Consider the following 144,179-nt stretch of genomic DNA (forward strand, 5'->3'; position numbering starts at 1 on the left):
GGACATTTTACGGAATGATGCATTGTTTGTTTTGTTATATATGATTGGATATGCCGATTCTGAAAATTGCTATGCAAACAGATTTATACTAGCACGTTGACATTTGGGAGCATGGCACCACTTTTTATTATATTAGAGAGATTGGTAGAAGTCACTAAACTTTTTCATAATTGAAGGTGGTGAGGATATTATTTCTCAGTTTTGTCCCCGAAGGTGTGAGATAAAAGTAGGAGTCTGGGTGTAGATAGCGAGCCAATGACTTTCCACATTAATCACTAAATTTGTATTGGTGTAACACGAGTTTGTCCGCAAATGTATGGGCAGAAGATTCATATATAGAGATTGCACAGACACATCCGGACGGAGACAACCTCAATGTTTTAGTCATATTTAAACACTTATGTTCAATTTCTAAGGTCCTAAGCTTTTGGAATGCTGATGTAATCCAGAGGGTAAACCTATCAAAGACAAGGCAAGCGGTGGTGCATATGGTGTGGCTATCTTGATTTGTGGTCCCTTTCTGGAAGCATCTATTTTCCCAGTCTGTGACCCCAACCATGTGAGCCACACCATCTGCTCCACCGCTTGCCATGTCTTTGATAGGTTTACCCTCTGGATGGTATGTTATACTCATCCTATGCTAACAGTTTACAGTAGTAATTTACTATTATTTTTTATCTTCTATTTCGGCTATATATTTCTTTATATTAGTTCTAGAGCACTGTCTGTCATCATCTAGACTTCATCAATATTTTTACTGAGGGTTCCTATCCTACTATTTGCTGCCTCCATGCTCACCCGGGGGAGATTAGCCACCTTGTTGCCCTCGATGTCTCTGGTTGGACGGTGACTGGCGCTTTTATAAGGTAGGCTCCCCACAGGGATTTGGACACAATTTGTTTCCAATTTTGATAGATTGTTGCTTGATTATGCAGCATTTTGCACTTACCATGTCTCTGTTTTATATTTAGTATATGGTATAGATTTTGCACCACCTCATGCCCCTGAAGAAGCGGGTCTCCGCGAAACATGTGGGGCACTCTGGGTATCACAGCAGCTACATCCACCTGACTATAGGAGTCAGTGAGGGTACTATCTTATGATATGTCTTATCCTGGTGTAGTCTGTATATAGAATTTAGTTGACTCGTACTAATTATACATATACAGTTTTATTGCTTAGTGTCTGTGTACACTTGGTTTGTCTATGTATTCTATATTTTTCTGTGTGTAATAAAATTTTTATATATTCTATTTGTCTGTTTGCCAATATTATTGGCCATTAGACTGTACCCTTAAAAGTTCCCAATCTAGCCCCCTTCTTCCTCCTACATTTTTCTCATATACCTTGGGATGTAGGCACCTATATCGGATTAGCCAACTCTCATCTGAGCTTATCTAACTAATTTCTATAGTTTAGGTGGATAACACACCTGGCCTTCATTTTTAGCTCAGTAATAAGTTTATTTTGTTCCCATTTGTCTTGCTTGTTTACTCTTAGAGCCACATTGTTGAATTATGGATCTACTTGGTCCCACTTAGACAGGATTCATGTCTACCATTCAATCATCCTATACGTCGTGCCATAGAGATGAGTAAGAACTCAAGATTTATTTACAAAAAAATCTTTGGTCTGTTAAAAAGGAAGTCAAATCTTCACTGGCACAGACTTTTTTGAAAAATATATAAGAGGATCTAAAACGCACAAGGTCTTAGACTTCACACTTTCCCCACTATACATAATCCCTCTGACACCTTTACGAAATCTTGGGAAACAGCCCTTGATAAATGTAGCAAGGAATTAATGATATTATTAGTAAAGCAATACTCAAGACATGTGCCAACTAGATGTGGAAATCGGTACTCTCAATACACAAACACGTTACAGATCACCCTGACTTCCCAACCAAATGGCAGGAAGTCAAGAACCAACTTGAACATGTAAATAAGGATATCCTTATCAAAAAACAATCTAAATTTAACCATGACAAACTAGCCTTCTTAGGCAGCTATGCTTACAAATGGACTGATAAATCTTTTCCAGGAACTAGAAGCAGGCCTGGACAACCTAAAAATTAATTACAATCCCAAACTGAAGAATGTTCTGAATCTGATTCCTCCAACTCTGCTTCTGTTTATTCACAGGCAACTTCACGTTTTTCTGCTCCTCAGCCAACACAAACACGTCCTTCTAAGCGCACTCGACATGGTGGTGGGCACTCCCCTGGTGACTCCAATGGTAAAAATGTTCTCAACTTCCCAAATAAGGGAACTCCATTTCAGGCACTAGTGATCTTACACCCACCATTCACAAAATCCTTGCACATGGCACCAATCTTGGTATTCCCAAGACATCCAATACACCCACGATGATGATTTTGTTTTTAGACCTACAACTAGCTGCCACTCCCAAGCCAAAGAAGCAGGGCAGCCTGAAGGATTTGTAGTACAAACTCCACATCATTAGAAGTACTCTGCATTAATCAACTTAACATTAATCTCAAAGCTACCCCACTTACTTCTGATCAGATTGCAGTCTTGCAGCTTGGTTTGGGATTTTGCCCTTCACATCAAATAGACATCTTTGATACTAAGGACTAAAGTACTAAAGTAAAGTAAGGACGCAACATGTACTAAAGTAAGGACGCAACCTTACTTTCAAATACATGTTCGATGATGAACGCCAACAAAATAAACTGAGCTGGACCTGACCGAGCAGGTCAAGAATTTCACAATGGAGGGATTCAGGGCACTCGGGAATCTGATGCTCCTTTATGACGAGAGAGGCTCCGATCCCGAAGTCCCTGAACCAACCCTACAATTATGTACTATTTCAACTGAACACAACGTTCTCTTTAAAACCTAAATCTCAGATTCCCAGACCTGTCTACATGTCTGAATATTTGGTCCTTTGTACACCACACGGTTCGGGACTTAAAACAGACCCATTGGAAAGCCATTACAAAAAAATGTTTCTCCTTCACAAGAAAAAGCACTTAAACAGCTCCAGAACAATCCACAAATTGTAATAAAACCCTCCGACAAGGGGGGTATAACAATAGGATTGTTGTTTCTAGCAGGTTAGGTATAGTGACCATACATTTACACCTATAATCTTCTTCCCTTTTTGTGGTGTTGGACAGTACATGTCAAGCCAAATAAATAGGAAAAAATAAAGATTTTATTGACATTTTAAAAGCATCACAGCTCTGTCAAACAATCTCAATGGTTTTTATTTAGATACATACATATATATATATTATATAAAAAAAATGAGTGCACAAGCTAATGCTAAATATCTACGATAATCCTGCATCATGCTGCTGTGTATAATAACTCAAAGTTTTTAAAAGGTTTCTTACAAGAGGATCCTTTATGGAAAGCTTTAAAAGCCAAAATGGAACTTTCAGTAAAAATCCACTTATATTCCAGGTATGTCAAAACAAAAAAAAAAAAAAAAAAAAAGCCTGCCCCTGTGGTGTCACTGCAGACGTACGACATACCTCCTGCTATGTAAAAGCTAGAACTCCCCAAACAGCAAGAGCTTTGCTAATTGCAGAGCCTAAGGCCTTACTCAGCAGCAGTTGGCAGAGACCCCTGCCTCCCCATGGATAACAAGAGCCCTTTCTGCAGCATGCTGGCAGGGGACATGCTTTTAGGCTGTGGCTGCATTTTAAAAAAGAAAAAAAAAAAAAAATAAGATTTTGCATAGTTTTTGTTTTGATGCAGCTGAAATGAATTTCAATTTACACTGAAAGTTCAATTTGGCTTGAACTGCACAACAAATTATCAAACAAATGTATAAATTAGAATGACCTATGGCAAATACAGGTACCAGGAGCTGCAGCAGATGTCCTAAACTAAATGGCACTGAAATTATTCAATATCCGCATCCATATTACTGGTTTACCCCAATGTACTCCTTTCCTTAGAAATGTTGATTTGCTATACATGTCAGTAAAAAAAAAAAGTATACAATCTTTCCTTTACACTTCAAGACCATACATGTTATCTGCAACATAAAGGTATTTTCAACTGCAGTGTTAACTACAACCATATGGTTCCAAACATCAACTTTAAATACGTAAACCAATGCTGGCCCTTTTAGAACTTAAAAAAAAAAAAGCCCATCTCCGTTGGGTTCTATAAATATAGGAAAACGTATTACCAATTTATTACATTTTAAATTCTCTCCACTAAGGAAAAAACCATGGTTTAAAATAAATGCAAATTAGTTCTATATTCTAAGAGCACACAAATTAAAAAGCAGATTTTTTTAGCATAAATTGTATAAATACATCCTGCTGCATGTTGGGGTGTAGGTGTCACACAAAATCTCCTATGTCTTTACATAACATTTCAGGCATCACAGCCATTTTTTCCCGTGGTCTTCTCCACTCACTGACATCTGCTGCACATTTGGACACAGAAATAGAGACTGGTACGTCTAATCCAATTGAAAAAGGTCACTGTATTAAATGTCCTTGAGATACTGATTTCCACCCTCCTGGGTTTGGGCACTGTGCAGAGGATATCTATAAGCTGTGACTCGTCACATTCTCTTCATAGCCTTCTGTTTTCATATCATTGAGGCCAAGATCTTCATTCTGTTCAAATGATCGTTCATATTTCTCCACTGTCATTTCTGGATCTTGCTCTGGTGCATAGACATTCTGCAACAGAAGAAGAAAATACCCAATCCACATGTGGAAATACAGTGGTCCTTACAAGAGCAGAACCCAAAAAAGGTGAAATGTACTTTTTGTACATAAACTGAATTTTTGTAAAATCTTACCTGTAAAATTCCTTTCTCTGAGTCCTCAGACAGTCGCCGCCTCCTCTAAGTCCTCACTGTTGGGTATTGTCTTCCTATCCGTAGGAATAACTAGGCATATAGACTTAGTCCAAAGACAAAAGGCATTAGCATATACACACCCACGGGGGCTGTCCCATCCGGTCAATACCCCCCCTGCATCACCACTCCCAACTCAGTTTGGTAGCATAGCAGTAGGTAATAAGAACCCCAAAAGAGGGGCGGGGTGGGGACTGTCGGAGGACTCAGAGAAAGGAATTTTACAGGTAAGATTTTACAAAAATTCAGTTTTCTCTTACGTCCTCCGACAGTCGCCGCCTCCTCTAAGTCCTCACTGTTGAGATGTCCCAAAGCAGTATAGACATGAGGGGTGGGAGACGCAACCGTAGAAAAGGCAACGCAGTACCCACAGAGAAAGGAATCTTACATGCACCGTAAGAGAACCAACTGGGCAACAGAAAAAAACAATGCTCAACAGGAGCAACAGCCCAGGAAAGCAAATGCCAACAGCCAGGGACCCAGAGAAAAAATTCAAGGGTCCATCATGGCACTGTCGCACTGAGAACTTTGCGGCCAAAAAGAAGCATCAGCTGATGCCAGAACGTCTACTTTGTAGAACTTGGAAAAAGTGTGCACCGACGACCAAGGCCTTGCACACCTGGGCCACCGAGGCCCGATGCCAATAGGCCCAGGATGCACTCAAAGACCTGGTAGAGTGCGCCTTAACAGGGAAGGGCGGAACCCGTTCCTTCAAGGCGTAAGCCTGCTCAATGGTCTGTCTGATCCATTTGGCAATAGTTGCTGCGGACGCAGCCATGCCCTTCAGAGGTCCCTCAGGAAGGACAAAGAGGGAATCCGTCTTACGAAAGGACTCCGTAGACAGGTAAACCCTGATCGCCCTGACAACGTCCAAGGAATGCAACGCAATCTCCTTTGGATGTTTAGGCTTTGTACAAAGCGAAGGAAGGACAATGTTCTCATTAAGGTGAAATTCCGAGATCACCTTGGGAAGGAAGGATGGGGGTGGTCTCAAAACCACCTTATCCTTGTGAATGATCAAGTAAGGGGAGCGGCAAGACAACGCCGCCAGCTCCGACACCCTGCGAGCCGAAGTGATCGCCACTAGAAAAGCAACCTTTTTCGACAGCAGAGGCAAAGATATCTCCCTGATGTTTTCAAAGGGAGCATGCTGCAACACGGACAGAACCAAGTTCAAGTCCCATGGAGGTAAAGGCTCCTTCCTGGGAGGAGCCAGATGTCGCACACCTTGAATGAAGGTGCGCACCAAAAAACGAGACGCCAAAGGGCGTTGGAAAAGAACAGCCAGTGCAGACACCTGGCCCTTTATCGTGGCCAGCGACAGGCGCTGATCCACTCCAGACTGGAGGAAAGCCAAAATTCTCGATACCAAGAACGAGGGGAGAACCCCCTGGACTCACACCAGGCGAAATAGGCTTTCCAGGTACGGTAATAAATCTTACCAGAGGAGGATTTCCTAGCCTTGATCAGGGTAGGAATAACCTCAGGAGATAGACCCTTGTACTTCAAGACCTGGGTCTCAACAGCCAGGCCGTTAAAGCCAGCGACTGTGAAGCAGGATGGAAGATCGGACCTTGAGACAGGAGATCTTCCCGCAGAGGCAGACGCCACAGAGGCGCCACTGCCAGGTGAACAACGCCGGCGTACCAGGACCGGCGAGGCCAGTCTGGCGCCACCAGAATCACCATGTGCGGTTCCGAGACCAATCTGCGAAGGAACCGGGAAAGTAATTGAATCGGAGGAAAGGCGTACATCAGACGATACTGATGCCAAGGGGCCACCAACGCATCCGAGGCGTCCGCCAACGGATTGCGCGTTCTTGCCACGAACCTTCCCACCTTTCGATTTAGCCGGGATGCGAACAGATCCACGTCCGGGGATCCCCACTTCGCACACAGCATCTGAAAGACCTCCGGGTGCAGGGACCATTCCCCCTGGTCCAGGGTCTGGCGGCTCAGATAGTCTGCCTTTTCCACACCCGGAATGTGAACTGCTGAGATTGCCGGGACATGAGTCTCGGCCCAAGACAGAATATCGGTCACCTCCCGGGCTGCTCGAGCACTCCTGGTGCCCCCCTGGTGGTTGATGTAAGCCACCGCGGTAGCATTGTCCGTCTGTACGCGAACAGGCAGGCCCTGGAGACGGTCCGACCACTGGAAGAGACAGTTTTATCGCTCGTAGTTCCAGCACATTTATCGGGAGGGAGGATTCCTCCTCCGACCAAGTGCCCTGGGCAGACAGGTTGCCCAGGACTCTGCCCCAGCCCGACAGGCTGGCGTCTGTGGTAACCACTGTCCACACCAACGGGCGGAAGGACTTGCCTTCCGCCACCGACGGGGACTGGATCCACCACAGAAGAGCCAATCTGGTCTGGCGACTCAAGGAGACATCCAGATCCAAGGACTGAGGAAGTCTGTCCCACCTGGCCAGGATCTCCGTCTGGAGAGCCCGCGTGTGGAACTGGGCAAAGGGAATCGCCTCGAAGGCCGACACCATCAACCCCAGGCCCCGCATGCAGGTCTGAGTGACGAGGACGGATTGTCCCTGAGGGACCTGATTTCGTCCCAAAGAGTCCGGAGCTTGTCCTCCGGCAAGAATACCCTTGCCTGAGCAGAGTCCAGAACCATTCCCAGATAGGGAAGGCGGAGCGACGGAGACAACGCTGATTTTTGAACGTTGATGGTCCACCCGAACTCCTGGAGCGTCTGTACCGTGATGGACAGATTGCGCACAAGGTCCTGACTGGCACGTGATCTCAGAAGCAGATCGTCCAGGTACCCCAGGACCGCAATGCCCTGGGCCCGCAGCAGGCTCAGGATCGGTGCCCAACACCTTGGTAAACACCCTGGGTGCCGAAGCGAGACCGAACGTTAACGCCACAAACTGGTAGTGGTCCTCCAGGGATGGACGTTTTAACGTGCGCCACATTTCATTAACAGTGTAATGAAATTCAGCTGGGCAGGGAAAGACCTGCACAGACTTGCGGGCCCTGTGCGTCCCAAATGAGGACACAACGCTCGGAGAACTGGGCTCATCCTCCAAATGTAAGGTATCCTTAACCGAAATAATCAACTCATCCATGGTCGCCCGTTCCTCAGGTGACCCTGGGGAGGATGTATCAACACCCTCCACCTCAGCCTCCCCCTCAGACCCCGGGGGGTCCAGGGATGAGCGGGACCCTGAGAAGGGCATGCTCGCAGCAGCAGCAGCCGCCATATCCCTATCTGAATCAGAAGAGAGAGACAGCCTGGGCCGTTTTCTCGCAGCCCGTTCAGACATCAGCATTTCCATATTTGCCACTAAAGTCGCAACTACAGCAGCCAGATCAGGTCGCAGCGGGGCCACAGGAGAACTGGGGCCCCCCACTAAAGCTGGAGGAAACTTGCTTTCCTGAGAATCCATGGCTCAAGTTATCAAAAAACTACAGTGCAAAAAAACAGTGTACTGTCCCCTTAAATAGCGATGCGGAGTGCGCAGCCCACCGCTACTGTCACAGCTATGAAGACCCCCAAAAGGAGAAAAGAAACTGAGCCAGAAGCAGTATACAGGAGAAGACAGAGAGACAAACTGCAGAGCCCGCAGAGCGTTGCTACCTGTGTCCTTGCTGCCTGAAGGAAAAGGAAATGCTGCTGGAGGGGGCCGTACTATAAGCCAGACCTCAGGGAAAATGGCTGCCCCATAGGGATGCATTGGAGGCTACGCCAAGATGGCCGCCGACATGCGGCCGAACCGATCGTTCCACCGCCCACAAAATGGCGGCGGAAGGCGCCAAATTTACATGTATAATCGCCCCAGAGGAGCTATACACGAGTGCCCACAGTAAACATGGCGGACCGCGCGAATTTTCCCCCGCAGCGGTCGCCGCACAAACACATAAGTCTGCACCCCCAAACATGCACCTAAGGTGACACAGGGACAGGGATCCCCGGCAAACATACAGATCTGCACAAGCGAACCCCGCAGGGATCGTACAGGGAGTCACACAGGCACAGACATGGGGACACACAGTAACACAGACTGCCACCCCCGACAGAGGCCCCACACAGAAAAGTACTTACCTGTACCAGATGGCGTGGGGAAGCCTCTATGCACGGAAAACCTCTGTCCTCATCTGACAGGGAGTGCCGTGAGCCAGGGACATGACGCTGCAGCATCGCAGATGAGTCCTGTGAGGTTGCCACCTCACGGCTGCATCCCTGCAGCGAACAGGGATGGGTCGTTCTTAATGCCAGGGCGAACCATAGCTGAACGCTCGATGGCGGGCTGGGGGTCCATCTGACCCTCTGTGCCCTGGAGAACCAGAGCGGCCAGTCCGAATCCCAGCACCGCATGATCCATCTTCATCCGAAGAACAAACTAACACTAGAGCTGACAAAATAAACAGCTAGTAAAGTGAGAGAAAAAACTGACATTTTCAAAGAAAATCAAAGAAAAGATTTAGGAAGGCTGAGACTGAAGCCCCAGCACAAGGTAAGCCTGACTATTCCTGACGCTAGGCAAATTAAAACCGAGTTGGGAGTGGTGATGCGGGGGGGTATTGACCGGATGGGACAGCCCCCGTGGGTGTGTATACGCTAATGCCTTTTGTCTTTGGACTAAGTCTATATGCCTAGCTATTCCTATGGATAGGAAGACAATACCCAACAGTGAGGACTTAGAGGAGGCGGCGACTGTCGGAGGACGTAAGAGAAAAATACATTTTACCAGGTCCTTTTCTTAGCAATCCGATAGTGTCCACCATAACTAGCAGTGTGTCTATTCAGACATGGAGTTGCCATTTGGCCCTGCCCCCTTTCTCTCCCGATTGGCTGACTTTGATTGATAGCCGTGGAAGCAAATGGCGCCATGGTCGTGTCTCAGCCAATCAGGAGTCCTGGACAGCCAAGGGACTAGTGGACATCGCTGGACAGAGACGGGGCTCAGGTAAGTATTAGGGGGTGCTGAGGAAGCTGCTACACCCATTAGGTTTTTTATCTTAATGCATAGAATGCATTAAAATAAAAAAACCTTCTGACATTACAACTCCTTTAAAAATCTCCATAGGAGACGCTTCAATTTTTTTTTTTTTTTTTTTTACAGGTTACCAGTTTAGAGTTAGAGGAGGTCTTGGGCTAGAATTGTTGCTCTCCCTCCAACGTTCACAGCAATACCTCACGTGTGGTTTGAACGCCGTTTACATATGTGGGCGCAATGTACGTATGCATTAGCTTTTGTGTGCGCGTTAAAATGTAATTTTTATTATTTATTTGATTTTTTTATTTTTAAACTTTCCCTTTAAAATTATTTTTTTTGATCACTCTTATTTTTATTATAAGGAATGTTAACATCTCTTGTAATAGGAATAGGGCATGACAGGTCCTCTTAATGCAGAGATGTGGTGTCTAGAAGACCCCACATCTCTCCTCTAGGCAGGAAAGAGAAAAAGCAGGCAGAGAAAAAGCAGGCATCATTCAGATATCTTTTTCAGCTGGCGATTCCCTGCACCTTAAGAACAATCATGGTTCAGCCGCTTGATCGACCCCCCCTCCTCCCGCCGATGCTTCTACCCCCGTGTGATAGGCAAACTGGAGAAGGAAATCTCCGGGGGCAGAAGTTCACCATAGAGAGTACCGGGAACAGATGGTACTCAGCAGTCTGACCTTCGGAGGCCCGGGTGCGACGCTATGACATAGTGTCCGGCCCCAGCAATTGTGAACCAAACCGTGTACTCAGGTGGAAAGGCTGAGAGAGTTTTATCTCCATTCAAAGTCCAAGAGGAAGTAAAAACGCACTTTTGTATATGGTTACTCATAATTCACATAACCAGCAACTTCTAAAAGACTAATCCTTCACAACCACATGTCTTAGATGAAGGGGCATTGCAGTATTACCAGTCCATGATCGCATTGCATGTAACAATGCTGCAGTTTATTGACACATACTCCAAGAGCAAAGTTTTTCAAGCAACAAAATGATGAATGTAATTGCTTGAGAAGTAATTATTTTATTTCAAATTGAATCAATAATTTAAAAGTTTTTTTTTTTTTTTTTAATTACTACTGGAATTTGGTAGGTCCATGACTACAATACGAGCTTCAGAAGTCGCAGGATCTGTTGGCTTTTAGTTAGATCTGCCTTCTACTAAACTTTTTTCATTTAAATCACAAAAACCTTTCAACAGGTAAAATGGTGAATGGCTTGGAGTAAGAATGCAGAGGTAAAATCTGAACTCCTGATGTGCAAACTGTTTTAGATCATGAATGTAAAAAAGCATAACATAGCCTGGTTTTAGCCATTTGATAGTGTTTGGAAGTTTACCTGAAGGTAGCTGTTTCCAGCTATATCATCCAGTATTATATGAACTTTCATCTGGCCTTCTAGGATCTGCAAGCAGAACATAGACAAAACTTCAGTTTGAACAAATGACAGCAAGTTATATATGCATTTCATGCTTGGAGACCCGATCACCACTGCATGCCAGGATTAAGTTGACCTGCACACTGTCTTTGGAGATAACAAAAAGAAGGTGTGCCAATGCATCAGGTTAGAACGTAGAGTTTCCATACGTTTCAGAGAAGAGGTATGTCAGAATTGTTTGCAACACACCAGCAGCACAAAGCTGAATTCCAAAAATTTACTTTGTTTGCATACCAAATTGTTCCAGCATGGACTAATGCAAGTAGTATGCATATTCCAATACCTGGCCAATCCCTGTGGAAGCAGAGAATCACTGTGGCAGCCGCCACTACCACAGTAATACTTGCTGTCTTCCAGATCCTATCCAAAGTGGTTGCTCTGCTGCATAGTAAACATGGGGTTGCCCAGCACAGGCGCCATTTATTTTGTTATAGTACTTTTATCAATAACGGGTTTATTTATTCATTCAAGATGATCCCCTCTATATGGTTCCCTGCTTATGTATTGTGCATTTTTAGCTTTAACATGGGTAAATTATGCTAGCATGCATTTACATGCACATTGTGGCAGAGCGTTGCCCTGTCAGGGTCTAGGAAGAGGTTGTGACCCAGAATTCTTAACCAGATGGGTTGAGGGGCTCCAACTTGTGACCAGAAGAGGAAACTGGCACCCTCATTGTTTTAAAAAGTCCAGTTTGGGACCTGAAGCCTGGAGATTTCTAAGTGATCTGGGTAGGATGAAATCTCCAATCCTGGTTCCAGCTATTCAGAACAGCCAGCATACCAATTGGTCAGGTGTGTGCTGGGCTTTTAGTAATAACCTGACCATGGTTCTGGGCTCCACCCCAGCAGACAGGAGGTCTGGCCCAGGAGTCAGGAGGGCTCAACGTGGGAGTCAGTGCAGCAAGAGGCTGCTAGTTGTGTGCACCAAGTTGGTCAGTGAACAGTCTGTAGGAGACAGACGCAGGCCTCGGGTGTAGGGCCAGAGCGGCAGTGCTGCAAGTACAAGCCAGAGGGGCTGAACACTGTTTATTGAAGGAGAAGAAATGCTGAAAACTCCTGCGAGGGAAACCTATGTTTGTGATTGCTGAACTTGATTTTAATAAAAATAGGCAAGGAAAGCCCTAAAAACAAAACAAACACCTCAAGTGAGTGGCGGTGCCCTTAAATGTTCTACCTTTGATGCTAGTTCTCACAACATATACATTTATTAGATTGTAAGCTCCATGAGGGCAGGGACAGATGTGATTGTACAATATATATGTAAAGTGCTGAGCAAACTGCCGGTGCTATACAAGTACCTGTCAAATATATAAGTGTATACATGTATATATTTTTTTTACGTATTAAAGATTTTTATACATATGGCATCATTTGCAGTGCAGTTTTGGGTAGTCTCCTCATGGGCTTGTTGGACCCTTGCATTTTTCAGCTTTGGAATTTTTTGAGTTGTTGTAATGATACATCTTATTGTTTTTGTTTGCGTTATATAGGGAGCTTTACCTAGTATCCAGTATTATTCATTAATTTTCATACTATTTTTTCCTTTTTAGCACGTTAAAGTGATAAAGTCTTGTTTTTTTTATAATCATAAAAAAAAAAAAAAAAAAAAAAAAAAAAGAAGGACACACACACACACGGTATACTTGCTTGCTCTGTGCAGTGGTTTTGCACAGAGCAGCCCCGATTGTCCTTTTCTCGGGTCCCATGCCGGCACTCCTAGGGCTCCTTCCTCCTGCTGGGTGCCCCCACAGCAAGCAGCTTGCTTTGGTGGCACCCAAGCAGGCGCGCTCCCGACCCGCGGCTCTGTGTCCACACACTGAGCCACAGCTTGGCTCTGCCCCGTCCACCTCCCGATTGGCTCACTGGCTGTAATTGGCAACAGTGGGAGCAAATGGCAGTGGAGTTTTGAGTGGCACTCTCTCATAGAATATGGGGTGTTTTGTGCTGGCTACACCAAGGGTTAATCCAGCCTTGAGGTTCTTTTTAATTGCTACAAGTTTCTGGCCTTGGGCCAGGTGTGCATTCCATAAGTCTCCTTTTGGCATATGGCGAGTCCCACCCTAATTGTGATGCACTTATGGCCCTGTGGTCCATTGGCTGGAGCGTACATTCCAGCAGCATCTGTGGGGACCGTGGCAATCAGATTAAAGTGGCTGTAAAGGCAGAAGGTCTTTTTATCCTAATGCCTTCTATATATATTAAGATAAAAAACCTGTGCACAGCAGCCCCCTCAGCACCCCAATACTTACCTGAGATCTAGCTAGAGCCAGGAGATGTTGCAAAAGAGACTTGGCTGTCAGGGACTCTCCTCATTTGCTGAGACAGCAGCGCGGCACCATAGGCTCCTGCTGCTGTCAAAGTCAGCCAGCCAGCCAATGAGGAGAGAAAGGGGGTGGGGGCTGGGCTGCAGCTCCATGTCTAAATAGACGCCAGAAGCTGCAGCTCGGCATGGATGCCTTCATAGCAAGATGCTTGCTATGGGGGCACTCAACAGGAGGGAGGAGCCAGGAGAGACGAAGAGGGATCCGATAAGAGAAAGATCTAGGCTGCTCTGTACAAAACCACTCCACAGGAGCAGGTAAGTAGAACATGTTTATTCTTAACAGGGGGGGGGGGGGGGGAACAGACTTTGATCCAGGATCACTTTAAAAAGGCAGATTGCTAATTATGGCGTGCAGCATTGGCTGTGCTACCATCAGCATGTCTACACCCAGGAGCTGCCTTAGCCTTCCCATGGTTTATCTTATTAGAGGACATGTCTTTTCATATGCCTAATGGATGGGGCATACAGCAGCACAATAGGTCTCTGGTCTCCCGAGGGTTTGGTGGACTGTGCTGCTGTATGCCCATAGGATCTAGTCAGCTGTAACCTGTGGCATTATCTAATGGAGTGTGACTTTCTTGAAGCAGGGTAATCGCTTCTGACCTTGGAGGTCCTCATAGGGCTGTGACTAATTTTTATTTTGGGGGCTGATCACCCTCTGGTCACATCTTCCAACAAAGTTTACTTGATACATAAAATATGTGCACTATTTTGGATCCCCTGATCATTCCATCTCCAGCTGGGGCTGGCAGCAAATTTTGTCATTAAAAAGATCTCCCCTTAGCCCAAACACACCTGATGCACATTCACATTTATATATTTTTTCAGACTAGATATGGTGGGTCAGACATTAAAAGGGAAGAAGCCCTGAAGCGGCTATGTACCGCGAAACATGTAGGCCAACCTAATGTGTTACCCCCACTAATATCGCATCGTCTTATGTATACATTGTGTTTCCGGTTTTATCTATGGGGTGGCTTTGCACATACCCCACTTGCATTCTTGGTCATTTTGAGCGTGTTTTCATGTATAAAGAAAATGTATACTTTTCTATATTTTTTGAGATTTGTGGAGATAATTAATATAACTAGGAAAACAGAACTGTGCTAATAGGGCATATAGTGTTTAATGTAGGACATAGCAGTGGCATTGTCTAACTGTACTCGATTGGGTGTTCAGTGTTGCAGAGCCTTTGCTATGAGCTCCAAGATCCTGATGGGAAGAAATATGGTCACCTGTTCATTTGAACAGGTGACCATATTTCCTATACTGTGAAGAACTGGAACGCTCCTGCCAAGTCAGGATGGATGGATGGAGATTTTCCCATTGTCAAGGCTGGGCTGGAGATCTACCAAGTCAGGGAAGTAATTGCTTGGCTGGATAGGAGCACAGGCAAGTAAAGATAAGGGAGTAGGCTTGTTACAATTTAACAAAAGGTTTTGAGAGAGGTCTGGAAAAGAAGTGGGCAAATGGTGCAGCCTTGGGACTACCTAGAGGCCCAGAACTTCATGGAGTAGCTCTGTAGGATGTCTATTTGATCAAAAAGAAGTAGAAGTCCAGTCAAATGCTATCCAAGCTTAAACCGACTCACGCCCCCATTCTAAGCCCCATGCCAACTACCCTGTAAAGAAAAGAGGTCTATACTTACCTCTTCTGAAGGAACTCTGGTCCAGTCACATGATCTCCCCAGAGGCCAGCTTCAGTGAAGGAGAACTCGCCAACAACTGCTGCAATGCTTATGAGGTGATGTTACACAGACTTACTATGGAGGCATCGGTTGTAAATGTCCCTTCTCTACACTGAAGCCAATGTTGGGAGCCATTTATGTGACTGGATCGGAGCACCCTCAGAATAAGTATAGACATCTCTCTTTTACAGGGTAGTTCGTATATGGCTTAGAATGAGGGTGGAAGCTTAGTATTTGACTGATCTACTTCATTTCGAGGGTAGACTCACATAGGTGATTGTTGGGGATGTGCCCAGGACCCATTAATTCCACATGCAAAAAGGCTAGAGAGCAGGTTTTTGAAAACTGACCAGCCAGGTGAAATATGTAACAGGTATGTGAGATGATTATGGCCACACACACCTACACAGGTTGAACTGGATGGACTATTGTCTTTATTCAACCTCACCTACTATGTAACTGTAGCATCTGGATTGTCCTGTAGAAGTTTTCAGATAGCTGGGAGGGAGGGGAGTCCTTCAGGAGAAGGTCATCCCGATAACCTGCGACTTAGCTGCCCTGCGTTCTACAGGCAAGAAGATAATCAAAGACCTTTGTTAATGCTCTCGGCACAGTGGTAGGCGAAAAGTCAGTGTGACAAACTGGGTGTCTGTGTGTCACTGAAGAAGATAACTGGGGATATACAGATAAGCTTCTTGGATGTCTAAGGATTCTAGGTGTTTCCCTTGTCAGAGAGGCAATAACTGACCAAGCAGATTCCAAATAGAATGAGAAGGCATTTGTTCAGGGATTTAAGTCTTGGAATAGGACAAATGCCCCAGATAGGCTTTGAAACTGGTTAGAGCAAAAACCCCCTGGCTGTCTTGTGGAGGTACTGACAGAACTACTCCCTGGGGCAAAAGAGGTTTCAGGCCATTGTGCAAATCGGTCTGTCCTTGGGAAGATTGGGAGAAGAAAAAAGAGGGGCGAAGCTTTGAACCCACCAATTAAACCCACAGGTCTGGTTGTCTAACCTAGAGAGGCAAACTAACAGATGTCTCCAATCCAAGTGTGGTCCCTTTATTGGGAAGTGGACTTTGTGGTCCAAGTCTTGCACCAAAATTAAGGGCTGAACTTCGGTTTGGAAGTTGAAACCTTTTCTCCTGTGAAAACTTTTTTTTTTTTTTCAAATCAGTCAAGTGCCAGTCCAAAATAGAGGTTCTCCTTGATAAGACATACATGTGAGGAGTCTTTACAGGTGGCTTCAGCTGTCTGGGCTTCTAGTCACAAGATTCTGCGCATGTGAATGGAAATTAGAGCGGTTTTGAAAATTTGTCTTATGGACATGTAGGGCATCCGGAAAAAAAAAAGAAGACCAGAGGCAATTGCTGTAAATTCGCCGTTAAACACAATCCTGGAAAATAGGGTCATGTTTGGGGTTCCTTGTCCTGGTTCAATTTGCAGTTGGAAATACTGAAATTGCAGAGAGCTGGTTGCAGGGCTGGGCCTGCAAGACTAAAGAGCATCATCTCAAACTTTCTATCTACAGAATCTTTGAAAGGAGAAATAGCTTTAATAATAGGTACAGTGAGATGTGTAGACTGAGATGACAGGATCAACCCCATTAACAAACCATATTTTTCAAAACCCTTTCCACTAGACAGGAGTTTGGTAAACATTTTGGGCAGAGTAAAAATCCTTTCTGTAGCGATTCAATCTGTTCATGAACAGGGAAAGTCTTTAAAGATTTTGCAGGTCTCTATGTACCCAAATGCCCAGGCTTTTGTGGATGGAAACAGTGAGCTTTTCCACATTAGCAAGCATGGTACGTGAAGTTCCCCCTTTTTAATTATAATATCCAGATCTGAATCAGGCAATAGAACTAGAATCAGAAGCAGAGGCCTGTGTTAGAGTGGGTTCCAGCTCCAGTGCAAGGAGTACAACATCAGTCAGATGCTGAGGGTTAGTTGGGCCTTCACCAGAGCGAATGTCCAGAAGAAAAACACAGAAGCTGGGTGTAGACCATCCTGTATCATGGCAAAAGGGTGGGAGAAGTACAGGACTACCTTATAAGGGCTTTAGGTGGCAGTAGTGATAAAGTGTGCAACCTGTGGTGTGATGTCACACTTGGTTATCCACCTAAGACCAACCCTCTGAATGGTCAAGTGGATTTAGGTTTAGTGCAAAATCTAAGGAACATACACCAAAAGGGAATACAATTTAAAAAACAGCCCTAGTCTTTTAGAGCAACAGTGACTTTGGCTTTGAGCATGCATGCCACTGAACTGTGGATGGGTATTCCCCCCAAAAGGGGTCTTCAGGGACTGGGCTCCATAGGGTTGGCCCATGGCCCTGGACTTGTATAGCACTCTGCAGCCCAGGTGAGCGCTTGTGCAGGATCCAGTGTCTGATGCAACATTTAGGGCTATCCCCACAGTGTGAGGACCGAGTACAGCTCAAACGTTTTTACCAAGGCTGGACTGATCCAGATGCACTGCTTCTATCTATGGTGTGAGTGGTTGATTGAAGAATTTGAAAAAAAAAATTACTAGTAAAGCTACAAGTAATTTCCGCGAATGAGAAGAGATCCATCACCTTAAGACATAAGAAAACTGAGGATTTACATAGTGGGGTAAGGTTATAAGGGAGGCTGTAATTGTGTGCCCTTAAAAGCTTGCCAGTGTCCAATTACTGAAAGGAACAAGCCTATAACCCAGAGCCTATGAATACTTTGCCTTTGTCCTGTACAATTATGAACACTAACTGGAATTCAGCTTAATCTCACATGCAAAGAGTGGTGGCAGGATCTCCAAAGCTATCACCAGACCATTCAATACTGCATGATTTGCCAGTGAACCATCAATTATTCCCTATGTTCCTATTGGACACCAAAGAAAAGCCATAGAGGTCTCCTGTTTCGCTGATGACTCCTGTCTTAACCTCCCTGGCGGTATGATTGTTTCCGATTTTAGGTGCTGAAAGTGGTACCATTATTTTGCATGTAATTCTTAAGGAAGGACGAGCAGCCCAAACCAACTATTTACATATGATTTTTTTTTTTACTGTGCGTTCTTCTTTATAACATCTCGGGTATGATAAAGTTTGAAGCACAAAATCATAAATTATAATATAACTATAAAAAGTTAAAGTATATATATATATATATATATATATATATATATATATATATATATATATATATATATATATATATATATATATATATATATATATATATTACACACACACACACACACACACACATTCAAACTGCAGGCAAGGGCATTGGGGGGCAAACTAATGTAAATTTTAATTTAGTAATGTAATCCAATAGGATCCAATAGGATTACAATGTATCAGTGTGTTTTACTTTTCAAATTTGCCGCCGGTCCCCTCTCCCCCTGCGAAGTCCGCCGTATGCTGCAGGAATACATCGCAGGATCCCGGGGACAAGGTAAGAAACCTCTCTTCCTGGATCCAGCGATGCTCCCTGGCGGTTCCCCAGTGTAGCTCGGGGTTACCGCTAATGGCACTGAAATTCCACCCCTCACACTCCGGAATACCGCCGGGGAGGTTAAGGATAACCTTATATTATATGGTGGAGGCGCACCTGGGTGTTCACCTTTTATACAATATTCACTATCAAGGTGCTTTTTCATATGTGTGGAACACTTAATCCCTCCCATTTTCCTTGGAGTGATCTACTAGTTTCACGATTGGACAATATCACTTCTAAATTGGACTAATATTTATGGGACTTGATTTCTTCGTCATTTTAGCACAGCAATTTTCTGTTTGTATATGCGATTTAGAATCTTAGCCATACTGTTTTTGAGAGCGGCTTACTAATTTGGGTTTATCTGCACAATTTTGAAATTGAACTACAATGTTCAATACTGGCAAGAGTGAAAACCAATGCGTTCATAAGGGAATATAATTTGGAAAACAAAACTTCAATACTAAAGAATGAATTGGGTTGCCCCCAAAACTACTCCCAATACAATGCACGTCAAACATTCAGTGTGTGCGACACATTCTTTTGCTGTAGGTGCTGACATCTTAGATACATTCAGAGAGACAACTTGAAGGAATAAATTCACCTGCCAAAAACGGATAGGAGTAGACTGCTGCTATTTGTCCTATATACTGCCTACACAAGATGCAGCTAATTATTGTTATTCATCTTTACATCGGTTTAGATTTTACAGGTACCTGATCAATTTTCTTTCCAAATTCCTGCAACTTCTCTGTCCTATCTGATGTACAGCTGTCACCGAAGGTGAAAGGGTTTTTGGCAACCACCTGCAGACAAACACATTTATAACATATGAAACATCGATTTCACAGATCATAGATCTGAGTGCAAGTAATAAAGAATGATGAATTTGTACCAAGTCTCGGATGTCTTTCAAGAGTCCCTCCAGAGTAGTGAACTTTCCTCCCAAAGCTCCCATTCCTATTTCAAACTCTAGCTCTGGGATAGTAATACTGCAGGTCTCAGACTGTGGAGATAAATATAGTACATTATTTTCAAGTTCTTTAATCACAAATTGTAAAAATGCATAACTGCAACTACTATTGGCCCTTTGTGATTGAGGGTAAAACAAACGTTAATGCCTCAACACAATTTTGCAACTTTGACATGAGTTTGTAAATCTGTGCATATCACCACAACTACTTTGTGTATCCAGATTGATGTTACCTTTTTTTTCCCCCCAGGACAATCAGGCTCTTTTTTGGTGCCAAATGATTAGGCAAGTCGCCTGTGTTTTTTTTCCCTTTATCAAAAGGAAAACTGGCCCAAAATATTACTATTTAGCTGTATGTTTCGCTTTCTATTACAGTAACTTACTACCATAAACCCGAAATAAGCTCTCCTGCTCCTGGCGATCGCATACCCCTTATGTTAGTTGTGGTTTGTACCCATAATAGGGCCCAGAAACAATAGTGAGCGGTTTTTATTTTTCTACCTAAAAACACACTGCGCTCCAATCACAGAACTAGATCTCATACAGTATTTAGGCGTTTTCCCCAAATACCGCATGCAATACTGAAATCGTTAATTCACTACAGCTTTATGCGGTATTTACTACATAAAGCAAAAACATTTGATAAATATGTTCCCATAAAATAAAATGCATGTGGTAAATGTACCCCATACTCATTCACATGGGGGTGGCAGGCTCTAGTGGCCCCCTGGTTAAAGGGGGCTTCCAGATTCTGATAAAATGCCTGCTCGAAAAACCCCTAAAGCCACCAGCCAGGATTGTGGGGAAGAGGTCTTTATCCCCATCAACATAGGGACAAGGTGCTTTGGGGGGCATCCCCCCTCATGTTAAGGGCATGTTGCCTGGTATGGTTCAGGAAGGGTTGGAAGACGCTCGCTCATCCCCTACCTTACCTGACCAGCCAAGCTGCATGCTTCTAAAAGGGTCTCGTATGGATTTGGGGGGGGGGGGGGGGGACCCACGCAGTTCCCCCCCCCACCCCCAAATTTCATGATGGAATAGGTTTTTTCCTTTCAGCGGGGAAGCCGACTGACAGCTGATGACTCATCGGTTGTTAAGGACCGCTCCTTAACCAGCTAGTGACAGCCTGTGGCAAGGATGCCAGCTGCTATCAGCAGTAAATATTATACAGGATTTACAGCGCCTTGCAAAAGTATTCACTCCCTTAGCATTTTTTGTGTTTTGTTGCCTCACAACCTGGAATACACATGGCTTTGAGGATTTGCATCATTTAATTTACAGAACATGCCCACAACTTTGATGTTTTTTTTTTTCTTGTTATTTATTGTGACGCAAACAACAAATAGGACAAAATAACAGAAAAAGTCAATGTGCATAACTATTCATCCCCCCAAAGTCAATACTTTATAGAGCCACCTTTTGCGGCAATCACACTCCAAGTCGCTTTGGATAAGTCTTTATGAGCTTGCCACATCTTACCACTGGGATTAAGGTCTGACCACAGATTTTCTATTTGATTGAGGTCTGGGCTATGACTAGGCCATTCCAACACATTTACATGTTTCCCCTAAAACTACTCAAGTGTTGCTTTAGCAGTGTGTTTGGTGTCATTGTCCTGCTGGAAGGTGAACCTCCGTCCTAGCCTCAAATCACGCACAGAGTGGTACAGGTTTTGCTCAAGAATATCCCTATATTTAGCACCATGCATCTTTCCCACAACTCTGACCAGTTTCCCAGTCCCGGCTGCTGAAAAACATCCCCACAGCATGCTGCCGCCACCACCATGTTTCACTGTGGTGATGGTGTTCTTTGGGTGATGTGATGGGTTTGCGACAGACATAGCATTTTCTTTGATGGCCGAAAAAGTTCAATTTTAGTCTAATTAGACCAGAGCACCTTCCTCCATACATTTTGGGAGTCCCTCACATACCTTTTCGAAACTCAAAAACGTGCCATTTTGTTTTTTTGCTGAAAGTAATGGCTTTCTTCTGGCCACTCTGCCATAAAGCCCAACTCTATGGAGCTACGGCTTATTGTCGTCCTATGTACAGATACTCCAGTCTCTGCTGTGTAACTCTGCAGATCCTCCAGGGTTACCTTAGGTCTCTGTGCTGCCTCCCTGATTAATGTCCTCCTTGCCCGGACCGTGAGTTTAGGTGGGCGGCCGTCTATTGGCAGGTTTGCTGTTGTGCCATGTTCTTTCCATTTGGTTATGATAGATTTGATGGTGCTCCTGGGGATCAAATATTTTGATATATATTTTTTTTTTTTTTTTTTTTTATAACCTAACCCTGACTTGTACTTAACATTGTCCGTTACTTGTTTGGAGAGTTCCTTGTCTTCATGGCAGTGTTTGGTTAGTGGTGCCTCTTTCTTAAGTGTTGCAGTTTCTGGGGCCTTTCAAAAAAGGTGTGTATATGTAATGACAGATCATGTGACACTTTGATTGCACAGTGGACATCATTTCACTAATTATGTGACTTCTGAAGGTAATTGGCTGGACCGGAGCTTTTTATGGGCTTCATAACAAAAGGGGATTAATACATTTGCACATGCCAATTTTCTGTTTTCCATTTCTAAAAAAAATTGTTTTATGTATATATTTTTTTCATTCCACTTTACCAACTTAGACTATTGTGTTCTGATCCATCAAATAAAATTCAGATTAACAAAACATTGAACTTGAGGTCAAGAGGGGTGAATACTTTTGCAAGGCACTGTATATAGCACAACAGTAAATTACCACAGGCTTTCACTACTAAAATACCGCAAGACTTTTATAAAATAAAATAACTTGTGGTAATTTTGTAGCTATTTTTGGTGAATGCTAAAAAACTTTTTGAAAAACGATATGCAGTATGTTACCGCATACTCGGATGTGGTAAGATACCACTTTGTGAATGGACCTTACTGAAAAGAACGCAAAAATTTAAAAAATGCTTTTGTTTAAAAAAATAAATTGCTACACTTGACCCTAACACTAACCCAGACCAAGATCAAATTTTGATCCAGCTACCTAGCTGACCATTAAGAACATCCGGAAACCACTGCAGAAAGAAGAGGGTGACACAGGACACAAAGGAGTTAATATTCATGATCACTTGGAATGTCCCAAAGCACTGAACATAAGGGGAGGGCAATATTCCCAAAACCTAAAAAACAGAAGATGAGGAACCTCACTACAACGCTGCCTTCAAGACCTTCTTACCAAAACTAGAATTTGCAGGGGACGTAAACATCTACCTGGTATAACTTTGTAAACATGTTTTATGAAGACCAGGTAGCACCAACATTCCTGGCATGGGCCTTAACTGGGAAAGGAAGAACATTGTGCTTTATATCATACGCCTGAGAAATGAGCTGAGGAATCTCACCTCAAAATCATGGATCAAAATGCAGCCCGACTCTTAGGGGGGGCCTTCAGACAGAACAAAGAATCAGACAGTTGAAACAAAGCCAAAGACTTTAGATAAACTCAGAAATCTAAAGAGGGAAGCCCCTTTCCCTACAATGCTCAGGATTAGGACAAAAAGATGGTAACATAATATCCCGATTCAGGTGGAAAGAAGCAGCCACCTAAGGGTGGAAAAGGAGGTCCAAGACCTTAACATCACCCTTATCCTGGTGAAGAACCAGGAAAGGTTCCTTGCAGAAAAGTGCAGCCAACTTCAAAACCCTGGAGCCGAGGTAATAGTAAATCAGGTCCTGCTCCAATAGCAGTGCAACTTCTTGTCTGATGGATAATGTATGCCATAGCCATGGCATTGTCCCACGGCACCCTGTTTGGAGACCCTGCAGAATATGAGAGTGAACAGAATCGCCTGAAGTTCCAGGATGTTGATTGGCAACTTCTGACAACCAGATACCCTGAACCAGAACACTTCTCCCCAGCCTGACAGACTAGCATCCACTGTCAAGAGCTTCCAGTTCATGAGTACAAAGGATTTCCCCTTTCAGAATTTACAGGCATATCCATAATTCCACCGGACCTGGTCTTTGGAGTCCGATGTATTGGCAAATCCAAAGGGTTCCTGATATTTGTCCTATACCAAACAGGATATTGAGATGCAGGGCTCTGGAGTGAAACTGGGCATAGGGGAGCACATCAAAAAGGCAGCTATCCTCAGGAAGGATGAGCTGGAACTGGAGAAAGTCCAGAGAAGGGCAACAAAAACAATTAGAGGAATGGAGGACATCAGTTATGAGGAAAGACTACAAGCACTGAACCTATTCTCTCTGGAGAAGAGACGATTGAGGGGGGATATGATATCAATGTACAAATACTGTACTGGCGACCCTAGCATAAGGAACAAACTTCAGAGAAAGGAGATACAATAAGACACGTGGCCACTCACTAAAACTTGAGGAAAGGCGGTTTAACCTTAAAGTGCGTAAGGGGTTCTTCACTGTAAGAGCGGTAAGGATGTGGAATTCTCTTCCACAAGCAGTCGTATCAGCGGGGAGCATTGATAGTTTCAAAAAACTATTGGATGGACACCTTAAAGACCACAACATACAGGGGTATACAATGTACGGTTAAAAGCAAACACACACACACATCATAGGTTGAACTGGATGGACTGATGTCTTTTCAACCTCACTATGTAACTATGTAGCTAACATTTTTCCCTAGCACCTTAATGCAAGCCAAAATTAGGAACTTTCCTACAACCTGAATGACTCCACCTGAGATTAAACAAACAAATTTCTCCTTCAATAGTAGTACCTTTGCTTGTGTTGTGTTGAGAACTAGGCCTAAATACTCCATACCTAGTGCTGGAACCACAGCCAACTTCTAAAAAGGTTCAGTACCCAGCCGACCCTCTCCAGATTGTCTGCTAGTTATTTAATGTTTGTTTGAGCCAATTGTCAGGACTGGAGGCAGAAAAAGCGCTGAGCAGCTGCTTTCAGAGTAGTGTGACCTGTATCCCACGCTGTGTAGGCTCAGAAGCTGCAATGGACATGTACCGTGAATATGGACTGTAAGAAAAACACAGACTAATGAGATGATTTCAATGTGCATGTTCTGCTGTCCCTTTTGCACTCCACCACCACAAGACACCGCGAGTGGAAGCTGCACAGAGATGTGTCCCAAAGAACAGGGAACACCATCCACAAACCAGAGGCACTTGTCAGTTCAGCAGTTCCAATCTTCACCCATCACAGTGGATGCACTCCGCAGGGCCTTCAGGGAGTCTGCTCCCTTGCAGGGTGATTGCTGCCCTCGAAATGTAACGCACCCTGCCAGCAAGTTCACCAGATACATTGTTACCAAGGAGATCGCTGCTAACATGTTTCAGGTAAAGTCTCTTTTGGGCTGTTGACTATAGGACTAATCCCGATAAAGCCCACCCCCTGCTCCATCAGCGGTATTGGGAACAGATCAGGATATATTGGAATCAAAGTCCACAAAGATCAGAGACACAGGGAGGCAGATCCATCACGTAAGGACACTAGTTAAAGACGAAAAGTGATTGTAAAGTCTGTTTTTTAAATAACAAACAGGTCATACTTGCCTGCCCTGTGCAGTTGGTTTTGCACAGAGCAGCCTGGAACCTCCTCTTCTTGGGTCCCTCCTCCTAGCCCCTCCCTCCTGTCATGTGGCTCCACAGCAAGCAGCTTGCTATGGGGGCACAGAAGCTGAGCTGCAGCTCCTTGTGTCCATTCAGATGTCAGCGTACCAAGACAGACACAGCCAGTATGGGGCCACCAGAATGACCTGCAGCCGTTCGACGCCAACCTGCGGAGGAACCTGGATAAGAGTTGAATCGAAGGGAAGGCATAAATCAGCCGATACTGGTGCCAAGGCACCACCAACGCAACCATGGCATCCGCCAGAGGATCACGGGTTCAGGCCACGAACCTTCCCACCTCTTTGTTGAGTTAGGACGCGAACAGATCCACGTCCGGAGTCCCCCACCGGGCACACAGGAGGTAAAACACCGGATGCAGGTACCATTCTCCCTGGTCCAGGGTCTGGCGACAGATAGTCCGCCTGCCAGTTCTCTCTCTCTCTGCCACTTCCTTGGCCGCCCGGGCACTCTTGGTGCCCCCTTGGCGAGTGAAGTAAGCCACTGCCGTGGCGTTGTCCGTCTGCACCCGAACAGGGCAACCCTGAAGCCAAGTTGACCAATGGAACAAGCAGAGCTTCATTGCTCGGAGCTCCAAAACGTTTATCGGTGAGGAGGCCTCCTCCGCCGACCAAGTCGCCTGGGCAAAAGGCACGCCCAGAACACCACCCCAGCCCGACAGGCTGGCATCCGTGGTGATCACCGTCCACAGCAGAGGCCAGAAGGACTTACCTTGTGCCAGAGTCTGTGACAGGAGCCACCACAAAAGATCATATATTGTGAAGTGGCTCCGAGAAATCCTCCTGTCCAACGACTGAGGCGTTCTGTCCCACCTGGCAAGAATCTCTGCCTGCAGAGTTCTCGTGTGAAATTAAACAAATGCGATTGATTCGAAAGCTGAAACCATCAAGGCCCAGGGACTGCATGCAGGCTCGTAGAGGAGAGATCGTTGTCCCAGAGGGACCTGATCTCCCCTGCAGGGTTCAGGGTTTGTCCTCCGGGAGAAAGACTTTCGCCTGAGCGGAGTCCAGGACCACCCCCAGGTACGGGAGGCGAACTGAAGGAATCAGAGCCGACTTCTGGAAGGGGACGGTCCACCCGAACTCCTTGAGCCCCTGAACCGTGATCGACAGATCTCTTGTCAAGGTGGCACACGCGCTCAACCATAACAGGAGGTCATCCAGATAACCGAGGACTGCAATCCCCTTTAAACGCAGTAAAGCCAGCACCGGAGCCAAAACGGTGAAGACCCTGGGAGCCGAAGCGAATCCGAAGGGCAACGCCACAAACTGATAATGCTCCTCTGCCACCGCGAAGCGGAGATGCCGCTGATGACCTTTCGGAGACAGGGATGTGCAGATACACATCCTTTAAGTCGATGGAGGCCAGAAATTCCCCTGGACTCAACAATGCCACCCCCGACCCGGATGGATTCCATCCGAAACTTCGGAACCCTCACAAAACGGTTCAGAGACTTAGGTTCAGATCGGACGCACTTTGTCCTCTTTTCTGGGCACCGTGAACAGAGTGGAGTAAAAACCGCAAACCTGTACCGTGAAGGGACTGGCACAATGACTCCTTGGGCAAGATGATCTTGAACCGCCCCCTTGAGATCTCTGAAACGATCGGGAATCAGATGGAGATTTGTTGGAAAGAACCTGTCTGCGGGGCGAGATCAAAACTCGATCTTGTACCCTGAACGAATCGGTTTGTGAACCCACCTGTCCTGAATTCGGAACAACCAGGGTTCCAGGAAACAAGGCAGACTTCTCCCACCCCTGAAACGGGTGAGGGCGTCCCTTCAGGAGGAAGCGGACTGGGCCGCCAAATCGGCCTTGGGCTTACCTGACCATGGCATCCTGTGACCACCTGAGGTCTTGAAGGATTTCCTGTCATCCTGTGCCCTGAAGGCACGAAAGGGCCCACGATGAGCCTTAAGGGCCCCGCCTAGCGCAGGGTGATTTTCCCTTAGAGGCTTGGGGCAAAAAAAAAAAAAAAAGTACTCTTGCCCCCCCGTAAGCCCCTTGATCAACTCATCCAGAGTGTCCCCAAAAGGACGACTACCCACATAAGGGATATCAGACACAGTCTTCTTGAAAACGTGGCCAGCCCACCAGCTCTTCAGCCAAATAATGCGGCGGATCGCAACCCTGAACGATTTTTCATGAATCCATGCTGATTACTACTAATAATACCGTTTTTATTACTAAAGTCTTGTATGTGGTCCCTTAACATCCCCTCCAAAATCTTGCAGACTACTGATGTTAGGCTGACCAGCCTATAGTTACCTGGGATAGATCTCTGCCCTTTTTTAAAATATTGGTACCACGTTTGCTTTTTTCCAATCAGCTGGCACCATACCCGTCTGTAGACGATCCTTAAAGATCAAGAATAATGGTCTGGCAATCACCTGGCTGAGCTCTTTAAGGACCCTCGGGTGCAAGCCATCCGATCCCGATGATTTATTTATGTTAAGTTTCTCTAGTTTAGTTCTAAGTCTATCCTCTGTTAGCCATGGTGGTAGTTCCTGAGGTGTATTATTTAGTTTGGCCTTACAAGCTGGGTTAGTGTAGCCCCCCGATTCTTTTGTGAAGACTGAAGAGAAGAAATTAAACACTTCCGCCTTTTCTCTGTCCTCTGTGGCCATTTCCTTTGTCGTCTTTTATGGGGCCAATGTGTTCGGGCCTCACTTTCTTACTGTTTATATACTTAAAGAATTGCCTTGATTTAGTCTTTACATTTCTTATTACACTCTTTGTAATGCTTGAATGCTGCCAATGACCCCTCAGTCTTGTATTTTCTGAAGGCCTTTTCTTTAGTATTAAAATGCATTTTTATGTTGGAGTTTAGCTCTTTTAAATGTATTTTCCTTTGGAATGCACTGACCAATCCCTTTGTTTAGTATGCTCTTGAAGTACTCCCATTTTTCCTCCGTGTTCTTTGTTCCCAGGGTTCTGTCCCATTTGATATTTTCTAGCAGAGAGCGCAGTTTTGGGAAATTGGCTCTTTTGAAATTCAGTGTCTATATATTACCCTTGTGTTTCCTATTTCTATGATTAATACTGAAACGAATTTACCTATGGTCACCGTTTCCTAAGTTGCCCCATATTTCTATATCAGTGATCAGGTCTGTATTGTTGGTAATTAGTAGGTCAAGTACCGCATTGTTTCTTGTCGGTGCGTTCACCATCTGACCCATAAAATTGTCCTGCAAAACATTTAGGAACTGCCGAGCCTTGGCTGAATGCGCGGTTCCTTCTGCCCAGTCTATATCTGGATAATTAAAGTCCCCCATTATAATGACATTTCCCATTCTTGCTGCCAATCCTATCTGTAAAAGGAGGTCCGCTTCCCCCTCCTCCCTCTGGTTGGGGGGGCCTATAGCATAAGCCCAATATTACCTTCCCTATAGTGCCTTCCCTTTTGTGAGGACTGGGACCCCTTAGGGGGGACTTCCGTGGCAACAGTCGCAAGAGCAGCAGATAATGAGGCCATGGAAGAGGATTCAGGAGTTCCTGAAGCACCAACCAGGTCTGTGGGGAATTTGCCATCATGGGACTCCATATTAGAAATAAAAAATTTCAAGGACGCTGGCCCTTTAAAACAGCGGTTCCCGCGGACACCAACCATAAACTGCACCACCTGTGGAGACCCTTCATAAACAGCAATAGCCACAAAAAGAAACAGTTTTTACAGGAAAATGCCAGAGAAAAAACAGTTAAAATCACCCCACAGTGTCTGTACACGCTGCTGCAGTGAAAATGAGAGAAAAAAAAAAGAGGAAGTGACCTCACGCACAGAGGTCTTTGCCCGCCCTGAGCCACATCAAATGGTGCCCGATGAAAGTCTATGGGAGGAAGCACAGGCAAAATGGCTGCCGCCCTTACTAGGCGGTTGCCCATACCAAAGATGGCGCCAGATCGGCGCCAAAACGATGAGCTAAAATGGCTGCTGCCCACAAAGAGGCCCAAACAGCCTGCCCTCACCCAAAATGGCAGCCACGCAAACAGCACCAAATAGAGCAAAAAATACATGCGATGGCCCCCACAGGGAACCCCAGAGAGCACCCCCACACCCCCATCATGGCAGTATGCACCCCAGAGCGCCCCCAGCAGGGGCAGGGAGGAAGGGGACTGTACCATACGGCCAGGATGGGGGGGGGATACCACAGAAGCCACCATGTACTGCCATGCCCTAAGAGTGGGCCCACAGAACACCCCCACAGATAATAGCCCCCTTTTAGGGACCCAAGGGTAGTAGCACTCACCAGTCCAGTGAACGCGGGCACCGCTCTGATGAGGAACACCTCCCACCCTGAGTAGGGGTGCCGTCAGCCAGGAAGGATGCTAGCAACTTACGGGCGTTCCGTAGTTGAGACATCCTGGCGAAGAAGGGACTCCGCAGGCTCGTCCCCATCTCAAGGGGCACTGTCGTTGCGAGGCCAGGGCGCACCAATGACCTGCGACGCTCGGTGGCAGGCTGGGACTCCATAAGGATCTATATTATCCAGTGCGAGGCCCAGCTCTGCTGTCGCTTGTAGACCACCAGGAATTCCCTAACTAGCGATAGTGAGTGAAATAAAAAAGCAATTTTCAAAAGCTATTTTCAAAGAAAAAAACAAACACTTTAAGAAAAAAAATATAAAGAAACTGAGAGACACTAGGTCCCAGCAGGGAAGACCTAGCCTACTCCTAATGCTAGGCAGCATAAAACTGAAGAGCAGCTCCTAGTGGCTGATGGGTAATAGCTGAGAACAGCCCCCTAGAGGTGTGTTATGTGTAAAAGCTTTTGTTTGTTAACCTTGTCACTGCCTAGCCTGCTCCTGCAGAGAGGCGCATTATCCGCTCGTGAAGGCTAACTGAACAGGCGGCGACTGTCAGAGGACGTAAGAAATATATATTTTTAGCATGCAGCTCAAAAGTTTAACACTTAGGGCCGGGTCACACCATGCCCAGACATGAATCGCAAAAGATTGTGATGGGCTAAAAGTGCACAACACCAAAAGTAGTGCATGCACTACTTTTTAAAATGCACTGTAACCGGATAACATGGTATAAAGGTACCAAGCGATCCAATGTGGGCAGACGCACTGTTTGCGACCTCCGTTTGGGGTTTTAACTTTCTATCGACACCCGCTGCAGATTGGAAATGGAGTAACTTTTGCATGCGGTCAGAATCGCGCAGGAATGTATAGCGCATGGCGTGAACGGCCCTTATACTACTTTACCTATATGATCAAACATACCTTTAAGACATCCCTGGTAAGGTCAGATGGGTCAGTGATATAAAGGGTAATTTTTGTGCCAAGAGATTCAATAGCACCTCCTGATTTGACCTGAAAAAGAAGAATCAAAATAATTTACTTACTTAAGCCTTTCTGCCCAAAGATTTAAATACATTGGAGCTAATAACATTTGTCAGGTTTTTACTGGTGTAGAGCTTTTTAACCCTCTAGAGCAGTTTTTGCACACAAAAATAAAAAATTGTAGGCCTGAAGACTTTTATTAAACTCTCCAATATCTTCCCGACTATAGAAGTTAAACTAACAGGTCTATAGTTACTTGGCAAAGACTTTGATCCCTTTTTAAATAGAGGCACCACATTGGCCCTACGCCATTCCAGTGGTACTATTCCAGTCCTTAACGAGTCCCTAATAATTTAGAAACAAAGGCTTAGAAATTACAGCGCTCAATTCTTTAAGGATGCATGGGTGGATGCCATCTGGTCCAGGTGCTTTATCCACCCTTATTCTGTCTAGATATTTCTGGACCATATCACTTTTGAGCCATTGTGGATCATTTGGGGCTGTGTCAATACCGTCCTCATTATGGTCATGAGCTACCCCATGCTCCTTTGTATATACAGAGCTGAAGAAAGTATTTAATAAGTTTGCCTTCTCTTTGTCCCCAGTCACCCACTCCTGATTATTTTGTAAAGGGCCTACATGCTCAGACCTAAACTTTTTACTGTTAATATATTTGAAGAATTTTTTGGGGTTTGTCCTATCTTTTGCAATCTGTCGTTCATTTTGAATTTTTGGATCCCCGATTTCCTTTTTACATATTCTGTTATATTCTTTGTAATGAAATAAAAAATGATAGCGTTCCCTCATTTTTATATTTTTTTAAAAAGCTCTTTTCTTTTTATCGATAACTTTTTTAAATTTTGCCGTGAGCCACATAGGTTTTTAGCCTTTTAAACCTATTACCCATGGGAATATACTTTGCAGTGAGTTTGCATAAAGTCTTTTTGAAAAATTCCCATTTCTGTTCTGTGCTCATCGATGCCAATATTCCTTCCCAGTCTAAATCCTGGAGAGCAGCCCTCATCCTTGGAAAATTTGCTCTCTTAAAGTTAAGTGTTTTTGTATTTCCTGTATGCGTTTTTTGCTTACAGCTAACCTTAAATGAAATCATGTTATGGTCACTGCTACCCAGATGTTCTTTTATATAAACATTGTTAATAAGCTCTGCATGGTTTGAGATTACCAGGTCCAACAGAGCATCATTTCTAGTGGGGGCTTCAATAAACTGCACCATAAAATTGTCTTGTAATAGGTTTATAAATCTTTGCCCTTTAACTGTTCCAGCAGTGCCATTAGTCCATTCAATGTCTGGGTAGTTAAAATCCCCCATTATTAACACTGTCCCAGCCCTTGCAGCCCTTTTTATATCTGTGCCAGGAGCTGAGTCTCCATCTCCTCAATACTGGGATCAGCTTTTTGTGATCAGCTTTTTGTTTTAACATGTGTATTTAAAAAAATATTTTGTATTTTTTATATACAATTACCAGGTATTCATTGTTGGTCTACTTTGCCATATATTCTATATTTTGAAGGCCCTTAAAGTCCCGTTCATAGGCATTTTCTGTCTTTGTCCAAAAATAATTTTTGGGATGTTGGCCTATATTTGATTCATCATATTTTTTTGTGTTTATTCCCAAGATCTCCCCCTTTTCTTTCTTGCTTTGATGGTACACAAGGCCAATTTCTGATCAACCCCTAGTTGAAGGAAGGTTAGGATCCGATCCACCGAGAAGGAGCGAGGATGAACTCCAAGAGACTCACACCACGCAATGTACATCTTCCACAGACTAGGGTAGATCTTCCTAGAGGCAGATTTCCTAGCTTTTAACAGCGCAGGAATCACAGATTCAAACAAACCTCCATCCTTCAGCACCTGGCATTCAACAGCAAAGCCGTTAAAGCCAGCGACTGCAAAGCAGGATGGAAGATTGGTCCTTGGGACAGCAGATCCTCCGACAGGAAGCATCGGCAACCAGCCATACCAGATTGACATACCAAGACCAGTGAAGCCAGTCTTGAGCCGATAGAATGACCAGAATCCTTTCTGCCTGAGTCCTGCACAGGAGTCATGGCAGAAGTTTGAGAGGGCTGGAACTAAATCAGTCAGCCCACCTTAGAATGCCGGCTACATATCAAGCCGCCAGGACACCTTGTGCCCCCTTGGTGGTTGACAGACCATGGCCGTAGCATTGTCCGAAAGAATTCTTACCGGACACCCCTAAAGACGATTGTCCAATGAGACAAGTCTGATCAGAGTTCTAGTAGGCTAATCGGCAGTCTGGAGTCCAGACCCCCTGAGTACGTGTGTGCTGGGGACAGTTCCCCACCGGGACAGGCTGGCATCCGTGGAGACAACCGTCCAGTACAGGGGGAGAAGTATTTTCCCTGTCAAAGTGCCGGAGAGTGAAGCCACCGCTAGAGACCGTGGATCCTTGACCCATTTCACCAGAATCTCCATAGCAGAGATCTTGTATGGAACTGTGCAAACAGACCGCCTCGAGGGTGGACACCATCACGCCCAGCAAGCCCGGAAGGATTATCGTCTGCTTAACAGAAACTGAATTGCCTCCTGAAATGTCTGGAGTCCTCACTATCTGAGCACTCAGGGTGCGTGGATGCAGACCCAGTGGGGGCAAGGGGACGCTGGCCAAGGGTCGACAAATGGACCACCTGTTGGACCATGCATAAAAAAAAAAAAAAAAAAAAACACACGGGGGGTGGGGGGGTCTCCCTCCAAAGGACATAGTAGGACATGGCCAAGGGGGGCGCCTGCCGTGATGCGGAGGCAGGGTACCCACCCACCCACAGTGCCACCCGGTCCAAGGGAGGCGCCAAGCTGACCATATGGCTAAGCAGCACGGATCCTCAGCTCGGCAGAAGGCCAAAAGGAAGAGTGGGGGCTTCAGTTACACGCACTGGGCCCACCCACAATGGCGCCGCACAACTCGGCCGCAGCCTAAATTTTTGAGGGTGCCCAGCCACCAGAACACGAGCCCCAGAGGAGCTGACCACCCAGGGGCAGCAGATCCCCAAACGGGAGGCAGTGGCTTCAGCCACACTCACAGGGGCCGCCTCACGTAGTTTCCGAGTAGTAGGCCTGCAAAGCTGCGGCCGGATCCGGCTGCATGAGCCTGGCGGATGCTAAACTATCTGCTCCCCCAGCCCAACAACCGCCACAGGGAGCCCAGAGGACATCCCTGCCTTAGTCACCAACCCCCAGGATGGCAGGGAACCCTGCTCAGCCCCCAGTTACGCACCAGGAAAACCTGGTCAGCAGCTCGGTCAGTAGCAACTCCAACCAGCCGCCCTTAAGAGCACGTGGCAACAGCCAGCTCATAACCTCACCCAGGGAGAAGGGGTTGGGGGGGGGGGGGGCTGAAAGGCCCAAAGTGACCAAAAATTTAGAGGGGCTTGGGGGGGGGGGGGGGCAGCTGCTTACCATAAATCACTTCTGCAGTTGGTTGTTGTTGGCCGACAAAATTCGTGTGCAGTCTACAGCACATTTCAACCAACACAACAACACTGGACAAAAGACGGCCGATCGGTCGGCCAACAATCGGTGCGTGTGTACGAGGCTTAAGGATCTATATTATCCAGTTCGCCGCCCAGTTCGGCACTTGATTGTAGTGCTCACATTAAAAAAAATAATATTAAAAAGGGAGGAAAAAAAATTCCATTTACAATGATAAAATTGCCAGGACCAGAGATCCCAGCAAGGATTTAGGTCCTTACTCCTGACTAGGCAAAAAAAAAAAAAACTGAGCGCTTATAGCGGAGAGTGGCTTTATACCCCCTGGGACTGCCCTTAGACATAGTCCAGCTTTTTCCTGCCTAGTGTCCTGTAGGGGGCACTATAACCCAATGGTTAAGAAGAATCAGGAGCTGTGTCCTGATAACTTTAGTACCCCATTATTTCATAGACAATGCTTTAAGAGCCTTACAGGTCATCCGTTTAGGGGTTTACCATTGATGATAAACCTAAAATGATTGCTCCAAGTCTGGCAAGTGCAACGAAACGTTACATGTGTAGTTCAACATGTTTTCGTATGTAGGAGCCCCCAATGCTTGTGTTTTTATATGTATGAATGCAAATTTTTTTGGTAATGGGGGGATGGGGGTGGAGAGACACTTTTTTTTCCTCTTTCAAATAAGTCTATTGCTATCACACCAGTAGCCCCTCATGCAATAGCATTTTTATTGTGACAGGTTCTACTTAACCCCTTAAAGTGGTTGTAAACCCACTTTGATTACTTTTACCCATAGGTAAGCCTAAAATAAGGCTTACCTATAGGTGCTGTAAATACCTCCTAAACTTGTACCGTTTAGGAGATATTTACATTGCATGCAGCCGATGACGTCATCAGCGCATGCGCTCTGAAGAAATGGCAGCCCGTGACGTTTCTTCAGAGCCCTGTGCCGTGACTGGCGTCACGCGGCTCCGGCCAGTAATACAGCCGGAGTCCGCAGACCCGAAAGGAAGACAGGTGAAGATGGATGCAGCCGGCAGCAGGGACAACACAGGCTTAGAGGTAAGTGTCACATAATGTGCTAGTATGCGATGCATACTAGCACATTATGCATTTATTTTGCAGGGGAAAAAAAAGAAAAAAAAATTGAGTTTACGTCCTCTTTAAGGACCAGACCTATTTCTGACAAGTTCAAAATCAGAATTTTTTGCTAGAAAATTTACTTAGAAACCCCACATTTTTTTAGCAGATACCCTAGAGCAGTGGTTCTTAACCTGGGTTCGATCGAACCCCAGGGGTTCGGTGAGTCAGTCTCAGGGGTTCGGCGGGGGGCAACAGGGAAATGGCTCCTCCCGAGAAAATATTACTGATTGTGAGGCCAACCCCCCCCCCCCCCCCCCGGGAAATCAGAGCTGCGGTCGGGACGACTCACAGCCATTACACATAGACACTATCTCCTGCAGGCTGCTTGCTGCTTGCGTGGGCGGGATGGGGATGTACCTGACCACGGAGATTGCGCCCGCCTGGAAGAGGGAAGTGTGAGCAGCTGAGCAGAGGGAGCCGAGTGAATGTTCCTGGAGGTAGGCTCAGCTAGCTGTACATGGTGGATTAGTTTGCAAGCACCTCTATGCTAAGTCTCCTGAGTTACTGCAGCTTAGCATAGAGGTGCTGTTAGCTGACAAATGGAAATGAATGTCCTTTTCATTTAGCTCAATAAGCATTGTGAATGCCCCCTGGCGTGTGCCCTCCTGAAACCCCATGGTATGCCCTCCCAACACCTCCCCCCAGTGTGTGTCCTCCTGACACCCCATGGTATGCCCTCCCAACCCCCCCCCCAGTGTGTGCCCCCCTGACACCCCATGGTATGTCCTCCCAACCCCCCCCCCAGTATGTTCCCTCTTGACACCCCATGGTATGTCCTCCCAACCCCCCCCAGTGTGTGCCCTCCTGATACCCCATGGTATGCCCTCCCAACACCTCCCCCCAGTGTGTGCCCTCCTGACACCCCATGGTATGCCCTCCCAACCCCACCCCAGTGTGCCCTCCTGAAACCCCAAGGTATGCCCTCCCACCCCCCCCCCAGTGTGTGCCCTCCCACACCCCCCCCAGTGTGCCCTCCTGATACCCCATAGTATGCCTTCCCAACCCCCCCCCCCAGTGTGTGCCCTTCTGGCTCCCCCAGTGTGTGCCCTCCCAACCACTGATGTGTGCCCTCCTGACACCCAGTGTGTGGCCTCCTGACTCTCCACTGGTGTGTGCCCTCCTGACCCTCCCCCGGTGTGTGCCCTCCCAGCCCCTTGGTGTGTGGCTTTACTGATCCCTGTACACTGTCCTATCCTCTGTCCTGTAAACTCCTGTCCTCTGCCCTATTCTCTGTACACCGTCCTACAGCCTACTGACCACTCTATCCTTCCCTACAATCAACTGACCCGTATACACTGCCCTACATGCTACTGGCCTCTGTACACTGCCCTACATCCTACTGACCTTTCTACACCACCCTAAAAACTACTGACCCCTATACACTGCCCTACAAACTGAGCACTGTACGCTACCCTACAAACTACTCACTACTGCACGCTGCCCTACAGCCTACTGACCTCTGTACGCTGCCCTACAGCCTACTGACCTCTGTACGCTGCCCTACAGCCTACTGACCTCTGTACGCTGCCCTACAGCCTACTGACCTCTGTACGCTGCCCTACAGCCTACTGACCTCTGTACGCTGCCCTACAGCCTACTGACCTCTGTACGCTGCCCTACAGCCTACTGACCTCTGTACGCTGCCCTACAGCCTACTGACCTCTGTACGCTGCCCTACATACTACTGACCTCTGTACATTTTACTTTGTATGATACGTTTAATTCAGTTTTGTAAACAACACCTTATTTTCTGGCTGTGCCCCTCTCGAGACTAGACTCATAAAATCATATTTTATTTTTCCAATTAACCTCCCTGGCGGTATGATTATGTCTGGAATTACATACCAAAAGCGGTACAATTCTTTTCATGGAAATTTGGCGTTATGTATTATAGGCCTACAATTCTTAGTAATTACTGACTTAAACCTGACCAAAACAAGACTCTAGTAGACATCCCAGATGTGATAAATTTGAAACACAAACGCATGAATTATAATCAAATCAATAATATTATTTTATTATTTAATATATAATATATATAATAAAATTATATTATTGATTAGATTATAATTCATGCATTATATATTATATACAGATATGTGTGTGTGTATATATATATATATATATATATATATATATATATATATATATATATATATATATATATATATATATATATATATATACACACACATATATATATATAATATATAACGCATGAATTATAATTGAATCAATAATATAATTTTATATATATATATATATATATATATATATATATATGTGTGTGTGTGTGTGTGCATATTATATATATATATATATATATATATATATATATATATATATATATATATATATATATATATATATATATATGCATGCATGCATGCATATATATATATATATATATATATATATATATATATATATATATATATATATATATATATATATATATATATATATATATATATATGCATATATATATATATAATATAATATAAAGTGTGTTTTGTGTAACGTTTTTTTTTTTTTTTTTGAATTTCCCTCCCTAGTTCCGCTCCCATGCAGCATTGCTGCTGCAGGGAACGGAACTAGGAAGTGATCGTACCGACGGAGGGACGGAGGAGCGGCGGGACTCTCGGCTGGCGGTCGCAGCAATGAGAGATCATCGCTGGATCGCCAGGATAAGGTAAGAGAAGCTCCGCTGCGCTCTCTGCAATCCACCCCGAGCGTGACTCGGGGTTACCGTTCCTGCAATGAAAAATCAACCCCGAGTCACGCTCGGGATTACCGCTAAGGCGGTTAAGAAGGGTTCGGTGAATGTGCATACGAAGCTGGTGGGGTTCAGTACCTCCAACAAGGTTAAGAACCACTGCCCTAGAGAATATAAAGGAGATAGTTTCAATATTTCATGTGACACCGTATTTGCGTAATACATTACGCCGAGTAAATTGATGCCCAACATGTCATGCTTTAAAACTGTGCACGCTCGTGGAATGGCGACAAACTTTGGTACTTAAAAATCTCCATAGGTGACACTTTAAAATTTTTTTATAGGTTACCAGTTTAGAGTTACAGAGAAGGTCTAGTGTGAGAATTATTGCTCTCGCTCCAACGATCACGGCAATATCTCACATGTGTGGTTTGAACACAGTTTATGTGGGCGTGACTTGCATATGCGTTCGCTTCTGCGCGCGAGCTCGGAGGGACAGGGCGCTTTAAATTTTTTTTTTCTTCATTTTACTTAAATTTTTTATTTTTTCACTGTCCCCTTAAATAAAAAAAAAAAATTTGAACACTTTTATTGCTATTACAAGGAATGTAAACATCCCTTGTAACAGAAATAAGCAGGATAGGGCCTCTTTAACCACTTGCCGACCAGCCGCCATCAATATACAGCAGCAGGTTCCCACGAAATCGCAGGGAAGCTGATTCACAGGGCCGCGATTGTCGCCGGGCACCCGCAATCGCTCCCCGTGGAGAGAAAAATGGAGGTCTGCTGTTGTAAACACAGCAGTCCGTTCTCTCGGGAATCAATGCAGAGCTCCTGTGTTCCTCCTATTTAGGAACACAGACCTCAATGTTGATTCCATAAGCCCATCCTTCACAGTTAGAAAACACCCCCTAGGCTCACATTTAATCCTTTGATCTCCCCAGGAAAAAAAAAAAAAAAACGCTGATCGCCACCATACTAGTAAAAAAAAAAAATAAAAATGACAAATCTTTCCCCTAGTTTGTAGAGGTAATGACTTTTGCGCAAACCAATCAAAATACGGTTATTGGGATTTTTACCAAAAATATGTAGCGGAATAAAAATTGTCCTAAAATTATGAAAAAGATAGATTTTTAAATGTTTTTTTTTTTTGGGAATGTTATGAAGCAGAAAGTGAAAAATATATTTTTTATTCCAGAATGGTTGCTCTTTTTTGTTTATAGCCTAAAAACTAAAAATCGCATAGGTGATCAAATACCACCAAAAGAAAGCTCTATTTGTGGGGAAAAAAAGATCATCAATTTTATTTGGGTACATCGCCGCACGAACGCGCAATTTTCAGTTAAATTAACACCGTGCCAAAGTCGCAGAAAATGGCCTGGTCATTAAGGGGGAAATCTTCCGGTCCAGGAGGTGGTTAATGTGAGATCTGGGGCCTCAGATATATTAATAAAAAAAAAAAAAAAAAGCCCCTTTAAGGCCGGAGGGAGGAAGGGACGTTTGACGTCGCTCCGGTCCTCTAACGCAGTGGTTCCCAACTCCGGTCCTCAGGACCCACCAACAGGCCAGGTTTGCAAGATAACTAAATTACATCACAGGTGATCTAATTTGCTGCTCAGTGATTGCAGTATTCTAGTCTGCATCCCCCAAGGTAATACTTAAAATCTGGCCTGTTAGTGGGTCCCGAGGACCGGAATTGAGAACCACTGCTCTAACGGCATAGAGTTAAGTGGGGGCCATCATGCCCTCACTTGACTTCCTGCCCATCCACACAGGGGAATCGGATCGTTTTTCCTGCTATCGACTGCTCCAGGAAGCAGGGAAAACTACCATAAAAGTCATCCCGTAGCAAATCCGCCTCTGGGACCACTTTTATGTTAAAGCGGACCGCCTGCTGTGTAAAAATATACCAAGGTTATGGCAGCTATCTGACATTTAACGTCAAAGTAGGGATGTAAATACACGGTGGCCGGTACGGTAGTGGTTAAGGAGACATCAGGGGCCTCTCAGACCTCTGATGTCTCCCCTGCATTTCACTAACAGAGTGCAGAGCCTGGCATACACGGTGGTGCTGGAGGTAGGTGAGGGGGGGGGGGGGGTTGGAGTCTAACACAGTTGGTCAGAATGAAATGCATTCCTGGGTGCTGTAGCAGCCAGGAGAGAGTATGTGTAAACCCTTCCCCACTGCTGCCAACATGATATAATTTAGTGGCAGTGAACAGGGTTAAATACAATTTAATCAAGCAGCTACAATGGTACATAATCACTATTCATATCCTGTTTTACAAAAGCTATGCAATTGCATGCATTAAAAAGGGAATTCACTCCAGAGAAACCAATAATTCTCCCACTCTACAAGACTCTGGTCCGGCCACATCTGGAGTATGCTGTCCAGTTCAGGGCACCAGTCCTCAGGATGGATGTGCTGGAACTGGAGAGAGTCCAGAGAAGGGCAACAAAGCTAATAAAATAAACTGGAGGATCTCAGCTATGAGAAAAGACTACAAGCATTGAACCTATTCTCTCTGGAGAGGGGATATGATAGCGTTGTACAAATACCGTACTGGTGACCCTACTAAAAAGAATAAAAAAAAAAAAAAAAAAAAAAAAAAAAAGATACGCGGCCATTCACTGAAATTGGAAGAAAAGCTGTTTAACCTTAAAGCGGAGTTCCACCCTAAAAATGAACTTTACAGCATCAGTTACAGTAAAAATCCTGAAAAAGAATTGGATAATATTTTTTTTGTTTCACTTACCTTGTTTTTAATGAAAATGAACTTACCTTCCTTCCTCTTCCTCCTTATGCGGCCGCGGCCCCCGGCGTCACTTCCTCCTTTGCATGGTGTCCTGGGAGATGAGCATCATCAATCCCAGGATGCAATGGGAATGGCTGGCAGCTACTGTGATTGCCGATCGCAATCTACAGCGCATGAGCGAGATTGCGATCGGCATTCTGGGTAGCCAGAAACCAGGAAGAGGGACACAGCGGCTTCAGATGCCCACACTGGAGATGGCCGCGCTCTGCAATCAATTTTAAAGGTAAGAATTTATCTTTATTCAATTACTGTACTGTGGGGTTAGTGTTCGTGTAATTGGCGATTGCTTAGGATTAGGTGGGTATTTTTATCTAAAAAAAGTTTTTGTGGTTGGAACTCCACTTTAAAAATTGCACAGAGGGTTATTTACTGTCAAGAGTGGTGAGGATGTGGAATTCTCTTCCACAAGCAGTGGTATCAGCAGGGAGCGTTGATAGTTAAAAAAAAAAAAAAAAAAAAAAAAAAAAAAAAACAAAAACATAAGATGGGCACCTCAACGATTACAACATACAGGTGTATACAATGTACTATTGACAAACACAAGCACACACACACCACAGGTTTAACTGAATGGACTGGTGTCTTTTCAACCTTACCAACTACGTAACTATAGGTGACAGAACAAAGTTGATTGGCTGCTAGCAGTGATCTAAATACACACTGTGTCCTAAATGACCAGACAAAATTGACCAGGTCTAGAGATTTCAAAAATAAGATAAATGCAAATAGCTTACCTCGTTTGTTCGATGGCCACAAGCCTCACAGTTTGTGGCCATGATAATAACTTCCTTGAAATGAGGAATTTCTAACATTCTGTCAAGGGGAATAAAAATAGATATATACAGTACAAAACACTTTAAAAGCGTTCCGCCCCCACCCCGCTCCAAGAATTAATTAAATTAAATTGTAGCTGCTGACTTAACATTAGGACACTTACTTGTCCTGGAATCTAGCAATGTCGGCACCCGATGTTTCCATCGGCTGTCAGGTAGGGATCGACCAATTATCGGCAAGGCCATATATATCGAGGGCCGATATTGACTTTTGCGGATATATCTGTATCAGCCCCGGAATTGGCCGATATTGCCGAAATTCCAAATATTGCTCATGTAAGGGTAAAATGATGTAACATAGCATAATTCAGTTTACAAATGTTATTGAATATGCCACTCACATATGTACAAATTAAAGATATAAGCAATTCCACATTAGCAGATCTGCTGGCAGATCAGTATCTCTCACCCACTTGCCGTAAGTGACACCCAGGTGATACCGCTCCGTCCGGCATACGATCTCGGAGGTCACGCCGGGGCGTGACCACGCACGTGACCTCCGATATCGTATGCTGTACCGAGCGGCATCACCCGGGTGTCACTTACGGCAAGTGGGTGAGAGACGGATTGTTATCGGGTGGGAGATGGAGCGGGTGAGAGACAGAGCAGTATTGAGTGGATGCCAAACGGAGCAGTATCACCCGGGTGACATCATTTTACCCTTACATGAGCATCACCACCTAATGGTTTGATGAGGAGAAGACTAGTCTTGGACCCTGGACATATGTACAAATATCGGCCGATACTGATATGCAATGGCCAAAATAATAGGTATCGGCAGAGAAAAACGGATATCGGTCGATCCCTACTGTTTGGTGCTGCTGCCGCCATTGCTGGTAAGGGAACCCGGCAGTGAAGCCTTGCAAGTTCACGGCCGGGTCCTTATTGCGCATGCACGAAGTGCACTGCACTCGGTAATTTGCCTGGAAGCAGAGGGAGGAGGGAGAGGGTCAAATCTCTGACGTACCTCGCCGCAGCGAGGTCCGACAGAAATGGGGACAGGGTACCTGTCAAAAACAAGTACCTGCTCCCCCCTGAAAGGTGCCAAACGTGGCACCGGAGGTGGGGAGGAGACAGATTAAGTGGTAGTTCCACTTTTGAGTGGAACTCCGCTTTAAGTGAAATGCAGCTCCCCCCCCCCTCCCCATTTCATATTACTACTAGCTAGCTTATGTGCAACAACTGGACACAACTAGCAGCAGCTGCTTGCAACAAACAATGAGGGTCTTTTATCTTTAAGGAAAAAAAAAGGCTTCTGCTTTGTTGCCATGGCAACTGTCCCACTTTTCTCCAGTTTTTCTTCCTTCTATGTTTATAGCCCTATTTGACTTGTGCCCCAGACCCCCCCTACACAGGTACAATATCTGTCCTTTAATGGAGAAGTATAGCCACAGCTTTTCTACTTTTTGTACTTCTATGGATCACAGGAGTGCAGTTCGTTATACACTCCTGTGACCCATTTTCAGCCGGCAACAGACTAAATTCCACCTGACATCCGAGCCAGTTCAGGCTTTGAAAGTATCCTGACCATATGGTCAGGCTCCAGCCAGATGCCTGACCAGCAGCTGATTCAGCATCTCAGCAAGGCACTGAGAGCCTGAGCCAGCCGCTCCAACCCCTTCTAGAGCCTGACATTACAGTGAGCACTGGAGGAGCAGAGCAGAGAGCTGCCGACTGACAGTAACCATCTCTCTGCAGACTGAAGGACCTAGAACAGAGCAAATCAGCAGTGTTTGAATGCTCAGATCAGTCCTAGAGCCAGCAGGGGACCAATGCAGCATCCACTTAGAGTATATGTTTTTTTTTTTTAGCTAAACCCAAAAAAAAAAAAAAAAAAAAAAAAAAAAAAAAAAAAAAAAAAAAAAAAAAAGACAGAAATATCACACCTAAAGGCTAAGTAAATATGATGGTCAATACTTTTGGTGGGCTCTTGCAGCAAGGTCAGAGCATAAAGAAAAAAAACTTTGCAGAAACATGAATTGCTTTAAAGGATACGCACTAACTTCATGTTGGTGGCTGCAGGAGCATTACATTCAGGGCAATTGGTTTGGAACTGAAGAACCTGTAACAAAGCAAGATATCTGTGATCTATGGTGGCATTACTGTCTATAATGTAGAAAGCAGCCACAATATTATAAATAGAAAAGAAAAAAAATGTCATATTTTGGATAGAGTAAGGAAGGTTTAAAACCGCAGTCAGGTTTTTTTTATCTCCATGAGTCTCATTGGGGAGATTTCCCTTGGCTTCTTGTCCCATAACCAAAACAGGAAGCAAGAGGAAATCCCTCCAAAGTGAGGGGATCCCTCGCTGTCACCAAAACTAGTATCCCCGTTGGAAGATTTTCTATCGCTTTCAAAAAGTGTGTGGAGACAACAAATTGGGATTTACTTTTTTTTTTTTTTTTTTTTTTTTTAAATTTACTTTCGATTTTGATAATGGTATAAACATGACAAAGAGGGGTGACTGTCCCTGGGCACAGACCGCAATAAAAAAAAAAAAAAAACAGAGGCTGATAAATTCACAAAGAGATTTCTTTGTTCTACAGAAGTTATGTAGTGCGGTCATATGGAGCTCAAAGGAGGGAGCAGGTGCCTAACAAATGTAAGTACATAAAGCACACATTAAGATATGATGCATAGAAGACTGTCTGTTGAGCTGGGTTTTTCTGCATACCGCTGCTCATGTATGGTGTGAAGAGGGCACATAAAAATCAAGAGAAAAAAACTTGTTTTCTAAGCATTCTGTTCAAAACATAAATGTGCGGTGGTGTGCAAAAAAAAAAAAAAAAAAAAAACATGACGGAAGTTATTTAAGTTTGAAGAAACCAAATTTGTAAGTAAAGCACACAAGCATGGTACAAAACATACAGTAGAGAAGACAGGTGAAGGAGGTTAGAATTCAGCTAGATTACAAATCAGAGTAGCTATACATTGCATAATTTCTGTTTATAATATATCAGAAATACAGAAGTTGTGCCCATGACTCAGATTGTTTGGTCCCGGAGGATGTATTAAAATGTTATCAGGCTGAATTCTATAGGAGAGGTTCAACAAGATTTCCCCTTCTCACTAAACATCTTGGTTAAGGACTCATTCATTGCAGGTGTCAGGTTGTTCAATCCATCTATCCAGACCTTGTTGTATTTAACTGAGCAGTCCCTATGGAGGTATATTACTTTCTTGTATGGCAGGGTGGAGCTGATTTCTGATACCCAGGCCTGGAAGGTAGGGGGAAAATGGCCTGCATCCAGTAAGGTGCCATCAGTTTCGGGCAGTTTTCGGGCACTGAAAAGAGTTTTGTGTAAGAAAGTGGCAAAGAACTTGTCCACATTAATATCTGGGAGTAGACCTAATACACATGGTTTAGGCCGCAGGAGTGTCCAAACTATGGCCCTCCAGCTGTTCAGGAACTAAAATTCCCATCATGCCTAGTTATGTCTGTGAATGTCGGAGATTTACAATGCCTCATGGGACGTGTAGTTCCGCAACAGCTGGAGGGCCGTAGTTTGGACACCCCTGGTAGGGTCTAGTGTGGAGTGGAGAGCCCATGCGGTCATGTCAAAATGTAATAATTTGCACCCAATAAGCTTGAAAAGGTCCACATTAAATTAAATGCAAACAAAGTACATGGATTTCCATTACATCTAGGGCACTTTGGGCTATAATTCAAACGATATTTAGAGATTCTTAAATGGGGTTAGATGGGTTTTGTGTATGATGTACAGTTGTGTCAATTGGTCAGTCTGGGGAGGACAGCTTGGTGCCTTCCAGTATTTCGTCCCATTTGGTCTCCTCTAAAGAGCAAATATCTACCCAGCAGGCTCTAGCTCTATCAACTACTCAATTGACAGTGGGGGTAAGCAGTTCAATATACAGTGCCGATATTAATTAGTGGAGTCTTCACCAGTGATTATATCCACTAAGGGTAGGACTTGTAGAGTCAGGATATTCTCCGGGAACTGGGTTTGAAGGGCATGATGTAACTAGGTATCTGAGGGTAGGAGGGAAGTTTAAACTCCTCCTTCAAAGACTGAAAGGGTTTCACTCCCGTGGGGCTAAGTACCTGATGTAGGTATATCGCTCCCTTTGAAGCCCATAGATCAATGTTCGGGATAGAGGATAATTCCTGTAAGTGAGGGTTATGCCACAAAGGGATGTGTGTATGGTAGGGTGCGGCATGAATTTGGTTTAAAGCCATTTCCCAAATACACCTATAATGCAACATGGAGTCACGGGTGTTGACTGCACTTGTGTCCCCTTCCCCTAAAGATCACCTGTAGGGGAGATTGCACAGTGTGGTTTGGCAGGCTACAGAATAACGTTGGATACCATAAAGCATCCGATTTTTGAAGATGGTAAAAGTGACATAGTTGAGACGCCAAATAGTAAGAGTGAAAACGATGGAAGTTATTTACTAAAACTGCATAGTGCAAAATCAGGTGCCGCTCTGCATAGTAACCAATCAGCTTCCAGGTTTTATTGTGAAAGCTTAAACCAGCTAAAGTTAGATGCCGATTGGCTACCATGCACAGTTTCACCAGATTCTGAGTGTTTAGTAACCCCCCCCCCATGTGTTGACATAGATGGTCCATTTTTTGGAGACAAACATGCACTAGGACTGAATAGAGACAACAGAATATAAAAAGGTGTGAATTCATCCCTCAAGAATACAGACAAATGAATAAAATGGCTCAATACATGTGTACTGCAGATTCACTACAACTACATACAACTGAAGGCACTGCAAATTCTCATTATTGTAAATAAAAAATTATTAATTCCACCCAACTTCTTCCACTGTTCTTCATAAGAAGCCAAAGTTTCCAATGCTAAGGTGTCTTTAGCAGTAAACAATGTGAATCCCAAACACTACCTTACCTCATCACGGAGATCTTCAGGATTACTCTCACTTTTCTCCTCAGAATTCTGCTGGTCAATTGTGCTCTGAAAAAAAGAGAAGGCCCCCACCCTTATAAATGTTCAGAATTGAAAAAAAGGAGGTGTAGAAAAAATGGTAGGCATCCAGCTGACCCAGAACAAGCATGCAAACACAGTCAGTCATTACTTCTATGTTGCATACTTATTCTGTCACTTAATGTACTAATGCCTCTGGATCACCATGAAGACCAGCGCATTTAGCATTTCCAGGAGGCAAGGTCAGCAGTAGCAGCCTACATGTTAAAGCGATAAAAAAAGGGCAACTTTTTTGCAATTCCTTTATTTAACCAAAAGTTTCATTTTACAAACCAAGATAAGAGTAATGCAAGATACAGTTGTGTAGAAATGCTGGTAACAAAACAATCGGCACTATACAGGCAGCTCAGCTAAACGGAGCGTAGACAAGACATAGGGGGTTATTTACTAAAGGCAAATCCATTTTGCACTACAAGTGCACTTTGAAGTGCATTAGCGGTAGATCTGAGTGGGACATGCAAGAAAAATTTAAAAAACAGCATTTCTGCTTGCACATGATTGGATAATAGCAATCAGCAGAGATTACCCTCATTTCAGATAGTCCCCCTCCGATCTACAGTGACTGCACTTCAACTCCAATGAGTTCTAAGTTGGGCAGGTATAAATCGTGACAGAGGGTGCATCTCCAAGAATCCCAAAATAAATAGAAAAGCTTGTGGGATATAGAGTTTGGAGAGATTCCCCAGTAGCCAGTACAGCAACTTAAACCCCTTCTGCCAGTCCCCAGCCAGCACTGTCCACTCTGCCCTCTCCTAGTTGCCCCCTGTAGCAAGCTGGGTGCCAAGGATGTACCCATGCATATTCTAAAGCCCTGCTGTGTGCATCCATAGCCAGTGCCGGGACAACAAGGTCTTCTGGAGCCCAGGGCAACCAAGCCAAACTGCACCCCCTCCCCCCTTACAAGATATACGAGCACTATGTGTCAGCAAAAAAAAAAAAAAGAAAAAAAAATACCTACCAGACACCACAATTAAATTTATGCTTGGTGTCCACTTCACTTATTGACAACCCCCAGGCACTGCAATGTGAGGTGGGTGTTCCTAAAGCTAGTATCTGCAGGAATTTTAAGTGTGAGCTACAGGTTTACTTTGAAAAAGATTTACTATAAAAATTATGCCCCAACATCCTACTAGGCCTGTTTTTATAAGAACGTGTTTTAGAAATTTTTGTTCAAGTACAGGTACACTTTACATAGCTTAGTATTGATTGGCTCACCTCAATTCCTAGTAAGGAGTCCTGTTCTTTGCTTCTCCTGTAATGGGTTACTGTAAGGTCCTCATCTTTGTGAGGAGCAAAAGGATTCTCAAGAAAACTGTTCCCAGAGGGGTCATCCACAATCTAAGAAATTAACAATTTTAGGTTTCAAATTTTGTAAAAGGCATAAATCATCAAACCTGCATGAAACGTGCATTGATCATACAATTTCAAGGTGTCAATTAAATCCCTGTGGGCACAGTCTAAAGTACAGTTATGCCTTCCAGACAAGATATTCTTGTCCATTTTTTTTCTGCACGCTAGTCTCATATCGGAAAAATGAAAAAAGTTTACTAAAGCTTTGAACATTTTCTTACGACAGAATAAAAATGCTGAAGTGATGTAATGTGTTGCATTTTCGAAGGACAACTGTACTGATTAAATGAAAATCGTACGATCTGGTTAGGTACAAGAAAAATTTTCGTGCTTGTCCGATCGGAACATTTTGTAGGAACTGTTGCGATTGGCTCTCTAAAGCTGTGTACCAACGATCAGATCATCATGCGATCCAAGCTGTATTTCTTATACAGTTTTCTGATCTGGTGTACGGACCATAAGTCTTTACATTCTGTGTCAGCGATTTCTGTTTGTATTCAAAGATGAGGTATGGCACTGTACAGGTTAATGCCATGACCTCCGATTGTAGTGTTGAGAATACTTCTTGTGAAGAAAATACATATCCCTCAACCCCTGGATCTTAGTCTAGTGAAGGTGGGAACTACACAGCGAATATAAAAAAATTCATACAGTGGGGGAATTTTGCTGATCCTCTGCAGATTTTGTAGGTTTGCCCACTTACAAAGAAATGAAGGGTCTATAATGGTTATAGGTGTATTTTAAATGATAGAGACAGAATATCAACCAAAAATCCAGAAACACCACATGATACAAAATGTTAAAAATTTAGGTGCAGTTCAATGAGTAAAAAAATATTTGATCCCCTACTAACCAACAATAATTCTGGCTCCCACAGACTGGCTACAGTAGGTGCTTATGTGGTAAACTGATTATTGCTGTCAATTTAAGAAGGTGCCCCTAATGACAACTCGTTATGTGTATATGTCCACAGAATGTCTTTCTTCCATTCAAACCTCACTATCATGGGCAAGACCAAAGAGCTGTCAAAGGATGTCAGGGACAAGATTGTGGACCTGCACAAGACTGAAATGGGTTACAAGACCATCAGCAAGAAGTTTGGTGAGAAGGAGACAACTGTTGCCAAATGGAAGAAATACAAAGTAACCATCAATCACCCTCGGTCTGGAGCTCCATGCAAGATTTCTCCTCATGGGGTAAGGATGATCAAGAGAAAAGTAAGGGATCAGTTCAGAACTACACGGAAGGAGCTTGTGAATGATCAAGGCAGTTGGGACCACAGTCCCCAAACAAACCATTGGTTAATACAATACACCACCATGGATTGAAGGTCCCTCTCAAGAAGGCACATGTAGTCATGCCAGTGAACATCTAAATGACTCAGAGAAGGATTGGGAGAAGTGCTGTGGTCATTCGAGACCAAAATTGAGCTCTTTGGCATTAACTCGAAACCCCAAGAACACCATCCCTACAGTCAAGCATGGAGGTGGAAACCTCATGCTTTGGGGCTGTTTCTCTTTTAAAAGGTATAGGCTGAGTTTGCCGCATTGAGGAGCCAATAGACGGGGTCATGTATTGTAAAATGTTGGGTGAGAACATTCTTCCTTCAGCCAGAACACTGAACATGGGTCATGAAAGGGTCTTCCAGCATGGCAATGACCCAAAACATACCACCAAGGCAACAAAAGGAGTGGCTCAAGAAATCGCACATTAAGGTCATGGTAGTGGCCTAGCCAGTCTCCAGACCTTAATCCTATAGAAAATTTATGGAGGGAGCTGAAACTTCGAGTTGCCAAGCAACAGCCAAGAAACTTTAAGGATTTAGAGAAAATCTGTTAAGAGTGAACCAAAATCCCTCCTGAGAGGTGTGCAAACCTGGTAACCAACTACAAGAAAGGTCTACTGTGCTTGCCAACAAGGGTTTCTCCACCACTATGTCATGTTTTGCTTGGTGATCAAATACTTAATTTACTCACTGAACTGCAACTCAATTTATAACATTTGTATCATGTGTTTTTTTTTCCTGGATTTTTGATTAATATTCCACCGCTATCATTTAAAATACACTATAATAAAAAGCGGGCAAACTTGCAAAATCTGAAGGGAATCAAATAATTATTTCCCCCCACTTTAAATATCTACTTAAAACAAAAAAATAATTAGAAAATGTAAAATGCCTTTAAGCCCTGTAGCTTTAACAAAATGTGAATACTGGATAACTTAAGCTGGCCATAGATGGATGGAATCTCAGCTGGTTCAGCAGGGAGCAGCCAAGATTCGATCTATGGGCAGGCTGATTGGATCTTGGGTACAACCAGCATGTTGGATGTTAGCATACGATTACGGCCAGTGGCTATAGCCACTAGTGGTAATTACGGAGTTCTCCCAGCAGAGATGGCTCCCCAGCCGCCCCCCAAACCCCTCCCCCCCCCCCTTCAGAGAGAACACAAGAACTCTGAAGGAGGGATTCCAACAGTCAGTGTTGATAGGGGAAATCAAGCTATTTTCTTTCATGCAACCAGTGGTTGCAAAACAAATATGCATAATCTATGGCCTGCTTTAGCCAAGTTCTCAGTAAATTATAGTTTTTTTTTCCCCCCAAATACAACAGCAATTACTTTGTTTACTTGTCTACTCACAAATGTAAAGGGTGTTTCCCCATCCTTTAGGCTCTGGAGTTTTGCAATGAACTCCTCAATCTTGTTTGCAATTTCAGCATTTTCAGCCTATAGTGTAACAGAAGAGATATTACTCAGATAAAATGTTGCTTATGTACGGATGACAGACTGATTGACTGAAGGGGAACACAAAACAAGGTTAGAACAAAGTCAAGTATATAAATTAGACAAGATTTCTTACAGTTAGGAATGCTTTTTAGCCTTGAGTTACTGAGCCAAAACGTATAGCAGAGTAGATAAGAGTGCATCAAAAACCTTACCAGATAACAGTATATTTCTATGCCTAACATTCTACAGCCACTGCCCTGTACATGCTTACTTGCTTTAGGGTTCTCGTTTCTAATAAGCCATAGGCACCAACATAAAGCAAGTTAAGAGTCTCTAGCAGACCTGTGATTTGTGAGAAGCCACTTCCGTTACACTTCCTATAATGAGAAATAAGGATGGCTGTCATGGCTTCCTGTCCTAAAAATTCTAGCTCCCTGGCATTCTAGAGGCTGATTAAAAAGCACCAAAGCTTCCTGAATTATGGACCAAGAACAAGTACATGAAGAGTTCCGATTTCACTGGCTGCATGCTTGATCCAGGTCAGTGACTATGTACTAAGCAAGAGACACCCAGACAACAACTAGTACTTACAATACGTAGTCAGAAAAAAAAAAAATCTAAGAAATCACTCAGAAAACCATACGCACCTGAACTACAGACGAGACCAATGTCAACTTTGTGCTTCCAGAAGGTTCAGCTTTGAATTCAGAATTGTCATTTTAGCATTAAAAAGGGACTATCATAAGATAATGGAGGTTTGCGCTGCTAAAAACTCCATTTGAGAATACCAGTTCCATGACTGTCACGCTGATGCTTTGGCTCCAATGTTGTCCAAGTTGAGGACCAGGAATGAGTATAGAGACAAGGAATGCCAAAGTTTTTTGACACTCATTTACAGCATGCTTATCTGTTACTCAAAAGTCAGACACAGCCAAGTAACTAGCATTTTCAAGAGGAGGGCAACAATGGCAGCCCCCATAAAAAATCTGAAAAATATGTTATTCTATTTCAATGGATTATTGGGGTGGAAGTGGAGAGATATCTAGAAGCATTTTAACATCCCGTGCAAATTCTGTGGGCATTTAAGGTGTCTACATAGCCTGGATTTACTTTGATTGCGAACATGAATGCAAACCTGACTGGTGTCACCAAAAAAAAAAACCCTGGATTTTTGACTTACCGTAAAATCCTTTTTCCTTAAGTTCATTAACAGACGCAGTCATATCAGTAGGGTTATACTGCCCCCTACAGGAATAGGACACTAGGCAAAAAAAAAAAAAAAAGTTCTGGCTACGCCTAAGGGCAGTCCCAGGGGGTAGAACGAGTACACAAAAGTTTGGTGCAAAGCACCAGTTCCCTGCGCTCAGAGTGGTGTAGTCTCTTGTCCACCTCTATTGAGATCTTGCAGCTATTTCTGGAGCTATGGACATGACAACCCAGGAAAAACAACACTACGGCCTTGCTGCCCCTTGAACGACCAGGGAAGTCTGGAAACACTGTAAACAACAAGCAAACAAAGGGGCGCACCGGCCTAGTGAATTATCCTTTGGAAGGCTTATTTAAAAGAAAAGTTTAAAAATACTCACAAGTTCCTTGAGAGCCTTCAGGCTCTGAGGAAGAGGCTAAGCCTTGAAACGCGCTAGCCTTCACAAATTCAGGGGACGACTCACCCTCAGATCCCTATGCTGAGGACTGCCTTCCTTGTATGATATGCTTTTATCAAGAACTCGTTTGAGTATTTTTAAACTTTTCTTTTAAATAAACCTTCCAAACGAGTTCTTGATAAAAGCATATCATACAAGGAAGGCAGTCCTCAGCATAGGGATCCGAGGGTGAGTCGTCCCCTGAATTTGTGAAGGCTAACGCTTTTCGAAGCTTAGCCTCTTCCTCAGAGCCTGAAGGCTCTGAGGAACTTGTGAGTATTTTTAAACTTTTCTTTTAAATAAACCTTCCAAAGGATAATGCACTAGGCCGGTGCGCCCCCGTGTTTGCTTGTTGTTTCCAAGGGTAGTATACCTGCTCTCTTCGGGCATAGGATGTCAGTTTTGTATCAAAGCAGTTTCAGAGAAATAATACCAACCCAACTCAAAAAACAGAGGGGCGGGTACCACGTCTGTCAATGAACTTGAGAAAAGGATTTTACTGTAAGTCAAAAATCCAGTTCTCTAACGTTCATTGACAGACACACTGATGCATTCATTATCAGTAGGGACGTCCCAAAGCAGTGCCATAAAATGAGGGGTGGGAACAGCAGAAGAAACAAATCCCCAAGGCTTTAAACATAGCCAACCAGGCAACACAGGACTCATCAGAACAGCAAGATGAGGCCCGCCTAAAAAAAAGGTTAACACCCTCAAGGAAGGCAAAACTTTGCGGCCTAAAGAGGCATCTGCAGATGCCAGCACATCCACCTTATAAAATTTGGTAAAGGTGTGAACAGACGACCAGGTAGCTGCCTTGCAAACCTGAAGCACAGATGCCTGATGGCGAAAAGCCCAGGAAGCACTAAGCGCCTGAGTAGAATGCGCCTTTACAGAGAAAGGTGGAACCTGACCCTTAAGTGAATAAGGCTTCACAACTGTGTCTGATCCATCTGGAAAAAAAGTCACGAATCTGACTTTTGAATAAGACTCAGTCGCCAAGTACACCCCGATTGCCTGAACCGCATGCAGCGCAAAATTCCTTAGGATGTTTTGGCTTAGGACGAAAGAAGGTAACACAATGTCCTCATAAGTGAAAAAAGGAAACCACCTTCAGAAGGAAGGACGGTTCCGGATGAAGTACCACTTTATCCCTGCGAACCACCAGGTAGGAAGAACGACAGGACAAAGCCGCCAGTTCTGACACCCTGCGCGCAGAAGTGATAGCCACTAGGAAGGCCACCTTCTGGGATAAGGTAAGCAGGGGAATCTCCCGAATACTTTCAAAAGGAGGTTTCTGAAGAACTGACAGCACCAAATTAAGGTTCCCATGGTGGCAACGGAGGTCACACCAGAGGTACCAAGTGTCACATTCCCTGGATGAAGTAACACCAGGAAATGGGTGGCCAATGGCCTTTGGAAGAAAATTGCCAAGGCCAAAACCTGACCCTTGATAACAGGGCTGTGGAGTCGGAGTCGAGGAGTCAGAGGAAATTTTGGGTACCTGGAGTCGGAGTGGGCAAACAATGCACCGACTCCGACTAAATTTAGATTGGAATTAAAAAAAAAAAAAAAAGCAAGTTTAAATGTCCCAATTCACAAAAAGTTATAATTAATGACTTAGTATAAGGAAACTTATAATTGAGGAGGCCAAATGTAAAAAGGAAGAACTACAGAAAGTTCTGAAAGGACGTTTTGTCTTCCTTAAAATGGATGCATGCACACGTCACAGAGTCAATTATTTTGCTATTAATGTTAGATTGGTGGATGAAAATAACAAAACAATAACACGGACCCTCGGATTAAAGGACACTCAGGCACATCACACCAGTGATTACCTTCAGAAGTTAGTGGAGGGTGTTCTAGAAGACTTTGAAATTACAAAAGGAACAGATTTTATGTGTTGTGACAGATAACGCTTCAAACCTGTTGAGCACAATTGAGAAGATGAACGCAGATGAAGAAGGTAAACAGATATTAGAGTTAGAGGAAGACAGCTCTGCAAGTATTGGAGAAAGTTTAGAAACTGAATAGAATGCTGACATTTTTTTAGACAACTTTGTTGAAGAAGCATTGAAGCTTGCTACTATTCATCATATGCGATGTGCTGTTCATACACTGCAACTTGCCATAAGAGATGGATTAAAAGATCGCCATGCAGCTACACTAATTGGCAAACTATGGCAAGTAACTGTTGCAGCCAGGGCCCCGAAAACAGATGCAATACAGAGGAGTCGGATTCAGGGAGTCGGAAGTACAAAAAACTGAGGAGTAGGAACATTTATCTACCGACTCCACAGTCCTGTTTGATAGTACTCAAGCCCAACTTTTAAACAACTCCCCGTTGAAGGAAAGCCAAGATCTGAGCCACCGAGTAAGAGCGAGGGGGAGCCCCAAGAGACTCATCACGCAATATACGACTTTCATGTACGATGATAAATCTTCCTAGAAGTCGCTTTTCTCGCTTTAAGCAGAGTGGGAATCACTGAAGCAGACAATCCCCTGTCCTTCAGCACCTGGCTTTTAACAGCCAAGCCGTTAAAGCCAGCGACCATAAAGCAGGATGGAAGATTGGCCCTTGAGACAGTAAATCCTCCCTGAGAGGAAGTCTGCAAGGAGAGTCTGCGACTGGCCTGACCAGGTCAATGTACCAAGCTCGGCGAGGCCAGTCCGGAGCCATGAGAATGACCGGAATCCCTTCCGCCTCGATCCTGCGAAGAAGTCTTGGCAGCAACTTGAGAGAAGGAAAAGGCATACATCAGCTGATACTAACCCCATGGGGCCACCAGCGTGTCTGCCAGGGGGTCCCAGGAGCAGGCCACAAACCTCTGTACTTTTCTGTTGACCCGAGATGCCAACAGATCTACATCTGGAGTGCCCCAACGAAGGCACAACTGCTGGAACACCTTCCGGATGGAGGGACCATTCCCCTGCATCCAAAGCCTGTCGACTGAGGTAATCCGCCTGCCAATTTTCCACTCCTGGAATGTAAACAGCGGAGAGAGCTGGAACAAAGCTCGCCCAATAAAGGATGCCTGCAACTTCCGAGGCCGCAAGGACACTTTTGGTGCCCCTTTGGTGATTGGCATAAGCCACGGCCGTGGCATTGTCCGATTGAATGCACATTGGACAACCATGCAGGTACTCGGTCCAGTGGACTAAGCAAAGCTCTCAGTTCTCAGCTCCAGAACATTGATCGGTAACCTTGATTCCTCCAGGGACCAGACAACCTGCCGAGAACTACCCCCCCCCACCCCACCCGGACAGACTCATACGTGGTGACAATTGTCCAATATATAGGGAGGAAGGATTTTCCTTGTTTGAGCATCAGGGACTGAAGCCACCAGATCAAGGACTCCTTGGTCACCAGGCTCAGCTGAATCTGAACATCAAGGGAATTTGGATTCTTGTTCCATTTAAGGATTTCCTTCTGGAGGATTCTTGTGTGGAAATGAGCGAAGGGGACTGCCTGGAAGGATGACATCATAAGTCCCAGAACTCGCATACAGGTCCGAAGGGACGACCATTTGCTGGACAGCAACAGCTGAACCACAGCCTGGAGTTTTTCCAGAGGAAGAAACACCCTGGTTGAGGATGAGTCTAACGTCAGGCCCAGGTAGTCCAGTCTCATGGAAGGGACCAAGGACAACCTCTGAAGGTTCAGAATCCACCCAAACTCCTCCAGAGTTCTCATGGCGATTTCCAAATTTGTTTCCAGCACCGTAGGAGACTCCGCATGGAGAAGCAGATCGTCCAGGTAACCCAGGAGCAATATACCCCGCTGCCGCAACAGCGCCAGGATCAGAGCCAACACCTTTGTGAGGCCCCAGGAGCAGAGGAGAGACCAAAGGGCAACGCCACAAACGGATAGTGATCCTCTCCCACGGCAAAATGGAGGAACCGTTGGGAGTCCTGCACAGATTGGGGATGTGAAGGTAGGCATCTTTGATGGCTATGGAGGCCAGGAAATCCCCCCGATGTAGGGAGGCCACCACCGTGTGAACCGATTCCATCTTGAACTTTTAGCAATTTAGTGCTTTCAGGTCCAGGATTGGACGCACCTTGCCTTCCTTCCCGGGAACCGTGAACAGGTTGGAATAAAAGCCCTGAAAACGTTCCGTGCACAAACTATTACTCCCTGTTGTACCAGGTCCTGAACTGCCCCAGAGAGTGCCAGCAAACCGGGGACAGTCGCACATTGGAAGGGAAAAACCTTACAGGACGGACGGATCAAAACTATCTTGTATCCGGACCGTATGACCTCCTGAACCCATTTGTCTGGTATCCAGGAAAGCCACAGGTCTGGAAAACTGGCAAAGACGTTCCCCCAACCCCAGATACGGGTGAGGGCGCACCTTCAAGCTGAGCTGGTCTTGTCTGCAGGTCTGGAGAAACCAAACATTTGTTTGCCAGAGCAGGGTCACCTGGAACCGCCTGAGGGAACCTTGAAGGGCTTTGCCTTATCGACTGACCCTGAGGGACGAAAAAACGTCTTGTGTGCTGAAAAGTCTTACTCTTGTTAACCTGTGAAGAAAGGTACTCTTCCCCCCCTGTGAGACCCTTAGCGATGTCATCCAGGGTAGCTCCAAACAGCCGATCTCTTTGAAAAGGCAGATCAGTCAAGGCCTTCTTTGAAGTCCGATCCGCAGACCAACACTTAAAGTATACGCCGGAGGACCACTATCGAAAACCGACAGTCAGCCCAATATGGGAGCAGTGTCCAGCGCGGCATCGCAAACAAAATTGCAGCCCCTGCACCAGCTGGTCCACCAGCTCCTCAAAGGCAGGAGGAACTTGTCTCCCCTCTAGGTCACGGCGTAGTAACTTAGCCCATTCAGTCAATGTTCGCGTGACAAGGGCAACCGCATACACCGGTCTCAGTGCAGACCCCACCAGGGAGTACGTATTGCGGGCCACAGACTCCACCCTTCCTATCCTCCGGATCCTTAAAGGATGGGGAATCCTCCACTGGAATCACGGTAGCTTTATTCAGCCTGGAGGGTCCTCCGTAGGTGGCACAGTCTACTTTATCAGGGACTCTTCAAAAGGGTAGCATCTAGCAATCCACTTAGGCACCCCATAGCATAGAGCAGTCCCATTCTTTTTTGAGTATGGCGTCAAAATACCCGGGAAAGGGAAAATCCTTTGCCACTCTGGATGGCTTGTGAGTGCCAAGCGTAACCTGCGCCGCATTTGCGTCCTCCATTTTAAGGGTTTCACGCACAGAAACTAGTGCGTCCACCAGCGCCTTGTCTTGTGCGGCAGTGAAGGTAGAAATGTCATCCTCACCATCAGAGGAGGCAGGGAATGAGGTAGCAGACCCGGCAGGGAGACCCGCATCTGTGGTGGCTGAATCAGACATCAGATGAGGCAGGGGTAGGCAGAGAGCGTTTCTTAGCACCTCGCCCTTTAAAAGGCCACCTCTACCCGGGACACACGCTTCCAGGACTGCCGAAATTGCAACTGTAGATAGCTGGGACCCGGAGGGCCCTGCGGTCTCCTCGAGGGGGTCAAGTGGGGACACAAGGACTGTAGGGTCAATGTTGCACCAGGGGAACCTGTCAGCAAAGGCTGAAAAAGTGAAACTTTTTTTTAAAAATCCCACCGCGCTACAGGGCCCCCCCAAAAGGTTAGGCAAGTGCACTGGAGACCCCCAGCAGAGAGAGACCCCCCAGACTCACTGTACCCAGATGCAGCAGGCGGCACAGAATGTCTGCACAGCACGTGTCAGCAGCAGCTCAATCCAAATAAGGAAGGATCTGAGAAACAGCCCAGGGTATAGGGAGGGGCTCCACCCACAAAAAAAGCCTCCAGGAACTCCAATTCTGAATTCCTATAGAGAGAACCACCGCAAAATGGCCGTGCCGGGTGTACCAAGATCTCCTCAGCACATGAGGCTACAAGAAAATGACAGCCCTGCAGAGCAGCTCAGGACCCCCCAGACTCCAAAAAGGGGATTGAGCAGCAGGTGGGCCCTGAAGGAACAGGTAGAGACCCCCCCAAACGATCGTTCGTCTGGCCCCGGTGGCGTAAACCCCCCGTCCCCACATCCGGTCCGAAGCGTGGTCCCAGCCCCCCGGGGTAGGCCCAATAGCCCCCAGTGTGAGGAGGGGGAGGCAGGTAGAAGGGGTGTGTGACAGGACAGAGGGGAAACCAGGAATGTGAGGGTCCGATCGTCATCCCAGAAGGGTCCGCGTCCACCCCAAAATCCACCAGGGGAAGAGGGGGGAACATTTACCATACCAGAACAGGCGGGCACCATCTCCTGACAGAACCACTCTCTGCCGAAGTGGGGGGCTGTTGGCCAAAAAGAAACGCTGCAACTCTGGCCTAGACCGTATGCGGCCTGGTGAGATGTTTAACTCGCGGTGCCAGTCCCTGTCCAGTGTGACTATCCCGCGGCCGACTCAGCATGGAGCTAAGGTCTGCACGCTCGTTGGCTGGCTGGGGTGACCACTGGATCTATACATCCAGCCCGTCGCCCAGATCCGGCATAGTTGCTTGTAGATCTCACAGGAAAAAAATCTGGACAAAAAGCCAACTAAAAAATAATTATCTAGAAAAAAAAAAAAAAAAAAAAACTTTGCCAGGACCAGAGATCCCAACAAGGAATTAGGCAGATTAAAACTGACACCCTATGCAGGAAGAGAGAGGGTATACCCCCTGGGACTGCCCATATGCGTAGCCAGAACTTTTTTTCTGCCTAGTGTCCTACTCCTGTAGGGGGCAGTATAACACTACTGATATGCACCAGAGACTGCGAAAGTCAATGAACGATAGAGAAAAAAAAAAAAATTTTTAATACAGAAATGTTGGCTTTGCTTACTGAAAAGTATGCCCATGTACAGTATAGTACGCACTCAATACTTGGTCAGGGCTCTTTTTGCATGAATTACTGCATCAATGTGGCGTGGCAGGGAGGTGATCAGCCTGTGGCACTGCTGAGCTGTTATGGAAGCCCAGGTTTCTTTGAAAGTGACCTTCAGCTCATCTGCAGTGTTGGTCTGGGGTCTCCTCTTCCTCTTGACAATACCCCACAGATACTCTATGGGGTTTAGGTCAGGCGAGTTTGCTGGCCAATCAACAAATCAAACTCATTAAACCAGGTATTGGGTACTTTTGGCAGCAAGTCCTGCTGGCAAATGAAATCAGCATCTCCCTAAATCTGGTCAGCATAGAGAAGCATAAAGTGCTCTAGAATTTCCTGGTTGAGGGCTGTGCCGACTTTGGACACCAGCAGATTACATGGCTCCCCAAATCATCACAGACTGGAAAATTTTGGAAATCGAGGTCCCCAAGTCTGGGAGGAAGAGTGGGCAGGCACAGAATCCAAGTTGCACGAGGTCCAGTGTGAAGTTTACCAGGCTCTCCGAGCAGTCAGGAAGCTCAGGAGCAATGCGACCGGTGGCATCCATGTCTGGCCTCACAGTGAGGGGAACTGAAGCTGTTCCTCCCACTGTGTGATGTCAGAATCGACCAGGTCGTAACTTCGGGTTCCGGCTCTTTGGGCTCCAATGCTATGCGGGCAGTAAACAAAGGGGAAAGGGGGGGGGGGGGGGTTGGGAAGAGGAGGGGGAAGGATCGCACCACACATGTGAAGTATCACCACAATCATCAAGAGCGAGCAAGAATTCTAGCAACAGACCTCTGTAAATCTAAAATTGGTAACCTGCAAAGGCTTTTAAAGAGTCACCTATGGATAATTTAAAGTACTGCAGTTTGCCATTCCATGAGCGTGTGCATTTTAATTCAATAAAAGTGTATGTTTCTTTTTTTTAGAATTACATCTGGAAGGCCTCTGCGTAAATAGCGTGTGACAAAATATTGCAACAACATTTTATTCTCTAGTCTCTGCTATAAAAAAAAAGCTGTCAGCTGATATCACAGAGCTAGTCCAGGCTCGAAAAAGATCGACTATATTGTCGGGATCCGACCACATACCTAGGTCGGCACCTCAGCAAACCGCTCCCGCCTCCTCCACAGCTCTGCACTCCAGTGAGCGTGGAGGGGCAGAGCAGACAGTCGGTGACTGACAGACTCTGCTCAGGAAGCGTGGCGTTTTTTGATCGCTCAGTTTTCAGTCTTCGAGTTGGCAAGGGACAGATGCAGTATTGGGACGATGCTGCATCCACCTAGGAAAGTAGGATTACCAAAAAAAAAAACACAAACCCCTATGCTTTTGTGCCCTTGTTTAGGGCTACAATTTTTAAATAAGTTGCTTGGGTAACCTGCTGGTCACCTATAGTTTGTTGCTGGTGGTGACAAGGATATGCAAGCTCCTAGAACCTCTGCACTGTTGCCACCACACTGCACATGCTTCTTTTCTATTCAAGGAAACCCCAAACTGTGTGTGTGTGGTGGAGTCTAATCTCACTATGATGCGGACTGGGGTGGGGGTAACCAGTGATGGTCATATCCTGTGACATACCTTAGCTTTTCAGACCCTCCCTCCAGACCATGCAAATTGGACTGAAACTGTCAGTCAAGGTGTTGGTGGGCGAATCAGATCCTTGACTAACAGCTCCACCCTGCTTTGCACAGCCTGAAAAAGCAATGGCAGGAAACGTGACCCGCTCTGGCTTAGCCCAGGCCATGCTGAAGGTAGAGAAGAAAAAAAAAAAAACCCCACAGTAAAAAAAAAGTTTTATTAATAAATTCTTCACCACTTGCCAATCAGCCAGTAGTGATATTTCTGCTGGCAGGTGACATCCCTGGGCACTTCTCAGTTTACAGACGTGCGCGTCCCTGCCTCTTGTGCTGTAACTGGACATAGCATGAGATTGTCAGCAGGCTCACAGCCAGTGATTTTGGCTGGGAACCTGCTGCTTACTGTGGCCAATCACAGTACAGATGTGTGTTAAAAAGCACAACCCAGATCTGGCAGCTTTTTTCTCCCCAATTTCACTTACTATTACAAGGTATACAGAGCGGAAAATCAGGAAGAAAAGCCCACCTGTGGGCGAGTAAAATCAGGGCACACACTGTTAACCCTTTGATTGCCCTCCTGGTCAGCCAGCCAGTGCCATTAATACTAGAGATGCCCCGAAATTTTGGCAGCTGAACGATAGCGGCTAATAAAGATGCCAAAAACGAACGCGATTTTACGGTGCTCATGGTTCGTATTTAAAAGTCATGTCACGTGACTCAAAAACATAATACGGGAGCGTTTTTGCTTGTTTTCAATGCACTTTTTTTTTCTGACCAAAAGTGCAGCAAGCAAGATTAACATCACAATGGAAGCACAACAGACCAGTGTGGAGACCTACATACAATTTAAAAGGGATTCATTTTTTTCCTTATGCCAAGATTCACATAATAGCCGACAAATTAGTGTCACTAGCGATGTCCGATAGAGCCCCTCTCAGCCAGTGTTAGCAGCAGTCCCTGATCACCGGCATTACTAGCATAGTGTGTCTGGGCCCATATCCTGGTCAGTCAACTATACAAGTCAAACTTTACCCCAATAGTAATGTATAGTGTCAGCAGGATCAGCTCTAATCACTGCCAGTACTTGAGACATGTAGCAGAATACATTTAGGTCTAAATTTATGAAGATGTTTTAGATAATTTTTTTTTTTTTTTAATACAGTCTTTTATAATCAAAACTAAAACCCCAGTGGTAATCAAATACCACCAAAAGAAAGCTATATTTGTGTGAAAAAAAAAGAAGGATATAAAAATGTTTCTGGGTGCATTGCTGCATGACCGTACAATTGCCAGTTAAAGTAGAGCAGTGCTGAATAGCAAAAAGGCACCTGGTAATGGGGGGGGGGGTAAAATCTTTTTGGAGGTCAAGCAGTTTTCCATGTCAATCAATGGTTGCTGGTGTGACCCATCATTTAGATGTGGCAGTACGGTCTTATTTCAGAGCATCTTATCCATTAAAAACGGTCAGAAATATCACAGACTTACCCTGCGGAGAGGCTGCTCCTGCTGTAAACCCGCAATGGTTCTTTCGAAGATTCCTTCAATTGTTGTAAGGGCTAAGAGAGACCAGAACATGTGTGAGCTAGGACTAAATACAGCTTTCCAAAATATAGGCACTAGATTTTAGAAGAAGTTAAGTGACCTTGATCTAATGTCGAGTCCCCTCTCCCCCTTCAGAGCATCCACATTTACAGTTCTCTCTCCAATCCAATCCCCCCCCCCCCCCCAACACGCACTAATTATATATATATATATATATACACACACATACATATACACACACACACACATACATACATACATACATACATACATACATACATACATACATACACACACACACACACACACACATACATGATTGTTGGCATTACAGGGTTTCTCAGGCGTAGCCATCATTATGAGAAGTTTAGGAAATCCCTGACTTGAATCCCTTCCATCATCAGAGCGAATTACCAATATTGTTGGGAGGAGGGAGCCAGCTACCCCTGCACTATGTCATGTAAGATGCAAGTCATATGAAGCAGCAAGTAAAAAGAGGCTAGGTCCAGCTTACCAGCATGGCTCCTGGTGTGTTAAGTAACTTGGATAAGGAAAAATGTCAGAGTTGGGAAGTGTAAAGTCAGGGCACCTCAATTGTCAGACTTTGCCAGTCACCATGGCATCCAGGATTTAGCAGGTCTTGGTAAGACAACAGAATGATAAACTTTAAGATGACCGGTCGTGACAAAAGTGGGCTGCTTTGCTGACCTTCTGAAAATGCCAACTACCTGTCTGGCTTCAGTACTTCTACAGTCACTGACCTGAAATAAAAACACAGCTACTAAAATCAAATCAAAGTCCTCCTCTGCATAAAATGTTCTAGGTCAGAGACTCTTAAAGTAATGAAGCCAGTTGAGCAGCATGACTGCTAAGGAAGTGGCATTTTTAGGAGAAGTTAGCAAAGGTAGCATACACAATTTTGTCAGAATTTTCCTAAAGTCAGCAGAGCATTAAGTCAAAAACGCAGCAACATCTATAAATGGATGGAATGAGAGCACCAAGGCTCTCCATTTTTCCTAAATAGTGTTTTCTAAGATCACAGGTCAGTCTATTATATGCCAACCTCATCCCAGAACGCAAAAAGTGCTTCTCCATGGCTCAAGAAAGGCCCACATTGTACTGAGAGATGCAAGGGAGTGAACAAAACTCAACTGCAGTCAAACACAAAGGACATCCACATCCAGGAGAAAAATGTACAGACAAGAGATGCTATGAAGACTATTATGGATGTAATAATATTTGACCTAATATTAGAACAATATACAAGCAGACTATATAAATACCTCCTTTCTGTGTACAAGCTGGAATCTCAAAATCAATCTCAGGGATACGAGTTGTTGCATAATCTGTTTTTATTACCTCACGGTTGACATCCTGTACAGAGAGAGGAAAAAAAATAAATAAAAATGTGGAAGTCACAATGAACAAATATACAGACACACACAACACATGTTGGTCTTGTATGTCTGTTAAAGCTGTCATTAAAGCCTCTGATCTATACAGTACTGTGCACTCACAATAGTAAGATGATGGTTGGATGGCAGAAAGGTCAATCTGACAAACCAATAATTCTGTTTGACATTCATGGGCTCACACAGACCCTGAATAGGAGTACCGGTACATCACAGCACACCGAGAACTTGAAACTCATGTCTGCTTGGGTTATGCTACCAACCTCAGGTGAATGGACACCAATCAAAAAGGCAGGAATCCCCACTATCCCCACAGACAGGAAGAAAAGGGATCTCTGGGTCCTGTGATATACTCCAAGAAAAGCATTTTACAAGTAAATCAAGAATCCAAATGTGATATTCGTACATCACAGGACACAGAAGACTTAATATTCATGATTACTTGGGGATGTCCCAAAGCACTGAACATGAATGCTGGGCACCACAGAAACAAGACACTGTGTCAGAACCTAAGTAAACCTCTGAAGATACAGCACCCAGCTGAACCCCTCCAGAACTTGTACCGTTTGCTGAACATTTGAGGTCAGTTTATGAGCCGATTGCTCCCCGAGAAGTCCTCCACTGCGACTAGCAGAAACCGTAGGTAAAGCTAGATAATTGAGACGTGCGTTAAGTGACCTATACCAGAAAGTCCCCCAGATAAGGCAACCGACCACCAGGTGGACTTCATCCTGAATTTTTGCACATGTTGAAACCAGTTGAAACCAGTTTCTGATAGGTCACCTTTGCCTTCTTTTTAAAGGGGTAAGAGCAAGCTTTTTCTCCAGTCACGTCTGAATGAAGGTATGCGAGGATGGTCCATACAAGCATTCACCCTCAAAGGGCAGCCTCCCAGTTTGCTTTCCGTTAGAGAAGTTCCGCCAAACACTTGAGCCATAGGATCCTTCTCATTAGGACAGACATGGCGCCCACCCTTGAAAGCGGCCATTTGAAATCTTCTAAAGCATCTACTGCGAAATGCAAGGCTCTCTTAAAGTCTTCCAGGAGCTGCCAAAGTATCTGAATGGAGCATGTGTGTCATCCAGACTTTAAAGGGGTTGTAAAGTCAGAGGGCATTTTATCTTAATGCATTCTATGCATCAAGATAAAAACCCTTCTGTGTGCAGCAGCGCCCCTTAGCCCCCCTGAATGGACACAGGGAGCTACGATGCGGCTTGGGTGCCCCCCCCACAGCAAGCACTGAACAGGAGGGAGAAACCAGGATCACAGAAGAGGGACCCAAGAGGAGGATCTAGGCTGCTCTGTGCAAATCCACTGCAACAGAGCTGGTAGGTATAACGTTTGTTTTTTCCCCAGTAAAAATAACACAACACACAAAACACACACACACAAAAGAAACGTACACGGTGGGAATAGCAAGAAAGAAATAAATACTTCTAGGTTAAACATAGCCAACCAGGTAACCTGGAGCTCAACCATAAAAACTGGAGCTCATCTGAAAAAAAAAGAAAAAAACACCCTCAGAGGACCAAATCCTCTAAACAGCAGCCTGCAAAACCTTGCAGACGAAGAAAGCATCCACCTAATAAAACTTTGTGAAAGCGTGCACAGATGACCAGGTTGCCGCCTTGCAAACCTGCATCACTGACGCCTGATGACTGAAGGCCCAGGAGGCACTAAGCGCCAGAGTTGAGTGCGCCCTAACAGGGAAAGGAGGAACCTGACCCTTAATGGAATAAGCTTCAATCACAGTCTGATCCATCTGGAAAGGATCACAGCAGAAGTAGCCAACCCTTTGCGAGGTCCATTCGTGAGGACACATAGCGAGTCTGACTTTCTAAAAGACCCAGTAGCTGCCAGGTACACACTTATTGCCCGAACCACATCCAGGGAATGCAAGGCAAATTCCTTAGTATGGTTAGGCCTGGGACACAGGGAGGGCAACACGATGTCTTCATTCAAATGAAAATCAGAGACGAACTTTGGAAGGAATGACGGACATGGACGAAGAACCACCTTCACCCTGTGAACCACCAGATAAGGCAAAAAAACGACAAGACAGCGCTGCCAGCTCTGACACCCTGCGCGTAGAAGTAATAGCCACCAAAAAGGCCACCTTATGGGACAATGTAAGCAAGGGAACCTCCCAAATGTTTTCAAAAAAGGAGGCTTCTTTGGAGAACTGATAAACACCAAATTGAGGTCCCATGGCTGCAATGGAGACCACACTGGAGGAACCAAGTGTCTTACTCCCTGGAGAAAAAAAAGGTATGCACCAAGGAGTGCGGCTAACAGACGTTCAAAGGAAACCACCAAGGCAGCCAAGATCCAAGTCACCGAAAAGGAGCAAGGGTGAACCCTGAGGGATTCACACCACCCAATATACGTCTTCCAAGTACGATGGTAAATCTTCCTAGAAGTAGATTTTCTAGCTTTTAACAGTGTAGGAATCACTGACTCAGAAACCTCCATCCTTCAGCACCTGGCTTTCAACAGCCAAGCCACCAAAGCCAGCGACTGTGAAGCAAGATGGAAGATTGACCCTTGCGACAACAGATCTTGAGAGGAAGCCTCCAATGAGCATCGGCGACCAGTCGGACCAGATCGGTGTAACAAAACCGGCAAGGCCAGTCTGGAGCCACTAGGATGACCAGAATTCCTTCTACCTCGGTCCGGCACAGGAGTCTCAGCAGAAGCTCGAGAGGCGGAAAAGCATAAATCAGACGATACCGACTTCAAGGATCCACTAATGAGTCTGTGGCATTGGCTAGAGGATCCCCAGACCGTGCCACCAAGCTCTGCATTTTCCGGTTGAGGAGAGGTCAACAGATCCACCTCAGGAGTACCCCACCAGACAGAACTGATGAAACCCCTCTGGATAAAGTGACCATTCTCCCTGATCCAACGGCTGTCGACTGAGATAGTCCGCCTGCCAATCCCCCCCCCCCCCCCCCCCGGAATGTGCACAGCAGAGAGCTGGAACAAATCGTCCTGCCCACCTTAGAATGTCGGCTACTTACCGAGCCGCCAGGACATTTCTCATGCCCCCTTTGTGATGGACATAGGCCATGGCCTTGTCCGATTGAATTTGTATCAGACACCTGGAGATGATGTCCAATGATCCAGAGTCTGATCGCTCCGAGTTCCAGTAAATTGATCGGTAGCCTGGACTCCAGACCCTGAGCTCACTCTGTGCCGAGGATGCCTCCCCACCCGGACAGGCTGGCATCCGTGGTGATGGCTGTCCAGTACAGGGGAAGAAACAAAATTGCCCTGATGAAGAACGTAGCCACCAAACCAGGGACCCCTTCGTACTCCAGCTAAACAGGATCCGATTGTCTAGAGACAGAGGATTCTTGTTCCATTTCACCAGAATCTCATGTGGAACTGTGCAAACTGAACCGCCTCGAAGGTAGACACCATTAGGCCCAGTACATGCAAGACCGTAGAGATGACCGTCTGCTGGACAGCAGAAGCTGAATTGCCTCCTGCAATTTCTAAAGTTTTTCCAGAGGAAGAAACACTCTGGTTGAGGCCGAGTCCAGAGTCAAACCCAGATAGTTCAGGCTTGTGGACGGAACAAGAGAAAACTTCTGAAGATTCAGAATCCAACCAAAGTCCCTCAGAGTTCACAGAGTAATCTCCAAATTGTCCAACAGAGCAGTCGAAGACTATGCTCGCAAAAGCAGATCGTCCAGGTACCCCAGTACCGCTATCCCCCGCTGATGCAGCAATGCTAGCACCGGGGCCAATACTTTTGTGAAGGCCCAAGGAGCAGAGGCGAGACGAAAGGGTAACACCACAAAATAAAAAATGTTCCTCGCCCACGGCAAAGTGGAGGAAGCGCTGGTGGCTGACATAATGGGATGTGTAGGTAGGCTTCCCTGATGTTGAAAGCGAGGAAATCCCCCTGATGTAGGGACACCACCACCATGTGAATGGATTCCATTCAGAACGTCTGTACCCGCACAAAGCAGTTTTAGCGCCATGAAGTCCAGAATTCGACACACCTTACCTTCCTTCCTGAGAACTGTAAACAGGAGTAAAAACCAGAACCCACTCGTGGCTTGCCAGACCAAGTCCTCTTAGAACCCCCGGCAGAGGCTCTGAAGGGCTTTGATCCCTTGTCCTGAGACCCTGAGGGATGAAAAGGCCTCTTTTGACCGAAAAGAAAGGCCCCCATCTGCGACGGGACTCCTTACCCTTAGAAGCCTGAGGCAGAGTACTCTTTCCACCTGTGAGGCCTTTGATGAGGTCATCCAAGGAAGCTCCAAACAGGCGATCCTCCAAAAATGGAAAATTTTATAAGGCCTTCTTAGAAGCCTGGTCCGCAGACTAGCATTCTAGCCAGATAATGTGCTGCAGGACCACCACTGAGACAGTCTAAAAATCAAGGGAGCCGCATCCAAAGAGGTGTCGCAGACAAACTGTAGCCCTTGGACCAACTGATCCGCTAGCTCCGCAAAGGCAGGGGGGGGAAGCTGTTCTCCACCCCACTTCAGGTCCCAGTGTAAAAGTTTTACCCACTCTGTCATAGCTTGCGACAGCAGGGCATTAGTAAATACCAGCCTAAGTGCCACAGTGAACATATGGCGGGTCAAGGCCTCTGACTTCCTATCAGCCGGATCTGAGAAGACTGGGGACTCTTCAACCAGGATTACGGTGGTTTTATTCAACCTGGAAACTGGGGAGTCCACTACAGGAGGAACCGTCCATTTTTTAAGCAGGGAATCCTCATAGGGTTACCGCATTGCAAAACGCTTAGGGATTGCAAAGATGCATTTCTGGCACTCCCACTGTTTTGTGCCATTATTGTCAAAGAATGGCGGAAAAGAGGAACACTTTCGCCGCTTTGGACGACCTGTAGGTGCCAAAAGGGGACCTGTGCCTCTGATGCTGCGTTAGTCGCATCCTCCATCTTTAACTACTTACCGACTGCCTAACGCCTATAAACACCGGGGTTATAGCAGAGATCCCCCCCCCCCCCCCGTCTTTTTTTTTTTAAATGGCAGGCGGACAAATAGTTAGCTTGCGCACAGAAGCGAACACATAAGGAAGCCACGCCCACATACGTAAACGGTGTTCAAACCACACATGTGAGGTATTGCCACGATCGTTCAAGCGAGAGCAATAATTTGGGCTCTAGAACTCCTCTGTAACTCTAAGCTGGTAACCTGTAGAAATGTTTAACTTGTCACCTATGGGGATTTTTTTTTAAGTACCAAAGTTTGTCGCCATTCCGCACACAATTTTTAAGCATGTAATGTTGGGTATCTATTTACTCAGCGTAACATTATCTTTCACGTTATGGAAAAAAATTGGGCTAACTTTTACTGTTTTCTTATTTTTTTAATAAAAAAGTGAATTTTTTCCCAAGAAAATTGCGTTTGGACTACCGCTGCGCAAATACGATATGATAAAAAATATTGCAACGATCTCCATTTTTTTTTTTTTTTTTTTAACTTGTCCCAGTGATTGAGGATAGAACCAGCTTATGGGAAAAGCTGGCACCGAAGACATAGCACCGGGAATGCTCTACCTCCGTACATTACACACTGGGGTACGGCCAACACCCAGCGTGCCAAGAAAGGAGGCCATGATCTCCCATTTTATTCTCTGCTAAAATATATATATATATATATATATATATATAACCATCAAGGGATGTTAATGGAGTCACTGGAGCATATTTCACCACCTGATCACCTTTCAGAGGCTGTCGGGCCCTGCGGGTCCCAAAAACTGACTGCACTGACAGCAGTCCTGGAGTCCACGGTAGATTTGGTCCTGGGAATATGGGCTAACAAAAAGCACCTTCATCTGCTTCCTCTGTCTCATACCACTTAAGGCCTGGGCCTATTTTTGACACATGGTGTTTACAAGCTAAACATTTTTTTGCTAGAAAACTACTTGGAACCCCCAAACGGTGTGTGTGTGTGTGTGTGTGTGTGTGTGTGTGTGTGTGTGTGTGTGTGTGTGTGTGTATATATATATATATATATACATATACACACACACACACAAAACGTTTGGGGGTTCCAAGTAGTTTTCTAGCAAAAAAATGTTTAGCTTGTAAACACCAGGTGTCAAAAATAGGCCCAGGCCTTAAGTGGTATAAGACAGAGGAAGCAGATGAAGGCGCTTTTTGTTAGCCCATATTCCCAGGACCAAATCTACCGTGGACACCAAGGAATCCAGGACTGCTGTCAGTGCAGTCAGTTTTTGGGACCCGCAGGGCCCGACAGCCTCTAAAAGGTGATCAGGTGGTGAAATATGCTCCAGTGACTCCATTAACCTCCCTTGATGGTTATATATATATATATTTTTTTAATTTTTTTTTTTTTATTTATTTATTTATTTTTTTGCAGACATCCTCTCAATCCTCCCAATAGCCCCACTTACTGCCCTGACTAGTACAACATGGACAGAGTAAGAAGCTGCAGACTGTCTTTCCTGGGAGAGACACATACTTCGGTAAGTGATGTCCAGTCATGGGATTCACTTTTAGTCTTGTACTATTTATTTTTGTATTTTTACATTTTCATTTTAGGCATGTATTTTTATATAGTGATCCAATCTCTGGAAAAAAAGTGAAAAAAAAAAAAAAAAAAAAAAAAAAAGAAGTTGCAGCAGACTGCAATGACCTTTTATTGCAGCAGCTCAAAAAATGGTACTTAGTAGTTTGAATGCCCCCCGCATGCTTGTATGCATGCCTGACAAAATCGGGGCATGCTCCTAATGAGATGGATGGTGTCCTAGGGTATTTCCTTCCAGATCTTGACCAGGGAATCACTGAGCTCCAAAACAGACTGAGGTGCAACCTGACATTGTTGGATGGACCGAAACAATGTCCCAGAGATGTTCTATTGGATTTAGGTCAGTAAAGCACAGGGGCCATTCAATGGTATCAATGCCTTCATTCTCCAGGAACTGGCTGCATAATCTTACAAATCTTATCATCACTTACCGGTCATGCTGAACGAGGTTACAGGCAGCATAACATTCTCCATGGTTTCTCCAGACCCTTTCACTTCTGTCCTATGTGCTCAGGGTAAACCTGCTCTCATCTGTGAGAAGCACAGGGTGCCAGTGGCAGACCTGCCAATTCTGGTGTTCAATGGCAAATGTTAATCGAGCTCCACTGCGCCAGGCAGTGAGCACAGGGCCCACTAGAGGACGTCGTACCCACAGGCCAGTCTCATGAAGTCGGTTTCTGATTGTTTGGTCAGAGACATTGACACCAGTGACCTGCTAGAGGTCACTTTGTAGGACTCTGGCAGTGCTCATCCTGTTCCTCCTTTCACAAAGGAGCAGATACCGGTCCTGCTGATGGGTTAAGAACCTTCTATGGCACCGTCCAGCTCTTCTAGAGTAACTGCCTGTCTCCTGGAATCTCCTCCATGCTCTTGAGACTGTGCTGGGAGACACTGCAAACCTTCTGGTAAAGGCCCATATTGATGTGCCATCCTGGAGGAGTTGGACTGCCTGTGCAATCTCTATAGGGTCCAGGTATCGCCTCATGCTACCATTAGTAACACTGTCCCCAGCCAAATGCAAAACTCGTGAAAAACAATCAGAGTTACACTTACCGGTAAGGTTATTTTCCAGGAGTCTCAAGACAGCCACCTCTGAGAGACCTTGGCTCCTCCCTTCACAGGAAACACTGCCTTAGCTACAAGATTTAAGCCCCTCCTGCCCCACTGGACCTTCGGTCTTTCAAAAGTACCTCCAGCCAGCTGGGAAGACACAAGAACACGTCACACAAAACTTTAATCCCCCCCGACTGTTCCCCTACCAAGGACTTCTTGTAAACACATTTTTCGGGTGGGTACCGATGCTGTCCTGAGACTCCTGGAAAAGATGTTACCGGTAAATGCAACTCGGATTTTCCCTAATCGTCCTTCAGGACAGCCACCTCTGAGGATAAACGAGCACTTAACCTTAGGCTGGGCCCACCGCTTGCAGGTCCTTTCTCCCAAAGGCCTGATCCTTAGCACCTTTGTCAGACACTACAGGATGAACCTGTTATCTGCTAAGACTGGACCAATTTGCTGCCTGACATATCTGCTCTGGCGTAACCTCAGCCCTCTTCGCCTGAAAAGTTACCATAGCCCTGATGGAATGGGCCTTGATCCCCTCCAGGACCTTCCTCTCACTGTGTAGGCTTGACTAATAGCCGATTCAAGCCATCTTGCTATTGAACGTTTAGAGGCCTTTAAACCCCTTTTCTAGCCCCTAAAAACAAAACAGAAAAGAAAATCAGACTTCCTAAATTCTTTTTTGGTATCTAAATACTGTAAGACACACCTTTTAACATCCAACTTATGAGTATGAGAATTACGTTCCTGTTCACCCACAGAATTGGAACAAAGTTGTACAAAAAGAGGGGGGAGACCAGAACTCTAAGACTGTCACAAGGGGACACACAGGTAATGATAGAAAGGCTTTATTGAAAAAATTATTAGAATTAGAACAAAGCTGGCCAAATAATTTCCTCCTGCTACGAAAATAGGCCACTTGGTTCAACTCCCCCTTCAAATGCACCGCAGAGAGGGAGAGAGCGCTGGTCACGGCCCACCCGAGGATTCCTTCCGTCTGGACCCTCAGAGCTGCAAGGGACGGAAGTGGAGACCCGTTCACTATACCGCAGGAATCGTGGCAGACAACAGGCCCAATGCTGCCATGACCTGCCTTATCAAGATTGGATGATTGCTTTGTTCACTTTTTGATCTTTTCTTGAGACAAATAGGAGCAGATCGTCCAGGTAAGTGATTATTAAAATGCCTCAGAGTCCCAACGCCATGACCTTGGTAAAAATGCGGGGGGGGGGGGGGCAGGGAGGGGTGTGGTGGTGAAGGAGGATAGTTCAAAGAGGAGGCCGACGGGACTGATGCAACACTCTGCTGCGCTGGTGGAGGGCTAGTCTGGGGCTGCGGTAACTGAAAACCAGCAAACAGGGTTTTAAAATGGCTGAAAGGTGCTAGAAAGCTCTTTTTAACACCAGTGTCTCACTGTATGGTCCAGGCTGCTCTATACTAGCCATCCACAGGTGCAATCCTACTACTGTTCAGTACGGGGATTTTGACCTGCTGTTTCCAACCTGGGCCAGGTTCATCCTTCCTGAAGAAAACCTGGGGATCCCAGGCTCACCAAGAGGCATCATATTGATGCCAAACTTAGTATAGACACCCAAGCAACATGGCTCAGTGCAAACCAGAACTCCCAACCTCAAGTGATCCAACAGCCTCAGCTTCCCAAAGAATTGGGATTACAGACACACCCCACAGTGCCTAGCCTTAACTGATATCGCCAGGTCACTGCACAAAGGATTGTTCCCTCGAGAGGGCCATGAGTGCCTGTCCCCTGGCCTGCTCCTACGTAGAGTGTCACCGGGAGTGCTCCTAGAACCAACCACCAGCAGGGTAAGAGTATCACCTCTCAACCCTCCGGCCACCAAGAGGGGTTCACACCCGTGGAGCTATCGGATAATTTGGAAAGGGAACACCCACCTTAGGGTTCCTCTTACCTTTGAGTGACTGGTGCTGGCATTGCCAGAAGCAGTCCGAGCCACCTCTGCCTTGGACAGCTGAGGATCGCAGGGGTCCCACCTTTCTTAGCCACTCGCTGATCCCTCCAGGGTTACAGGCACACACCAGCTAGTGCCTGGCCCTCTCCCATAGGCCGCGGCCCTAGCGGAAGTGCACACCCCCCACCGGACGTGATATCACCATGCCCTCCGGCCCAGCCTCGAGCTCCATCACTGGCCACACAAAGCGGAGAGGAATGATGCACCTCTGTCAATGCCCCCTGGACAGAAAGAGCGGACCCCTGAAATTTTTCCCCACCCTCAGAAGCTGGGGTGGCTAAGCGGAGGATTTGCAGGTACCAGGGTTCCACCAAGAAAGAGACCTCTGCTTCTACCCACAGTGAAAACTGGCTTCAACCTCCCCGGCTGATTAGCCTTGGTTCCCAGCAATGTCTCCCCACCAGAGGAAACACCAAAACTGAGGGTCCAGAGGGGCTTAAATCTTGAAGCTAAAGCAGTGTTTCCTGTGAAGGGAGGGAGCCAAGGTCTCTCAGAGGTGGTTGTCCTGAAAGACGATTAGGGGGAAAAAAATGTATTTGCCCTCCACCTGTAAAACCATTTCCGTTTTGGGGTTGTCATCGTTGCCCATCTGATGAACCTGACTATTTCTATATATCTCTATCACAGTATCTCACAAAAGTGAGTACACCCCTAAAATTTTTGTAAATATTTCTTTTTATGTTACAACACTGAAGAAATGACACTTTGCTACAATGTAAAGTAGTGAGTGTACAGCTTGTATAACAGTGTAAATTTGCTGTCCCTTCAAAGTAATTTAACACACAGCCATTAATGTCTAAACCGCTGGGAACAAAAGTACAACCCTAAGTGAAGATGTCCAAATTGGATCCAAATCAATAATTTTCCCTCCCCGGTGTCATGAAAGTCGTTAGTGTTACAAGGTCTCATGTGTGAATGGGGAGCATGTGTGGTAAATTTGGTGTTATTGCTCTTATTCTCTCATATTGGTCACTGGAAGTTCAACATGGCACCTCATGGCGAAGAACTCCCTAAAGGATCTGAAAAAAAAGAATTGTTGCTCTACATAAAGATGGCCTAGGCTATAAGACTGTGCTCTGACCATACGCCGTACACTGCATCAAATTGGTCTGCATGGCTGTCATCCCAGAAGGAAGCCTCTTCTAAAGATGATGCACAAGAAAGCCCATAAACCATTTGCTGAAGACAAGCAGACTAAGGACATGAATTACTGGAACCATGTCCTGTGGTCTGATGAGACCAAGATAAACTTAGTTGGTTCAGATGGTGTCAAGCGTGTGTGGTGGCAACAAGGTGAGGAGTACAATGACAAGTGTGTCTTGCTGACAGTCAAGCATGGCGGTGGGAGTGTCATGGTCCAAGGTTGCACGAGTGCTGACGGCACTGGGGAGCTACAGTTCATTGAGGGAACAATGAATGCCAACATGTACTGTGACATACTGAAGCAAAGCATGATCCCCTCCCTTCAGAGACTGGGCCGCAGGGCAGTATTCCAACATAATGACTTCAAACACACCTCCAAGATGACCACTGCCTTGCTGAAGAAGGTGATGGACTGGCCAAGCATGTCTCCAGACCTAAACCCTATTGAGCATCCTCAAACTGAAGATGGAGGAGCGCAACTCCAACAACTCCGTGATGTCATCATGGAGGAGTGGAAAAGGACTCCAGTGGAAACCTGTGAAGCTCTGCTGAACTCCATGCCCAAGAGGGTTAAGGCAGTGCTGGAAAACAATGGTGGCCACACAAAATATTGACACTTTGGGCCCAATTTGGACATTGTCACGTGGGAGTGTACTCACTTTTGTTGCCAGCAGTTTAATGGCTGCGTGTGGAATTATTTTGAGGGGACAGAAAAATTTACACTGTTATACAAGCTGTACACTACTTTACATTGTAGCAAAGTGTAATTTCTTCAGTGTTGTCAAATGAAAAGATAAAATAAAAAAAATAATGTTTTATATATATATATATATATATATATATATATATATATATATATATATATATATATATATATATATATATATATATATATATATACACACACACACACATATACACACACACACACACACATATATATATATATACATATATACACACACACACACACAAATATAGCAGAGGGACATGTTTACTGTCTTGGGGAGGTCTGATCCAGGAAGAGGGAAGTCAAATCTTCCTTCCTCCCCCTCAGTTTTCTGGGATTCTGTTTCCTCTCCCAGATTCTCCACCTCTGAGCTGGTGAATCTGGGAGTGTGAATTCCAGCGCAGATTGCCAGTGAAGTGCGGAGATCGCAGCTTCATAAACTGGCCGTTTCTGTGCCAGTCAATGACAGATTTTCCATGTGTGGAGATATGATCAGCGGAGAACTTGTTTCTCCACCGATCAGCTCTGTTTAATAAACCAATAATTATCTAAGATGAACTGCGATCATCAGGATCCCTGCTCATCTTGGTTTCATAAACGAACACCTATGTAACGATGTACAACTATGTTCTGACCTTAAACAAATACGCAGATATCAAAGAGTTAGGACATGTTCAGTAATGATAATTCAGCCTTCAGATTTAAAGTGTCCTGTAAGTTTCAGGATCATGTTTTGTCTAGTCACCAGACACAGATCCTTACCTTCTTGTTTCGAACTTTGAGTGAATATCGAACTCCTTGTTCTTGGATCCGTCCGGCAGACTGGATCTCTGTGTTGGTCCAACTACATGAGTCACACGCAAATGAACTGACAATGATCTCTTTGAAGAAGGGAACTCTGGTGAGGAGAATTCTGGTCATTCCCTGCATGGAAAGCACACAATTATTTTGCAATTCTATGGAAAGTGTTCTGGGATTCTGTCATCCACATACCGTGCTCAACATAAATGAGTACACCCCAACAGATTTGTCAGAAGATCTTTACTTTCTTTTCAGAAACAACATTTTCTATGGGACACTATACTACAAAAATACTCCCACAATTACGGGCCATTGATTGCAACCAAGATTTGTGTATTTGCAAACACAAACATTTATTTTTCATAACAAACTCATTCAAAACCAGGTTGCAAAAATGAATACACCCCAATGAAAGTCTATGGAGTAAAGCTAAATTTTAGACAACAAAAACCTAACAAGAATTCAACTACAGGGGAGTCAAAACTACAGTGGATACAAGTCTACACACCCCTGTTATAATGTCAGGTTTGTGATGTAAAAAAATGACAAAGAAATCATTTCATAACCTTTTCCACTTTTTAATGTCACCTATAAAAACTGTACAACTCAATTGAAAAACAAACTGAAATAATTTAGGGGGGGGGGGGGGTTTGCATTAAGTGTGCACACCCTCTGATATGGGGGGATGTAGCTGTGTTCAGAATTAGGCCCCTTTCACACAGGCGCCTTTCATTCAGATCCGCCTGTCCGTTTTTTTGGTGGATCTGAACAGTCCCCCCATCCATCTCTATGGGGGATCGGATGTCAGCGGAGACACATCCGCTGACACCCAATTCGATCCGTCAAATCAGGACAGATGGAAACCCTATTTTCCATCCGTCCAGCGGATGGGATCGGATGAGAACGGACCGACAGTCCGTTCCCATCCGATTTCCCTCATAGAGATGCATGGGGAACTGACAGCTGTGTCTCCGCACACAGCGCGGAGACACAGCTGTCATCCTCCTGCTCAGCGGGGGGGGGGGGGGGGGGGGAAATCGGCGGCTCGATCCCCCGCTGAGAAAAACTGAGTCGGACGGACGGAGTGTGTGAAAGGAGCCTTAGGCAATCCCATTCAAACGCATGTTAAATAGGAGTCAGTACACACTTGCCATCATTTAAAGTGCCTCTAATTAACTCCAAATAAATTTCAGCTGCTCTGGTAGGTCTTTCCTGAAATTTTCTTAATCACAACCTACAGCAAAAGCCATGGTCTGCAGAGAGCTTTCAAAACATCAGAGGGACCTCATTGTTAAAAAGGTTTTAGTCAGGAGAAGGGTACAAAATTAAATTAAATGTACCATGGAACACAGTGAAGACAATCATCAAGTGGAGCAAATATGGCACAACAGTGACATTACCAAGAACTGGAGAAACCAGGGAGGATGGTTGTGTGGTGGGTGAGTGATAGCTGCCCCCCTGCTTAACTATAGAACAGGAAAATGGTGGTCCCAATTCTGTGGGGTTTAAATACAGCCAACACTCCGGACAAATTGTAAAATTAATAAAACAAGTTCATTATACATATATAAAAAAAAAAGACAACAGAAAGTAAATAAAATATAGACATGGTTATACCACATACGGTCAGTCATCTGTGCTCAAACATGATTTTACCAGATATGCTAAACAGGCAGAGGGTGACCAGTGTTGGGGTAGTTACTCAAAAAATGTAACTAGTTACTAGTTACTTCTGTAAATTGTAATGAGATTACTTTACTAGTTACTTCATTTGAAAAGTAACTTCACTACTTATTACTTTACTTTTGAAAAAAAATATGAACAAATTCCAATGCGCATATTTATTTGTAGTGCACAAAAAACAATACAATATTTATTGTTATATATATATATATATATATATATGACCACAGTGTGCCCCCTTTCAATGCCAAAGTGACCACAGTGTGCCCCCTTTCAATGCCAGACTGACCACAGCGTGCCCCCTTTCAATGCCAGACTGACCACAGCGTGCCTCCTTTCAATGCAGACTGACCACAGCGTGCCACCTTTCAATGCCAGAGTGACCACAGCGTGCCCCCAGATTGACCACAGCATGCCCCCTTTCAATGCCAGAGTGACCACAGTGTGCCCCCTTTCAATGCCAAAGTGACCACAGTGTGCCCCCTTTCAATGCCAGACTGACCACAGCGTGCCTCCTTTCAATGCAAACTGACCACAGCGTGCCACCTTTCAATGCCAGAGTGACCACAGCGTGCCCCCAGATTGACCACAGAGTGACCACAGCATTCCCCATGATTGACCACAGCGTGCCCCCAGATTGACCACAGCGTGCCCCCAGATTGACCACAGCGTGCCCCCAGATTGACCACAGCGTGCCCCCAGATTGACCACAGCGTGCCCCCAGATTGACCACAGCGTGCCCCCAGATTGACCACAGCGTGCCCCCAGATTGACCACAGCGTGCCCCCAGATTGACCACAGCGTGCCCCCAGATTGACCACAGCGTGCCCCCAGATTGACCACAGCGTGCCCCCAGATTGACCACAGCGTGCCCCCAGATTGACCACAGCGTGACCACAGCGTGCCCCCAGATTGACCACAGAGTGACCACAGCGTGCCCCCAGATTGACCACAGCGTGACCACAGCGTGCCCCCAGATGGTTGGAGAGTGCACAGACAGAAGGACCCGTGATCGATCATTTACATCATGCCAGCGGGCAGCGCAAGGGAGCTGAAAAAGCCGATCATTTATGGAGGCAGTGAGAAGACTGTCTGTGCTAATTGCTGCTTTTGCCAGAAGCAAAACTGGGGGCACGGCTGAGCGGTGACAGTGAGCTAGGAAAGGGGCTGTCGCGACACTTACCTGCTAGGCTAGACAGACTCTCACTTCTTCTCCCTCACTGTCTCCGAGTCCACGCCCACGGCTCCTGCGGCGGAAGAATCACTCCGCTGACGAGGAGGGCAGAGCCGCAGAGGATAGGCTAGGCAGGCAGTGCGCGGACTGGCCGGCGCCCAGCCGGAACTTAGTTCACGTGCAATACAGCGGCGCTTCTGCATGTATACCTACGCGCCCGAAAATGGAGAAATAGTTCGCCTCCTGGGAATCTTATTTAATGTAAAAGCCCCTGGGAATAAAGCTGCCCTGATGATTATATGACCTCACGGCTTGAGTAACGCAGGAAAGTGCGTTCCTCAAGCCATGTAAAGTAATTTAGTTACCGATCTTACCAATGTAACTCGTTACATTACTACGTTACCAAAAAAAGTAACGTAGTTACTGTAATCCGTTACATTGTAACTCGTTACCCCCAACACTGAGGGTGACGCCATAAGCATAGCATTACAGTACCAGTTAACCCAACATGTTTCGGAAAGTAAATTTCCTTCTTCAGGGGATGTAGCACAGGTTATGTCTGTCTATTGAAAAATGAAATATAAAAAAATAAAAGTCAAAAAAGTACATAATGTATTTCAAAGGAGTATATATCATCATACTGATCCAATGCAAAATCCATAAATAAATATATTACAGTTAACAATTCCCAGGAGTGTCTCTATGCACATTGCATGAGGAATACTACAAGGCAAAAGGGATATTACAAGAGGATTCATATATATGTGATTTATGCTTACCCCGTGTATATCGAAGAATAAAACAGCACATCAAAGGAGGCTAAATCTTAGGCCAGAGAGAAAGGTTCAAGGTTTTTTTTGCATTGGATCAATATGATGATATATACTCCTTTGAAATACATTATGTACTTTTTTGGATTTTTGTATATTTCATTTTTCAATAGACAGACATAACCTGTGCTACATCCCCTGAAGAAGGAAATTTACTTTCCGAAACATGTTGGGTTAACTGGTACTGTAATGCTATGCTTATGGCGTCACCCTCTGCCTGTTTAGCATATCTGGTAAAACCATGTTTAAGCACAGATGACTGACCGTATGTGGTATAACAATGTCTATTTTATTTACTTTGTTTTGTCTGATTGTCTTCTATATATGTATAATAAACTTGTTTGATTTATTTTACAATTTGTCCGGAGTGTTGGCTGTATTTAAACCCCACGGAATTGGGACCACCATTTTCCTATTACCAAGAACTGGACGTCAAAAAAAAAAAAAAAAAAAATTGATGAAAAGACGAGAAGAAAACCGGTCAGGGAGATTGCCAAGAGGCCTACAGCAACATTAAAGGAGCTGCAGGAATATCTGACAAGTGCTGGCTGTGTGGTACATGTGACAACAATCTCCCGTATTCTTCATGTCTGGGCTATGGGGTAGAGTGGCAAGATGGAAGCCTTTTCTTACCAAGAAAAACATCCACACCCGGCTAAATTTTGCAAAAACACATCTGAAGTCTCCCAAAAGCATGTGAGAAAATGTGTTATCGTCTGATGAAACCAAGTTTGAACTTTTTTTCCATAATACCACAAGATATCTTTGGCACAAAAACAAAACTGCACATGACCAAAAGAACACCATACCCACCGTGAAGCATGGTGGTGGCAGCATCATGCTTCCAGATTGTTTTTATTCAGCTGGAACAGGGGCCTTAGTCAAGGTAGAGGGAATTATGAACAGTTCCAAATACCAGTCAATATTGCCACAAAACCTTCAGGCTTCTGCTATAAAGCTGAACATGAAGAGGAACTTCATCATTCAGCATGACAACGACCCAAAACATACATCCAAATTAACAAAGGAATGGCTTCACCAGAAGATGATTAAAGGTTTAGACTGGCCCAGCCAGAGCCCAGACCTGAATCCAATTGAAAATCTGTGGGGTGATCTGAAGAGGGCTGTGTGCAGGAGATTCCCTCACAATCTGACAGATTGGGAGTGTTTTTGCAAAGAAGAATGGGCAAATGTGCCATGCTGATAGACTCATACCCAAAAAGACTGAGTGCTGTAATAAAATCAAAGGTTCCTCAACAGAGCAGGGCCATCTTTAACACAGGGCAAAAGGGGCAGCTGCCCCGGGCCCAGTCATTGTTGTGAGGCCCAAAGCAGCTGCCTCTTGAGCCCGCACTGCCTGCAAATATTTGGTAAGTGCATTTGGGAGGACCCAAGAAAATGTTTGCCCAGGGTCTAATCAATATTAAAGACGGCCCTGCAACAGAGTATTAGTTTAAGGGTTTACACACTTATGCAACCATATTTTAATTTTTACTTCCCCCCCCCCCCCCCATAAAAGATTTGTTTGTTGTTCAACTGAGTTGTACAGTTTTTGACACGTTAAAAGGTGGAAAAAGTTCTGAAATGATTCATTTTTTTTACATCAGAGAAACCTGACATTTGTACAGGGGTGTGTATACTTTTTACATCCACTGTACATGTTTTTGACAGTAACCCGCTCTCACTTCAGGGTGACTTTACCGCTGTGAAGTCACTCGGAAGTTCAGCTCCCCTTCTACTTCCCCTGCCACCAGGGCACTCACAAAGCCCAGCATGCTTAGCACATGTGCAGTAGGGAACCACTGAAAAGCTTCACTGCTTCTTTCCCTATCAAGAAATGGCGGCAGCACCCAAGAGCTAATTTAAAAGTCAGCTGGGGTGTCGACATGGCAGGATCGCTGGACAGGCAAGGGTCCTAATATTAACATCCAGCAGCTACAGTGCTTGCATCTGCTGACTTTATGTATTTATTTTTTGGTGGGCAGAACTCCACTTTAAGTGCCCCGTGTAATCCAATTGAAAGAGTGTCAAACCAGGAGAGCCCTGTCCACCATAGTTGATGGCAGATGGAAAGAAGATTGTATAGTGAATGGTCAGCCTTATAGTTCTATAGGAAATAAGACAGGAACGGGGCAACCGGACCCCCTGTACACACTCCAATCACAGCCCTGTGGCTCCCCGTCCAACCACACAGCCCTCGCGCCATCCAATCACACAGCCCCCCCCCCCTGTGTACTACCCTATCACACAGCCCCCCCCCCCCCCCTGTGTACTGTCCTATCACACACACAGCCCTCCCCCTGTGTACTGTCCTATCACACACACAGCCCTCCACCTGTGTACTGTCCTATCACACAGCCCTCCCCCCTGTGTACTGTCCTATCACACAGCCCTCCCCCCTGTGTACTGTCCTATCACACAGCCCCCCCCCCCTGTGTACTGTCCTATCACACAGCCCCCCCCCCTGTGTACTGTCCTATCACACAGCCCCCCCCCTGTGTACTGTCCTATCACACAGCCCCCCCCCCCCTGTGTACTGTCCTATCACACAGCCCCCCCCCCCCTGTGTACTGTCCTATCACACAGCCCCCCCCCCCCTGTGTACTGTCCTATCACACAGCCCCCCCCCCCTGTGTACTGTCCTATCACAAAGCCCCCCCCCCCTGTGTACTGTCCTATCACACAGCCCCCCCCCCCTGTGTACTGTCCTATCACACAGCCCCCCCCCCCTGTGTACTGTCCTATCACACAGCCCTCCCCTGTGTACTGTCCTACCACACAGCCCTCCCCCCTGTGTACTGTCCTATCACACAGCCCGCCCTCCCCTGTGTACTGTCCTATCACACAGCCCGCCCTCCCCTGTGTACTGTCCTATCACACAGCCCGCCCTCCCCTGTGTACTGTCCTATCACACAGCCCCCCCCCCTGTGTACTGTCCTATCACACAGCCCCCCCCCCTGTGTACTGTCCTATCACACAGCCCCCCCCCCCTGTGTACTGTCCTATCACACAGCCCCCCCCCCCTGTGTACTGTCCTATCACACAGCCCCCCCCCCCTGTGTACTGTCCTATCACACAGCCCCCCCCCCCCTGTGTACTGTCCTATCACACAGCCCCCCCCCTGTGTACTGTCCTATCACACAGCCCCCCCCCCCCTGTGTACTGTCCTATCACACAGCCCCCCCCCCCCCCTGTGTACTGTCCTATCACACAGCCCTCCCCCCTGTGTACTGTCCTATCACACAGCCCCCCCCCCCCTGTGTACTGTCCTATCACACAGCCCTCCCCTGTGTACTGTCCTATCACACAGCCCGCCCTCCCCTGTGTACTGTCCTATCACACAGCCCTCCCCCCCCTGTGTACTGTCCTATCACACAGCCCTCCCCCCCCCTGTGTACTATCCTATCACACAGCCCTCCCCCCCCCTGTGTACTATCCTATCACACAGCCCTCCCCCCCCTGTGTACTATCCTATCACACAGCCCTCCCCCCCCTGTGTACTGTCCTATCACACAGCCCTCCCCCCCCCCCTGTGTACTGTCCTATCACAGAGCCCTCCCCCCCCCCTGAGTACTATCCTATCACACAGCCCTCCCCCCCCCCTGTGTACTATCCTATCACACAGCCCTCCCCCCTGTGTACTGTCCTATCACACAGCCCTCCCCCCTGTGTACTGTCCTATCACACAGCCCTCCCCCCCCCCCCTGTGTACTGTCCTATCACACAGCCCTCCCCCCCCCTGTGTACTGTCCTATCACACAGCCCTCCCCCCCTGTGTACTGTCCTATCACACAGCCCTCCCCCCCCCCCCTGTGTACTATCCTATCACACAGCCCTCCCCCCTGTGTACTGTCCTATCACACAGCCCTCCCCCCTGTGTACTGTCCCATCACACAGCCCTCCCCCCCCCTGTGTACTGTCCCATCACACAGCCCTCCCCCCCTGTGTACTGTCCCATCACACATCCCTCCCCCCCTGTGTACTGTCCCATCACACAGCCCTCCCCCCCTGTGTACTGTCCCATCACACAGCCCTCCCCCCCTGTGTACTGTCCCATCACACAGCCCTCCCCCCCTGTGTACTGTCCCATCACACAGCCCTCCCCCCCTGTGTACTGTCCCATCACACAGCCCTCCCCCCCTGTGTACTGTCCCATCACACAGCCCTCCCCCCCTGTGTACTGTCCCATCACACAGCCCTCCCCCCCTGTGTACTGTCCCATCACACAGCCCTCCCCCCCTGTGTACTGTCCCATCACACAGCCCTCCCCCCCTGTGTACTGTCCCATCACACAGCCCTCCCCCCCTGTGTACTGTCCCATCACACAGCCCTCCCCCCCTGTGTACTGTCCCATCACACAGCCCCCCCCCTGTGTACTGTCCTATCACACAGCCCTCCCCCTGTGTACTGTCCTATCACACAGCCCCCCCCCCTGTGTACTGTCCTATCACACAGCCCCCCCCCTGTGTACTGTCCTATCACACAGCCCCCCCCCCCCCCTGTGTACTGTCCTATCACACAGCCCTCCCCCCTGTGTACTGTCCTATCACACAGCCCCCCCCCCCTGTGTACTGTCCTATCACACAGCCCCCCCCCTGTGTACTGTCCTATCACACAGCCCTCCCCCCCCCCTGTGTACTATCCTATCACACAGCCCTCCCCCCTGTGTACTGTCCTATCACACAGCCCTCCTCCCTGTGTACTGTCCTATCACACAGCCCTCCCCCCTGTGTACTGTCCTATCACACAGCCCTCCCCCCCCCCCTGTGTACTGTCCTATCACACAGCCCTCCCCCCCCTGTGTACTGTCCTATCACACAGCCCTCCCCCCCTGTGTACTGTCCTATCACACAGCCCTCCCCCCCCCCCCTGTGTACTATCCTATCACACAGCCCTCCCCCCTGTGTACTGTCCTATCACACAGCCCTCCCCCCTGTGTACTGTCCTATCACACAGCCCTCCCCCCCCCTGTGTACTGTCCCATCACACAGCCCTCCCCCCCCCTGTGTACTGTCCCATCACACAGCCCTCCCCCCCTGTGTACTGTCCCATCACACAGCCCTCCCCCCCCTGTGTACTGTCCCATCACACAGCCCTCCCCCCCTGTGTACTGTCCCATCACACAGCCCTCCCCCCCTGTGTACTGTCCTATCACACAGCCCTCCCCCCCTGTGTACTGTCCCATCACACAGCCCTCCCCCCCTGTGTACTGTCCCATCACACAGCCCTCCCCCCCTGTGTACTGTCCCATCACACAGCCCTCCCCCCCCTGTGTACTGTCCTATCACACTGCCCCCCCCCCCTGTGTACTGTCCCATCACACAGCCCCCCCCCCCTGTGTACTATCCTATCACACAGCCCTCCCCCCTGTGTACTGTCCTATCACACAGCCCCCCCCCCCCTGTGTACTGTCCTATCACACAGCCCCCCCCCCGTGTACTGTCCTATCACACAGCCCCCCCCCCCCCCCTGTGTACTGTCCTATCACACAGCCCCCCCCCCTGTGTACTGTCCTATCACACAGCCCCCCCCCCCTGTGTACTGTCCTATCACACAGCCCTCCCCCTGTGTACTGTCCTATCACACAGCCCTCCCCCTGTGTACTGTCCTATCACACAGCCCTCCCCCCTGTGTACTGTCCTATCACACAGCCCTCCCCCTGTGTACTGTCCTATCACACAGCCCCCCCCCCCTGTGTACTGTCCTATCACACAGCCCCCCCCCCCCCCTGTGTACTGTCCTATCACACAGCCCTCCCCCCTGTGTACTGTCCCATCACACAGCCCTCCCCCCTGTGTACTGTCCTATCACACAGCCCTCCCCCCTGTGTACTGTCCTATCACACAGCCCTCCCCCCCTGTGTACTGTCCTATCACACAGCCCTCCCCCTGTGTACTGTCCTATCACACAGCCCCCCCCCCCTGTGTACTGTCCTATCACACAGCCCTCCCCCTGTGTACTGTCCTATCACACAGCCCCCCCCCCCTGTGTACTGTCCTATCACACAGCCCCCCCCCCCCCCTGTGTACTGTCCTATCACACAGCCCTCCCCCCTGTGTACTGTCCCATCACACAGCCCTCCCCCCTGTGTACTGTCCTATCACACAGCCCTCCCCCCTGTGTACTGTCCTATCACACAGCCCTCCCCCCCTGTGTACTGTCCTATCACACAGCCCTCCCCCTGTGTACTGTCCTATCACACAGCCCCCCCCCCTGTGTACTGTCCTATCACACAGCCCTCCCCCCTGTGTACTGTCCTATCACACAGCCCCCCCCCCCTGTGTACTGTCCTATCACACAGCCCTCCCCCTGTGTACTGTCCTATCACACAGCCCTCCCCCTGTGTACTGTCCTATCACACAGCCCCCCCCCCCCCCCTGTGTACTGTCCTATCACACAGCCCCCCCCCCTGTGTACTGTCCTATCACACTGCCCCCCCCCCCCTGTGTACTGTCCTATCACACAGCCCTCCCCCTGTGTACTGTCCTATCACACAGCCCTCCCCCTGTGTACTGTCCTATCACACAGCCCCCCCCCCCCCTGTGTACTGTCCTATCACACAGCCCCCCCCCCCCTGTGTACTGTCCTATCACACAGCCCTCCCCCCTGTGTACTGTCCCATCACACAGCCCCCCCCCCCCCCTGTGTACTGTCCCATCACACAGCCCCCCCCCCCCCCTGTGTACTGTCCTATCACACAGCCCCCCCCCTGTGTACTGTCCCATCACACAGCCCTCCCCCCTGTGTACTGTCCCATCACACAGCCCCCCCCCCCCCCTGTGTACTGTCCTATCACACAGCCCCCCCCCTGTGTACTGTCCTATCACACAGCCCTCCCCCCTGTGTACTGTCCTATCACACAGCCCTCCCCCCTGTGTACTGTCCTATCACACAGCCCTCCCCCTGTGTACTGTCCTATCACACAGCCCCCCCCCCCTGTGTACTGTCCCATCACACAGCCCTCCCCCTGTGTACTGTCCCATCACACAGCCCCCCCCCCCCCTGTGTACTGTCCCATCACACAGCCCCCCCCCCCTGTGTACTGTCCCATCACACAGCCCCCCCCCCCCCTGTGTACTGTCCCATCACACAGCCCCCCCCCCTGTGTACTGTCCTATCACACAGCCCCCCCCCTGTGTACTGTCCTATCACACAGCCCTCCCCCCTGTGTACTGTCCTATCACACAGCCCTCCCCCCTGTGTACTGTCCTATCACACAGCCCTCCCCCCTGTGTACTGTCCTATCACACAGCCCCCCCCCCCCCTGTGTACTGTCCTATCACACAGCCCCCCCCCCCCCTGTGTACTGTCCTATCACACAGCCCCCCCCCCTCCCCCTGTGTACTGTCCGCTCACATTCTGGTAGCAGTTCATACAGAGGGATTCGATCTCCGTGGTTTGTTGCTCCTCGTCCTCCGCACTGATATCCCGGAACAGGGAGGACACCCGCTCGGGGCCGCTCAGGACGGACATGGTAACAGCTGTCTACTCGGCCTCTTCCCAGCTCACACCAAACACGCTTCCAACACCGACCACGTGACTAACCCGGAACTCTCTGCCCGCCCCACACGTATAGCTTAGGACCACCCACCCTTAAAGGGGAACGAGCGTCTTTAAAATTGCAGGAATGGGAAGCCATATAATGGCTACTGCGCATGCGCCATATCAAAACGTGGTACTTGAACGATCAAGATTTGACCAGGAGAGGAGCCGAGCACACAGGAATTAATCTCCGACCTGAGGCATTATCCGACCGGACACCGGACAGCCTAATGAACAGGCAATACCTAAAACATGCACTAGTTGTTTGACAGCTGTCATGTGACAAGGAGAGGAAGGGAGGAGTCATCCCATCCTCCACCCTTATAGTAGCTGTGCAGCCTGTACTACAGACAGGGGAGGTGTCAGTGGTTGGGGGTGGGGGATCAGTCTGGGGTGTCAGTGGTTGGGGGATCAGTCTGGGGTGTCAGTGGTTGGGGATCAGTCTGGGGTGTCAGTGGTTGGGGGTGGGGATCAGTCTGGGGTGTCAGTGGTTGGGGGTGGGGATCAGTCTGGGGTGTCAGTGGTTGGGGATCAGTGTGGGGTGTCAGTGGTTGGGGTGGGGGATCAGTCTGGGGTGTCAGTGGTTGGGGTGGGGGATCAGTCTGGGGTGTCAGTGGTTGGGGATCAGTCTGGGGTGTCAGTGGTTGGGGGTGGGGATCAGTCTGGGGTGTCAGTGGTTGGGGATCAGTGTGGGGTGTCAGTAGTTGGGGGTGGGGATCAGTCTGGGGTGTCAGTGGTTGGAGGTGGGGGATCAGTCTGGGGTGTCAGTGGTTGGGGGTGGGGAATCAGTCTGGGGTGTCAGTGGTTGGGGATCAGTCTGGGGTGTCAGTGGTTGGGGGTGGGGAAATCAGTGTGGGGTGTCAGTGGTTGGGGGTGGGGATCAGTCTGGGGTGTCAGTGGTTGGGGGTGGGGGATCAGTCTGGGGTTTCAGTGGTTGGGGGTGGGGGATCAGTCTGGGGTGTCAGTGGTTGGGGATCAGTCTGGGGTGTCAGTGGTTGGGGTGGGGGATCAGTCTGGGGTGTCAGTGGTTGGGGGATCAGTCTGGGGTGTCAGTGGTTGGGGGTGGGGGATCAGTCTGGGGTGTCAGTGGTTGGGGGTGGGGGATCAGTCTGGGGTGTCAGTGGTTGGGGGTGGGGGATCAGTCTGGGGTGTCAGTGGTTGGGGATCAGTCTGGGGTGTCATTGGTTGGGGATCAGTCTGGGGTGTCAGTGGTTGTGGGTGGGGGATCAGTCTGGGGTGTCAGTGGTTGTGGGTGGGGGATCAGTCTGGGGTGTCAGTGGTTGGGGGATCAGTCTGGGGTGTCAGTGGTTGGGGGTGGGGATCAGTCTGGGGTGTCAGTGGTTGGGGGTGGGGGATCAGTCTGGGGTGTCAGTGGTTGGGGATCAGTCTGGGGTGTCAGTGGTTGGGGATCAGTCTGGGGTGTCAGTGGTTGGGGGTGGGGATCACTCTGGGGTGTCAGTGGTTGGGGGTGGGGGATCAGTCTGGGGTGTCAGTGGTTGGGGGTGGGGGATCAGTCTGGGGAGTCAGTGGTTGGGGGGTGGGGGATCAGTCTGAGGTGTCAGTGGTTGGGGGGTGGGGGATCAGTCTGGCGTGTCAGTGGTTGTGGGTGGGCGATCAGTCTTGGGTGTCAGTGGTTGGAGGGGGGGATCAGTCTGGGGTGTCAGTGGTTGGGGATCAGTCTTGGGTGTCAGTGGTTGGAGGGGGGGATCAGTCTGGGGTGTCAGTGGTTGTGGGTGGGGGATCAGTCTTGGGTGTCAGTGGTTGGGAGGTGGGGGATCAGTCTGGGGTGTCAGTGGTTGGGGGGTGGGGGATCAGTCTGGGGTGTCAGTGGTTGGAGGGGGGGATCAGTCTGGGGTGTCAGTGGTTGTGGGTGGGGGATCAGTCTTGGGTGTCAGTGGTTGGGAGGTGGGGGATCAGTCTGGGGTGTCAGTGGTTGGGGGGTGGGCGATCAGTCTTGGGTGTCAGTGGTTGGAGGGGGGGATCAGTCTGGGGTGTCAGTGGTTGTGGGTGGGGGATCAGTCTTGGGTGTCAGTGGTTGGGAGGTGGGGGATCAGTCTGGGGTGTCAGTGGTTGGGGGGTGGGGGATCAGTCTGGGGTGTCAGTGGTTGGGGGTGGGGATCAGTCTGGGGTGTCAGTGGTTGGGGGTGGGGGATCAGTCTGGGGTGTCAGTGGTTGGGGATCAGTCTGGGGTGTCAGTGGTTGGGGATCAGTCTGGGGTGTCAGTGGTTGGGGGTGGGGATCACTCTGGGGTGTCAGTGGTTGGGGGTGGGGGATCAGTCTGGGGTGTCAGTGGTTGGGGGTGGGGGATCAGTCTGGGGAGTCAGTGGTTGGGGGGTGGGGGATCAGTCTGAGGTGTCAGTGGTTGGGGGGTGGGGGATCAGTCTGGCGTGTCAGTGGTTGTGGGTGGGCGATCAGTCTTGGGTGTCAGTGGTTGGAGGGGGGGATCAGTCTGGGGTGTCAGTGGTTGGGGATCAGTCTTGGGTGTCAGTGGTTGGAGGGGGGGATCAGTCTGGGGTGTCAGTGGTTGTGGGTGGGGGATCAGTCTTGGGTGTCAGTGGTTGGGAGGTGGGGGATCAGTCTGGGGTGTCAGTGGTTGGGGGGTGGGGGATCAGTCTGGGGTGTCAGTGGTTGGAGGGGGGGATCAGTCTGGGGTGTCAGTGGTTGTGGGTGGGGGATCAGTCTTGGGTGTCAGTGGTTGGGAGGTGGGGGATCAGTCTGGGGTGTCAGTGGTTGGGGGGTGGGCGATCAGTCTTGGGTGTCAGTGGTTGGAGGGGGGGATCAGTCTGGGGTGTCAGTGGTTGTGGGTGGGGGATCAGTCTTGGGTGTCAGTGGTTGGGAGGTGGGGGATCAGTCTGGGGTGTCAGTGGTTGGGGGGTGGGGGATCAGTCTGGGGTGTCAGTGGTTGGGGGGTGGGGGATCAGTCTGGGGTGTCAGTGGTTAACCACTTCAGCCCCGGAGGATTTGGCTGCTTAAAGACCTGGGCCCTATTTTGCGATTCGGCACTTCGTGACTTTAACGGACAATTGTGCGATGCTGCACCCAAATTAAATTTATGTACTTTTTTCCCATAAACAGAGCTTTCTTTTGGTGGTATTTGATCACCTGTGCGATTTTTTTTTTTTTTTTTTTTTTTTTTTTTTTGATCTTGCGCTATAAACAAAAAAAGAGCGTCAATTTTGAAAAAATAACAATATTTTTCACATTTTTTTATATGAAATTCCCCCAAAAAAATGTAAAAATCAAAATTTCTTTACATTTTAGGCCAATTTGTTTTCTGCTACATATTTTTGGTAAAAAAAATCGCAATAAGCGTATTTTGATTGGTTTGCGCAAAAGTTATTGCGTTTACTAACTATGGGAAAGATTTATGTAATTTTTATTGTTTTTTTTTTTTTTAACTAGTAATGGTGGCGATCTGCAATTTTTTTTTTTTGCGGGACTGCGACATTGCGGCGGACAGATTGGACCCCTGACTGACATTTTTGACACTTTTGGGGTACCAGTAACATTACTACAGTAATCAGTGCTATAAATATGCACTGCTACTGTAAAAATTACACTGGCAGGGAAGGGGTTAACTTTATTGGTGATCACGGGGTTAAGTGTGTCCCTAGGGGTGTGTGATTCTAACTGTTAGGGGGCGTGGCTAGTGAAGTAACCACAGAGACATGCGATCCTCTGTGCTTAATTTAGGGAGAATAACAAAAGGCTGTGTTTACATCAAACGTTTGTCTTTCTCCTTCTCCTGCGGGAGATCGCGAGTGACCGGCAGCCATCGAAGCCGCCGGTCACACACGCTGGCTAGGCAGGGAACGAGCCGGGGCAGGAGCACGCCGGCGGGGGCAGGAGCACGCTGGCGGCGGCGCACGCGCGCTCGCCCCCTACAGGCTCTTTGGCAAACGATGTAGGTCTACGTCACTTTGCCTGTAAGCGGCTGAGTGCCGCAGTAAATCGTAGTTAGGCGGTCAGCAAGTGGTTAAGGGCGGGGGGATCAGTCTGGGCTGTCAGTGGTTGTGGGTGGGAGATCAGTCTGGGGTGTCAGTGGTTGGGGGTGAGGGATCAGTCTGAGGTGTCAGTGGTTGTGGGTGGGGGATTAGTCTGGGGTGCCAGTGGTTGGGGGTGGGGGATAAGTCTGGGGTGTCAGTGGTTGGGGGTGAGGGATCAGTCTGGGGTGTCAGTGGTTGTGGGTGGGGAAGGGCAGTCTGGGGGGTCAGTGGTTGGGGATCAGTCTGGGATGTCAGTGGTTGGGGGTGAGGGATCAGTCTGGGGTGTCAGTGGTTGTGGGTGGGGAAGGGCAGTCTGGGGTGTCAGTGGTTGGGGGTGGGGGATCAGTCTGGGGTGTCAGTGGTTGGTGGTATCAGTCTGGGGTGTCAGTGGTTGGGGGATCAGTCTGGGGTGTCAGTGGTTGGGGGATCAGTCTGGGGAGTCAGTGGTTGGGGGTGGGTGATCAATCTGGGGTGTCAGTGGTTGGGGGTGGGGGATCTGTCTGGGGAGTCAGTGGTTGGGGTGGGGAAGGGCAGTCTGGGGAGTCAGTGGTTGGGGGGTGGGGGATCAGTTTGGGGTGTCAGCGGTTGGTGGTGGGGATCAGTCTGGGATGTCAGTGGTTGGGGGTGGGGATCAGTCTGGGGTGTCAGTGGTTGGGGTGGGGAAGGGCAGTCTGGGGTGTCAGTGGTTGGGGGTGGGGAAGGGCAGTCTGGGGTGTCAGTGGTTGGGGGTGGGGAATCAGTCTGCGGAGTCTGTGGTTTGGGGGGTGGGGGATCAGTCTGGGGAGTCTGTGGTTTGGGGGTGGGGGATCAGTCTGGGGTGTCAGCGGTTGGTGGTGGGGATCAGTCTGGCCTGTCAGTGGTTGGGGGTGGGGATCAGTCTGGGGTGTCAGTGGTTGGGGGTGGGGAAGGGCAGTCTGGGGTGTCAGTGGTTGGGGGTGAGGAAGGGCAGTCTGGGGTGTCAGTGGTTGGGGGTGGGGGATCAGTCTGAGGTGTCAGTGGTTGGGGGTGAGAGAATCAGTCTGGGGTGTCAGTGGTTGGGGGTGGGGGGTCGGTCTGGGGTATCAGTGGTTGGAGATGGGGAGGTCAGTTTGAGGTGTCAGTGGTTGGGGATGGGGAGGTCAGTCTGGGGTGTCAGTGGTTGGGGGGTGAGTCATTCTGGAGTGTCAGTGGTTGGGGGATCAGTCTGGGGTGTCAGTGGCTGAGGATGGGAAGGACAGTCTGGGGTGTCACTGGTTGGGGGGTCAATCTGCGATGTCAGTGGTTGGTGGGTCAGTGGCTGAAGATGGGGAGATCAGTCTGGGGTGTCAGTGGCTGAAGATTGGGTGGTCAGGCTGGGGTGTCAGTGGTTGGGGGGTCAGTGCCTGAGGATGGGGAGGTCAGTCTGGGATTTTAGTGGTTGAGGGGTCAGTCTGGGGTGTCAGTGGTTGGGGGGTCAGCCTGGGCATGTCAGTGGTTGGGGATGGGGAGGCCAGTCTGGGCATGTCAGTGGTCGGGGATGAGGAGGTCATTCTGGGGTGTCAGTGGTTGGTGTTGGGGGTCAGTCTGGGGTGTCAGTGATTGGAGGTGGGGGTCAGCATGGGTGTTAGTGGTTGGAGGTGGGGGTCAATCTGGGGGTGTCAGTGGTTGGGGATGGGGAGGTCAGTCTGGAATGTCAGTGGTTGGAGATGAGGAAGTCAGTCTGGGGTGTCAGTGGTTGGGGGGGGGGGTCATTCTGGAGTGTCAGTGGTTGGGGGTGGGGGATCAGTCTGGGGTGTCAGTGGCTGAGGATGGGGTGGTCAGGCTGGGGTGTCAGTGGTTAGGGGGGTTCAGTCTGGGGTGTCAGTGCCTGAGGATGGGGAGGTCAGTCTGGGATGTTAGTGGTTGAGGGGTCAGTCTGGGGTGTCAGTGGTTGGGGGGTCAGCCTGGGCGTGTCAGTGGTTGGGGATGGGGAGGTCAGTCTGGGGTGTCAGTGGTTGGTGGTTCAGTCTGGGGTGTCAGTGGTTGGGGGCTAAGTGGCTGAATATGGGGAGATCAGTCTGGGGTGTCAATGGCTGAAGATGGGGTGGTCAGTCTGGGGTGTCAGCAGTGGCGGCTGGTGCTCAAAATTTTTTTGGGGGGGGGCGCAAACAGAAAAATGTAATAGGCATTGCTTTGCGGCAAAAAACGCTGTAAAAATTGCGAGACATTGAGGTCACAAAAGTGTGAAAGGGACCCTCAGTAATCAAGGTATGTGCCCCCTTCAATGCAGAGAGACCAGCGTGCCCCCTTTCAATGCAGAGAGACCAGCGTGCCCCCTTTCAATGCAGAGAGACCAGTGTGCCCCCATTCAACGCAGAATGACCAGCGTGCCCCCATTCAATGCAGAATGACCAGCGTGTCCCCTTTCAATACAGAATGACCAGTGTGCCCCCATTCAATGCAGAATGACCAGCGTGTCCCCTTTCAATGCAGAATGACCAGCGTGCCCCCATTCAATGCAGAATGACCAGCGTGTCCCCTTTCAATGCAGAATGACCAGCGTGCCCCCATTCAATGCAGAATGACCAGTGTGCCCCCTTTCAATGCAGAATGACCAGTGTGCCCCCATTCAATGCAGAATGACCAGTGTGCCCCCTTTCAATGCAGAATGACCAGTGTGCCCCCTTTCAATGCAGAATGACCAGTGTGCCCCCTTTCAATGCAGAATGACCAGTGTGCCCCCTTTCAATGCAGAATGACCAGCGTGCCCCCATTCAATGCAGAGTGTCCAGCGTGCCCCCTTTCAATGCAGAGAGATCATCGTGCCCCCATTCAATGCAGAGACATCAGTGTGCCCCTTTCAATGCAGAGAGATCAGTGTGCCCCCTTTCAATGCAGAGAGATCATTGTGCCCCCTTTCAATGCGGAGAGATCATTGTGCCCCCTTTCAATGCAGAGAGATCAGTGTGCCCCCTTTCAATGCAGAGAGATCTGTGTCCCCTTTCAATGCAGAGTGACCAGCTTTCTGTGCCCCACACCCCTCCCCAGACCAGTGCACTTACCTGCAGCGGCGGCTTCTCCTCAGTCCCCCGGCGTCTCCTCGAGTCCTCCCGCCTCGGCCCGTTTCCTGATTGGCCAGGAGGAGGATCCGTGTGACAATAGCGAATATTCATTCTCTATTGTCACACAATGGGTGGGCTCGGGCGCACTGCTCTGCGCCCCGGGTCCACCCTTTACTGAAGCCTATTAGAGCCTCTGGCTCTAATCAGATGACTCAAAATAAAAAACCTTTGAACTCCATGCGTCCGGGGCCCCGCATGTAGATTAGGGGGCCGGACGCATGGATAGGGAGGGCGGTGCCCCTGCGCCCCCAACACACCAGCCGCCACTGGGTGTCAGTGGTTGGGGGGGGGTCAGTCTGGGGTGTCAGTGGCTGAGGATGGGGAGGTCAGTCTGGGGTGTTAGTGGTTGGGGGTCAGTCTGGACATGTCAGTGGTTGCGTCTGGACAGTCGGAGGGGGAGAGGCGGGCCCTGGGTATGCATCGCAGCTCCCGGAAAAGCAGAATAATCTCAGTGATCTCCAGCACCTGGTCCCATATGGGAACAAAAGTGCTGAGCCAGCATGCCCCCCCCCCCCCTCCATTGACCACACTAGCGTGGCATTAGGCAGGGTCTAGCGGCGTGGCCTCACTACAAATACCACTTCCAGACTGAGCACTTCCTTTATTTCTTGTTTGGATTATAACACACCTTTTTGGATCATGCCTTCCCACATAGAACCAAGGCATCATTTGGTTACATTATTTGTTTTGGTTGTTTCATTTCACTGGCTGTTTCTTGGTGCTTTTTTCCTTTATCACGTATACCCATGGTGAAACATAAATCCCTTCACCTTGTATGACATAATTTATTTTGATTCCTCACTTGGGTCTATTTTGACTGACACTACACTTTGGGCTTCTGTCCTCTCTATATCATTATACATGTAACTACCTATATTGACACATACCTTATTACTCTCCACAGAGTGTCTTTGGAGACATTTATTGCATTACTTTTGAATCCACACTGGGGACCCTATTCTCACGGAAGCCCATTTGCCATTGTTTGTGTTGTTTTCATGCCGCTGGCCACTGCCATATCTCCTGAAGGTGGGTCCCCCACCATGTCTTTGGCTCTCAGTACCCTATTTGGAACATATAGTTGATTTATGAGTAACCATGGAGGAATCTTCCCCTTTCTGTTCCCCCCTCTCTCTTTTAACTAAGCATCAGACCACATATATATGCACTTTATTCCAGATACAACTATATGATACCAAATGCACTCTACCTCAGCCTGTGAGAGGAGCAATACAGAAAGCATTGGCTCTGCTCTCTACTGCAGCCGCATGCTTCCTCCAGCGCCGGCTCCTGTCACACTGATGCTTGGGCATGGTTGGTCAGGAACCAGCCAGCAGTACCCACCAGCAGAACTTTATCGCAGATACAACTATACGCATTCCGCATCGGCTCCTGATGAGTGGAAAGAACTCGAGAAATGCATAGAGACCCTTTTGGATGCTTTACTACTACCATCATGTATATCACTCCTATATTAACTACCTATTTTTACAATCATGACCCATTTATTTACTTTTTTTATTTGTGCTACTCAGAGAGATCTAGGTTACAAACCAACATCACTTACATCACTGTTATGGCGGTATTGATGTATATACATGAACTACGTTACTAATAAACAAGACCATCTATTTACTGTATCTTGTCATGACCTTCTATGTTATTATGTACGAATTAATACAAATGGCACTGTATATCAATGTTGTTTATCACCTCTTAGCCGTGTGCTTCATTTAAAGTCCCAAACCTCCTTTTTCCTTGTACCTACTGTATACCAGGGATGGAGGCATATGAGCCCACCAAGTCATTGCCTCATCTAAAGACCCACATTCCCCCCTTCTCAATTTATCAAGAATAACAAAGGCACTGAAAAGACCCCATCTGATGTTAGATTTATAACACAACTTCACTGTAAGTATAATGGACAGAGGAGATCATCTCAAAGCACTGGCCTAGGAAAAGATTTAGGGAGCATCGCAGGCAATGTGAAATATAGTGTTCAAGGAAATGTTGCTCAGAAGCATGGTGAGTCTCCAGAGGGCCATAAAGTATGGGTTATCAAATATATATACCCAAAGTTGTCCCTACTGCTAAAAAATTCCATAGGCTCTGCCATCCATAGACCTTTTGGATCTAAACCTTGAACGCATTAACAGTTGGAGATTAATACCATTTTGTAAACTGATAAGTGAAAGTAACATCCAAAACCTGGTTCTTAAAGTGATTTTAAATAACAAACATGTTATATTTACCTCCTCTGTGCAGTGGTTTTGCACAGGGCAGCCTGGATCCTCCTCTTATCGGGTCCCTCGTTGCTGCTCCTAGCCCCTCCCTCCTGTCGAGTGCCCCCATAGCGAGCTGCTTGCTATGGGGGCACCTGAGCCGAGCAGCAGCTCCGTGTGTCCATTCAGACACGGAGCTGCGGTTCAGCCTCTTTCTCCTGATTGGCTAACTGATTTTAAATGACAGCAGTGGGAGCTAATGGCGTCGCAGCTGTCTCTCAGCCAATTAGGGGGGCTCCTGGCCTGCTGAGGGACTCGTGGACATTGCTGGAAAGAGAGAAGCACAGGTAAGTATTTGGGGATGCTGAGGGGGGCTGCTACACACAGAAGGTTTTTTTTTTATCTTAATACATATTTTACTTTATTTTTAATACATATACGATTTTACAATTCCTATAACATAATATTAAATTACGCTCCTTTTTTACACTGAATACATTATAAATATACACTATATTGTTAAAAATATTGAGACGCCTGCCTTTAAACGCACATGAACTTTATTGGAACCCTAGTCTTAGTTTGTAGGGTTCAATATTGGTTTGGCCCACCCTTTGCAACTATAACAGCTTCAACTCTTCTTGGAAGGCTGTCCACAAGGTTTAGGAGTGTGTCTATGGGAATGTTTGACCATTCTTCCAGAAATGCTTTTGTGAGGTCAGGAACTGATGTTGGAGGAGAAAGCCAGGCTCGCAGTCTCTGCTCTAATTAATGCCATGCAAAAGCGCTTTTAGAAAAACTGGAAAACAGCGACAGCGAAACTGAGTTACTTGAAGAACTGAGTGTGATGGTGTTCACCATCACTGGAATTTAAGGACAGATGGGTGAGGGGTTGAATTGCGTCATTTTTGTCAGCAAGGTCAATTGTTCCCTTTGCCATGAGGTTTCTGAGCAGGAAGCCCTCTCCTAATATGGATATCCCAGGAAGTTCTGAGGAGCCGGACTGTCTGGGGTGGCTCCCCATTCAACTATTGTCAGGTGGGCTAATGCTAATGACCGCACCTGTGGTCTGCTAAGGGAGGTATTGACACAGAGTAATGTGTATTCAGGGCTCGTTAGACAACCATTGTTCTGTGTCTGACTATTGTGTACATTGATTGCCCCCTGGGGCTTCTGTCTCCTTGCATTGGTCAGTTATCTGACCAATCACTACTGACTCATTTTCAAGCCCTCATTTGCATTGGTCAAAGCTATCTGACCAATCCCTGTTGACTCATTTCGAGCCCTCATTTGCATGGATATTCCACTTTCTGTATAAAGTGTGCTGTGTTCTTCCAATAAATGGTCTTCCTGCTTGAACTTACATACAGCCTGCTTGGTGTTTGTTGTAATGGATTCCGAACGGCACATAGCTGTAGTTCGGATCCCGGATCCTTGGTTGACCGAACCATCAGACAATGCGATCTGCAAGCTGACTGACTAGAAACAGAGGAGTGTCGGGAGAGCGGACAGGGCGAGCAAGGGTCTCGTCACATTGGTTGGCAGCGGTGGGATTTGCTCTCCAGTTACCGGGACACTCCAAACCACCAGAGTCAATAACCAGCTATGCAGCATGCAGGAGAGCCACGCTGAAAGACTTACTTGAGAGCCGCGGAGGGACCGGTGGGACAAAGAACAAGGCCACCCTGATCAGTGAGCTAGCCGAGATGGATCAGAGGGATGGTGATGCAGGACCCCGGTCAGTTGAAGACTTTTTTCAGCAACGAGTTCGGGAGCGGTTGGCATTATATGGTGCTAACCCATCAGAGACCGCCATACAGAATGCCATTAGAGACATCCAGCTGCAGGATGAGCGACAAGAGAAAGAACGAGAACGGCAAGAGAGGGAACGAGAGCGGCAACATGAGCAGAAAATGGCAGAAATACGTCAATCGGAGAAAATGCCTAAAGATGCAGCGACTGTCCGTAAGTTGCCCTTTCGGGCGTTCAAACTATTTAAGGAAGGAGAGGAGGAAATTGACGCATTCCTGCAGGACTTTGAGAGACTATGCCAGATACATGAAGTACTGTCCCAAGATTGGGTCGTTTTACTGGCAAGTAATTTAACTGGCAGAGCGGCGGATGCATTTCGGGCCCTGGAGGACGAAGACGCTAAAGACTACGACCGGCTAAAAGAAGCTTTGCTAGCCCGATTTGCCATTACACCCGAAGCCAGCCGGATTAAGTTTCGAGAATCACGGAAACAAACCAACACAACATACGTGGAGTGGGCACATCGTCTGCAGCGGAACCTTAAGAGCTGGTTCCAGGGAAGCCACGCTCATACCATAGAGGACATCACCCAGCTAGTACTATTAGAACAGTTTTTTAACCACACCCCTCCAGTAGTACGGGATTGGGTGCGAGATAAACAACCACAGACAGTACAACAAGCGGCTACTCTGGCCGATGAATATCTGGACTCTCGAAGGTCAGGCGAAAACGAGCGCTATCCACTATCTCGGCCCAGTTTACCAGCCTCTAAGCCGACTTCAGTACCTCCGTGGTCTGCCTCGAGACCCCCAGCCCGACCCAACCCTCCTACCGGACCTAAGTGCTATACCTGTAACCAAACTGGTCATCTGCAACGACATTGCCCTAGCCAATCCACGAGGTATCGAGAGACTAATCATCCATCCAGACCAGCGGCTCATTGCTACCAGAATGAGCCCATCCATTGAGATGTTCAGGAAGAGTGCGGCGAACTTTTCGAAGCGGATCCTGTCCAAGCTGCTGCCGGAGATAATCGGCAGCACCATCGCCAGGCAGTATGGGTTAATGGGCAGCCGGCCCAGGGACTCCGCGATTCCGGGGCTACGATTACCCTCATCCAGCCTCACATGATTCCCCAGTCAGCCCGGACCGGCCAGACTGTTGCAGTCAGGGTAGCAGGGGGCCAGGTGCTACGTTTATCCACCGCCCAAGTCCTCTTGGATTGGGGCTCAGGGGAGCGATATGTGCGAGTGGGATTGCTACGCGAGTTACCCGCAGAAGTACTTTTGGGAAACGATTTGGGCCATTTAACTTCCTCTTATGCCCCAGAGGCCACCATGGCCGGGACCACCAGACGTCACAGCCACAGTCGCTCTCCCATGTCAAATCGAAGGCGGCATATAGGAAGTAGAGTACGTCCGGTAAATCCTGATCCTAATTGCTGTTTGGGCGTGTTTGGTCTAAGTCGTTACACAACGGAGCGAGATCTAAGAGAAGTATTTTCAACATATGGTCCAATGGCTGATGTATCCATTGTGTATGATCGGCAGTCTCGGCGTTCCAGGGGTTTCGCGTTTGTCTGCTTTGAAAATGTTGAAGACGCAAAGGAGGCAAAAGAACATGCAAATGGCATGGAACTTGATGGAAGACACATACGTGTAGATTTCTCAATTACACAAAGGCCCCACACCCCTACACCAGGAATATACATGGGAATGCGGATGGGTTATCCCGGCAGACAGACCTAGAACCTTAAGACTACTTTTCCAACATCCTCGAGTTGACCCGTTCGGGGTCCCACTGTGGCTGTTGGACTGTTTACCCGGGGGAAGATATGTGATGGTGTTCACCATCACTGGAATTTAAGGACAGATGGGTGAGGGGTTGAATTGCGTCATTTTTGTCAGCAAGGTCAATTGTTCCCTTTGCCATGAGGTTTCTGAGCAGGAAGCCCTCTCCTAATATGGTCATCCCAGGAAGTTCTGAGGAGCCGGACTGTCTGGGGTGGCTCCCCATTCAACTATTGTCAGGTGGGCTAATGCTAATGACCGCACCTGTGGTCTGCTAAGGGAGGTATTGACACAGAGTAATGTGTATTCAGGGCTCGTTAGACAACCATTGTTCTGTGTCTCATAAACAAAAGAAATATCAGCGCAGTGAGGATAATATAAAGTAAAATGAAAGCAGCTGCACTCTCAGGTCAAAATACAATACCTGTCCAAAAAATAATAATAAATGCAATAGAGCAGCGCTAAAAAACATACAAATCTAATGATGAAATAAAATCAAAACAGAGATGGTCCATGCAGAAACCCGTGATGAGGGTGAGCCACACTTTCTGGCAGGATCAACAGGTGCTCTAAGTGACAATATATCCTCCACCGGGTGCAATGGCCTCTCACCTTAAACTTGTAAAGTATAGGCATGTAACTCAAACTCTCCTAGATCGATCTTCCCTTAAACACAGGCAGCAGAATGGGTCTTTATCCCTCTTGTGCTCCACCACATAAGGTCTTCACACTGACCCAGCAGACTCCACATTGATCTTAGGACGGACTTTACCAAATGACCACTAAAAGGACTTCAACCAGCAGCTCTCCTCAAGACCATGAAACAGGGAAAGAAGACCGGGCAAGCCCATAGTGTAATATAGCCAAACACTTTATTTAAAATAAAATAAGGTAAAGACAGCCTCTTACTTTGTGTATGGGGTTAAAATCGCATAAAATAACATTCCAGCTGTACCGTCGGGACCCGTGGGTGCCTCGCTGGATTTCCAAACAACAGTGGGCGACGTCAGTTAGCTCCGCCTTCCCCCCGAACGCGTGTCGTCCCCCAATGGGCGGGGACTTCTTCAGCGGTGTGTGAAGGCTTATTCTAGACGTCGCCCCTTAAGAATACCGACCTGTCCACTGATTGGACAAGCGGTATCAGTCGCCTCATTGGTCGGCCTCCCCTGCCTAGACATCCATAAACTACTTCCGGGATCATCACGGCGGAAGTGATGCTGCCCTGCATCTGGAGACCGCCCAATCGCCGCTCTCTGGTTGGATGAGCGGTCCGGACATTATTACTGGCTCGTCTCCCGTAGTCATAGCGGCAGTGGACGCCGCCGCTCTGTATAGAGAGGAGGCGTCCGCACCGGAAATCGGGGGACCGCCCTTTCATTACTCAATAATGAAAATAAAAAAAAGGAAAAAAAGAACGATGCTGCATCGCCCTACTGGGGGTTCATGGTACCGCCCTATGTATATGTAAATTGCCAGCATGTAAACATCAACATCTGAAAGGCAAGGAAATCCTGCTACTCTGGGCTTAAAAAAATTTATATTAAAACCAAAGTGTAAAAACACATAATGATTATAAATATAATTAAGCCTGTAACTTTCCAATCATGTGTACATAATAAGATGGGGGTACAGGGGTTAAATACAACCCAAAGCTCTCGGCCATATAAAGAGAAGGAAAAAATGGGGGTAATATTCATAACATGCTAATATGCTAAAAAATATATATATATATACCTCCACCCCCCATGACCTACTCCCCTCTATCATAATAAATAAAATGTACACCTTAACAACTAAAAAACCATACTATACTAAAAAATGGAGCCAAAGGACGTCCCACTGTTGTCTGGATCACAACAATTATTAAAAGAAACCGTAAATGGTATTAAACATCACATTAAAAACTAAAAACAGCAAATAATATTATCTATCAGATATAAAACAATTTAAATCGAACTCAACGTTCAGACCCCGGGGTACCCCCACTTTAGTCTCATATATCCAAAAGGACTCACGTTGACTCAATTTCCTAATCAAATTGCCTCCCCTCCAATGTCTATGGACTCTTTCAATACCCCAAAACTTCAAACTCCCAGGATCTTTATTATGGAATTTTTTAAAATGTTGGGTAACGTGGTGGGGGGTTTTACCCTTTTTAATGCTCCGAACATGCTCAGCGACCCTGGTCTGTAGGGCCCTTGATGTCCTACCTACATACTGCAGGCCGCAGTCACATTCTAGCATGTATACTACGCCTGTAGTCGAGCAAGTGATCAGGTCTTTGATTACATAGCTACTTCCTGTTGCTTTTGCTATGAACTCCTTCCTACGTTTCTGATTCCTTTTGGCTGTTTTACATACCACACATTTGCCGCAGGCATAAAATCCTGCCAGATACGGCAACAGTTTGTTGTTAGTCTGTGTAGGTGGGTCAACGACCCCTGGGGCCAAAAAACTCCTGAGGGTGGGTGCCTTCTTGTACACAAAAGATGGTCTGGCAGGTATAATAGCTCCCAAGGTTTTATCCTGTTGAAGGATGGGCCAATGTCTACTAAAAATCTTTTCAATCTTTTTGTACTGGACATTGTAATCTAGTATGATTCGTATCTCATCCTTCTTAGGTTTATCTACCTTGGGGGCAGTGGATAGAAGAGACTCTCGATTGATAGCCTGGACAACCAACCTATCCTCCTCCAGTTTATCCTTGCAATATCCTTTTTGTATGAATTTGTCACAAAAAGCCTTTGATTGTGATACAAAATCCGTGTCAGAGGCGCAATTGCGCCTTAGACGCATAAACTGCCCTTTGGGGATATTGCAGAGCCATGTGCGGTGATGGCAGCTATCTAGTGGGATGTATGCATTACGGTCCGTGGGTTTTGAAAAATTGGAGGTGGTAATACTATTTCCGGTTGCCGCAATGACCAGATCTAAAAACACAACCTTTTCCTTGCTGGTAGTCCAGGCCAAAGAAATGTTTTTGTTGTTAGAATTCAATCTATCCATGAACTTATTCAAGCCCTCCATGTCCCCTTCCCAAATAAGGAACATATCATCTATATACCTTCTATAACATGTTAGCTCAGGGGGACGGTCTTTAAACACCACTTCTTCCTCCCAGTGGGCCATAAAAAGGTTGGCCACACTGGGAGCGAAGCGTGCCCCCATCGCCACGCCTCTGGTTTGAAGGTAAAAGGTCCTGTTGTACCAGAAGTAATTCCTAGTGAGACAAAACCACAGGCTGCTCAACAGGAAACTTCTGAGTTTTCTAGGGAGGTTGGACTGGGAAAAGGCCCATTTAACGGCTGCTTCTGCGGCATCATGTCCGATTATGGTATATAGCGAACTAACGTCCGCTGTTATCAAAATTGTGGATGCCGTACAAGGGAAATTTTGTAGAATCTGTAAGATGTGTTTAGTGTCCTTAAGATAGGACTTGGTTTTAACAACCAGAGGCTGTAGATACACATCTATAAACTGTCCTAATCTGGACGTTACAGATTCAATGCCATTTACGATTGGCCTACCCGGTGGATGATCCTTGTCCTTATGAATTTTTGGTAAGAAGTAAATCACCGGAGTCCGACAATATAGAGGGTCAAGATATAAGGACTCTTTTTTATTTAGGACACCTTTCTTCTTACCTGATTCAATTAAGGTGTTCAATTGAACACCTTAATTGAATCAGGTAAGGAGAAAGGTGTCCTAAATAAAAAAGAGTCCTTATATCTTGACCCTCTATATTGTCGGACTCCGGTGATTTACTTCTTACCAAAAATTCATAAGGACAAGGATCATCCACCGGGTAGGCCAATCGTAAATGGCATTGAATCTGTAACGTCCAGATTAGGACAGTTTATAGATGTGTATCTACAGCCTCTGGTTGTTAAAACCAAGTCCTATCTTAAGGACACTAAACACATCTTACAGATTCTACAAAATTTCCCTTGTACGGCATCCACGATTTTGACAACAGCGGACGTTAGTTCGCTATATACCATAATCGGACATGATGCCGCAGAAGCAGCCGTTAAATGGGCCTTTTCCCAGTCCAACCTCCCTAGAAAACTCAGAAGTTTCCTGTTGAGCAGCCTGTGGTTTTGTCTCACTAGGAATTACTTCTGGTACAACAGGACCTTTTACCTTCAAACCAGAGGCGTGGCGATGGGGGCACGCTTCGCTCCCAGTGTGGCCAACCTTTTTATGGCCCACTGGGAGGAAGAAGTGGTGTTTAAAGACCGTCCCCCTGAGCTAACATGTTATAGAAGGTATATAGATGATATGTTCCTTATTTGGGAAGGGGACATGGAGGGCTTGAATAAGTTCATGGATAGATTGAATTCTAACAACAAAAACATTTCTTTGGCCTGGACTACCAGCAAGGAAAAGGTTGTGTTTTTAGATCTGGTCATTGCGGCAACCGGAAATAGTATTACCACCTCCAATTTTTCAAAACCCACGGACCGTAATGCATACATCCCACTAGATAGCTGCCATCACCGCACATGGCTCTGCAATATCCCCAAAGGGCAGTTTATGCGTCTAAGGCGCAATTGCGCCTCTGACACGGATTTTGTATCACAATCAAAGGCTTTTTGTGACAAATTCATACAAAAAGGATATTGCAAGGATAAACTGGAGGAGGATAGGTTGGTTGTCCAGGCTATCAATCGAGAGTCTCTTCTATCCACTGCCCCCAAGGTAGATAAACCTAAGAAGGATGAGATACGAATCATACTAGATTACAATGTCCAGTACAAAAAGATTGAAAAGATTTTTAGTAGACATTGGCCCATCCTTCAACAGGATAAAACCTTGGGAGCTATTATACCTGCCAGACCATCTTTTGTGTACAAGAAGGCACCCACCCTCAGGAGTTTTTTGGCCCCAGGGGTCGTTGACCCACCTACACAGACTAACAACAAACTGTTGCCGTATCTGGCAGGATTTTATGCCTGCGGCAAATGTGTGGTATGTAAAACAGCCAAAAGGAATCAGAAACGTAGGAAGGAGTTCATAGCAAAAGCAACAGGAAGTAGCTATGTAATCAAAGACCTGATCACTTGCTCGACTACAGGCGTAGTATACATGCTAGAATGTGACTGCGGCCTGCAGTATGTAGGTAGGACATCAAGGGCCCTACAGACCAGGGTCGCTGAGCATGTTCGGAGCATTAAAAAGGGTAAAACCCTCCACCACGTTACCCAACATTTTAAAAAATTCCATAATAAAGATCCTGGGAGTTTGAAGTTTTGGGGTATTGAAAGAGTCCATAGACATTGGAGGGGAGGCAATTTGATTAGGAAATTGAGTCAACGTGAGTCCTTTTGGATATATGAGACTAAAGTGGGGGTACCCCGGGGTCTGAACGTTGAGTTCGATTTAAATTGTTTTATATCTGATAGATAATATTATTTGCTGTTTTTAGTTTTTAATGTGATGTTTAATACCATTTACGGTTTCTTTTAATAATTGTTGTGATCCAGACAACAGTGGGACGTCCTTTGGCTCCATTTTTTAGTATAGTATGGTTTTTTAGTTGTTAAGGTGTACATTTTATTTATTATGATAGAGGGGAGTAGGTCATGGGGGGTGGAGGTATATATATATATATTTTTTAGCATATTAGCATGTTATGAATATTACCCCCATTTTTTCCTTCTCTTTATATGGCCGAGAGCTTTGGGTTGTATTTAACCCCTGTACCCCCATCTTATTATGTACACATGATTGGAAAGTTACAGGCTTAATTATATTTATAATCATTATGTGTTTTTACACTTTGGTTTTAATATAAATTTTTTTAAGCCCAGAGTAGCAGGATTTCCTTGCCTTTCAGATGTTGATGTTTACATGCTGGCAATTTACATATACATAGGGCGGTACCATGAACCCCCAGTAGGGCGATGCAGCATCGTTCTTTTTTTCCTTTTTTTTATTTTCATTATTGAGTAATGAAAGGGCGGTCCCCCGATTTCCGGTGCGGACGCCTCCTCTCTATACAGAGCGGCGGCGTCCACTGCCGCTATGACTACGGGAGACGAGCCAGTAATAATGTCCGGACCGCTCATCCAACCAGAGAGCGGCGATTGGGCGGTCTCCAGATGCAGGGCAGCATCACTTCCGCCGTGATGATCCCGGAAGTAGTTTATGGATGTCTAGGCAGGGGAGGCCGACCAATGAGGCGACTGATACCGCTTGTCCAATCAGTGGACAGGTCGGTATTCTTAAGGGGCGACGTCTAGAATAAGCCTTCACACACCGCTGAAGAAGTCCCCGCCCATTGGGGGACGACACGCGTTCGGGGGGAAGGCGGAGCTAACTGACGTCGCCCACTGTTGTTTGGAAATCCAGCGAGGCACCCACGGGTCCCGACGGTACAGCTGGAATGTTATTTTATGCGATTTTAACCCCATACACAAAGTAAGAGGCTGTCTTTACCTTATTTTATTTTAAATAAAGTGTTTGGCTATATTACACTATGGGCTTGCCCGGTCTTCTTTCCCTGTTTCATGGTCTTGAGGAGAGCTGCTGGTTGAAGTCCTTTTAGTGGTCATTTGGTAAAGTCCGTCCTAAGATCAATGTGGAGTCTGCTGGGTCAGTGTGAAGACCTTATGTGGTGGAGCACAAGAGGGATAAAGACCCATTCTGCTGCCTGTGTTTAAGGGAAGATCGATCTAGGAGAGTTTGAGTTACATGCCTATACTTTACATTGTTCTGTGTCTGACTATTCTGTACATTGATTGCCCCCTGGGGCTTCTGTCTCCTTGCATTGGTCAGTTATCTGACCAATCACTACTGACTCATTTTCAAGCCCTCATTTGCATTGTTCAAAGCTATCTGACCAATCCCTGTTGACTCATTTCGAGCCCTCATTTGCATGGATATTCCACTTTCTGTATAAAGTGTGCTGTGTTCTTCCAATAAATGGTCTTCCTGCTTGAACTTACATACAGCCTGCTTGGTGTTTGTTGTAATGGATTCCGAACGGCACATAGCTGTAGTTCGGATCCCGGATCCTTGGTTGACCGAACCATCAGACAATGCGATCTGCAAGCTGACTGACTAGAAACAGAGGAGTGTCGGGAGAGCGGACAGGGCGAGCAAGGGTCTCGTCACACTGAGCAATAGCGATTTGTGGGAAAATTCGTCATCAGGTACGGAAAGTGATGAGCATGACTATTCTGATGTCTCTTTCTGGCACATAGCTTGTGGAATTTGGGAAGTATGTCAAATGATTCTTCAGAATTTCCAACTGAGCTATAGTGACAGGTGACACTAAGCCAGCCACCCACCACAGTGTTCCAGCAAGCCAGCCACCCACAACAGGGTGACACCAAGCCAGCCACCCACTACAGTGCTCCAGCAAGCCAGCCAGCCACCTACAACAGGGTGACACCAAGCCAGTCACACTGCCAGGCGTCAGCCACTGACCCACAACAGGGTGACAGCAGCCAGCCACCCCACAACAGGGTGCCAGCAAGCAAGTCACCCACACTGCCAGGCATCAGCCATCGACCCACAAGGGTGCCAGCAACTCAGCAAGCCATCCACACTGCCAGGCATCAGCCACGACCCACAACAGGGTGACAGCAGCCAGCCACCCCACAACACGGTGCCAACAAGCAAGCCACCCACACTGCCAGGCGTCAGCCACCAACCCACAACAGGGTGCCAGCAAACCACCCACACTGCCAGGCGTCAACCACGAACCGACCCACAACACGGTGCCAGCAAACCATTTTTTTTATCTTGTCTTTCAAATTGAAATGGAGATGGATGAGGAGAGAAAAAGTAAAAGTGTGGTCTGGGACTATTTCTCCTCTCAACCTTCTCCAGGAAAAGCAGCAGTGTGCAACACATGTACAATCAACATAAGCATGGGATCAGTAACTGCAAAAAACAAAAATACGTAAAATCTTTGGGCCCATCTAAGAGTTCATCATATTGAATTATATCATGCATCACAGAAAAAAACAAAATTAATATCAATGTGATTTTGAAATACCTCTTCCACTATCCCAGGCAACAATAACAGATATGTTTCTGGAAAAAAAAACAGGTGTCACTGTCTAGATTCAGATGGAAGATCCCAACTGCTGGACAGAGTAATCACAAAGATGATTGTTACTGATAACCAGCCATTTACAATGGTGTCTGACTCAGGATTTAAGCGGTTGATGTCCATACTTGAGCCAAGCTACACACTGAAGAGTGAGAAGTATTATCGAACTGAAATGCTCGGAAAGATTCACCAAAAGGTCGTTGACAAAGTAAAGTACAGAGTGACTAATGATTCTTACATGCCACTTCATTGACAGCAGATGGGCAAAAAGGCAATTGGTGTTGAATACAAAAGTGGTGCAAGGATCCCACACTGAGTACAGTAGAGAAATGTTTCTAGGCATGCTTGAAGACTGGGGAATCAACAAAGACTGAGTGATGCTTGTGCTACTTCGAGACAGTGGAGCAAACATGCGGAAAGGAATGAGGCTTGCTGATATGTCAGACCTCAGTGTCATGGCACACAACACCCTCCAACTTTCAAATGATGGTCTGTCAAGCCAAAGAGCTTTGATTGATATATGTTTTGAAAAGCATGAAGAGATTAAAAATGTTGTGCTTGCAAGTCTTTTGAATCCTCGATACAAGAACCATGCTTTCTCTTCTGATGATGTATTGGCAAAGGCAAAACAATGGCTGACAGAATATATTCAACAGGAGATGCTGGAGGTTCCTGCTGAAAAGACAAGTCCAGAACACTATTTTTATAATCTGAAAGAGCAGCATGCTGCAAAAACAGAAAAATGTCCAAAAATATGTCAACGAACAGAAGAGAATCTTCTTCATCGTGGTCGAATTGATCAGGACATTTTCAGTGTTTTATTGGGACCTCATGCGGAGGATTACATTTCTTCAGAATCTGCAATAATGAGCCTGGATGATGAACTTCATCTCTATTTGAAGGAACCAGTAAATGACAGAAGACGTCATCCTCTTTAGTGGTGGAAAGAAAATGAGGCACACTACAAAAGACTTGCTTCTCATGCTAGAAGATACCTCTCTCTCTGCTCCTCTGTCCTCCTCTCCTCCTGATCATGTTTGTGAAGTGGCAGCATTATATGAACAAAACAGAAGCCCTTTAACAGGTGACCATGGACATGGTGAAATGTTCTGCTTTCTGCAGTATAATATTGTTCTACTTAACTGGGAGTATTGAAAAGAGTAGTGTCCACTCCAATTCACTGTCTAGCTTTTTTTCTAGCAGTTTTGCACTGACTGCAGTAGTTTCAGTGAGTGCCCTACTGCAGCAGTAGTCCATACTGACTCCAGTCCAATCCACTGTGTAGCTGTTGCCTAGCTTTTTTTCTAGCAGTTTTGCACTGACTGCTGTAGTTGCAGTGAGTGCCCTGCTGCAGAGGTAGTCCACTGACTCCAATCAAATCCACTGTCTAGCTGTTTAACTTTTTTTCTAGAAGTAGTTATTTCAAATGATTGCAATGAGTGAGTGCACTACTGCAGCAGTTTATTATGCATTAATGCACAATCAGATGATGTGAAACTGATGTCTTTGCAAGTGCACTTTTCCTATCAGTTTTCATGCAGTTAAGGTTTGATGAACGAGCCCTTAATGTTAAAAATGTTAATAAATAAAGATTAACATGTTTATTAACAGATTTGTGTTGAAATTTGTGTTTATTTAGCAAAATTGTAAATGTGTGAAAATATCGGCCAATATAGACCAATACCGATATGCGATGGCCAAAATATCGGTATCGGCAATGAAAAACCGATATCGGTCGATCGCTACTTTAAAGCTGGTCTTTCACAGTAGGACTTTACTATCATTGACTGTTGATTATGCAACATTTTTCATAAATCTAATATCAATCATAAATCTGATCTTTTTTTTATATGCATTACTCAAAATTCCTAGACAAACATTGTAGGTTTATAAAGGGCCATTGAAAACTGCTTTAGCACAGTATTTACTGTATAAAACAATTTACTCCAGGCTGACCCCCACCCACCATGGATCGCTATGTGGATACTGAAGGTAGAAAAGATAAGGAAAATGGAAGACTTTATCTTATTTGATCTGATTTTATCTGATCTGATTGACATCTAATTTCAATCCAGCCCCATTATCATGTGTCCAAAGGAACCTGCCCCCCCCCCCCCCAGCCTAATCCCTCTCTTGCCGTAAGTAGATAAAAATACTGTACTCACTACGCTAATGTTGTCAGGTATGTCAAGTGCACACTCAGGCAAAAAATTATTCTAGAACACAAATTCAAATCATATAACACAAAAAAAGAAAAAATATTGTGTTAGAACAGTGAGTTTTGTTTTGCTGTTTTTTTTTTTTTTTTAACCACCTCTGTATCAACTATGTATATTGGATTGTGTATAAAGGATTGTATATCCCCCCCCCCCCTTTTTATTGGTTGAACTAGATGGACTTGTTTCTTTTTTCAAGCACACTACCTATGTAACTATGTAAGTTCATAAGAAAAAGTCCAAAAAACTTGAAAAGTTCATATGAAGGCAGTGTCAGCTGTCTCTCCTTCACACAGGACCTGGGACATTTCCCACCATCAGAACATGTAAACACCACAAAAGAAAAAGTGGGGAATAGTGAGCACTACTACCTGAGTGTCATATTTATTAAAACGCAATAAAAATATACTGTATATTGCCCTCACATGTTGCAGAGTGCGATCACTGGGTGCAGCGGAGTCCATTCAGATCAGACATTGTGGAGTAAACAGGAACTGGCTTCTTTATTGGAACATAACCACAGATTACCTTCTCATGGTGAGAAAAAACAGACAGGAAAAGATAACCAACAAGTACAGTGCAGTGTACAGGAAATGACAACACATCATAGAGAATGCATAGCATATCACTAAGCATTAGCGACATCTACTGTCCTATTTATGAACTGCAATAGACTAAGCTTAAAGTTGTTGTATCTCCAACACCCCTTCTCAACAGCTAAGGCTTAGTCTATTAAACCCATCTTCTTTGTAAGCCTTGAGTGTCTTTCAGCGGTCAGAGGCTTTGTAAGGATATCTGCTGTCATATCCTCGGTTGGGCAATAAAGTAACTCAAGAAGACCTTGCTCTTGAAGATCCCTAAGAAAGTGGAACTTCACATCAATGTGCTTGGTTCTTGAATTAACTCCTTCCATGCGCGCAAGTGCAAGGCATCCTTGATTGTCCTCATAGATTTCTGTTGGTCCCAACTGTGGTTGACCCAAATCTGTTAATAGCTGTCTCAGCCATATAACTTCTTGGCTTGCCTGCGCTGCAGCAACATATTCTGCTTCAGTAGACGACAGTGAAACAGAGAATTGCTTTTTACTAGTCCAACTGATGGCACCTCCTGACAGAAAAAATAAGTATCCACTGGTAGATTTCCTGTCGCTGGTGTCTCCTGCCCAATCAGCATCCACATATCCTGTCAAGGTGCTTTCATCGCTTGCTGGTAACTTTAACTTGTAGTGCAAAGTCCCTTTAAGATAGCGAATGATTCGCTTTACAGCATTCCAGTCCTTTTGACTTGGCATCGAAACCTTTCTGCATAGGATTCCAACAGTTGCTGCAATTTCCGGCCTTGTAGCAGTGGTAAGATATAGCAATTTTCCTATTGCCTTCCTGTATTGAGTATTAGTAGGTAATGGGTTATCTTGGCAATTCATCTCCTTTAGGTAGTTGGTTTCCATTGGAGACTTTACTGGTTTGGCGTCTTCCATTCCAAATGTTTCAATTATTTCTTGTATTTTGTGTCTTTGGTTCAGAAGAAAGCTGCCATCTTCCTCTCTCTCGATCTGGATGCCGAGGTAATTCTTTATGTTGCCAAGATCTTTGGTGTTGAAGTTCTGATTTAGTTTTTCTAGGATTTCTGCTTCATCCCCTTCTTGCTCAAAGCAAATCAGGATATCATCCACATAAATAAGCATATAGACCCATCTGTCTGCCAATTTCTTTGTGTATAAGCAGGGGGTATGCTTTACTCCTCAGAAAGTTTTGATGTGTAAGCACTTCATTTATTTTTATATTCCACGTTCTGGCTGCTTGCTTTAGACCATATATACTCCTGTGAAGTTTGCAAACTAGATCTGGCCTTTGTTCATCTTTGAACCCTGGTGGCTGTTCCATGTAAATTTCTTCTGTTAGCTCACCATGTAGGAACGTGGTTTTCACATCAAAATGTTTCACTTGCATTTTCCTTGTGACGGCTACTGTCAGTAAAGTCCGTATTGTAGTGTGCTTGACTACTGGTGCAAATGTCTCGTCATAGTCCTCTCCATATTTTTGAGAATAGCCCTTGGCTACTAGTCTTGCTTTGTATCGCTCAATTGTGCCATCTGCATTGTATTTCACTTTAACCACTTGCCGACCGCCGCACGACTATCTACGTGGGCGGTCAGCCCCTCACAGGCAAAGTGACGTAGGGCTACGTCACTAGCTTGTGAGGGTCTAGGGAGCGAGCGCGCGCCGCCGGAGGCGCGCTCCCGCTCCCGCGTGGTCACGGACCCCCCCGTGCGTGTGACCGGCGGACCCGATCGCCGCCGGCCACTCTGCGATCGGCGGGGGAGAGGGAGAAAGTCAGGCAGCTTGTGTAAACAAGCTGCCTGTCATTCTCCTCTCTGTATGAGAGATGATCACATGGATCTACTATGTAGATCAGTTGATCACTCTGCATACAGTTGAAGCCACAGCCAATCACAGTTAGAATCACGCCCCTAGGGACACACACAGCCCCTCCCTCTCAAATAAAGTTAACCCCTTCACTACCAGTGTATTTTTACAGTAACAGTGCATATATATAGCACTGATTACTGTAGAAATGTCACTGGTAACCCCAAAAGTGTCAAAAATGTCAGTCAAGGGTCCGATCTGTCCGCCGCAATGTCGCAGTACCGCAAAAAAATCGCAGATCGCCGCCATTACGCGTTAAAAAAAAACAACAAAAATGACAAAAATCTTTCCCTTTGTTAGTAAACGCAATAACTTTTGCGCAAACCAATCCAAATACGCTTTTTGCGATTTTTTTTTTACCAAACATAGGTAGCATAAAACAAATTGGCCGAAAATATTAAAAAATTTTGATTTTTACATTTTTTTTTGGGGGAATTTCATATAAAAAAAAGGGAAAAATATTGCTATTTTTGCAAAATTTACGCTCTTTTTTTGTTTATAGCGCGTGATCAAAAAATCGCACAGGTGATCAAATACCGCCAAAAGAAAGCTCTGTTTGTGGGAAAAAAAGGACGCCAAATTCGTTTCGGTACAGCGTCGCACGACCGCGCAATTGTCCGTTAAAGTCACGCAGTGCCGAATCGCAAAATACCCTCTGGTCGTTTAGCAGCCAAATCCTCCGGGGCTTAAGTGGTTAAAAGTCCATTTACAGCCTATGGCTTTCCTTCCGGGTGGTAGTTCTGTAAGTGTCCATGTTTTAGTGTCATGCATGGATTTTATCTCTTCATCAGCAGCCTTTATCCATTTACTTGCTTCTTGTTCTGAAAGCTGAGATATTTCTTCCCAGGTTGCAGGTTCGTTGATATTGGCAGTACTTGCTTTGTATGAGAGACGTACAGGTGGTTTACCTTTGTTTTCTCTTGTTGAACATCTCGGTTTTGTGTCTGAGCCTTCTTGTGTCTGCTCTTCAGTACTCTTAAGCCCCGTACACACGTACCGATTGTCGGCCGAAAAGATTCGGCCGACGACCGATCGGCCGATTTTCGGCTTGTTAGTATGATGCTTCCGACAGCCGACAGCGCACTTTCGGCCGAACAGAATCTGTCGTGCAAGCATTAAAATTTTTGTATGCCGACACCAGAACGGCCGATTGTTCGCCAGTCAGTACAGAATTCGGCCGACAGACAGCAGATTTGCAAGACTGGGCATGCTTAGAAAAGAAAAAACACAGGGAAAGTTAACCATCACATGACATCACTTCTGCAGTCGGTGGACAAAATTCGTGTGCAGTCTTTTGCACTTTTCAGCGGACACGACAGCCCGGGGACAAAAGACGGCCGATCGTTCGGCCGCCGATCGGTACGTGTGTACGGGGCTTTAGAGTCTGCACTCACTTCAACTGTTTGTTCAGAAGTTACAGAGATAGGCTGGTCAATGTCAGTTTTCCCTTCTATTCTTGCTTCTACTGTCTACATATATGTCTGAATATATACCCCTAGACATATATAGGTGTGATACTAGGGGTATATATTCAGACATATATGCCTATATATACCCCCTATACACATGTTCAGATGTTTTGCCTGCCTCAAAAGAACCCCAAAAAATGCCAAAAAAACGCTAGTGTCAAAAAAAAAATGCCCAGGTGTGTTTTTGCTGGCATTTTTTGGGGGGTTTTGGAGGCAGGCAAAACATCAGAACTTGTGCACAGTACCACTATACACAAGTTCAGATGTTTTGCCTGCCTCAAAAGAACCCCAAAAAATGCCAAAAAAAACGCTAGCGTCAAAAAAAAAATGCCCAGGTGTGTTTTTGCTGGCATTTTTTGGGGGGTTTTGGAGGCAGGCAAAACATCAGAACTTGTGCACAGTACCACTATACACAAGTTCAGATGTTTTTCCTGACTGCAAAGAACTCAAAAAAATGCCTGCTATTAAACCGGCAAGGTGTTACAGCAGAGAAGCCATATTCCTGTGCTTAAAGTTTTCTAATACAAACGATCTTTTTTTTTATGGTTCTGGACATGCTACAGAGCTGAAACTTCACAGGTACACCTTTTAGACCCCCCAGACACAAAATCACACAAAAAAAAGTTCTTAAAAATTGTCATTTTTGATAAAAAAGCCAATTATTGAAAAATTTAAAAAAAAAAAAAAAAAAAAAAGAGATTTTTTGATTTTTACTTTGGATTTAGTATCTGGGGGGTCTAAAAAGTGTACATGTGAAGTTTCAGCTCTGTAGCATGTCCAGAACCCCCCAAAAATTAGCATTTTCTTATAATTTTTATTAGAACAGGAATACGGCTTCTCTACGGCGCTTTTTCTTGCATTTATCGGGCATTTTTGGAGGCAGGCATGACTTTTTTTGGATTTAGTGTCTGGGGGGTCTAAAAAGTGTACCTGTGAAGTTTCAGCTCTGTAGCATGTCCAGAACCAGAAAAAAAGATAATTTTTCAGTAGAGCAGGGATGGTGGGACCCCTCTTTTACACTTATATGATCTTTTTTTGGGGTTCTGGACATGCTACAGAGCTGAAACTTCACAGGTACACCTTTTAGACCCCCCAGACACAAAATCACACAAAAAAAGTTCTTAAAAATTGTCATTTTTGATAAAAAAGCCAATTATTGAAAAATTAAAAAAAAAAAAAAAAAAAAAAAAAAAGAGATTTTTTGATTTTTACTTTGGATTTAGTATCTGGGGGGTCTAAAAGGTGTGCATGTGAAGTTTCAGGTCTGTAGCATGTCCAGAACCAGAAAAAAAAAGATCGTTTGTATTAGAAAACTTTAAGCACAGGAATATGGCTTCTCTGCTGTAACACCTTGCCGGTTTAATAGCAGGCATTTTTTTGGGTTCTTTGCAGTCAGGAAAAACATCTGAACTTGTGTATAGTGGTACTGTGCACAAGTTCTGATGTTTTGCCTGCCTCCAAAATCCCCAAAAAAATGCCAGCAAAAACACACCTGGGCATTTTTTTTTTTTGACGCTAGCGTTTTTTTTGGCATTTTTTGGGGTTCTTTTGAGGCAGGCAAAACATCTGAACATGTGTATAGGGTGTATATATAGGCATATATGTCTGAATATATACCCCTAGACATATATAGGTGTGATAGTAGCAGAAATATATTACTGTAAATGATTTCATTAGCGCAAGCATTTATTTCTGCTACTATCACACCTATATATGTCTAGGGGTATATATTCAGACATATATGTCTATATATCCCCCCTATACACATGTTCAGATGTTTTGCCTGCCTCAAAAGAACCCCAAAAAATGCCAAAAAAAAACGCTAGCGTCAAAAAAAAAAATGCCCAGGTGTGTTTTTGCTGGCATTTTTTGGGGAATTTTGGAGGCAGGCAAAACATCAGAACTTGTGCACAGTACTACTATACACAAGTTCAGATGTTTTTCCTGACTGCAAAGAACCCAAAAAAATGCCTGCTATTAAACCGGCAAGGTGTTACAGCAGAGAAGCCATATTCCTGTGCTTAAAGTTTTCTAATACAAACGATCTTTTTTTTTCTGGTTCTGGACATGCTACAGACCTGAAACTTCACATGCACACCTTTTAGACCCCCCAGATACTAAATCCAAAGTAAAAATCAAAAAATCTCTTTTTTTTTTTTTTTTTTTTTTAATTTTTCAATAATTGGCTTTTTTATCAAAAATGACAATTTTTAAGAACTTTTTTTGTGTGATTTTGTGTCTGGGGGGTCTAAAAGGTGTACCTGTGAAGTTTCAGCTCTGTAGCATGTCCAGAACCAGAAAAAAAGATCATATAGGTGTTAAAGTTAAAGGAGGCTCCCGACCCACATCCCTGTTCTACTGAAAAAATATCTTTTTTTTTTTTCATGGTTCTGGACATGCTACAGAGCTGAAACTTCACATGCACACCTTTTAGACCCCCCAGATACTAAATCCAAAGTAAAAATCAAAAAAATCTCTTTTTTTTTTTTTTTTAATTTTTCAATAATTGGCTTTTTTATCAAAAATGACAATTTTTAAGAACTTTTTTTGTGTGATTTTGTGTCTGGGGGGTCTAAAAGGTGTACCTGTGAAGTTTCAGCTCTGTAGCATGTCCAGAACCAGAAAAAAAGATCATATAGGTGTTAAAGTTAAAGGAGGCTCCCGAACCACATCCCTGTTCTACTGAAAAATTATCTTTTTTTTTTCATGGTTCTGGACATGCTACAGAGCTGAAACTTCACATGCACACCTTTTAGACCCCCCAGATACTAAATCCAAAGAAATCTTTTTTTTTTTTTTTTTAATTTTTCAATAATTGGCTTTTTTATCAAAAATGACAATTTTTAAGAACTTTTTTTTGTGTGATTAATAGTTAATGGGGCATGACCCAGAACCCTAGGCACTTTTTAGGGGCATTTATTGGGTTTTAGGGCTTAAAAATGGTGTTTTTTGATTACAGAAGTTCGGGTCCCATTGATTTCAATGGGGTTCTGAAATCCGGGCCGAACTTTCGTGAAGTTCGGGTGTTCTGGTCGAACCGAACTTTTCAAAAGTTCGATCATCCCTAGTGCTTGTGTCTGATTAGTGATGGGCCAGAAGCTAACGGGATACCGTTAATAAGACTAATAGAGACAGGCTTAGGTTTTGAAATAATAGGTACTTTATTTAAAGTAGCAAAGGAGGGGTATGTCTCTATGTCAAGAAAAATATAAAGGTGATAGAAAGGAGTGACATTACGGAAGGGATGAGTATGGAGTTAGAATCTGTGTGGGTTGAACTCCATAGGGAAGGAGAAAAGGGGAAAGTAATTGTGGGGGTTTGCTATAGGCCACCTAACCAAGGGGAGGAGGTAGAGCTGGAATTCTTAGCACTAATGAGTAAAGTGGCAAAATTGGGATCAGTCATCATATTAGGGGACTTCAATTATCCCGACATTGACTGGGATGAGGGGACTACACACTCACAGAAGGCCCGCCTATTCACAGAAACCTTACTGGATAATTACATGTCACAGTTGGTGGATTCTCCGACTAGAGAAAATGCAGTCCTGGATCTATTGATCACTAATGACCCAGACCTAATCTCGGAGGTAGTAGTCCAGGACAACCTGGGCTCTAGCGATCACAGGATGATCACATTTAGTGTAAATAACAATATAACAAGGCAAGTGGGGAACATAAGAACCCTAAACTTCAGAAGGGCAAACTTTCCAAAATTATACTCCTTGATGGAAAGGGTAAACTGGGACCAAACCCTGGGATCACTGATCACAGAGGAAAAATGGGAATGCTTTAGGAACATATTAGGCAAAGGCATCTTGCAGTGCATTCCTATGGGAAATAAATTTAGAAGAGACAAAGCCAAACCTGGCTGGCTAAACCGTAGCGTTAAAAAACTTATTAGGGGAAAAAAATTGGCCTTCAGGAAATATAAATCAGAGGGCACAGTATCAGCTTTCGAGCAATACAAGAAGGCAAATAAGAAAAGTAAACACGAAATCAAGATGGCTAAAATCAACTTTGAGAGACAAATAGCGGAGGATAGTAAAAAAAACCCAAAGAAATTCTTTAAATATATCAACAGCAAAAAAACCAGGGCAGAGCATATTGCACACATAATTAGCGATGATGGGGGGATGGTTACAGAGGACACGGAAAAAGCAACCGTGCTGAATGCTTTTTTCTCGTCAGTCTTTACACAGGAAACTGAGGGGTACACTGACCATGACTGTATGGTTAGTAGTAATACACAGGACTTGCCACTATGGCTAACAGAGGGTGAAATCAGGGAAAGGCTGGATAAACTTAACACAAACAAATCACCAGGCCCGGATGGCGTACATCCGAGAGTACTCAAGGAACTCAGTAAGGTTATATCCAGACCACTGCTCCTGATCTTTGCTGACAGTATTAGGACAGGAGATGTACCAGGGGATTGGAAGAAAGCTAACGTGATTCCGATATTCAAAAAGGGCCAGAGGCATATCCCGGGAAATTATAGGCCTGTCAGTTTGACATCAATAGTATGTAAACTTCTGGAGGGGATGATAAGGGACTATATCGTAGAGTTTGCTAAAGACAACAACATCATCAGCAGTAATCAGCACGGGTTTACAAATGGGCGTTCTTGTCAAACCAATCTCTTAGCATTCTACGAGGAGGTAAGCTGTGAGCTAGATAGGGGGAGACCAGTGGATGTGGTGTACTTGGATTTCGCTAAGGCGTTTGATACAGTTCCCCACAAGCGCTTAATTTATAAAATAAGGTCTGCAGGCATCGACCGCAGAGTTTGCTCTTGGATACGGAATTGGCTTAAAGGGCGTGTCCAAAGGGTGGTAATAAACAGCGCATACTCAGACTGGTCTGAGGTAGTAAGCGGGGTGCCCCAGGGCTCAGTCCTGGGACCAACCTTGTTCAATTTATTCATAAACAGCATTGAGGACGGGATCAGTAGTGCGTTATCAGTTTTTGCAGATGACACAAAATTGGCCAGGGCAATAACTGCACAGCATGAAGCAAATATCCTACAGAATGACCTAGACAAAATTACAGAGTGGGCAACGACATGGCAAATGAGGTTTAACGTGGAGAAGTGTAAGGTTTTGCACTTGGGGACTAAAAACATAAAAGCACAATACACTTTAGGAGGGGAACCCCTGGGGGAATCAAAAATGGAGAAGGATCTGGGAGTCTTGGTTGATGATAGATTAGGCAACAGCATGCAATGTCAAGCGGCAGCTGCCAAAGCCAGCAGAATATTAGCATGCACAAAGAAAGGGATGTATTCCAGAGATAAGACTATAATCCTTCCACTTTATAAAACTCTGGTCCGACCGCATCTGGAGTATTCTGTCCAGTTCTGGTCGCCAGTCCTCAGGAGGGATGTGTTGGAGCTGGAGAGAGTCCAGAGAAGGGCAACTAAACTAATTAGGGGATTGGAGGACCTTGACTATGAAGAGCGTCTACAATCGCTCGATTTATTCTCCCTGGAGAAGAGACGTCTGAGGGGGGACATGATAGCAATTTATAAATATCTTAATGGGGATCCCAGCTTAGAAAAAAAGCTGTTCATTCGAAGGGATTGCATGAGGACTCGAGGGCATACAATGCGATTAGAGGAGAAGCGTTTTAACCTCAGGCAACGTGGGGGGTTCTTTACTGTTAGGGCTACAAGATTGTGGAATTCTCTACCACAAGAGGTGGTTTCTGCGGGTAGTATGGTGGCTTTCAAAAGACTCTTAGACTTACATCTCAAGGATCAGAACATTCAGGGCTATGTGAGATGATTACAGCCACACACACCTACACAGGTTGAACTGGATGGACTATTGTCTTTATTCAACCTCACCTACTATGTAACTATGTAACTATGTATATCGATATAATTTCCGCAAGATCCTGTGTCGATCATGGCTTTAGTGGTAATCCTAGTCTGGTCCCACTGCAATGTCAGACGAACAAAAAGATAAGGGTTAGTAATTGAAGTTGTTAATCCCCCCAGGAGGACATGTGAACACTCACCCTCTTTTTTGCGGGCAAGGGGACAGACGCTTATCATATGATCCGGGGATGCGCAGTACATGCAGAGATTACTGGATCGTCTCCTGGCTCGTTCAGTAATTGATAAAGGTGGGCGTATGGTTCCTACCTCCATAGAAGTAGGGTCAACAGCGGCAATCCGAGAAGGACTGGACAATGGCATTCCCATTTTTTCAGCCTTTCTTTCTCGCAGCCGCCTGTCTATGTTGATACTGAGTTGTATCAAGGCATCCAGAGTGCCAGGTAAATCCGCTCGGGCGAGCTCGTCTTTAACGGCTTCTGATAGGCCGAGTCTGAATTGAGTTCGCAGAGATGTGTCATTCCACCCTGAATCAAGGGTCCATCTTTTGAACTCTGCTACAAAGTCTTCTACAGGTCTCCTACCTTGTTTCAAGGACCTCAATTGAATATCAGCAGTACTCTGCCTATTGGGGTCATCATATAAACTAGCGAGTTCCACTAGGAATAAAGCATAGGAGTTGAGAAGCTGATCATCTTTCTCAAAGAGAGAGTCTGCCCAGGCCCGTGGATCACCCGTCAGATATGAAATAATAGTACAGACTTTAATATGATCAGTAAGGTAAGTACGAGGTTTTAGCAAAAAAAGTAACTGACATGCGTTTTTGAATTCACGAAATTTTTTGCGATCACCTGTAAACACTAAGGGAGGATTTATTTTGGGTTCAGGGGGCTGAGCAGTGGCAAGTTGTGATAGATGGGTTACCTGCTGCTTCAGAGCCTGATTGTCTTCTTTTAATTCAGTAAGAGCATGTATTAATGCATTTACTTGTTGTTTTAATTGTGTCACTTGAGTGGGTATTTCTGCTGAATCCATTTTTATGGTTCGTTCAATCTGTAACGCTCCTGCGTTTTTGTAACAAGATGGATTTGCAGCTGCAGAAATCTCCACTCAGCAGTCATGTAGAGATGTGTTGAAATACCAATTCCAACTCCCAAGACTCATCACTGTGGCCTGCCTGATTCAGCATACAAATATACACACTCAATAAGATGTTCCTGGAGTGATAGATGTATATAGCAGTATAGTGGTGATGTGCTGAAGGGACAGGTATGAACAGTGACAGTAGATGGCAAGCACTCGAGAGAAATGTTCAGGAGAGTATAGATGGTAACAGGTAGGATGCAGATAGGTTAGCAATCATGTATGGTAGTAGGTGGTAGGATAGCAGATGACATACAGGAGAGACTAACCCAGTGCAAGGATAGATGTTAGTAGGCTCAAGAGCTAGCAATCTAAATAACAGTGCAGATGATAGGTTTAGTATTGCATAGAGAGTGACAGTCTTTAGTGAGCAATAGATATAGTGTAAGTAGGTTTTATGGAGGTTTCCCCTGCGGGGTACTTATCACTAGAGAGTAGGTTAGTAGCGGGGTCCGGTAATGAGGAGTGATCCGGTAGCGAGATACAGGGATCAGGAGCGAGGTTCCGGTCTGTTCAAGGCAAAGGAAAGCAACTGGAGGTTCCGACAGCGAGACACACTAGCAAGCACGTGGACAGCCAAGCAGGTTGAACGAACGATGTGAGTGAGACCGCCGGCGGTTGAAATAGCCGCTCTGCGGCGCTCAGCAGTGACCTCATCGCTCTTAAAGGTATATGCGTACCACCTAAAGGGAAAGGTGGGACGCATTGAAAAGAAAGTAGGAAATAAGGGTACTAGAGGTACCAGAATCTTACACAGGGGTGCCCAACCTTTTGAAAAGCAAGGGCCACTTAATCGACTTGGTAACCGATCGCAGGTCACAATGAGTGGATCAAGAGGATGACAGGTCCATGTCCACCCTGCAAAAGCAGAGCAGAGATGATCTGATCCGCCCAGGCGGAAGGGGACAGATCCCCTTCTATTTTTTTTAGGTAGGCTGGAGTAAACAAACACAAGTCAGTTTACATTTTCCGCTCCATAGAGGTGATTGAAGGGTCCGTTTGGGTCAGATCGATCACATGAAAGGGGCCTAAGGCTGCTTTCACACTGATGTGCTGCAATTTACCCACAGTGTGAGTACAGCCCTGTGCACCTGAGGTTTTATTGCGCTTTTAGAAATTGCACCACACCTGCAGGATGTAATGGAAGTCTATAGCAAAGTGAAGTTAACCTGCAGGAAATGCACAGGTGCACAGGGCTGTACTCACGGTGTGGGTAAATCGCAGCTCATCATATGCCCATATATACCCTGTGATTTTAGTAGTACACTTACCTTTAATAAAAGTCTTCCTTTCACGTATCGCTGGTTGTTGCTGTCCCAGGCAGAGTGCATTTGGTATCACCTTGTTTATGACAGGAGTCGGCACTATACAGAAAGCATCAGCTTATGCAGCTCTACTCTGCTGCCGCTTGCTTCCTCTACCAGTGGCTTCAATTACAATGCTCTGGGATGGAGGTCGGCAACCTGGGATCTGGGAACCTGTCATCCCAAAGCAGGAGGTCGAGAACCACATCAGGGGGCTCCGGGCACATATGGCCCCAGGGCCACCGGTTTGGCACCCCTGCATTAGTGTGATGGTCAGTATGAAGAAAGCTTGCTCCTTTCACTGATGGTCATTGGGAAGAACTACTCACTTAAAGATAGCTAAAAAGATCATTGGTGTTAGTGAGTATCAGAGAGGCAGAAATTGCTCATTGCTTAAAGTGGCTATTCAGTCATTTTTTTCCATCTGTTCATCTATTAAATCCTCTCCCCTTGTTGTTTTAACTTTGGATAGTAAAATCCCCCCAAAAAAAAAAAGTAAATACCTTATACAACCCACTTCTTCCTTCTTGTCTGGTCATAAGCCTAGGCTAATGACATCATGCACAGCTCTCTCTTTCACTCTTGTGAGAGTTTGCTAGCAAGAGAGGAGGGGTAAATCACAGGAGGGTCAATCAGAGCTGCAAAGCTAGAGAGGGCTGTATGAGGGAGGAGATAACAGGAGACTGCAGAGATCCATGAATATTCATCAAGAAAGGAGAATTGTGCAGGCAAGCAGTGGTGAGTGTGCCTGTCTGTATATATGTGTGTGTGTCTGTATATATATATATATATATATTGTGAGGGATTAGCTCGGTGGCGGGTGTGGATGACCCCTTTGGGGGTGCGTTATCACAGAGAGATAGCCGAGCAGTGGTTGCAAACAACACTTTGTTTTATTCATGCAATTTACTTCATACAATTGCAAGCCTCAAAACAGCCAAAATAAAATAAAACAAAATAAATCCTTGCCACGGTGGGGGGCTACCTTCACACACTGGAACCTACCTAAGAGTCTGTCCCCAACCTACTGTTGGGCAGACTTTGCTGATCCTACAGCAGACCATCAATAGTCCATGTTTTATCTCTTCACATTGAACACAGTTCATTTAACATGTTCCTTCTCCTCTTCATATGGAACATGTCCCTTTGTTTTCTTTCCACATAGAAAAACAGTCCATGTCCTCGCCTTTGGGAAGTCTTTACACTTGTTTTACCCTCCTTAGCGCACATCACTTCAGGGGGTCTTCTCCCATGCTCACCAGCTTGTCGGGAGGCACTCATCTGTCCGTCCTCCTCTCCCAGCCCACACGGCGACAGGAGGCAGCAGTCCTTCTCCCATGCCCACACGGCGTCGGGAGGCACACGTCTGACTGTCCTCTCTCTTCCCAGCTCACACAGCGACAGGAGGCAGAAAACAATAGGACTTCCTTTGGACAAATTATAGAGGCCTTAACTTCCTCATTCCGAACAGCTGAAGGCCTTTCAACTTCCTTAGACAGTTCTGGCTACCTCTGCAGCCGACACCCTATAGTAATTGGTGATTTGTCTAACCCAGGTGGAAGTGTAGCTCCTGTCTGTGACTACATTCACAGATTTACCTGACTTCCTGTCACAATATATATATATATATATATATATATATATATATATATGTGTTTGTGTGTGTCTGTGTAAATCCAGAAAGTGATCTGCTGCCTACAGTTAAAATGGCTGCAAAATGAAAATGCAATGCCGTAGCACCTTTCTCCTGCGCTCAGAGACAGGGCCCTCTGACAGACTTGTTTAGAGATGTTACTCCACGGAACTCACAATTGGCTTCCCAAATGGTCACGGCCTTGCTGCCCTTTAAGACTGGGGTTGTCCAAAGGCAGTAAAGTAAAGAAAAAAAACAGAAGGGGCGCACCGGCCTAGCACATTATTCTCAATATCAAGCTTTATTAATAAAGAAGTACAAACCCGATTCCAAAACATTTGGGACACTGTACAAATTGTGAGTTAAAAAAGGAATGGACTAATTTACAAATCTCATAAACTTATATTTTATTCACAATATAATATAGATAACATATTAAATGTTGAAAGTGATTCATTTTGAAATGTCATGCCAAATGTTGGCTCATTTTGGATTTCATGAGAGCTACACATTCCAAAAAAGTTGGGAAAGGTAGCAATAAGAGGCCTGGAAAAGTTAAATGTACATATAAGGAACAGCTGGAGGACCAATTTGCAACTTATTAGGTCAATTGGCAACATGATTGGGTATAACAGAGCCTCTCAGAGTTGCAGTGTCTCTCAGAAGTCAAGATGGGCAGAGGATCACCAATTCCCTCAATGCTGGGGCAAAAAATAGTGGCGCAATATCGGAATCGAGTTTCTCAGAGAAAAATTGCAAAGAGTTTGAAGTTATCATCATCTACAGTGCATAATATCATCCAAAGATTCAGAGAATCTGAAACAATCTCTGTGCGTAAGGGTCAAGGCCAGAAAACCATACTGGATGCCCGTGATCTTCGGGCCCTTAGAAGGCACTGCATCACATACAGGAATGCTACTGTAATGGAAATCACAACATGGGCTCAGGAATATTTCCAGAAAACATTGTCGGTGAACACAATCCACCGTGCCATTCGCCGTTTCCGGCTCAAAAAGGCCTCGAAACGCCTCAGCCATTTACATTGAGGACATTGGTCATGGATATTGTTTGTTCCAGATGTTCGGATTTGATGTGCTTTTTTATACCTATGTTTAAGAATATATACTTCTTTATTAATAAAGCCTGATATTGGGCTGGTGCGCCCTTCTGTTTTGTTTTTATTAAAATGGCTTGAGCAAAACTTAGTGGAGGGAGATTTCTGCACCATATTTGGCAACTAAAGAATTACAGTATATGTAAAATAATATGCAAAGGGGTTGGAGGGAAGCTTCACAATGGCAAATATGTTTTTATTACAAATTATGTGTGCAGACTGCAGTTCCTCTTTAAGGATCCCCTAGCAATTTGTGGAGAGACCCAGGGGCTCCATAGAATCTTAGTTGAGAAACCCTGCTCTGGATGGATGCGATGTCAGATACCAGGATCCAGGAAGTATACCAGGGAGCAGTGGCGGAACTACCAGGGTTGCAAGAGTCACACTTGTGACCGAGCCCTGTCGTTCCACCACTGTAGGGGGGGCTCCAAATGCCCAGAATGTGGCTCCAGCTGGCTGGAGTTATGTCTATTACACTTTCTCAGGCTGCGCAGAGCCAGCACTGACAGCCTACCACACCTCCTCCCCACACGGGAGAGGATAGAGAGCCATATCTGCTCCTTCTCCTCCTGACCTCTCCTCCTGTGTGTGTGTGTGTGTGTGTCCGCGGCCCCGCTTACATTTCAACCCCTGGCAGCGCTGTGCTTCACAAGGGGAATGAGTAAGTGGGAAAGCCCAGAAACCTGCAACTATCTAGTGGAGGAAATGTGCAGTCAGCCGGAGTCCCCATCTGTGGTGAGGGATGTGCCCCCTCGGTCCCTTCTCTCGCCAGCCTCTGAGCACACTAATGTAAGGGAGAGCTCTGTGGACTGTTATGTAAAGGGGACTCTGATTTAAGTGGGGGCATTGGTGAGTGGAGACCCCCATTACATCAGGATTCCCAGAGCACCCCTTACATCAGAGTTCCCCTTTACATTACAGTCCACAGAGCTCCCCCTTAGGGCCCTTTCACTCCAAGTGGATCCTCCTGAGCAAGGCAGATGACAGGTCTGTGTCTGCTCCGCTTGTGCAGAACAGACACAGAATGCTGCTTTTTACGGGACGGTAGGATGTAAATAGACCATCTGTCTATTTATTTCTGACTGTCATCTGATCCGATACACCAGTCAGATTTTTTCAGTGAGATTGGATCAGATGCAGGCGGGAATAAACGGACACATGTCTGTTTACATCTACCCCCCCCCCCCATACAGAACGATTGGTGGTCCGATCGGTCCGCCCGTGTGAAAGGGGGCTTACAGTGCAAGTGGAAATTCTGCAGACTTTGAGGTAACAGGGGCTTTGAGAACCCTGATTAAAGGGGAATGCTGGGATTGATGATGAAAGTGGGGGCTCTAGTTACCAGGGACCCCCCTTATATCAGAGTTACCCCTTATACCAGAATCTGCAGTGCTCCCCCTTACATCAGAGTTCCCACTGTTCTTCCTTAAATCAAAGTCCCCAGAGTTCTCCCCTATATCAGAGTTTGCAGAGTCCCTCTTACAGTGAGTTTAGATATAAAGGGGAACTCTGGATTCAGTTGTAAATGGGAAACATTGCATATTCAGATGTAAAGCAAAACTCTCAATTCAGATGTAAAGAAGGAAATCTGTGGACTCTGGTGTAAGTGGGGACTCTTACGATTAAGTATATACAATTATAATTGGTATTTAATCATAAAATATCAGTATAGTTTATACAACAACAAAAAAATTGCAGTGTATCGCTTTTTGGTTTGGCTTGAAAAATAGATGGCAACCCTACCCAATACAGCAGAAAGGGGTCCTGTTGCAGCACCATAATAAAGGCCACCGAAGGGAGAAAAGGACCCCGGGATCAGTGGGAAGGGCCCCGAGACTAGAGGTCAGGAGGGCCGATTATGATTTCTTGCACCGGGGCCCTGAAGGTCCTAGTTATGCCTCTGCCAGGGAGTGCACCAGAAAGAACCACCAGATGAACTAGCAGTATGTAAAAACCAAGATGGCAGGTACCGCAGGGATGATGACGTCATATGTAACAAGGGGGAGAATTCCTTTTCTAAAGAATCGGCCAGGTGGCTGACGCCATAATAGTGCTGGTGTTGCTAGATACCAGCTTGCTATATATAATAAGTACAGGCTTGTTGCAAATCAGAGACTTACTAATATAGAAGGAAGGATAAAGAGAGACTGTCCTGTAACATGCAACAACTATATTTTTTTCCAAAATACTCAGTGGTGGAACTGGCCATAATGCTATGGATCAGTGGCCCACACTGATCCAAAGCTCCCAACTGTCCCTGATTTATAGGGATTATCCCTAAATTGGAACAAAGTCCCTCTGTCCCTCTTTCCTCCTCATTTGTCCCTCATTTTGGTCTGATCCATATACAGGCGGTCCCCGGGTTACGAACACAATAGGGACTGTAGGTTTGTTCTTAAGTCGAATTTGTTTGTAAGTTGAAATGGTGCATTTTTAAGTGTAACTTCAGCCTGTGCAGGGATGTGGGATGTTTCGGGGGCTTCTGGGCGTGCAATCATGTTATCTGAGGCTCTTGTGGTCATGTAATACATACACTACTGCAGTGTGGAATGTGTCTGGCAGTGCAAGATGGCTGCTCAGAGGTATCCGGGACCAGCGTTGAGCACAAATGACCGAAATTGACATCCGTTCGTAAGTACGAGTGCGTACTCGGATGTTCGTAACTCGGGGATTTGTATATAAAATGCACTTTTTATCTTTCAAAAAGTGTTTCCCAGTGCTAAACCTTTCATCCATTTCTAAATTGCTCTATTTTAAAATTCAAAAAGCAATAGTAGTGGTAAAAAAAGGACTTGTGGGTGTAACTAATATTTTTTTTTGGTATAATTCTCTTTTAGGGGGCGTGACAAGGGGTGTGTAATATGCCTACATACTTTTGCTAATAGATGTCCCTCCTTCCCATCTCAAAAAGTTGTCAGGCATGCTGATCGATCAATGAGATCTTCACTTACCACTTATCACAAAGCGAGATTTGTAGATTTGCATTGATTATGTTGGGGTAACTGTGATGGTGTAAACCTCATATACAGCATGATTGTGTCCACATAACAATATTGGCCATTCACTGGGAACTTTCCAGCACTTAGACCTTTAAGTGTTGAGGTACTCAGTATATAAAATAAAATTGTTTAGCAAATGTATACAGTATACACGTTGCGGTTTTTATGATCTTTAAACGCTCACATAGTGCTTTTTAAAAATAGTTTATAGATGTTATTCATTTTTATTGTTTTAAAATCCTCTTTAATTCTAAGTTTATAATGATAAAACCCCCCTACCATTCATTACAAACATACTGCATATGAACCTCTGGTTATATAGGTAATTACTTAATCTTAAACAGGAAGACAAAAATATAAAGCAAATATCTGTTGATTCTGCATTCAATCTAGATGTTTTAAAGCTGAATTCCGGGATAAAGAAGTATTTTTTTTTGAAACACAAGAGCCATGTGTATTCTTCCTTGAATCTTGGTGTATTTTGTGTGTTTCTTCCAGATCTGTGCAGTAATTCAGTGAGACACTAAGTTAGCCTCTGTGCAGGAGCTTCCTGTAATAAAGACTGGTCACTGCTGCTCTCTCTCCTTGTGCAATGAGACTGGTCTTATCTCCGCCCCCTCCTGTAGTTTTCTGCAGGAAGCATGTAGTGGATGGAGCCTGCTGGGTCCCTCCCACAGCTTTGCTTTCTGTACAGGCTATGCACAGCCCAGTGATTATGTCACTGCTACTTTTTCAAGGTAATAGCTGAATATATAAAGGCATTTGGTGCACACAATGTGGACTTATATCCTCTATTGAAGAATATTTTTAAAAACACGTTTTTTTGGCCAGAGTTCAGATTTAGGTAAGTGCTTTTATATAAAGGGGAACTCCAGGCATGCAGCAGCTTGCAATACACAGTTGAAACATAGGTTGACTATTTTGCTTGCCAAAGGACATGTAATACACAGGGACATGGCATAAGCACACCCAAAATGGTTGAACTGGATGGACCGGTGTCTTTATTCAACCTTACCAACTATGTAACTATGTAATTCTGTTCAGCCAGTCTAATGATTTGTACATCACTATCATACTGCATACCAAAGGCAAGTGACAACCTGTGTTTCATTTTTTCTGTTTTAGCTACCTGCTTGCTAGACAGTAAATGAACACTAGTAAGAAACAAATTAAGTGCTGATAAGTAAGCTGCAGGAAAAAATGTGTCACCTGTTTAGACACACAAGGGTTGATTTAGTAAAGGCAAATAGGCTGTTCGCTTTGCAAGGAAATTTCTATTTGACAAGGAAATTTGCTCCTAGCTTAGTGACTGTGGTGAAAATTCACATTGTAAAGAATACCCAACTATGTGCAAGGAAAATAAAAAAATTTGCTTGCACATTTTTGGATGATGGAAGTCAGCAGAGCTTCACCTCATTCATTAAGCTTAGAAAAAAATTCCCTTGCAAAGTGAACAGCCTATCAGTAAATGAACCCTGGTGTGTGGCATGGGTTTAGGAATCATAAAAGTAAAACCTAAAATACAATTTATTTGCCACGTAAAGTTCACATGTATGTATTGTAGCAGTGTACTTAGTTGCTTAACCGGGGTTCCACTTTAACAGTATATATCCACTGTATCGTTAACGTATTGCAATCAGTCCCACTGGATGCAAACAGACCTTTATTACAGGTTTTGGGATATATCTTTCCATATAGATTCCAGTTTCTCTTGTACTTCTTGTATTGAAGAGGCAGTGTCCTGTAAACTGGAAGAAGCAGGAGATAGTCTATAGTTCAGCTCTTCCATTTCCATATTAATGGTCCAAGTAAATTGTTCAATCTGCATCTGAGTATTCCTGTTGAATTCCTCCACTTCTCTCTGCACCTGAGCTGCCACTTCCTCTACATAAGGGCCTACAGGCTTAGCTGCTTGAGTCTCAGGAAACCGTTCTCTTAGTTGCTGGGGATAGGACACCAGGTGTTCCTTTAAGTCATCTAAATTTTTGTGGATTTTCTTATGTAGCTCTTTTGCATTTTGTGATAATTTATTAGATAATTCTTGTACATGCAGGGTCAATTTTTCCTGAGAAGTCAGGGCATGGGGAGACAGGTTCCCATGAAGCTCCTCAACTGCATAATTAATTTCTGCCAAAAGTCTGTCTGTTAGGGGATGCAAAGTTTGTCTCACTTTCATTGTGTGTTGAATGATTTGGTCTTTCATGTTTTCTGCAACGTTCTGTGTCAACCCTTTACTAATGTCATCCTTGTACAGGCCAAGCTGTGTTTTGAGTTGTTGTGCTCCCTTCCTCACCTGATCTTTGAGCTCCTCACTGTAAGGTGACAAGCGGTTTTGTAACTTTTCAAGATTCTTGCTTATCTTTTGGTGGGCTTCATCCATATAGGGATAGATTTTCCTTTGGATCTCCTGAAGCTCCCTGCGTAAAAGTCGACGTAGTCCATCGGAGTCCTCGTACACTTGTTTCTGGAAATTTGTCTTCAGAGGCCCAAATAACTTACCGACATAGCTGACCCCATTATGAAGGCTGCTTTTAATCCCACTGTATAAATAAATAATTAAACTATGTATTAAGGTGTATGTAAAACCAATCACTAAAATATTATATACGTTTTGATATGTAAAAGTAAATCCAATAGTTTTATTTTTTTATTTTTTAAATATTATTAGATTTGCAAATATCAAATGTCATCTCAATTTAGGGACAGCAGACACCAGCACAAAGGACTTTGCAAATCTGTAAACAGCTAATTGAGTTCTGTCAGGATACAGATTAATACCTCCCTCTGACCTATCGTTAAACTATGACACCTTCAGTTCTGTCACCCATGGTTTGTAGGGCAATTAAAGCACTAGGAACACATAGCGTGCCATAAAATGTCTACCCAGAAAGCAGTAAGGCGTGGGGCATCCTATTCCAGACCTCTGCCAAATTCACAACTTAATAAAATCCACACACAATTCATAAAACTTGAACAGGACCAAGACACATTATTATTAAGTATATATTTGAATTGGAAATATCATACCAAACAAAGCAAGGTCATACATGACTAAGTTAGAGCATAAAGAAGGGGAGATAGCAGTCTCCTACCTCCTAGGTGACAGGCATATCTGATTTACTCTGTGTTTGGTATCACTGGATGCATACTGAACAATAATCTACCGGTTTCTAGGATGCAACCTTCACATGTTGTAAGATATTATTATTAGGTGTTAGGTGATACAGTCATAACACGATGGCCACACTAAATTGGTCAGATGGCCTCTGTCAACACTCCTTTGATCCCAGAGAAAAAGGGAATGCCAAGACAGTTTGACAGTTCTCTGTAATGAGAGCCAATAACACCTTGCTCATTGACTGAAAACCAAGGACTTTGCAACAGTGGCAGAACTACCAGGGTCACAGCAATCCTTGCAACTGGGCCCTGGAGTTCCGCCACAGTGGGTGGGCCCCCGCCTGTTCTTTCACTGTGAAGAGCCCACCCGCCCACTCTGGCTGTGCCACTGTGAGGGGCCTGTCCGCCAACCGCCAATTTTCCCACTGTGAGGGGCCTGTCTACCCATCCTGGCTCTGCCATTGTGGGGGCCTGCCCACCCATCCATTCGTTCCAACGCTGGGGGGGGGGGTGGCCGTGGCCGCCCGCTGGTTGCTGAGGGGAGGCTGAGCACTGCACTGCCCGCCTAAACTTTCCAGAGAAAAGTCATGTAGAAAGGCGGATACTGAAAGAGAAAGTCAGCTGACCAGCTGAAAACCAATAGAGTGAAGGAGGAGGAGCTCTCCCCTCTCCCCTGTGAGAAGACCCCTTGACATAGAGGCATACCTGGAGGCACGTGAATACTTAGGGGGAATTAACTGACTAAGTAAGAGACTAATTGCCAGTGCAACTGATCCCATCCTCCACCACCGCTGCCACTGATCCCACCCCCCTTCACCACCACCGCTGCCACTGATCCCACCTCCCTCACAACCACCACCGCTGCCACTGATCCCACCCCTCTCACCCCCACCGTTGCCACTGATCCCACCCTACTTCACCACCACCGCTGCAACTGATCCCACCTCCCTTCACCACCACCACTGCCACTGATCCCACCCCCTCACCACCACCACCACTGCACTTCTGCTCCAATCGCCTAGGCGGTCCAAACGGATGTGGCATAGGAGAGGGGGAGAAGTGCTTAAAGCGAAACTTCCCTTTTTGGGTGGAGCTCCGCTTTAAATGTAACCAAAGAGCACTGGTGCCTTATTGGATGCGCAGTGAAAAATATTGCAATGTTCACCGTCAGCAACTTAAAGAGCAACTAAACTCACCTTCAGTCCAGCAATCCAACATCCCGAAGCTCTCAGCTGGCTGCTAACATCTTCAGATGGCCAGCTTTTGGACATTGATTCCCAGCCTCTTTCATTGGCTGGACAGAGATGACATCCTACTCATGCACGCGTGGGAGTTCAGTTGGCTCAGCATTGACAAATTTGTACAATGAGTTGCGCTCACTATACAGGGGCAGACAGACAGGTACTGTAGGTAACTTTAATGCAGAAGAGACATAGCATGCTTCTTCTGCATTAAAAAACCTGCCTGTTCGCCCAATTTTAATTTTTACTATAAAATTCCACTTTAAACCCAATTCTCCAAGATACCCTTCAGCTCAAAATCCTCCTCCTTACATGCTCCAGACAACCATTGTGATGTGAGTCACTTTGGCTGGGGGGGTTTGTGGAACCCAGATTGCTTTAGGGAGGTTGGGAGACTCCTTGTCCAGCTTCCCTGGTGCCTCTTATGTGTAAGTCACCCTGTGTCTATTAGGGGCACAGGGTGACCAAGAACCCCAGTCGGGTCTGCACTAATCAGACTCACTGTACAACCACACTGGATTCAGCCTTTCGTGTTACCCCAGCTATCCTGGGTTCTATATGTGTGGTTTGTGTTGGGGAAGTGAGGGGCTCTTTCACTTAGGACTGTAATATTTATGAACAGTGTCCCTCAAAAAATATATGAAGATATATTGCAGATTGCTAGGATATTGCAAAAGTGCTTCAGACCCTTGCTAGTGGGGTGGGGGTTTGTTATTGTTGAATACCTGCATTCCATTGTTCTATTGTTCCTGTCTGCCTTGAGTAAGCTTATTATGGGATGTGTATGTTTGTGTGGATTGCCTAAGGCGGAAGGGTTGTCAGAGTGTATATTTCCTTCTGCTTTGTGTTTCAATAAACAGTTTGATTCTGGTTTCACTCCAAAACTTGTACTGTCGAGTTCTTGGGGTAACTATAGCCAGATTCACGGATCTTGGGTTCCAGAGCTTAGGAAGCAGGTTCTTGAAGGAGGTACCCAGTCAGGGGTGTCCTGTTCCGTTACATTGGTGGCAGTGGTGGGATTGTTTGTAGAACTGTTCCAGTAGGACCAGCTGGGCAGCATCCACTAAGGTAGTTGCCTGACAGCCAGAGAACCATGCATCTACCGATCGGGACATCTGATGAGCCCATTCCGTATAGAGCTGACCCTCTTCCCATTGTAATCTGTGAAATTTGGACCGATGAGCTTCGGGGTGATTGTGTATCTTGCCAGCAGCCGCTCCTTGATCCGCTCGTAGTCTTTTTTGTCTTCCGCAGGTATGGCTTCAAAAGCATCCAGTGCTCGACCAGACAGCTTGCTGATGAGGATGGTGACCCAGTCAGCTTTGTCAATTCCCTGGAGACCACACTGGGTCTCGAAGACATGTAGGTATCAGTCGATTTCCTCCACCCCATCCTGGAAGGGTCGGAATGCCGCAAAGGGAAGTTTCTTGTGGATACCCTTTTCTGCAACTGCAGTACCCCCGATCTCCTTCTGGACCTCAAGCATTTTCAGGCGGGTCATGTCTGTAATTATCTGGGTGATCACCTCTTGGGGGGGGGAGCGGTGCTGTAGAGTGACAGCCGCCACTGGATCTCTTGCTGGAGCTCGGACATTCCGGACCCCTACATAGCTGGCCCTCTGATTCGGTCGCTGGCCTGGTCACTCTGCATCAACTCAGCAATTAAGGTGGTGTCATGGATCTGCTACCTAAGGGGTTAACTTAGTGCAGAGTCTGCAGACTAATTGCAGTGATTGGAAACAGGCTGCTCTATTTAAACTCCTCAGAAGCATTATGTCTTTGCTGTCTGATCTGCAGCTTCCTGTGACCCCTGCTCCTGTTTACCTGCTTCTGTGATTGATCTCCTGTACGACCTGGCTTGACTTTGGACTTCCTTTGCTTTCTGCCTGCACCGGACTTCGGCTCCCCTCTAACCTTGAACCTGCATGCTCCTTTGGATTCCACGCCGCCCGCCTGTTGTTGACCCGGCCTGTGAACTGATCCGTTTGCCTGTGAGCCCCCAGAGTGAGTGTGGACTCGGGTGTTCCGTCCTTCTGCCTGCCTGCTGTTGGGATCCTCCTACCTGCTGGTTGTCTCCTTTTAAAGCATCTGGGAACTTGGAGCTGCCCATCCAACAGCTGACCAGCCAGGCCCTCATACCATTCTGCTCTCCCGTGCCACCATTCTGCTCTACCAGGGGCCGTGAGTCAGATACGTAAGGGAGGCCTTCCTCTGCACTATCGGGCTCATCAGTCAGGTACGTGAGAAGTTGACAGGTGACCTTTGACTTGTTGCCAGCGTTCTGTCCTCTTGATTCAAGCTTACGTGTGGTTCGCTTAAGGCTGGAGTAGCAAAGCTCCATCCGACAAGGTCCAGTTGGTGGTATGGATGTTCCAGGCACAAGGAAGCATCCCACCGCTTCCACCAATGTGACAGAACAGGACACCCCTGACTGGGTACCTCCATCAAGAACCTGCTTCCTAAGCTCTGGAACCCGAGATCCGTGAATCTGGCTATAGTTACCCCAAGAACTCGACAGTACAAGTTTTGCAGTGAAACCAGAATCAAACTGTTTATTGAAACACAAAGCAGAAGGAAATATACACTCTGACAACCCCTCCGCCTTAGGCAATCCACACAAAGACAGGAACAATAGAACAATGGAATGCAGGTATTCAACAATAACAAACCCCCACCCCACTAGCAAGGGTCTGAAGCACTTTTGCAATATTCTAGCAATCTGCAATATATCTTCATATATTTTTTGAGGGACACTGTTCATAAATATTACAGTCCTAAGTGAAAGAACCCCTCACTCCCCCAACACAAACCCTACATATAGAACCCAGGATAGCCGGGGTAACACGAAAGGCTGAGTCCAGTGTGGTTGTACAGCGAGTCTGATTAGTGCAGACCCGCTGGGGTTCTTGGTCACCCTGTGCCCCTAATAGACACAGGGTGACTTACACATAAGAGGCACCAGGGAAGCTGGACAAGGAGTCTCCTTAAAGCAATCTGGGTTCCACAAGCCCCCCAGCCAAAGTGACTCACGTCACAACCATCTTCCAGCTCTGCCCCCCTCTGGATGCACCCTCCAGCAGAACAGCAAAAATCTTTTATGCCCCAAGACACAGGCCAATTTCTGCTTCTTTAAGCCCAGGCTCAGGGCTGTCTTTCAGCAACATCCTCCTTTGGCAAAAGCCCTGGGAAGCAAAATTCCTTCAGGGCAACCTTCTGTCTAGGCCAAAGCCCAAAAAGGAAAAGACCCTTCTGGTAGGTCACGTATTGATATAGTTCCCCAGCATTCATCACTGGCAATAAATCTCCTAGTGATTTGCTAAAGAGAAACCAGAGGGCAGAAATGGGGGCATTAGCGGTAGGGTGTTCGGAGCTCCTATACCCAGGGTGGGTATGGGGAAAAATCAAGAGAGCAGCCTAAAAACATCAAATGAGGATAAATGTAACCGATCAAAATTAAGAGGTTTGTATACCAATGCCAGAAGCCTGGCCAACAAGATGGGAGAGCTGGAGCTGCTGATGTTTGAGGAGGACTTAGATTTTGTGGGGATAACTGAGACTTGGTTTGACAGCTCTCATGATTGGATGGTGACCATTCAGGGGTATTCCCTTTATCGCAGAGATAGAGAAGGTAAAAAAGGGGGAGGGGTATGTCTGTATATTAAGAACAGCATACAGGTAAATATGAGGGATGATATTAATAATGGAGCTATGGATGAGGCAGAATCCCTATGGGTAGAGCTTCAAAGGGATGGCACGGCGTGGAAGGTAATATTGGGCGTATGCTATAGGCCCCCCAACCAGAGGGAGGAGGGTGAGGCGGACCTCCTTTTACAGATAGGATTGGCAGCAAGGATGGGAAATGTCATTATAATGGGGGACTTTAATTATCCAGATATAGACTGGGCAGAAGGAACCGCGCACTCAGGCAAGGCTAGGCAGTTCCTAAATGTTTTGCAGGACAATTTTATGGGTCAGATGGTGAATGCACCGACAAGAAACAATGCGGTACTTGACCTACTGATTACCAACGATACAGACCTGATCACGGATATAGAAATACGGGACAACTTAGGGAAACAGTGACCATAGGTCAATAAGTTTCAGTATTAATTACAGTAATAGGAAGCAGAGGGGTAATATAAGAACACTGAATTTCAAAAGAGCCAATTTCCCTAAACTGCGCTTGCTGCTAGAAAATATCAATTGGGATAGAACCCTGGGAACAAAGAACACGGAGGAAAAATGGGAGCGCTTCAAGAGCATACTAAACAGGGGGATAGGCCAGTGCATTCCAAAGGGAAATAAATTTAAAAGAGCAAAAATAAACCCTGGATGGCTAAACTCCAACATAAAAATGTATATTAGTGCTAAAGAAAAGGCCTTCAAAAAATACAAGACTGAGGGGTCATTGGCAGCATTTAAGCATTACAAAGAGTGTAATAAGAAATGTAAAGATGAAATCAGGGCGGCTAAAATAGAACACGAGAGACATATAGCGAAGGAGAGTAAAAAGAACCCCAAGAAGTTCTTTAAGTATATAAACAGTAAGAAAGCGAGGCCAGAAAACATTGGCCCCATAAAAGATGATAAAGGAAATATGGCCACAGAGGACAGGGAAAAGGCGGAAGTGTTAAATAATTTCTTCTCTTCAGTCTTCACAAAAGAATCTGGGGGCTACACGAACCTTGCTTGTAAGGCCGAACTAAATAATACACCTCAGGAAGTGCCGCCATGGCTAACAGAGGATAGACTTAGAGCTAAACTAGAGAAACTTAACATAAATAAATCCCCGGGACCGGATGGCTTGCACCCGAGGGTTCTTAATGAGCTCAGTCAGGTGATTGCCAGACCATTATTCTTGATCTTTAAGGATAGTTTACAGACGGGTATGGTGCCAGCTGATTGGAAAAAAGCCAACGTGGTACCAATATTTAAGAAGGGGCCGAGATATATCCCGGGTAACTATAGGCCGGTCAGCCTAACATCAGTAGTCTGCAAAATTTTGGAGGGGATGATAAGGGACCACATACAAGACTTTAGTAATGAAAACGGTATTATAAGTAGTAATCAGCATGGATTTATAAAAAATAGTTCTTGCCAAACCAATCTATTGACCTTCTACGATGAAGTGAGCAGCCACCTAGATAAAGGTAAGCCTGTGGATGTGGTGTATCGGGACTTTGCAAAGGCCTTTGACACCGTTCCCCACAAACGATTACTGTACAAACTAAGGAAGGTAGGTATGGATCAGAAGGTGAGTACCTGGATAGAGAACTGGCTCCAGGGGAGAGTACAGAGGGTGGTGATTAATGGGGAGTACTCGGATTGGGCGGGTGTGGAAAGTGGGGTCCCCCAGGGTTCTGTCCTGGGACCAATCCTGTTTAATTTGTTCATAAATGATCTAGAGGAGGGGATATCTAGTACAATCTCAGTATTTGCAGATGATACTAAACTAGGCATGCCAATATCTTCTATGCAGGATGTGGAAACCTTGCAAGCAGACCTGAACAAAATAACGGGGTGGGCAACTACATGGCAGATGAGGTTTAATGTTGATAAATGTAAAGTAATGCACTTGGGGGCCAGAAACCAGAAAGCAAGCTACTCACTAGGGGGGGAACCTCTGGTTGAGTCTAGGATGGAAAAGGACTTGGGGTTACTGGTAGACAACAAGCTTGCCAGTGGCATGCATTGCCAAGCCGCCGCAAGCAAAGCCAACAGAATACTGGGATGTATAAAAAAGGGCATTCACTCCAGAAATAAAGAGATTATTCTCCCGCTCTACAAGACTCTGGTCCGGCCACATCTGGAGTATGCTGTCCAGTTCTGGGCACCGGTCCTCAGGAAGGATGTGCTGGAATTGGAGAAAGTCCAGAGAAGGGCAACAAAAATAATTAGGGGAATGGAGGACATCAGCTATGAGGAAAGACTACAAGCACTGAACCTTTTCTCTCTGGAGAAAAGACGATTGAGGGGGGATATGATATCAATGTACAAATACTGTACTGGTGACCCGAGCATAAGGAACAAACTATTCATAGAAAGGAGATACAATAAGACACGTGGCCACACACTAAAACTAGAGGAAAGGCGGTTTAACCTTAAAGTGCGTAAGGGGTTCTTCACTGTAAGGGCGGTAAGGATGTGGAATTCTCTTCCACAAGCAGTCGTATCAGCAGGGAGCATTGATAGTTTCAAAAAACTATTAGATGGCCACCTTAAAGACCACAACATACAGGGGTATACAATGTACGGTTAAAAGCAAACACACACACACACGCATCATAGGTTGAACTTGATGGACTGATGTCTTTTTTCAACCTCACTAACTATGTAACTATGTAACAGTCTTCATACCTCAAAATTATTGTTGCTTCTTGCGCTGCAGAGGACACTTTCCAGCAACAGAAGTAGTCAGTCAGAAGTAAATAATAGTTTGAACGTAGGGGAAAGCCAACAAACACAGAAACTATAACAATTTAGCTGACTACAGCCTCGCTGTCCACTAAACTTAGACTAGGGACACCCCAGTTTAAAACAGGGTGCCTGCAAATACTTGATGATCCTGCCATGAAGAAATCTGTTTAAGTACTTCCTGTAATAGGGTGGCAAATATTTGTCCCTGTTTCTCAATTGCTCTTCTCCACTGTCCCCTCGTCCCATGTGCTCCACCATTAAAGTGAACTTGTTTTTTTGCCCTTCATTTACCATGGGGTGGTCCTAGTGACCAATCACCCACTTGTTAACATAAAAACTTGGGCAGCTCTTATCCTCTGTCTGGACCTACTGTGCCTCCCACCCTCTGCCCTGCTATGTACGATAGAACTGTGAAGGTAGTTGGAGTGTAATGTAAAGGGGACCTGTGATGTAAGGATGGGGGTTGGGAAGTGAAGGGGGATTGTGATGTAAAGGGGGCTGTGATGTGAAGGGGGGACTGTGATGTAAGGGGGAGTTTGATGTGAAGGGGGGGGGGACTGTGATGTAAAGTGGGGGGATTTGATGTGAAGGGGGGCAGTGATGTAAAGGGGGGCTGTGATGGGAAGAGGGGACTTTTATGTATGGGGCTGTTGGTGTAAAGTGGGCCGTGATGCAAAGGGGGGATTGAGATGTGAAGGAGGGCTGTGATGTAAAGGGGATACTGATGTAAAAAAGGGACTCTCTTATGAAGGGGGATGGGGGGTTGTGATATAAAGGTTATCTTACAAATGTGAGATCCGGACCTCTGTTGGAACATACGTTTACTGACTGAACCTTTGTGAATTTAAATTTAAAATCTATGGTTCAAGTATTTAATACTATCACTTACCTGTCCTCTCTGACTGAGTTTTCTTGGAGATTCCATCCAATCTTTCCATTCATAAGATGGCTAAAGTAATCCCGGAATCTGCTGTTAGATTGTTCTGATTGGCAGACTGTCCAAAGAAACAAGTCATACTTAGAAACATGTTCTGTGGATAACAGGCAAATTTACAACTGGCCCAAACTAATAGGCCATCCACAACTAAAGTGAATATATTTTATATATACAGTGAAAAAAGATGTAAGGAGCAAGGCTTTTTTTCTGGCAAATTGCTACAGAACTAAAACTAAGTCAGGCCGTATATGATTTTGTTTCTTTTGTTCAACGAGCAGGTTAAATGAAAGCAAATGAATTGATTCCCTCATTCACATATTGGAGGTGGATGCGGAAATCCCTTCCACTGAGCGAATGTATTCTGACAGCAGGGAGGCTTCCCCGCCATCAGAATACACTCATTTCAGAGATGTATAGTAACTAAGTAGAACTACTTCACTACTGTACTTAAGTACCGAAAGGCGGTATCTGTACTTTCCTAGAGTAGAATTTTTTTCTCCTACTTCCACTTTTACTTCACTACATTTTTTCAATGATTTCAATACTTCTACTCTGATATTTTATTTTTGTGCTGCATAGTTACTCGTTACAATTATAAAAATTACCACTGCCAGAACAGTAGATGGCAGGTTTCATGAAGCTCAAAACATGTGTATTATCATACGAAAATAAATGCTACTGTATGTATAAGTAAAAGCTGCATTTGAAATAATAAAAAACAATATGATGTTCAAACTTTTGACTTCTTTCTTTAATAACTACATAACACAGTACTTGTACTTTTACTTTCAGTACTTGAGTAGCAATTTTTTTTAAAAACTACTGGTACTTTTACTTTCAGTACTTGAGTAGCAAAATTTTTAAAAAAACTACTTGCAATACTTAAGTACAAAAAATGTTGAATACTTTAGTACTTCTATTCAAGTCACTTTTTGATTGAGCACTTCCACTTCTACTCAAGTCACTTTTTGATCGAGCACTTGTACTTTTACTCAAGTATGGGTTTCGAGTACTTTATACAACTCTGACTCATTTGAACTGCTGGACACACCTTGTGGCACTGATCGAGTGAAAATCTAGCAACAAGCTGATTGTAAAGAAGTCGATCAAGATATTGACTTCTGTACAATCAGACGAATCTCGATTTATCTATGTATGGCTGGCTTAACCCCCTTAAGTGAATGAAAAATATGTTTTTTTTACCAGTGCCAACTCCTTTTTATCATGCAGCTATCTAACACAGACAGCGCAATATATTTTACCTTTCACTATTTAACTTTTTCTGCCCCCCACCCAAAAAAGTAAAAAAAAATGGTAATGTAACTATTTAGAAATTACATCCTATGAATTCAGTACAAAATTTAAAGCTGAACTTTGGGTTAAGCAAATATTGTCCAACTCCAAGAGCCATGTGTATTCCTATTGTGTCTTTGTGTATTTCTTCCAGAATGGTGCAATAATTCATTGTGGAGCTTTCTGTAATATAAAGATCAGCCCCCGCTGCTGGCTCTCCTTTTGGTCTTCTCTCTGCCATTCCTGTAGTTTTCTGCAAGCAGTCTGTTGTGATTGGTCCTGCTGGGCCCTGCATATAGCTCCGCTCTGGTTATGTCCCAGATAGTGATGATGACATTTCTATTTTTTAAAATGTAATAACTGAATTTACATAGGTTTGGTGCTCACAAAGTGTATTTACTGTATATCTTCCGTGCCTGTTGGAAATATATTTAAATGAACATGCTTGTAAAACTGCGGATGCCCACCTACCTGTTAGTGATGAAATGAGCAGCAGGCATACGAGACCTTTGTTGGCCATTTTTAATAAATAAAATTATGTTTTTTTGTGAACCTAAAATGTAAAACACAAAATACAGAAACATTACTTGAGAGAAAAGTGCATCAAAAATGTAACTAAACTAAAACGAGTCACCCACTAATGTACAATTGTACTGAAGTTCTAAAAGCCAATGACTGCCTTTCTACCCTGGAGCAACATTGTCAATGCATAAAATGCAGTACTGCTTCAGAATTGGTCCACATTTCTGTCCACTTTCAAGCTGGTTTTAAAGATATGCAAGATGCTCTAACTTCCACTATTGAGATCCAATATTGCTAAAGTCATATCTGATTTGTAAAGTTTAAACTGGCCATACATTATCGTATTTAATTTCCTTTTGATTTACCTTCAACTATGTAGTGCAAGAACCTGCCTGATTGCATACGAATTTTAAGTTTATAGGTTTGATCTCATATTATATGGTTTTGGTAAATCTAAAAAAAAATTGTACAAGAAAATTGTATAATGTATAAGCAGCCTTACTGGCTCTGGTTAGACAGCTCTCAAAAGTCTGGGAAGTCCAAGGGGCAAACTGGGTAGGGCCCAGAATGTAATAAGAATGCTAAATCAATGATCACATTGAGGAGCCATAAGATAAAACAGCCAACACTTTTTATAGGCTCAGACATTCCCTCTTCATCAAGGCATAAAAGCTCCGCAGACTCAAATGATAGAAAATTATTCATAAAAATCAAAGGAACTCTAAAGTTCTTCTAGGATTAATGTGGTTGTAATGTCAGAAGGTTTTTTTATCTTAATGCACGTGCTTCACTCCCAATCAGCCCCCCTAATACTTACCTGAGCCCATCTCTATCCAGCAATGTCCATGAATGCCTCGGCTGTCCCGAGACTCTCCCTTCTGAATGGCTGAGACACAGCCATGAAGAAACCTTTCCATATTTATATCTCATTTCCTCTAGGGCGTTTATAGCTGCGTGCATGTGAGCAGCTCCTTCACTGAGCCCCACCAGCACCACCGTCGTCTCTTCAGCCTTATTCTGCTGGCACAGCAAAAGCCTGAGCGTCGATTTCAGGCTCAAGAGCTCGTTACAACCCCACTGCACCTGCCCAGATAGTGAAAATTGGGCTAAACGCCCCAAAATCCACAGAGAACTGGCTCTCCTCGCCCCCCGGAGCTCCCAAGATGGCCGTTGTGGCGGCCCAGCAGCTCTGAGCATGCTGCCTCAAAGAGACAGACCCAGGAACACCATGGTGAGTGTCTCTAGGCCAGAGGGGTCCAAGACATCACCCCATGTGGCACGGAGCCACAAAAATAAGCCACCTAATACAATCAGGGAGCACTTCTTAGCCCCCCTGGCTTCACCAGCTTCCTTTTCTCCAACAGCTGCTGCTTCCCTGGGCCCTGACAGTAGGGAGAAGGAGTGGGAGGGATGATGACAGTTATCTTACAGGATGCTCACCTATAGAATCTCCCAGAAATACAGCATTGGAGCCTGCATGCCTACCTGAGGGCACTGAATTAATGCTGAAACATGTCATGGAGGCTACACTCTTGTCACCCTGCATTGACAGACCAGATTGATTCTGTTAAAGTGGACCTGTCAATTCTGCGACATGATATGCAGAAAATTCGTACCAGAGTGTCCGTCGCTGAACAATGGATTAGTGATATAGAGGACATGCTTCGTCCTCTGCAAGCTGGGGGGCCTACAGCTCAACAACATCTAGCAGACCACTCCGCTAAATTGAGTGACCTAGAAGACTGTCTCCAGCAGAACAATCCCAACTTTATTGGGTTCCTAACATTAAGGAGGTGACCTACAATGGAAACCGGATCGCAGTCTTCCCGGATTTTTCTGCTGCCACACAAAAACAAAGGGGCGCATTCTCAGCAGTTAAATGACGTCTGCGGGATAGAAATCTGGCCTACAGTATGCTGTACCCTGAGAAATTTCATGTGGCGGTAGAAGGCAAAGTGCAATTTTTCACTTCTCCGAAAGAAGCCTCTGACTGGTCGGATAGAGCGCATTGAACATTTATCGGCACCATCTACACTTTTTATGTTCGTGTGCTGCCTTTATTCAGGGGTATGTTCGGATGACCGTGGCTCTTTGATTACACTATTGTGCCTACTTGATCCGTTCCAAAGGCAGGTTGGCTAACTCACATCCTACCACACTCTGCTAGTTCCAACTATGGCACTCTGTGGTGCGTTATATGTTTATTTTTTTGTGCCTTGTTGGCAGTTCTTTATGGGATGGGATGGGGCTTCTACAGACACCCCTTTTGACGTTTAGTTCAGTTTTGGGAAAAAGCCCACTTGTTTTGACTATGTCGGGCCGAGTAGAGGGTGCTTCTGGTACTTTTTTTGTTTTTCTTGTATTGCTCGCCTATGTTACTGCTCTACCATGCTGTCTGGATTATTATATGTGAGCACTGTCCCCGTAGGGTTTTCTGTTTGTTGACTTCTTGGGCCTCATCTGATTACCTGCAGACAGTCACTTAGGGGACAGTTCACTCATCCATCCTTACTCCCAGTT

The 144,179-nt window shown here is 45.9% G+C and overlaps 2 protein-coding genes across 2 annotated transcripts; both read right to left on the bottom strand.

Moving 5' to 3' along the window:
- Positions 1-3,758: 3,758 nt before the first annotated feature.
- ZPR1 (ZPR1 zinc finger) lies at positions 3,759-87,111 on the bottom strand (the record flags this gene model as incomplete). The annotated part of the gene is given in 16 exon segments (XM_082273975.1): positions 3,759-3,773; positions 4,470-4,553; positions 4,556-4,672; positions 11,149-11,214; positions 19,451-19,540; positions 19,630-19,740; positions 30,523-30,612; positions 41,459-41,529; positions 43,553-43,619; positions 46,436-46,501; positions 47,747-47,869; positions 50,521-50,607; positions 62,160-62,230; positions 63,500-63,590; positions 75,850-76,011; positions 86,932-87,111. Coding segments are annotated over 16 exon segments (1,428 nt in total). The 5' UTR covers positions 87,049-87,111.
- A 42,668-nt stretch (positions 87,112-129,779) lies between these two features.
- On the bottom strand, positions 129,780-141,684 carry APOA5 (apolipoprotein A5). The gene is made up of 3 exons (XM_082274073.1): positions 141,609-141,684; positions 139,797-139,902; positions 129,780-130,673 (listed from the first exon to the last, which is right to left on the bottom strand). Exons 1-3 carry the CDS (start codon positions 141,655-141,657, stop codon positions 129,800-129,802), a joined length of 1,029 nt encoding a protein of 342 aa, XP_082130199.1. The 5' UTR covers positions 141,658-141,684; the 3' UTR covers positions 129,780-129,799.
- Between the last annotated feature and the right edge of the window lie 2,495 nt (positions 141,685-144,179).

This window comes from Pelophylax lessonae (assembly GCF_965119305.1).
Source record: "Pelophylax lessonae genome assembly, chromosome: 12".
Taxonomy (NCBI): domain Eukaryota; kingdom Metazoa; phylum Chordata; class Amphibia; order Anura; family Ranidae; genus Pelophylax; species Pelophylax lessonae.

Coding starts and splice junctions, on each gene's coding strand:
- APOA5 (XM_082274073.1), bottom strand. CDS start 141,657: ATGGCCAACAAAGGTCTCGTATGCCTGCTGCTCATTTCATCACTAACA. Junction 139,903..141,608: donor GCTCATTTCATCACTAACAG/GTAGGTGGGCAT, acceptor TTCTTTGGACAG/TCTGCCAATCAGAACAATCT. Junction 130,674..139,796: donor AACTCAGTCAGAGAGGACAG/GTAAGTGATAGT, acceptor TTATTTATACAG/TGGGATTAAAAGCAGCCTTC.